Source organism: Salmo salar, chromosome 18 (assembly GCF_965601325.2).
Source record: "Salmo salar chromosome 18, fSalSal1, whole genome shotgun sequence".
Taxonomy (NCBI): domain Eukaryota; kingdom Metazoa; phylum Chordata; class Actinopteri; order Salmoniformes; family Salmonidae; genus Salmo; species Salmo salar.
In genome coordinates this window covers 82,793,609-82,898,660 of record NC_138308.1, presented here as the reverse complement: position 1 = coordinate 82,898,660, position 105,052 = coordinate 82,793,609, and the positions used below count along the sequence as shown (strand labels likewise).

The 105,052-nt window shown below is 43.5% G+C and overlaps 5 protein-coding genes across 6 annotated transcripts in view; 2 read left to right on the top strand and 3 right to left on the bottom strand.

Annotated features, from left to right (window-relative positions):
• The window catches only part of LOC106577858 (galactose-3-O-sulfotransferase 3-like), a 35,584-nt gene extending 27,988 nt beyond the window's left edge, over nt 1–7,596 (top strand). Inside the window, exon 3 of the mRNA XM_014156262.3 lies at nt 2,688–7,596. Within this exon, the coding sequence (XP_014011737.3) occupies nt 2,688–4,017 (1,330 nt within the window). The 3' untranslated portion in view covers nt 4,018–7,596. The remainder of the gene's footprint in view (nt 1–2,687) is intronic.
• A 16,374-nt stretch (nt 7,597–23,970) lies between these two features.
• On the top strand, nt 23,971–64,484 carry LOC106577859 (ras and Rab interactor 2). The gene is made up of 13 exons (XM_014156263.3): nt 23,971–24,161; nt 48,398–48,529; nt 48,814–48,928; nt 50,923–50,995; nt 51,192–51,283; nt 52,134–52,342; nt 52,681–52,998; nt 54,416–54,759; nt 55,021–55,250; nt 56,963–57,274; nt 57,487–57,618; nt 60,717–60,892; nt 62,749–64,484. Exons 2-13 carry the CDS (start codon nt 48,398–48,400, stop codon nt 63,070–63,072), a joined length of 2,457 nt encoding a protein of 818 aa, XP_014011738.1. The 5' UTR covers nt 23,971–24,161; the 3' UTR covers nt 63,073–64,484.
• Nucleotides 64,485–65,878: 1,394 nt separating this feature from the next.
• On the bottom strand, nt 65,879–73,160 carry LOC106577860 (actin-related protein 2). The gene is made up of 9 exons (XM_014156266.3): nt 72,925–73,160; nt 71,714–71,824; nt 71,248–71,406; nt 70,886–71,015; nt 70,564–70,700; nt 70,234–70,383; nt 69,693–69,838; nt 67,741–67,873; nt 65,879–67,306 (listed from the first exon to the last, which is right to left on the bottom strand). The coding sequence occupies exons 1-9, from the start codon at nt 72,970–72,972 to the stop codon at nt 67,136–67,138; spliced, it is 1,185 nt and encodes a 394-aa protein (XP_014011741.1). The 5' UTR covers nt 72,973–73,160; the 3' UTR covers nt 65,879–67,135.
• Nucleotides 73,161–74,520: 1,360 nt separating this feature from the next.
• six7 (SIX homeobox 7) lies at nt 74,521–82,472 on the bottom strand. 2 transcript variants are annotated; one of them, XM_014156267.3, is made up of 3 exons: nt 81,672–82,472; nt 77,335–77,498; nt 74,521–76,512 (listed from the first exon to the last, which is right to left on the bottom strand). In XM_014156267.3, exons 1-3 carry the CDS (start codon nt 82,092–82,094, stop codon nt 76,299–76,301), a joined length of 801 nt encoding a protein of 266 aa, XP_014011742.1. In that variant the 5' UTR covers nt 82,095–82,472; the 3' UTR covers nt 74,521–76,298. The 2 variants fall into 2 exon arrangements, with proteins under 2 accessions (XP_014011742.1, XP_014011743.1); XM_014156268.3 differs by having other exon boundaries at nt 81,687–82,472.
• Nucleotides 82,473–97,446: 14,974 nt separating this feature from the next.
• On the bottom strand, nt 97,447–102,899 carry LOC106577863 (beta-1,4-glucuronyltransferase 1). The gene is made up of 2 exons (XM_014156269.3): nt 100,806–102,899; nt 97,447–98,882 (listed from the first exon to the last, which is right to left on the bottom strand). Exons 1-2 carry the CDS (start codon nt 101,910–101,912, stop codon nt 98,691–98,693), a joined length of 1,299 nt encoding a protein of 432 aa, XP_014011744.1. The 5' UTR covers nt 101,913–102,899; the 3' UTR covers nt 97,447–98,690.
• Nucleotides 102,900–105,052: the final 2,153 nt, after the last annotated feature.

Sequence of the window (105,052 nt, the reverse complement as noted above, 5' to 3'; positions counted from 1 at the left end):
TTTGCAGATGAACTCAAGCTTACGGACAATGTCAAATGTTATATAGCGTAGCACCTGAGTGAGCTGGGTGCGTAAATCCGCAGGTACTTTCCCGAAACGGATTACACAAACAACTGGATTCGTTATCCCTTTCATGCCCTGCCTCCAGTCCACTTACCGATATCTGAACAAGAGAGCCTCATCGAAATTGCAACAAGCGGTTGTGTGAAATTGAATTTAATCAGAAGCCACTGCCAGATTTCTGGATTAGGCTGCGCCAGGAGTATCCTGCCTTGGCAAATCGCTCGCTGTTAAGACACTGATGCCCTTTGCAAACACGTACCTATGTGAGAGTGGATTCTCGGCCCTCACTAGCATGAAAACTAAATACAGGCACAGACTGTGTGTGGAAAATGATTTAAGACTGAGACTCTCCAATACAACCCAACATTGCAGAGTTATGATCATCCTTTCAAGCACACCCTTCTCATTAACCTGTGGTGAGTTATTCACAATTTCTGATGAACAAATAAGGTTTTATATGTAAGATGGTTAAATAAAGAGCAAAATGATTGATTATTATTATATATTTTATTTGTGCCCTTATCCTATAAGAGCTCTTTGTCACTTCCCACGAGTCGGGTTGTGACAAAAACGCACACTCAATTCTTATGTTTAATAAATGTATCGTATAGCGTTTGTGTAGCAGACTTACAATAATGGCAAAAAACAACATTTGAGAGTGCGCTGACCATGGTGCTAGAGGGGGTACGCAGCTGGAGGTTCAATGTTTGAAGGGGTACAGGACAATAAAAAGCTTGGGAACCACTGTTCTTGAGCATTGGGACCAATTAGATTGTGGAGAGGCTGAGATCTTTGACAACCTCATCTTTTACTCTTTCTTAGCCCTTTAAACCTGAGCCACCCTCTTTAACTATATGTCCCTCTCTCTCTCTCTCTCTCGCTCTCTAAACAATAAAATAAACAATAAAAATGAACAGTAAACATTACACTCACAGAAGTTCCAAAAGAATAAAGACATTTCAAATGTCATATTATGTATATTTAGGGCCAAATAGCATTCTAGTTTTCTCAGTTTTTTTGTGAATTCTTTCCAATGTGTCAAGTAATTATCTTTTTGTTTTCTCATGATTTGGTTGGGTCTAATTATGTTGCTGTCCTGGGGCTCTGTGGGGTCTGTTTGTGTTTGTGAACAGAGCCCCAGGACCAGCTTGCTTAGGGGGCTCTTCTCCAAATGAATCTCTCTGTAGGGGATTGCTTTGTTATGGAAGGTTTGGGAATCGCTTCCTTTTAGGTGGTTGTAGAATGTAACGTCTCTTTTCTGGATTTTGATAATTAGTGGGTATCGGCCTAATTCTTTTCTGCATGTATTATTTGGTGTTTTACATTGTACACAGTGGATTTTTTTGCAGAATTCTGCATGCAGAGTTTCAATTTTGGGAATTCTCGGTTGGTGAGCGGACCCCAGACCTCAAAACCATAAAGGACAATGGGTTCTGTAACTGATTCAAGTATTTTTAGCCAGATCCTAAATGGTATGTTGAATTTTCTGTTCCTTTTGATGGCATAGATGGCCCTTCTTGCCTTGTCTCTCAGATCGTTCACAGCTTTGTGGAAGTTACCTGTGACACTGATGTTTAGGCCAAGGTATATATTGTTTTTTTGTGTGCTCTAGGGCAACGGTGTCTAGATGGAATTTGTATTTGTGGTCCTGGCGACTGGACCTTTTTTGGAACACCATTATTTTGGTCTTACTGAGATTTACTGTCAGGGCCCAGGTTTGGCAGAATCTGTGCAGAAGATCTAGGTGCTGCTATAAGCCCTCCTTGGTTGGTGACAGAAGCACCAGATCATTAGCAAACAGTATACATTTGACTTCAGATTCTAGCTGGGTGAGGCCGGGTGCTGCAGATTGTTCTAGTGCCCTCACCAAATTCGTTGATATATATGTTGAAGGGGGTTGGGTTTAAGCTGCATCCCTGTCTCACCGCACGGACCTGTGTTTTTTGCCAATTTTAACCGTAGACTTGTTGTTTGTGTACATGGATTTTATAATGTCGTATGTTTTTCCCCCAACACCACTTTCCATCAATTTGTATAGACCCTCATTCCAAATTGAGTCGAAGGCTTTTTTAAATCAACAAAGCATGAGAAGACTGTATTTGTTTTGGTTTGTTTGTTCGTCAATTAGGGTGTGCAGGGTGAATATGTGGTCTGTCGTACGATAATTTGGTAAAAGCCAATCTCTCTCCATTTCACACTGTTCATCTTCCTTCGCTGTCCTATTACCCTCTCACCTTCCTTTCAGTTTCCCTTCTTACTGTTCTCGCACAGTCTCCCTACCTTTTCTCTCCATTTCACTTTTACTCTCCTTCCTTTCATGCTTCCTGTTACTCCCTCTCCATTACGCTAACTCCGTCCCTGCATGTAACAAATAAACAAAGTGCAAGCTTACTAGACCTAAACTTGAGTTATTGCTATTTGGTCAACAAGCTATCTGTACAGCTAACAACCAGTTCAGTTTTCACTCTTCCGTCAGTTCACTCTTGACTTTTGTCAGAAAGATCCCACCCTCTCTGCTAGCTACATTGACTTGCTAGCTCAGGAGTTAGCTAAACTAAAACTAAAGATTGAACTGCAAACCTCATGTCAAAACTCCTCCCTCTCGCTCTTTCTCTCTCCTCCAGGACGATGGAAGCCCTTCACCTGGGCTGCCCGTCGCTGCGCACCCACCCGTCCTTCTCTCTCAAGCCCAAACACACCAACGTGGCCTTTCTCAAGACGCACAAGACCGCCAGCACCACCATGCAGAATCTGCTCTTCCGCTTCGCCGAGCGCCACAACCTGACCGTGGCGCTCCCCGTGCAGGCCTGCGGACATCAGTTCTGCTACCCGCGCACTTTCAGCGCCCACCTCGTCCACCCACACACCCTGCCACCCAACGTGGTCACCAGCCACATGCGCTTCAACCTTGCCGAGATGCAGCGCCTCATGCCTAACGATACCATCTACGTGACCATACTTCGAGAACCAGGGTCCATGTTTGAATCGTTGTTCAGCTACTATAACCAGTACTGTCAGAGTTTTAAGAGAGTTCCCAATGGGTCTCTGGAGGCGTTTCTGGACGAGCCGTGGCGGTACTACCGTCCGGACGAGAATGACTCCATGTATGCCCGTAACACTCTGACTTTTGACCTGGGCGGGGACAAGGACCATCCGGAGGCGGACGTGGCTGCGTACGCCCGGGACTTCGTGGCCAAGACGGAGCGTGTCTTCTCCCTGGTGATGATCGCCGAGTACTTTGATGAGTCGCTGATCCTCCTCCGTCACCTCCTCTCCTGGGATCTGGAAGATATGCTCTACGTCAAGCTCAACATGCGGACATCCGGCTCCAAGCACAGCCTCTCGCCGGGCCTCCCTGCCAAGATCCGCGCCTGGAACCACCTGGATGCACGCCTCTACGACCACTTCAACACCTCGCTGTGGCGCCAGCTGGCAGCCCTGGGCCCAGCGTGCGTGGCCAGGGAGCTGCGGCTGCTCCGCAGGGCCCAGGAGAAGCTTGTGAGGGGCTGCTTCGGCGGAGGGCTCCCCCAGCTCCGCTCGGCCGCCCAGATCAAGAACAAGGAGCTGCGGCCATGGCAGCCCAGCGCAAAGGTGGACATCGTGGGCTATGATCTGCCGACCAACACCAATGCTACACGGCCCGGAAGCCTGGCCCACGAGCTGTGTCTTAAGCTCATCATGCCCGAGGTCCAGTACACCAGGGTCCTGCTACGATCGCAGTCGCTACGCTACCGACGCAGCTACCCCCTCCGCTCCCCTCAGCCCCAGCAGCCCATACGGTCGGTCTTATCACGCCGCCAACATGTGGGGATGCAGCAGATGCACCGGCAGGCCCCTCCTCTAGGACCTGGTCCTGCCTCGAGCCCCACAGCCACTCCTCGACCCCCAGGGACCCAGAGCAGGGCCACTTGGGTGGGACTAAGGTCCTCGGGCCCCCAGAGGAAGACACCATAACTTAAGACTGGGCCCCAGCCTTTAATATAGAATGAATACAGACAGACTGAATACAGAAAGACAGACAAACAGACAGACAGATTGAATACAGACAGACTAAATGCAGACAGACAGTCCTCCACACTTAAAAATGCTGGGTTGTTTGGTTAACCCAACTGCTGGGTTGCAGGCATTGGGTCACTTAGTTCAATTTTTTTCTTTCAAACTGCTGAGTTATTGACGCTGGGTGCTGGGAAATTGAGATATGACCCAGCGGGTCAGCTCAGAAAACTGGAGGCGTAGTTTATTATTAGGCCTGGCTTTCAGATAGTTATTTTTAGCATCCCATGACAGTAAATGTCATTCCTGTTCATCCTGTTTTATAGTTATCACATGTTAAGGTTAAACATTGACATTTTTGTAGATTCAATAAGGCTTACAGAAGTGTGTGAGTTCCCTAAAAACCTATGGAAATTCCATTGTTGGGATACAATAAGGTGGTACAGTATACATTATTATAATATGTAGTAAATAATCTTAATATTATAGAAGAATGTGTAAAATACAAAAAAACAATTAAGTAAAATTTGAATTTGCTGTATGTAACTTAACATGGGTGGCCGATAAGATCTAGCTGAAAGTCACACCCCTAATAAGACCCACTTCCTGAAAATGACCAAAGGATTATATTCAAAAGGCCCCAGCTGCTAGGTAAACCCAGCATGAGAGTAAAAAATACCCAACACATGGTTGAATTAACCCATGTCTGGGTAATCCCAACAACCCAACATGTTGGGTTATTCACACAAACCAACTGGCTGGGTCAAAAGAACCCAACGTGTTAAATCCACTATTTAAATAGCACTGGGTTAAATTGGGTTGTTTTTAGCAAATCAATTTTTAGGACGCAGACTTCAGCCATTGGTTTCAAGGGATTATATCAGGGGGCTCTGGAGGAGAGAGGAAGAGAAGGGGGAAGGACACCACCAGATTGAGACTAGAGGTTGGGCCACAGCAATATGGGCATGGGCGGAGCACTCCTATTCATCGTGAACTCTGTATGGAACAATAGAGAACTGTTACTCTCTCTTTCTCGCTATCTCTCTCTCTCTCTAATACCATCCTCCCCCTCTCAAGAGAGGATCACTGCTCTGGGTGTGTATCCTCCAACCCTCCAGCCAGGCCAGCTCTTGACCTCTCCCCAAATGACTCTCCCCCCACTGTGGGAGTTAGGCCCCAGGACAGAGGTCAAAGGTCAGCCTAAGGACCGCTGGCATATCTCCCTGCCGAGCCTATCCCCTAACCCGTCTATCCCCTAACACAGTCTATCCCCTAACCCGGTCTATCCCCTAACCCAGTCTATCCCTTAACCCGGTCTATCCCTTAACCCGGTCTATCCCCTAACCCGGTCTATCCCCTGACCTGGTCTATCCTCCTACCCCGGCATATTCCTTAACCCGGTCTATCCCCTAACCCGGTCTATCTCCTAACCCCCTCATACACACACACAGCCCTCTACCGGCTCTCTCCCTCCAGGCAGCCTGCTTTAGAACAACTCTCTCTCCTCTCCACCAGCAACTCAACCAGATATGGGATGTTTTTACATTTGGGAATCTGTGTGCGTGTGTGTGTGTGTGTGTGTGTGTGTGTGTGTGTGTGTGTGTGTGTGTGTGTGTGTGTGTGTGTGTGAAAGCTTTATTCCTACATGTTTCTTCTATCTGGGCGTTATTGCAATAAAGTTATCTTGGTCAAGTCTTGTAAAGGTATATGGTCTTATAACCATACGACACACACACACACACACACAAACACACACACTGAGGACTGGACTCAAGCCTGTGTGATGCAAACCTGCTGAAAGACATGACGAGTGAGAGCTACAGTGTTAATATTTAATGATGTCTCCTTGGAAGGATCCTCCACTTGGGTTACACAGCGAAACACACACACACACACACACACACACACACACACACACACACACACACACACACACACACAGCAGAGTATTTTCATTAGAGAAGTGTGGACCATGCCAAAGCAGCTTACCTATCAGAAGCAAAACAGAAGGAGGAACTACCTACCTATACGGTACTGGATCTCCTTTCGTTAGGACACGCTGTAACGGGTCCTGTTCGTTAGGACACGCTGTAACGGGTCCTGTTCGTTAGGACACGCTGTAATGGGTCCTGTTCGTTAGGACACGCTGCGGAAAACGGTTTATGCAGTTGGTTGTTCATGTTTAATGTGGTTAGTATGTTTTACTCTAATTACCTTTTAATGGTATGGTATGAACTGACCGGGGAGACCTCGTGTGTGTGTGTGTGTGTGTGTGCGCGCGCGTGTGTGTGTGTGTGTGTGTGTGTGTGTGTGTGTGTGTGTGTGTGTGTGTGTATGTGTGACTTGTATTTGTGTTTGTTTACCTTCAATTTATATTTACAATTTTGGAACAGAACATTGTATGTGGAACAATCACTTATGGCAATACATACTGTACTGTACACGTTCTGATGAATAAAATATTTTCTACATAGGCCAACCACAAAAGCCACTCATACTGCACCAAGTGTACTCACTTAAGCATTCATTTGATTGTGTTTTAAGTGCTTCATATGCTCTAGTATGTTTTCCCAAATGGCACCCTATTCCCTACATAGTGCACTACAAATAATGCACTATGTAGGGAATAGGTTGCCTTTTGGAACACAGTCCTAGTCTAGTGGAAAGAGGACCGTGTAGAAAGAGAACTGTCAGAAGGGGAACTTGTCCCTGTGAAATCCTGCATGTTCAACTGCTGTTCATTTTTAAAGTGCTCTTTGATAGTACTCTATTTCTTAGTCCAAAATGGCACCCTATTCCCTATATAGTGCACTATTTTTGACCAGAGCCTTATGGGCCCTGGTCAAAAGTAGTGGACTAAATAAGGAGTAGGGTGCCATTTGGGATGTAGCGTACCGTGGCCGGTGTCTATGTGAGAGAAAAACAGCACACAACTTATCCACAACTCAATGTTAACCAGCCTAGTTTTAGGAAGGCTAGACTAGCAGTTACATGTTTTACTACTCTCTTCAGTTTAGCTTTCAAATTCTCTTTTAGAACAACGTGGAACAAAAGTTTTCTTTGAGAATGAACCGTGTTCTGTTTTTAGAGTGTCTCTTTCAACAAATGCTGTGTCTTTTTTGGGGGCGTATTTTTGAGAGAGAAAGTGTCGATGTGATACAATGATGCGCTGGATCTTTTCCCTGTGACTATATTTTCAGTGACATTGTCTCCTTTCCATGGCATCCATTCATTCTCATACCATATTTATTGACTTTGTAGTTGAACTGAAAGGGGCCTTTCTGTTTTCAACTGGGGGACTGATCATATATGAGTAGGGTGAAGTTGCCCCTAGACGCTGATCTAGGGTCAGTTTCGCATTTCCCCCAGTAACGGTTAAGGTTATTTTTGGGGAAGGGGAAGCTGATCCTAGATCTGTACCTACGGGAAACTTTACCTAGATCATACAGCTAGAGACAATCAGAACTAGACTTCCCAAAGCTTTGTACTGAGGGATGATGGGGGAAAAGCAACCATTAAAAGTTGAATGATTAAAATCAATTATGTTTGTTGTGATTTTTTCATTTTACATGGAGTAACAATTTTGTATTACTTTTATTAATAAGCCATTATAAATGCTTGTAAATTGATAATTAATGCTTACTGGACTTTAACATGTTTATAAATGGTTCTAAATGCTAAAATACGCATTAATAATAGTATACACTAGTTATAAATAGTTTTATAAGACGTACTATATAATTGACAAGACATACAGTATGAGTACAATATAGAGTGATTTAAATCCCCAAGAGACTCAGTCTGCCACGGAGATGCCTAAAAATGGAAATTCACCCCCAAGTCACATCCAACTTCCTGTGTAAAAAATTAACAACGAATGTCTTTCTTCTTCTCAAAGGGAAAAACAAATGCAAAACAATGTGTTTGATATTTACTGCTGTTGTTGCCATGGTGTTATCGGTGGCTGAGGTGGAGAAGGTTTATGTGTCTGCCTGGCTGGCTGGCTGGCTGCACTGCTAAGATTTGTGTCACTTCAAACGGAAGACAAAGCCACTCTCTACCAGAGCTCTAATGAGACGCTAATTGAAAGGAGCCTGTGAGACCACAACCTCATTCCAAGTTGTACCCTATTCTCTATTTAGTGCACTTCTTTTGACCATTACCTATAGGGAATATGGTGCCATTTGGGATGCAAACAAAACCTCCCATGATCAAGATATACTAGATATAAAAAAAACAAGCACACACACACACACACACACACACACACACACACACACACACACACACACACACACACACACACACACACACACACAGACAAAATGGAAGACAAAAACGCACACACACACACACTCACACAGATATACACAAACAGAAAATGAGTAGACACACAGAAAACATTTAAACAGAAACACAGGATAATAGAGAAGGAGAAAGAGGGAGAGACAGAGAGAGGGAGATAGTGAACTTCTCCAAACAGTGAGGCCCTTGTCACACCGCGATGCTCTAACAAATATCAGTTGAAACACTGAAAAGAGTGGTTTCATCCCAAATTGCACCCTTTACCCTCAACATTCAACCTTTGTTACCCACCATGAGTGTTACAGTTAGCATCTATAAGAACGCTAAAGCTTTTGTCGGGGATTAAATAACATGAGTACCTGATAATGTTCTCTTTCGCTCTACTGAACGCTTCACTTTAACCAGAGGTGCAGTTTGGAGTGCTGGGTCTGGATCTGGATCTACCTACTGACAAAAGTCACCTTGTCCTAGAGAGATTTAAGCCTGAATGGTGGAAAAACGATTGGAACCATTTCCCTATACATTATTTTTTTGTTGGCTCCATAAGAACGCTAAAGCGTTGTCGGGGATTAAATGCATCGTCTCAAGACTTACATCACAAGAAAGAGAAGGGAACTTTATTTTTGTGGGTGTACATTTTTTGTGAAATTGAAAAAAGTTATAATTTAATACAGTTGAGATCAGTTGTCTGATCTCTCAAACAATGTAAAGTATGTTTAGATAGGTGTAATCTAGAGCCAAGCCTGTTGGTTTTTAATCTGAGGGTATCCTGCTATTGACACACTTGTTGAATTATGCAACAGAACGTGGCAACAACAGTAATTTATGTGGAAGTCTAGACAGAGCAGGTGAGTGGAAGTAGGCCTAGACAGAGCAATTTTTTGTGGTTTCAGCCCCATTCCACCCACCACTTTATGTTAATGTATTAATATATGCAAATTACACTATTGTATTTATGCAAATTACGCGCATCTAACTTTCTTTATTTAAACTTTTATTTTAATTTTTTATACCTGATACCATTAGAACATATATGCGTTCATAAAAAAGTTACATTTTACAATAAATACGTGAATTGCCACCAAAATCCATGAAGTCTATTATGTATTTGTCAGTGCCAGTAAAATGTTTTATGTGCTATAATTCAGTCAATATCTGATGGATTATACAAACTTTAAAAATGTGGAGTATTTTCAACCATTGTCCAACGGTTGCATTTATTCAAATTGTTATTAAAACCTTTTAACAATTTTCATTACCGTTGCTACCCTCACTCTCTCGTGCTGCCGGTGGCAGGTGGTCGTGATGGTGTATCAGTCAGACATGGGTCCAAACACTATTTGTTTCCTTTCAAATACTTAATCCGTGCATGACTGAGCTTGTATGGCCTCTTTTGAAAAATGATTTGAAAATATTTCCAGTACTGTCTGAACCCAGGTGGTGTGGTGCGTCAGTGTGTGTGGTAGACAGGCAGGGTCAGTGTGTGGGAGAGAGACTAGATGAGACTCAGTTAGAACTGAGTTAGAACAGTAGCTTCAGGGGATTCAAGTGGCTGCAAATGCTTTTGTTTCCGTCAGTGATTGAAGTGGGCTGAGGTCCGTGGCTCTGTGACCGAACACATTAGTTCACACATCAAGAGGACACCAGAAACGTGTGCGGGGGAAGATAGCTGGAGAAGCTAAGAGAACTCTGAATAAACAACTTCACACACTGACACTGACACGCGCACACACACACACACACACACACAGATTAGATTAGATTACATCAGAAGATTAGATTAGAAGAGACATGCACATACACGCACACACATTAACGTGAGCGATAGAAAGAGAAAAAAAAGGCAGCTGAAGAAGAGAGTGAGATACTTTTAAATAAGATGCAAATGAGCTGACACAAACAGATGAGAATAAAATGGTGAAATCTGGAGGGAGGACGGTCAAAGAGGAGAGGAGGGAAAGAGTGGGGAAGGAGGGGGCACGGAGCGAGGGAAAGAGAGAGGGAAGGGAGGAAACTGAGAAGATAAGAGTGAGAGAAGATTTAAAACGAGAGTCAGCAAGCCATAGGACACACAGCACACAGCCTTGGCGATAACAAATCTTTCAAACTGTCATTTCTCAGAGCTCTGTGTTTTCTGCTAACGCCCCCTCTTGCCAGCCTCACACAGACAATCGCGCACACACACACAATGCCCCCTATCCTCACACAGAGAGACCCGAGGCACGCATGCAAGGCAGGCAGCTTATTTCTTCGGAGGCTATCTATCCCCTCAACTTAGCTTATCGTCCAGTAACTAAGTTCAATCGACGACGGCAGTATGTATAGTCCTCGTGAGGGGCGTCGTGATAGACCGCCTCCCAAACGGCACCCTATTCCCTACATATGGCACTACTTTTGACCAGAGGCCTTTGTAATGTGGTGCACTATATAGGGAATAGGGTGCCATTTGGTACAGATCCTTAGACACAGTGGCAGCAGCAGGACTGCATAAAGAGAAGGAGCTGTTGAAGCTTTTGCCTGTGAGGAGGAGGAGAAGGAGGAGGAGGAAGAGGAAGAGGAAGAAGAGGCTTGAAAGCATCTGCCCTGCACTCTGATTCCATATAGTCACTGGGTATGTCCCAAATGGAAGTATTCCAGAAATAGTGCACTACTTTTGACCATGTTCCTAGTACACTATTTAGGGAATAGGGTGCCATTTGGGAAGCAAACTGTGTCAATCTAGGTGGGAGATGACTGGGAGCTGATTACTCATTATAGCAGAGGCCAGGGTATGAATCATACAGCCCACAGCCAAACGACCTTATTAAATAATAACTTCACAGGCCATACGTCTTCACAGCTATCTCCGGTATAGACATGACTCTTTAGCAGTTCAGCTCCCTATAGCCTGGTCCCAGATTTGTATGTGCTGTCTTGCCAATTAATTTAGGACCAGGGCCCATATTCCCAAAGTGTCTCCAAGTAGGAGTGCTGATCTAGGATCTGTTTTGCTATTTGGATCATGATGAATATGATTACATGGGCGGGGGTGGGACCTGATCGTAGATCAGCACTCCTACTATGAGACGCTTTGTGGATATGGGCCCTGATCCCAGATCATTAGGAGTTGGTAAAACCGCACAAAAAGATCTGGGAACCGGCTAGCGGGAGCTGGACTGCTAAAGAGTAATGTTTGTACCAGAGACAGCTGTTCAGGCTAGACTGGACTGCAGCTCAAATGGCACCCTATTCCCTACATATAGTGCACTGCTTTTGACCAGGGCCTATATGGTAGTAGTGCACTAAAAAAGGGAATAGGGTGCCATTTGGGACTCAAACATGGCCTGTTCTGTGAAGTTATTATTATTATTATTATGGTTTGTACTCTGTAGGCTACTGTCTGGGAGGAGTTTCATCATATAGATTCATGACCCTTCACTTTAACTAGCCCACAGCTGTTGGTGGGAAAGAAAGTCAAGCAGGTTTGCATTGGCTGAAGTTGCAAAGTTTACAAGTTTATAGAAATTTTTTAAATCATGACGTGTGTGTGTGTGTGTGTGTGTATCTCTACTAGGAAAAGCTCTCTCTACCCAACTACTTGATGTTACTGACTCCCTGAGCAGCAGCATCTTGTGTTACCAGCTCCTCACAAAGCTAATAACGGCCTCACTGTCATCCATTCTGTTGATAACTCAACCAGCCCACAGAGAGACCGAATGGCCCATCGGACGGGATCCCTACAGCTCTTATCAAAGTCTCTCTCTCACTCTCTCTCTATCTCTCTCTCTCTATCTCTCACTCTCTATCTCTCACTCTCTATCTCTCTCTCTCTATCTCTCTCTCTCTCACTCTCTCTCTCTCACCCTCTCTCCCTGTTTCTGATGTCTCTCTCTCTCTCTCACCCTCTCTCCCTGTTTCTGATGTCTCTCTCTCTCTCTCACCCTCTCTCCCTGTTTCTGATGTTTCTCTCTCTCTCTCTCTCTCTCTCTCTCTCTCTCTCTCTCTCTCTCTCTCTCTCTCTCTCTCTCTCTCTCTCTCTCTCTCTCTCTCTCTCTCTCTCTCTCTCTCTCTCTCTCTCTCCTCTCTCTCTCCTCCCCTCCTTCTCGCTCTCCTCCCCTCTCTTTCTATCTCTCCGTCCCTCTCCCTCTCTCTGTGTGTCTGTATAGGGTTCCAGTGAAAGGATGTCATTCTAGACCCTGATAAAAGCACTGTGTTATCAAATGGGGAGTACAGAGGATCAGGGGAGTCTTTGTAGCTGTCCGCCATGGACGAATTTAGGGTTGGTGGGATTTTGAAAACGAAGGGGATCTGTAGGATGGGGGCGCTGAGTTTGGGGTTTAGGGGGGTCAAGTTTTTTTTGTGCCGATGTGTAATTTGATTCCCTATTGACATTAAAGAACTCTCTCTCTCTCTCTCTCTCTAAGCCTCTCTCCATTCCCCCCTCCTTACGGCAGCTGAATGGGGTTTGTTCCCCCTCCGATGGGTTTTTGTTCTGACACCCCCTACCCCCCTCTCTGTGTGTGTGTGTGTGTGTGTGTGTGTGTGTGTGTGTGTGTGTGTGTGTGTGTGTGCGTGCATGTCTGCCACTCTTCCAGGCAGCCATGCCCTCATTAAAACGGTAAATATGTGCATGTTGTCGTCCATTGTCTTGGCCTGAACAGCCCTCTTAAAGGAAGTATGACAACACAGGCACTGTGTGTGTTGTGATCACAGTCAAGGAACCCTATTCTCTACTGCAGGGCCTGTATTCATCAAGCAGAGTATGAGTGCTGATTTAGTTTAGCCCTTTAGATCATAATGAATGGTGTTACATGGACAGGTGGAACCTGATCTGAGATCAGCACATGAGAAGAAGGCCTTGTTTTGCTCTGTAGACCGAATCTGAAAGTGGTCCTATTCTCTACAGCAGGGCCTGTATTCATCAAGTATTCACATGGCTCTGGTCTACAGTAGTGCACTATGTAGGGAATAGGGTGCTATTTGGGAACACATCCAAGGATTCAGTAAAGAAGCACATTGTGCCAGTAATGCTCTAAATCCCTACACAAGAAGATTCCTCACCGGAATTTTTTTTAATTTTAATTGAAAATCTCTCTCTCTCTCTCTCTCTGAGTAGGGTGAAATTAATGTGGGAGAGATTATACAGCTGTAATTGTTGTGCAAATATGCAATTGCTTTTTTAATAATTTTGCATTACTGTAGTTCAGGCTGTGTTTTATCTAGGCATACTCTGTCAGATTAATTTGGTGATGGCTGGCTGGCTGTAGTGGCACAGGGATTACCCCAACATGTCACAATCATGTTTTTTGGTTAGATTTCCCATCAGTCGCTTGCCTGACTGACTGAATGGCACACACACGCGCACACCCCCACACTCTTGCCTGACAGTGAAAAATTGTTCGCTTTATTTCTCTCTCTCTCTCTCTCTCTCTCTCTCTCTCTCTATCTATCTGGACCGTCTGTGTTCTCTTTCTGTCTGTGTTCTCTCTCTCCCTCCCTCCATCTCATCCGATCCCTCCATCTCTCTCTATCCATCAGACTAATTTTATTCAGATATCTTGATAGAGTTGGCATCGGCCTGCTTAGGCAATAATGGGAGAGTGCTGTTGGCGTGTGTGTGTGTGTGCTGTGTGTGTGTGTGAGGAGTCAGAGGGTCCTGATGGATATGATGCATGTGTCTCCAATCACTGGTGATGATTGAGACCTGACCTTCCAGGGTAGCAGCAACAAGCACAACATTTACAACATTCAGGACATCTGGATGGAAAATGAATAGAAACTGACTAATACACATTTTGTATACTATCGCTATCACACACGTGCACGTGCACGCGCACACGCACACACACAGAGCATCAGTAGAGGTCAACACTCTCCATCTGATACGGGGGGGGAGATAGAGAGAGAAGAATGTAAAAATAGTCTGAGGGTTAAATGACAGATCTATATCAAACATTATTCTGGAGAAACACACAAACACACCCTGACAGGGATGCTAGTCTATCCGGACAGCCAGTGGCTATCATGCTATGGAGCTGCAGCAGTGACTCAGTGGGAGGAGATGTAGACAGGACACACACTGTAGAAGTGACAAGGTGTCAGCTACACTGGACTACAAGTGTCACTGAGTCACTCCCCTGCCGCTGACACACACACTCACACAAACACACAGTGTGGACACGCATGTGTGTGTGTGTGTGTGCTTGAATGTGTGTGTATGCGCATATATGTGTGTGTGTCCTGTCTCCGCTTTCTGCCTGCCCTGAGGGCCCACACACATGTACCCAAATACAGAATTAAGTGGGAGGAGGGGGGGAGCGTCTTTAAGTATTCACTGGAATTCACAATACTTCTTTAAGTATTCACTGGAACACTGAGGGTCTGTTACCAAAATTGCACCCTATTTCAGACACAGCCAAGGACCTGAAGGGTAGAAGGTCATTGGCGGATCTCACTGCTGTACCACGAGGGACTGAAATGTGAAGAAGTGTGTATAGCACATGCGGCTGGTGGCACCTTAATGTGGGAGGACATGCGTCATACTAATGGCTGGAATGGAATGAATGCTATCAACACATCAAACAAGTGGTTTCCGTGTGTTTGATACCATGAAGTGTGTATATTATGAAGTGCGTATATTATATATATATATATATATATATATATATATATATATACTGCTCAAAAAAATAAAGGGAACACTTAAACAACATATCCTAGATCTGAATGAAAGAAATAATCTTATTAAATACTTTTTTCTTTACATAGTTGAATGTGCTGACAACAAAATCACACAAAAATAATCAATGGAAATCCAATTTATCAACCCATGGAGGTCTGGATTTGGAGTCACACTCAAAATTAAAGTGGAAAACCACACTACAGGCTGATCCAACTTTGATGTAATGTCCTTAAAACAAGTCAAAATGAGGCTCAGTAGTGTGTGTGGCCTCCACGTGCCTGTATGACCTCCCTACAACGCCTGGGCATGCTCCTGATGAGGTGGCGGATGGTCTCCTGAGGGATCTCCTCCCAGACCTGGACTAAAACATCCGCCAACTCCTGGACAGTCTGTGGTGCAACGTGGCGTTGGTGCATGGAGCGAGACATGATGTCCCAGATGTGCTCAATTGGATTCAGATCTGGGGAACGGGCGGGCCAGTCCATAGCATCAATGCCTTCCTCTTGCAGGAACTGCTGACACACTCCAGCCACATGAGGTCTAGCATTGTCTTGCATTAGGAGGAACCCAGGGCCAACCGCACCAGCATATGTTCTCACAAAGGGTCTGAGGATCTCATCTCGGTACCTAATGGCAGTCAGGCTACCTCTGGTGAGCACATGGAGGGCTGTGCAGCCCCCCAAAGAAATGCCACCCCACACCATGACTGACCCACCGCCAAACCGGTCATGCTGGAGGATGTTGCAGGCAGCAGAACGTTCTCCACGGCGTCTCCAGACTCTCACGTGCTCAGTGTGAACCTGCTTTCATCTGTGAAGAGCACAGGGCGCCAGTGGCGAATTTGCCAATCTTGGTGTTCTCTGGCAAATGCCAAACGTCCTGCACGGTGTTGGGCTGTAAGCACAACCCCCACCTGTGGACGTCGGGCCCTCTTACCACCCTCATGGAGTCTGTTTCTGACCGTTTGAGCAGACACATGCACATTTGTGGCCTGCTGGAGGTCATTTTGCAGGGCTCTGGCAGTGCTTCTCCTGCTCCTCCTTGCACAAAGGCGTAGGTAGCGGTCCAGCTGCTGGGTTGTTGCCCTCCTACGGCCTCCTCCACGTCTCTTGATGTACTGGCCTGTCTCCTGGTAGCGCCTCCATGCTCTGGACACTACGCTGATAGACACAGCAAACCTTCTTGCCACAGCTCGCATTGATGTGCCATCCTGGATGAGCTGCACTACCTGAGCCACTTGTGTGGGTTGTAGACTCCATCTCATCCTACCACTAGAGTGAAAGCACCGCCAGCATTCAAAAGTGACCAAAACATCAGCCAGGAAGCATAGGAACTGAGAAGTGGTCTGTGGTTACCACCTGCAGAACCACTCCTTTATTGGGGGTGTCTTGCTAATTGCTTATAATTTCCACCTGTTGTCTAGACAATTTGCACAACAGCATGTGACATTTATTGTCAATCAGTGTTGCTTCCTAAGTGGACAGTTTGATTTCACAGAAGTGTGATTGACTTGGAGTTACATTGTGTTGTTTAAGTGTTCCCTTTATTTTTTTGAGCAGTGTATATATATATAAATGTGCATGTGTCTGCTCAAACGGTCAGAAACAGACTCAGGAGATGTGGAGGAGGCCGTAGGAGGGTAACAACCCAGCAGCAGGACCGCTACCTACGCCTTTGTGCAAGGAGGAGCAGGAGAAGCACTGCCAGAGCCCTGCAAAATTACCTCCAGTAGGCCACAAATGTGCATGTGTCTGCTCAAATGGTCAGAAACAGACTCCATGAGGGTGGTATGAGGGCCCGACGTCCACAGGTGGGGGTTGTGCTTACAGCCCAACACCGTGCAGGACGTTTGGCATTTGCCAGAGAACACCAAGATTGGCAAATTCGCCACTGGCGCCCTGTGCTCTTCACAGATGAAAGCAGGTTCACACTGAGCACATGTGACAGTCTGGAGACGCCGTGGAGAACGTTCTGCTGCCTGCAACATCCTCCAGTATGACCGGTTTGGCGGTGGGTGAGTCATGGTGTGGGGTGGCATTTCTTTGGGGGGCCGCACAGCCCTCCATGTGCTCGCCAGAGGTAGCCTGACTGCCATTAGGTACCGAGATGAGATCCTCAGACCCCTTGTGAGACCATATGCTGGTGCGGTTGGCCCTGGGTTCCTCCAAATGCAAGACAATGCTAGACCTCATGTGGCTGGAGTGTGTCACCAGTTCCTGCAAGAAGAAGGCATTGATGCTATGGACTGGCCCGCCCGTTCCCCAGACCTGAAACCAATTGAGCACATCTGGGACATCATGTCTCGCTCCATCCACCAACGCCACGTTGCACCACAGACTGTCCAGGAGTTGGCGGATGCTTTAGTCCAGGTCTGGGAGGAGATCCCTCAGGAGACCATCCGCCACCTCATCAGGAGCATGCCCAGGCGTTGTAGGGAGGTCATACAGGCACGTGGAGGCCACACACACTACTGAGCCTCATTTTGACTTGTTTTAAGGACATTACATCAAAGTTGGATCAGCCTGTAGTGTGGTTTTCCACTTTAATTTTGAGTGTGACTCCAAATCCAGACCTCCATGGGTTGATAAATTGGATTTCCATTGATTATTTTTGTGTGATTTTGTTGTCAGCACATTCAACTATGTAAAGATAAAAGTATTTAATAAGATTATTTCATTCATTCAGATCTAGGATGTGTTATTTTAGTGTTCCCTTTATTTTTTTGAGCAGTATATATATATATTATATATATGTGTGTGTGTGTGTGTGTGTGTGTGTGTGTGTGTGTGTGTGTGTGTGTGTGTGTGTGTGTGTGTGTGTGTGTGTGTGTGTGTGTGTGTATATATATATATAAACACTGAGTATGCAAATCATTAGCAACATGACATAGACTGACCAGGTGAATCCAGGTGAAAGCTATGATCCCTTATTGCGGTCACCTGTTAAATCCACTTCAATCAGTGTAGATGAAGGTGAGGAGACAGGTTAAAGAAGGATTTATGTTATGGTAGTAGGTACCAGGCGCACCGGTTTGTGTCAAGAACAGCTTACGCCGCTGGGTTTTTCACGCTCAACAGTTTCCCATGTATTTGTTTAAAAGCTATCACTTGATGGTTTCATTTCAGAAAGACAAATAATCATGATTTGTTTTGCTAAATGCTATATGTCCATCTCACTCTCAGAGAAATAAGTAGGACTGCTAAGTTTTACACAGTCAAATTGTCACGCCCTGACCTGAGAGAGATGTTTTGTTTCTCTATTTTGGTTAGGTCAGGTTGCGATTTGGGTGGGCATTCGTGATTTGTAGTTCTTTGTTCTATTCTATGTTATATATTTCTATGTTGTCAGGTTCTAGTTTTGTATTTCTATGTTGGGGTTTTGTTTGGGATGATCTCCAATTAAAGTCAGCAGGTCCTCGTTGTCTCTAATTAGAGATCATACTTAAGTAGGGTTTTTTTCCCCACCTGGGTTTGTGGGAGATTGTTTCTGAGTTAGTGTATGTTTCTACTCTGTGTCACAGTTTGTTGTTTTTGTTCGTTCAGTTTATTGTGTATGTATTGCAAAGTTTCACAGTGAAAATAAAATGTGGAACAACACACGCTGCACTTTGGTCCGCTTCTCCTTTCGACAACCGTGACACAAATGTAACTAGTAACTACATTTTTACTGTAATAAAGAAATGTACAAATGATACATTTGTGAAATAAATATTTAAAAACGTACTAAATAATTAAATACAATAAATCAAATCAAATGTATTTATATAGCCCTTCTTACATCAGCTGATATCTCAAAGTGTTGTACAGAAACCCAGCCTAAAACCACCAAACAGCAAGCAATGCAGGTGTAGAAGCACGGTGGCTAGGAAAAACTCCCTAGAAAGGCCAAAACCTAGGAAGAAACCTAGAGAGGAACCAGGCTATGAGGGGTGGCCAGTCCTCTTCTGGCTGTGCCGGGTGGAGATTATAACAGAACATGGCCAAGATGTTCAAATGTTCATAAATGACCAGCATGATCAACTAATAATAATCACAGTAGTTGTCAAGGGTGCAACAAGTCAGCACCTCAAGAGTAAATGTCAGTTGGCTTTTCATAGCCGATCATTGAGAGTATCTCTACCGCTCCTGCTGTCTCTAGAGAGTTGAAAACAGCAGGTCTGGGACAGGTAGCACGTCCGGTGAACAGGTCAGTGTTCCATAGCCGCAGGCAGACCAACCCAGACAGGAAGACCACGTCAGTGACTCAACCCACTCAAGTGACGCACCCCTCCTAGGGACGGCATGGAAGAGCACCAGTAAGCCAGCGACTCAGCCCCTATAATAAGGTTAGAGGCAGAGAATCCCAGTGGAGAGAGGGGAACCGGCCAGGCAGAGACAGCAAGGGCGGTTCGTTGCTCCAGAGCCTTTCCGTTCACCTTCACACTCCTGGGCCAGACTATACTTAATCATAGGACCTACTGAAGAGATGAGTCTTCAATAAAGACTTAAAGGTTGAGACAGAGTCTGCGTCTCTCACATGGGTAGGCAGACCATTCCATAAAAATGGAGCTCTATAGGAGAAAGCCCTGCCTCCAGCTGTTTGCTTAGAAATTCTAGGGACAATTAGGAGGCCTGCGTCGTGACCGTAGCGTACGTGTAGGTATGTAATAATATGAGATCTGGATGTAAAACATCTGCATTTGCCATTTTTATAATTTAGCAGATGCTCTTATCCAGAGCGACTTACAGTTAGTGCATTCATTTTCCGATAGCTAGGTGAGACAACCACATATCACAGTCAAATAAATATACAGGATACGAACATTCCAATCCAGCTAAACAATGGATATATAGCATTTTGCAAAAAAAACACGTTCATTCACCTAAAAGCATAGGAATCTAAAATCTATGAATTTAAAATCTGAGAACAGTAATATTTTACAAACACATAAAGGTACCCATAAGCAATCATTTCTGACAAAGAAGCACAATGTGAAAAACTGGTGGATATAGCATTTTAGAGCTAAACTCTTCATACAGTGTCTAGAGCAAGTGTGTATTTTGAAGTGTGTATTGTGAATTGTGTATAATGTCAGTCCATTAATGTGGATGGAAACGTCTCAAGTTGCCTTCTGACACAAAAATTACTGAAACAATTACACACACCGACACAGAGTTATGTGCATACACACAGACATGCACGCGCACACACACACACACACACACACACACACACACACACACACACACACACACACACACACACACACACACACACACACACACACACACACACACACACACACACACACACGGCATCCATCCCCACACCCTTGCCTTCTATCACTCACAACCAGTGTAATACGTTGTTCCCAAGTAGATCTCAGAATCGGTGTCCTATGTAGGCTCATAGGGGTCTGGTCAAAAGTAGTACACTACATAGGGAATAGAGTGCCATTTTGGATTCACCCCCAGCGTAGCCTGAACCGCTGCAGTAGAACATCCTCATCTTGCCCTCAACCCTCTTATTGAATTTGACGTGAGCAATGTTCCTGTCCTTACAGAGAGACAGAGACTTTGTTCTTCCCCCACGTTGTGTGTATGTACTCATTATAATGATGCACTTGATGGGGCGGCATTGTAGCCTAGTGGTTACAGTGTTGAACTAGTAACCGAAAGGTTGCAAGATCAAATCCCCGACCTGACATGGTACAAAATCTGTTGTTCTGCCCCTGAACAAGGCAGTTTTAACCCACTGTTCCTAGGCCATCATTGAAAATAAGAATTTGTTCTTAACTGACTTTCCTAGTTAAATAAAGGTCAAATAAATTGAGTTTTAAGCCTTCCCCAAACAATAGTCCTAACCTTAACCACTCGGAATGAATGCCTAAACTGTTAACCTTTCAGTTGTTTCTGTTTTAACGCTGTAAACACATGGAATTAACCCTGTAAACACATGTAAATTAACCCTGTAAACACATGGAATTAACCCTGTAAACACATGGAATTAACCCTGTAAACACATGGAATTAACCTTGTAACCACATGGAATTAACCCTGTAACCACATGGAATTAACCCTGTAAACACATGGAATTAACCCTATAAAACACATGGAATTAACCCTGTAACCACATGGAATTAACCCTGTAAACACATGGAATTAATCAAATCAAATCAAATTTATTTTTATATAGCCCTTCGTACATCAGCTGATATCTCAAAGTGCTGTACAGAAACCCAGCCTAAAACCCCAAACAGCAAGCAAAGCATGTGAAAGAAGCACGGTGGCTAGGAAAAACTCCCTAGAAAAGGCCAAAAACCTAGGAAGAAACCTAGAGAGGAACCAGGCTATGAGGGGTGGCCAGTCCTCTTCTGGCTGTGCAGGGTGGATATTATAACAGAACATGGTCAAGATGTTAAAATGTTAAAATGTTCATAAATGACCAGCATGGTCAAATAATAATAATCATAGTAGTTGTCGAGGGTGCAACAAGCACGTCCGGTGAACCACATTAACCCTGTAACCACATGGAATTAACCCTGTAACCACATGGAATTAACCCTGTAACCACATGGAATTAACCCTGTAACCACATGGAATTAACCTTGTAAACACATGGAATTAACCCTGTAACCACATGGAATTAACCCTGTAACCACATGGAATTAACCCTGTAACCACATGGAATTAACCCTGTAAACACATGGAATTAACCTTGTAACCACATGGAATTAACCCTATAAAACACATGGATTTAATGCATCAAAAATAGACGTTAATCCATAGTACATCAAATTTCAAGGGAACTATGAGATCTTCTTGCTATCTGTCAACTCCAGCTCACTAATTAATAACAGGGTTGCTGCGTTTGGTTTCCCAGCCGTTGTGTGTGTGTGTGAGCGTTCGTGGGTGTGTCAAACATCAAACTGGTTATTTTTCCATTCAGTGGATATAAAGCCCAGAGTGATCTCATGGCAGTGAAGGGGAGGAGAGAGAGGGCGCGCGTCCCAATAATCTCTCCTTTCTCCTGAAGTGTGCACTTGTTCACTTCCCTACACTGACTTAAGACTTATATAAAAAATATGGTGGGAACTCCTAACAGCCCATGCCTCCACCAATCCAATGCTTTTAGATTTGTGGGAAGTAGTGAATGAGAGTACACTTCAGGAGGAAGGAGAGGTAGTATTGAGATGCACCCCAGGGCCTGGGTCTGTCCTATCATGACACAAACCCAGGGAGAGTCTACTGTTGGACACACAACATTATTACTAACATCTGGGTCTAACTGGAGGTTATTGGGTGGAAGAAAAAGATTTTTCAATTTTACTAAGATTAAAAAATAAACAATACAACTTCATATCTTATCCACATGTTGTTACATGTGTACATGGCACCCTTATTGGTTTATAGAAACGTATTCAATACTCATCCACTTACAGGTAAAGGTAAGAATATCATAAAGCTGTTGAATTCACATAATGCTTTATATACTGTAAAGCAGAGGTATTCAACTCCTACCCTACGAGGTCCGGAGCCTGCTGGTTTTCTATTCTAACTGATAATTAATTGCACACCTAGGTTTAAATTATTCCCTGATTAGAGGGTAAAAATTAGAAAAAAAATGCAATGGAACTGGCTTCGAGGTCCAGAGTTGAGTTTGAGGGCTGTGGAGTCTAGCCATTCCAATTACAATACCATGTGTCTTAAATGTGGCCTATGGTGACCTCCAGCGGATTAATGAGGAATGACAAGGTGTAATCTACCCATTACGCACGTCTCCAAAAGCGCAATGTGCGCAGTGCTCTAGTCTTGGTACAGTATCTGCTTCATACCTACTTCTGGTCTTTTCTCATTGGTAAAATACCGTCCTCCACCTTCTTTCCTCCGTTTGCTTTATCTGAGACCCGGAAACCGTTAAGTTGTCGAGGAGATGTCAATTCGTTAGTAGGCGAACGGAAGCGCGTCCTCCCCTCCTCGATAGCCACCTTTCATTGAGGATAGTTAGTTATGTGTATCCTACCTGAGTCCTTCCATGAAATACATTTTAATCTCCGACATCCCCTTTGAATCAGCTTTTGTTTTTGGGGGGGAGGAGAAAAGCATGCACACGTTTAAAAATAATATGCTAATTATCGTTTTATCTGTAAAATGTCTTGCACAACTAACCTATTTTTTTTTAAATCACTTTACACCTTTATTTTGGGATCCACCCCTGTAATCGCAATTTGCCTGACGATGCACGAGTCGAGGAGGAGTCTCATTTCATTAAAGGGCGTTTTCGTCGACTTTCCCTCTTCTCGTGGCCTATCCTCGATTACCTTTGACCTTTTTCAAAAGAAGGCGAGAGAAGACGGTTAAGAGAGGACGAAGGAGTTGAGCTTTCAATTGAGAAAAGGCCTCAGAGTTCGACGACGACTTTTCCTATCTCCCTGCAGTACTATGCATAATCAACTTCAGATGAGTGGACACATTTCTAAAGTAATGTATGCGTCCATAAATTAATCCAAACACATGCATTATTTAATTAAATGTGTATGTCCACAATTACTTGTGTTGTGTTACCTAATTTCTCAAAATCAACAACAGAACAACCTAAACATGTCCATATTGCTCCAATTTCTTCTAGGAGACAAACGAGGTGCTGAAAGACATGATACTGTAATAATTGTTTTCTCTCCATTCTCTGTAACAGCCCAGGGTAGTCTACATATATTTTGAATTCTAAGAGTAAAATAGTTATCATTTCTATCTTTACTAAAATAATCATTATATATACTACCTCGATAACCAACCACCTACAGTTAAAAGTACAGGCATAATCATAAGTATAGGACATGGCAGATATTTTACTAGTATGCTACTAAAGAGAGAGAATGAGGGGGAGACCAAATTGTTTGAGCGGACCTTTGGGGGAACAGTCCGTCCGTGGGGGGAATACTGATTAACTCCAGGATGCTTTTGCAGAAGTCTTTGCGCTATCATACCACGGCGCATTCCTGAAAAGGGAATTCACAGAATGTCACTGAAAGAGGGACGTTCTCCCGAAGGGTATGTCACAGTTGTCTGCATCCCTCAATCCCGTGGATTTTTAACAGAACAAGAAAGGACGCACATCAAGTCAGCATCTTAAAGAAGAGGAAAAGAGGAAATAGAAAAAGGTAAGTAGCCTAATTTAATGATGTGGGGGCGCCTTTGAACAGCTCGTTCGAAATCACCTGAAGTGTTAGATCTGTCATTTAGAAAGATAAATTGCGGGGAATTGGTCATTTGGCTACTAGGAACTAAATCAGTCAGAACTGCCACGCAAATCATCATCGGGGGTGTAATGATCTTGCTCTCTCTTTTTTCCTCTTCGTGGTAAAGATCCGTTCTTTTCCCTATCTTCATGCCCGGAGAGTTCAAGTTGTGTTGGCGGTAATTGTTTTGGTGACTTAGCCTACATTTCTGCTATCTAACTTTAGCTACAGGCCACCATGATCATCTGTGAGTCATATCAAATAATTGATGTTGGTTGTTTTTTTGCTATTGTCATCATTTGAGAACATTCCGGAAATACCTGTCTGACAGCACACAGGTATGTAGATCCAGACCTGTGTCCCCTGAATGCTTTTATAGATTAGGTATAAGAATATTTCAGAAGGTAGGAATTATATTAAACAACAACTAAGTAGCTGTAAATAAATTACCAAATTAAAGCAATCTGTTGCTGGGTTGGTTACCAAATAAAACAAGACAGATAGAAAACAAAAAGATTGGTGCAAATCACTCCCAGAGTTACAAACTGTATTACATTGAATACAAGCAATCAGTTTGGAAGCTCAGTGATAGTCAGTTAGTATAGCTATTGTCTGCCTTCTTATTGGCATCCTAAAGTGCACTACATTGCCGTCCCAAATGGCACCATATTCCCTCTATAGTGCACTACTATCGACCAGAGCCCTATGGGTGGGTCCTGGTCAAAAGTAGTGCACTATGTAGGGAATAGGGTGCCATTTCAGACTGCCTATTAGCTCTGTTCACAGGGTACATCAGAGTGTAATCTCACATGATTGGATTGTTACATAAGTTTAGCAGAGTGCCTGCCATCCTCGTCTCCTGCATCCTGCCTGTCTGCGTAGGAGGGCCTTCTTCCACTGCTCTATCGTTGCTATACAAATCCATGTACATTTGATGTGGTTGAAAAGGTTTTACTCTGCATCACGGTGTGAAACATCACTATGCTGGCCAAAAAGTCATTTTGAAATCCATAGTTAATGTACTATAGGTGAGCCGTATTGGGCATTTGTCACATGGTGTATATGTCATATGGAGAGTGAATGTGACGGTTGATGTTATGTTAATTTAGGGGGAGGCATGTCATCCCCAGAGTCCGTGTGTGTGTGTGTGTGTGTGTGTGTGTGTGTGTGTGTGTGTGTGTGTGTGTGTGTGTGTGTGTGTGTGTGTGCCGGCGGAGGATGGGGTTTCATCCCAGCCTGTTTTGTGGGAGCGGAGTGTGGTAGCTGAGTGAAAAGGCATGACGTTGATCACACACACACAGACAGTAATGTGGTAATGAGCAGTCTGCTGTTTTTCTACAAGTGGTGCCTCACACACAGTATGGCAACCCCACTGTCACCTACTGATGATGTCATCGTAGCCAGGGCTGGTGTCACAGCGACCACTGTAGATGGAGAGCCAATTGCTATTGTAAGATTGTTAGCAGCCTCTGCCGAGTCCCCAACAACCAGATGTTACGGGTTTTCAGGGGAAATGGAAAGAGAGCCTGTGATGCGACTTCCTCTTTTGGACGTTAACAAGGCGACACTGTCTTAACTCCTTCTCCACATTTACTGGATTGGTTGAACAGCGCAGAAGAGAACCTCCCCTGACAGTTTATTTTCTTCTCCTTAAGACCAGTATGTAGGGGATCTAGTTTCAGGCGGGGTTTTTTACGCCTGCTATGTTAAGTTAGATTGTTATTGGATAAAAAAAAAAATCAAACCTTATTTAACCAGAAAGTCCCATTACCAAGGGAGACTTGGCCAAAAAGGGCAGCTCAATAAAAAAACGCATTCCTCAATCATTCAACAAGGCGGAGGTTACTAAAAGTTTGTGCATTGACACTGTCTAGGGCTTTTCCATCTCTATTCCTCTGTACACTTATTTACCAAGTAACGGAATCATAACTGTTTCTGTGAGGCTTGATACTTTCTTCATAGTCCCTGGAAAACCACTTGAAAAGCAATATGTTATTCCCTCTCACTCTAGTCAAAATCATCTGATATTATTTAGTAGTCCCTAAAAAACACTTTTGTTCAACGAGTGCTTTAGAGCCCATCCCTGTCCCTCACAGTATTATTCATTGACTTAGTCATAAGATAGAGGTCTGAACATCCATTAACTGGGGGTTTGAGAATATTTCCACCCATCACACAGTGACACATCACTTTAACTCAAGAGGCCTGCTGGCTATTTTCTCCCTCTCTTACCACAAGCACCAGCCAGCCTGGCAGCCTGGTTGTTCTAACCGCTTAACAGTGAGAGGTGCTCAAATGTATTTGTAGAGCCATTTTTACAACAGCAGTTGTCGCAAAGTGCTTATACAGAAACCCACCCTAAAACCCCAAAGAGAAAGCAATGCAGATGTAGAGGGACGGTGGCTAGGAAGAAACCTAGAGAGGAACCAGGCTCTGAGGGGTGGCCAGTCCTCTGGATCTCAGTGTGTGTGTGTGTGTATGTGTGTGTGTAGTAAGGCTGTCTCTATCTGAATAAAATCTTGGTCAACCGAAAATCGTCTGTTCATTGTTAATAAAGCCGCATACAAACATGGCCTCTTTTTGTTTTCTTGAGTAAGGCAGCTCCAACATGCAGGTGTTTCAGCCTAGCTCAGTGCTTTCTGTGGTGGTGGGGCAGCCAGCAGAAAATACCGAGCGTAGGGGTTGGTAATGTTCTCTAGCTGCGCCGTGATTGTCACTCATAGGGACACTACGTCACCGCAAAATCTATGGGGAGAGCTCAAAAATTCAAGCCCCCTGGGTGCTGCCACAAATTTACATTAGAAGTGCCCATCCAAGAAGGCTCAAGGTCATTGGCCACAGATAAAATGCCATCAAATCAGGTTATATCTACCGTAGTTTTGATTGGACTGATCATGTCAACATCATACTTTAAAAATCTTACAGTTGAAGTCGGAAGTTTACATACACTTAGGTTGGATTCATTAAAACTCGTTTTTCAACCACTCCACAAATTTCTTGTTAACAAACTATAGTTTAGGCAAGTCGGTTAGGACATCTACTTTGTATATGACACAAGTAATTTTTCCAACAATTGTTTACAGACAGATTATTTCACTTATAATTCACTGTATCACAGTTCCAGTGGGTCAGAAGTTTACATACACTAAGTTGACTGTGCCTTTAAACAGCTTGGAAAATTCCAGAAAATGATATCATGGCTTTAGAAGCTTCTGATAGGCTAATTGACATAATTTGAGTCAATTGGAGGTGTACCTGTGGATGTATTTCAAGGCCTACCTTCAAACTCAGTGCCTCTTTGCTTGACATCATGGGAAAATCAAAAGAAATCAGTCAAGACCTCAGAAAATAAATTGTAGACCTCCACAAGTCTGGTTCATCCTTGGGAGCAATTTCCAAACGCCTGAAGGTACCATCATCATCTGTACAAACAATAGTACGCAAGTATAAACACCATGGGACAATGGTGTTTATACCGCTCAGGAAGGAGACGTGTTCTGTCTCCTAGAGATGAACGTACTTTGGTGCAAAAAGTGCAAATCAATCCCAGAACAACGGCAAAGAACCTTGTGAAGATGCTGGAGGAAACAGGTACAAAAGTATCTATATCCACATAACCTGAAAGACCGCTCAGCAAGGAAGAAGCCACAGCTCCAAAACCGCCATAAAAAAGACAGACTACGGTTTGCAACTGCACATGAGGACAAAGATCGTACTTTTTGGAGAAATGTCCTCTGGTCTGATGAAACACAAATAGAACTGTTTGGCCATAATGACCATTGTTATGTTTGGAGGAAAAAGGGGGAAGCTTGCAAGCTGAAGAACACCATCCCAACCGTGAATTACCGGGGTGGCCGCATCATGTTGTGTGGGTGCTTTGCTGCAGGAGGGACTGGTGCACTTCACAAAATAGATGATATCATGAGGATGGGAAATTATGTGGATATATTGAAGCAACATCTCAAGACCTCAGGCAGGAAGTTAAAGCTTGGTCGCAAATGGGTCTTCCAAATGGACAATGACCCCAAGCATACTTCCAATGTTGTGGCAAAATGGCTTAAGGACAACAAAGTCAAGGTATTGGAGTGGCCATCACAAAGCCCTGACCTCAATCCCATAGAAACATTTTGGGCAGAACTGAAAAAGCGTGTGCGAGCAAGGAGGCCTACAAACCTGACTCAGTTACACCAGCTCTGTCAGGAGGAATGGGCCAAAATTCACCCAACTTATTGTGGGAAGCTTGTGGAAGGCTACCCGAAACATTTGACCCAAGTTAAACAATTTAAAGGCAATGCTACCAAATACTAATCGAGTATATGTAAACTTCTGACCCACTGGGAATGTGATGAAAGAAATAAAAGCTTAAATAAATCATTCTCTACTATTATTCTGACATTTCCCATTCCTAAAAAAAAGTGGTGATCCTAACTGACCTAAAACAGGGAATTTTTACTAGGATTAAACTTCAGGGGGTGAGGTGTATGTAAACTTCCGACTTCAACAGTAGCTAGCAAGCTAAGAGTCATTATCATGAATCAAGTCGACAATCTATTGGCAAATCCTTTTCAGTCCTTGTCATATGAAGATAAATTATGAAGAGAAATTATAGATAAAATGTATCAGTGCTCATCGGCCATTGAACATAAACATTACACAACAAGTTGGAAATCGCAAATTCAACAATGAGTGGTTTGGAAGAAATCAGTGGCTAACTGCAAGTGTTGCAAAACAATCACTAGACTGCTATTCAGTGGAGTGGTGTGTAGTCCAAGTCTGGGTTTAAGGGTCTCTTTTCCAAGCTTAAAAGGAAAAAAATTCACATGCCATGGGCCAGAAAAGGTTGAATACATTGGTCATGCTGTCAGTCCAGCATGACTTTTGCCGCCTTCAAAACAACTGGAATCTCGGAACTGGGACATCTCAGACTTCAGAGAGTTCAAGACAACTGGGAACTTGGATAAAAAAGTTCCAACTGGGAAAATACTTTTTGAACAGTCATCCACCTCAGAATTCCAAGTTGGGAACTCTGGCCTCTTTCTAGAGCTCCGACCCGAAGATCACTGCGTCATGATTAAACCTTGTTTTTTTTCAGAGTTCTCATATGTCTTGAAAGCACCATAAATCCAGAGAATGCCAGACTTTGATGACAAAATTTGACTATGAAAGACCGCCGCGCTGTCACCGAATATGTCGTACTCTTCGGCGAATATGTCGTATGTGAGAGAGAAGGACCAAGGCGCAGCTGGATTGTGGATGCTTTACTCCTTTTTTGAATTAAAACATGAGCATCCACAATCCAGCTGCGCCTTGGCGGGCGGCTCTGGTGACGTACGACTGGCGGGCAGCTCTGGCGACTTACGACTGGCGGGCAGCTCTGGCGACTGTTGACTGGCGGGCAGCTCTGGCGACTGTTGACTGGCGGGCAGCTCTGGCGACTGTTGACTGGCGGGCAGCTCTGGCGACTGTTGACTGGCGGGCAGCTCTGGCGACTGTTGACTGGCGGGCAGCTCTGGCGACTGTTGACTGGCGGGCAGCTCTGGTGACTGACTGGCGGGCAGCTCTGGCGACTGTTGACTGGCACTCCAGTCTTGCCCCGTCAAACAGCCCTTGTGCCCTCCCCTAAAAAAATCTTTGGGGTGCCTCTCGGTCTCCCTTACCCGTCGTGTTCCCCAGTCCTCGCCAGACTTCTTCCGCTGCTTGGTCCTGGTTTGGTGGGGAATTCTGTCACCGAATATGTCGTACTCTTCGGCGAATATGTCATATGTGAGAGAGAAGGACCAAGGCGCAGCGGGATTGTGGATGCTCATGTTTTAATTCAAAAAAGGAGTAAAGCATCCACTGGAAAAACAATGCACACGACAGGAACAGTCTTACAGGCATACAAAAACGCAGTGCAAAAACAATTCCCCACCACCCCAAAGACAAACACACACACCTATATAGGACTTCCAATCAAAGGCAACTATACACACCTGCCTTCAATTGGAAGTCCCAATCACCAACACAACATTAAACAAACACAAACCACCTGCCACATCCTGACCAAGACTAAGCAATACGCCCTCTGCTGGTCAGGACGTGACAGTACCCCCCCCCCCCCCCCCCCCCAAGGTGCAGACTCCGGGATGCACCTAAAAAAGAAAAACACAAGAAAATCCCCAATAGCCCAACAAAACCAACAAACAATAACCCCTAAACAATAAAGGGAGGGAAGGGAGGGTGGCTGCCGTCACCGACGGCACTGTGCTACACCCCCCCCTCCCCAACCCACCTATATTCTGGAGGTGGCTCCGGTTCTGGCAGCTCCGGGCAGTCTGGCCACTCTGGCAGCTCCGGGCAGTCGGGCCACTCTGGCAGCTCCGGGCAGTCGGGCCACTCTGGCAGCTCCGGGCAGTCGGGCCACTCTGGCAGCTCCGGGCAGTCGGGCCACTCCGGCAGCTCTGGGCAGTCGGGCCACTCTGGCATCTCCTGGCAGTCGGGCCACTCTGGCATCTCCTGGCAGTCGGGCCACTCTGGCAGCTTCTGACTGGCGGGCGGCTCTGGCGACTCCTGACTGGCGGGCGGCTCTGGCGACTCCTGACTGGCGGGCGGCTCTGGCGACTCCTGACTGGCGGGCGGCTCTGGTGACTCCTGACTGGTGGGCGGCTCTGGTGACGTATGACTGGCGGGCAGCTCTGGCGACTTACGACTGGCGGGCAGCTCTGGTGACTGTTGACTGGCGGGCAGCTCTGGCGACTGTTGACTGGCGGGCAGCTCTGGCGACTGTTGACTGGCGGGCAGCTCTGGCGACTGTTGACTGGCGGGCAGCTCTGGCGACTGTTGACTGGCGGGCAGCTCTGGCGACTGTTGACTGGCGGGCAGCTCTGGTGACTGACTGGCGGGCAGCTCTGGCGACTGTTGACTGGCACTCCAGTCTTGCCCCGTCAAACAGCCCTTGTGCCCCCCCCTAAAAAAATCTTGGGGGTGCCTCTCGGTCTCCCTTACCCGTCGTGTTCCCCAGTCCTCGCCAGACTTCTTCCGCTGCTTGGTCCTGGTTTGGTGGGGAATTCTGTCACCGAATATGTCGTACTCTTCGGCGAATATGTCATATGTGAGAGAGAAGGACCAAGGCGCAGCGGGATTGTGGATGCTCATGTTTTAATTCAAAAAAGGAGTAAAGCATCCACTGGAAAAACAATGCACACGACAGGAACAGTCTTACAGGCATACAAAAACGCAGTGCAAAAACAATTCCCCACCACCCCAAAGACAAACACACACACCTATATAGGACTTCCAATCAAAGGCAACTATACACACCTGCCTTCAATTGGAAGTCCCAATCACCAACACAACATTAAACAAACACAAACCACCTGCCACATCCTGACCAAGACTAAGCAATACGCCCTCTGCTGGTCAGGACGTGACACGCGCCACCTTCCTGTTCAAGTGAGCACAGCACAAAAAGGTGAGTCCAAAAATGTATTGTGTACTGCTGCATAAATTATGTAATATGCCAGGGAGATATACATACTGTAGCTAAGAAAGTAATACTAAGTGTATGTCGTGTAGTAAGCTGCATGTGCCTCACCCTAATAATTTGATCCCTTTCCCCTTCATAACTTAGCCTACTGTTCTGACTTGGTGGTGCACTTGTAGCCTATAGCCTGTTTTAGAGAAATGTCATCATAAAATATTGTAAGAGCTTTCATTGTCTGCTTATATGCCCCCTTTATTTATCCTATGTTTTTAAGTTGGTGTACTGGGAGAATACTGTAAGAACTGACAATATTCTGTCACTGTGCATTTCAAAAGTGCTGAACAAATAGTTATATTGACTACGTCCGTCCTAGCTCGCTCATTGTCCTAATCGAAATTACTGATTTCCTCTCAACGTCCCCTTATGCCATAGTTTGTACATCTCAATTGTCCGTAGAAACCACATTTCTTTAAGCAAGTCACCCCTATCAGCTATGTTTTTTAAAAAAGGCATTAAATTAAGCTGAATTAACTGTTTTGCTGCCAGACAAGGCTCTACTGATAGCCCAGGTGTATCAGTGGTAAGGATTCACTCAATGGTGCTGAAAAGCAATCTATGTGGTTGGGACAGCTTTATGTAGACCCTAACAGTTTGTGGGCACCGGTTGTCACTGTTATAGTGCAATTCATGTATTGTTTAGTGTTGTGTTGTGTAGTGGCTTTGCTGGCATGCATCTAAAAATCGCAGCCTGCAGGTAGAAAATATCCAGATGAAAAAAATATGCTATAAATCACATTGGCTACACATGGCCTGTCTGCAACAAACTTGAAACATTCTATTAACTTGGGTCCAGCCAGAAGCTTGTGCTAGCGAACTTGCAACATTGTATAAAATATTCTTGGCCCTCAGAGTTTCCAGACAGTGAGCTCAGGACAAACACAGCTGTAGGCTATTTGCGCAAGGGATAAGAAGCAGTGCTTAACTTGGGCAGGTGCTCACCAGAGCTCTCAAATGATCTACTGCTTCAGCTCCTGTTCCTCATATAGAATATTAGCTCAAAGGCATTGTGGAGCTCCTGCACCTAAATATAAACCGTACCAGCACCAAAAATGAGTACCGGAACCTATTTATCAGTCAAGTCAAGCCCTGATAAGAAGTGATCAGAGCATGGCATTTTCTCTTTCACACTGAGTGGTTATTGAAAGGGAGAGAGCTGGAAAGATTTTTCAAATACATTGAGGAACTATTGTAATTCTCAGTGGAGGTTAAAACAGACTTTGTTTACTTGCTGTTTAAGGTGGAGAAAACATTACTTTGAGAAGCTCCACAGGTCATTAGTGGTGGTTTGCTAAGCCAATCAGAAATACTATCAGATCCCTAAATGGGCACATTGATATGCCTACATTTGCACGCAGGCCAGGTAGCCTATAGGCCTACATCTATGCATGCGAGTCCTTATTCAACATTGACAGGAGCGCTCCAAACAAAAAACAATGACTAAATTGACAAAACTCGTAAATGGAATGAAATTAACCAAAACTTGTTTCTCACAAGTGTAGCACAGGTTGTGCACTCTGCAAACAATGTGTCCACTCCGACAATGACAACGGGAAGACTGGAATAATAATATTGAATGCATTTAAACAAATTATCGTAACCAAAGTAACAAACATTGTAGATTAGAAATTATAGGAATGAATGGTAAATGTACTACAGGCGATATACAGTACCAGTCAAAAATGTGGACACACCTGCTCATTCAAGGGTTTTTCTTTATTTTTACTCTATTCTGCATTATAGATTAATAGTGAAGACTTCAAAACCACAAAACAACACATATGGAATCATGTAGTAACCAAAAAAGTGTTAAACAAATCTAAATAGATTTTAGATTTTAGATTCTTCAAAGTAGCCATCCTTTGCCTTGACAGCTTTGCACATTCTTGGCATTCTCTCAACCCTCTTAATGAGGAATGCTTTTCCAATAGTCTTGAAGGAGTTCCCACATATGCTGAGCACTTGTTTGCTGCTTTTCCTTCACTCTGCGGTCCAACTCATCCCAAACCTTCTCAATTGTGGTCAGGTGATTGTGAAGGCCAAGTCTTCTGATGCAGCACTCCATCACTCTCCTTGGTCAAATAGCCCTTACACAGCCTGGAGGTGTGTTGGGTCATTGTCCTGTTGAAAAACAAATGATAGTCCCACTAACACACTAACAATCAGACGCAAACAATTCACACAATTAAGATATGAAAAAATGAATGCACACAAATTTGTGGGAGATGCATGGTCAAGCTGACATCTGCATTTGCCATGTAGCATTTACAGTAATACGGCCTCAGCAGAAGTAAGGGCATTCATATCTCTTGCTCTTCGTGGAGCAGTGCAGAGCTGTTGTGAAGGAAGTTGTCAAGGAAGTGAGTTTGTGTTTATACGGGATGTACAGCCCCCACCTACCGTCAACCAATCATGTCAATGCGGAGCTATACAGAGCCCTCTGGATTTTTCAAAAAATTTGGCGCATGGCGATGCGGTACAGAGCTCGATTTGGCCTCTGCAGGCTCCGCAATTGCATCACACCCTCCATATGGAGACTCCGACCACATTTTTGGTTCACTGAGATATATACACTGCTCAAAAAAATAAAGGGAACACTTAAACAACACAATGTAACTCCAAGTCAATCACACTTCTGTGAAATCAAACTGTCCACTTAGGAAGCAACACTGATTGACAATACATTTCACATGCTGTTGTGCAAATGGAATAGACAACAGGTGGAAATTATAGGCAATTAGCAAGACACCCCCAATAAAGGAGTGGTTCTGCAGGTGGGGACCACAGACCACTTCTCAGTTCCTATGCTTCCTGGCTGATGTTTTGGTCACTTTTGAATGCTGGCTGTGCTTTCACTCTAGTGGTAGCATGAGACGGAGTCTACAACCCACACAAGTGGCTCAGGTAGTGCAGCTCATCCAGGATGGCACATCAATGCGAGCTGTAGCAAGAAGGTTTGCTGTGTCTGTCAGCATGGAGGCGCTACCAGGAGACAGGCCAGTACATCAGGAGACGTGGAGGAGGCCGTAGGAGGGCAACAACCCAGCAGCAGGACCGCTACCTCCGCCTTTATGCAAGGAGGAGCAGGAGAAGCACTGCCAGAGCCCTGCAAAATGACCTCCAGCAGGCCACAAATGTGCATGTGTCTGCTCAAACAGTCAGAAACAGACTCCATGAGGGTGGTATGAGGGCCCGACGTCCACATGTGGGGGTTGTGCTTACAGCCCAACACCGTGCAGGACGTTTGGCATTTGCCAGAGAACACCGAGATTGGCAAATTCGCCACTGGCGCCCTGTGCTCTTCACAGATGAAAGCAGGTTCACACTGAGCACGTGACAGACGTGACAGAGTCTGGAGACGCCGTGGAGAACATTCTGCTGCCTGCAACATCCTCCAGCATGACCGGTTTGGCGGTGGGTCAGTCATGCTGTGGGGTGGCATTTCTTTGGGGGGCCGCACAGCCCTCCATGTGCTCGCCAGAGGTAGCCTGACTGCCATTAGGTACCGAGATGAGATCCTCAGACCCCTTGTGAGACCATATGCTGGTGCGGTTGGCCCTGGGTTCCTCCTAATGCAAGACAATGCTAGACCTCATGTGGCTGGAGTGTGTCAGCAGTTCCTGCAAGAGGAAGGCATTGATGCTATGGACTGGCCCGTCCGTTCCCCAGACCTGAATCCAATTGAGCACATCTGGGACATCATGTCTCGCTCCATCCACCAACGCCACGTTGCACCACAGACTGTCCAGGAGTTGGCGGACGCTTTAGTCCAGGTCTGGGAGGAGATCCCTCAGGAGACCATCCGTCACCTCATCAGGAGCATGCCCAGGCGTTGTAGGGAGGTCATACAGGCACGTGGAGGCCACACACACTACTGAGCCTCATTTTGACTTGTTTTAAGGACATTACATCAAAGTTGGATCAGCCTGTAGTGTGGTTTTCCACTTTAATTTTGAGTGTGACTCCAAATCCAGACCTCCATGGGTTGATAAATTGGATTTCCATTGATTATTTTTGTGTGATTTTGTTGTCAGCACATTCAACTATGTAAAGAAAAAAGTATTTAATAAGATTATTTTGTTCATTCAGATCTAGGATGTGTTGTTTAAGTGTTCCCTTTATTTTTTTGAGCAGTATATATATATATATATATATATATATATATATATATATATATATATCTATAAAAAAATATATATTTTTTTTTTACATCAGTGCACATGAAAATGTATAGTCTATACAGCATAAACTGTTATGAGCTACTCTTGATAAAGAACATTGACACTCACTCACTGACATACATGATGGGTATAACAGACTTTAGCCAGCCACCGATGCAGGTTTAACTGTTGATCTGATGAGATAAGCTGAGATGGAGTTGGGCACTTATCGTCATAGTTCCTGGCTGATCTGACTCACTGTCTTGTCCATTGGCCATTTCAGGGCTAGAATTATGAATATTCACGGTTATGCTAACAGCTCTCCTCTCCTCGCTACTTCTCCCACAGCCTAAGTGATGGTCTGACTCATTCTGCTGCTGCCTGCCTCCTTAATGCTCTCTCTAAATTACAGCAAATTCCATGTTAGAAGAAATGGCAAACAAGACAAATACATTTAAATAGAGATACTTTAATAGGAGCGCACCTCTCTCTCTCTCCTCTCTCTCTCTCTCTCTCTCTCTCTCTCTCTCCCGTCACTCTACCCTCAAACCCCCCCCCCCCCCCACACACACACACACACACAAGGTAGATTCACACAGCAATTATCCACTTGCATTAGTCACATTGAATGGTTTCACTCCACAACCTTACTTTGCCGTTATTTCTATATATAGCTTTGACATAATTGGCTCTTATGTACAGGAAGTGATGACATCCATTGATGTCTGATGATCTACAGATATCGTGTAGTGCGTCTCTATTCTGACGAGCCGTTTGAATCTTTGCCCTCTCCGTACTACATAGATGACTTCACCAATATCATCCCCAGACATTAGAAAGCCTGCGTTGTTATTCAGAATCCGAATCTATTCTGAGTCATCATAAAGTAACAACGTGTTGTAAAATCTACTCTTTAAACAGTCCAAATGTCAGAGTTCCAGAACAACTAGCCACTTCTACCTAGTGCACTGGTGCACTCTATTCCAATATATTGTAAACACATTCAAGTCTCGACCTCCTCTACTATCTATTAACTGTATTCTCCATGCCTGACACACACTCATTTAAGGTTTTTGCTGCAATGTTTTCTTATTCTCTTCCTTCTCTGACTCCTCATTCTCTCGCTCTCTCTTTCCTTGTTCTCTCCTCCTTCGCTGTCACTGCTGGCTGCTGCCCACTTTCAAACTAAAGGTCTTGTTCTCTCTCTCTCTCTCTCTCTCTCTCTGTGATGCTGTAGACAGACACACATCTCTTCTCTGTCTCTCCATCCATCTCCTTTTCACTCTATCGCTCTACTTCTTGCTTCCCCAGGGGTCTGCCCTACCAGGCCTGCCACTCTCTTTCATCCACCTCAGACTCTCTCCTCCTCGCCCATTCTCCCTCATCTCCACTTCCTTGTTAGCAAGCAAGCTCTCTGCATACTGTACCAAGCTTCTCTAGTACTACTACAGTACATCATGCTGGCGTCTGTCCTCCTGTCGCCCCTGTTAAACCTCTTTAAGTGGATTCTATGGCCTTGTCACTGTTCTCTGTGGATTACAATTGATTTAGACCAACGCTGACAAGTAATAAACTGAAATGCTTTATGTTGGCCTTTACATGTAAAATGTTCCCTTGGAATTTGAACCGGGTCTTGTCCTGATAGATTAATTTGTGTTAATGCAACGTGACATGAGAAAGACTTCAGTGAACTAGACTACATTTTCTAGTCTTTTACTTACATTACAGCACAGTCTTGTAATGGCGGCATGTGTACTTGCAGTGCGCTTTTGGGTAAATTGTGACATCCTAACTTTTCTACTAGTTTTCAACGTGTGGTGTACTGCAACTGCTAAGTAGTACCATTATTGCTAGCAAGTGCCCCCCAGTTAGCTGTGTCATTTTAGTTCAATTATTTATTTCAGTTTGTGCATTTTTTTTCACAACTTAATTAAATGTATTCTTACCTTGGCTGCGTTCAGTCTGAAAAAAAACGGTGTGCAACATTCACTTAAACAGAAAAGGTGCCGTTCTGAACAACCAGTTGAAAAATGGGGAGGGGTTGGGGAACGCTGTCAGCATGGCCGCTGCCCTTTAAATACGTCACTGCTTCATGCCACACCCACCAAATGGAGCAAACACCCAAAGATTGTCTATTATGTTGACAAGATAGAAGTGGCGGTCAGTGTCTTATTTCTATTACAGCATATCGGATGACTCTCATTCATATTCCATTCACCCAGTTCAACGTAACAGTGACAGGTTTAGGCTACTACATGATACTCACATTTTCCCTATATCCACCATGAGGTTGCTACAACCTAGCATATGAATGAAAGTTTACAATGTAGGTGCACACGGGCCGAGAGACAAATTTGATGTGACAGACAGAGACACATGGACAGACGGTGACATTCAATACCGCCTTGCACACTCTTGCCTGCATCTAGCTAATAGTGGGTGTAATCATTAGTCCAACAGTTGCAAACAAGAGTTTCTATTGAACAAATGCAGGTATGTTTATCCCCATTTTGTTCTGTTTGCTTCTATGTAAGAAACGTTTTTCAACAGAATAGGCAGAATGAATACCCTCCTGATCACGCTTAAACACAGTTGCTGTGTAAGTCTATGGAAGCGGGTGAGAACCATGAGCCTCCTAGGTTTTGTATTGAAGTCAATGTACTCAGAGGAGGACGGAAGCTAGCTGTCCTCCGGCTACACCATGGTGCTACCCTACAGAGTGCTGTTGAGGCTACTGGACCTTCTTTGCAAAATAGTGTGTTTTAATGAATTATTTGGTGACGTGATTATATTTAGTATAGTTTTATCTAAAAAGGATAACTTTTTTAATGTTTTAACATTTACATTTTTATGAAATTCACTGAGGAGGTTGGTCCTCCCCTTCCTCCTCTGAGGAGTCTCCACTGCAAGATAGTCAAGTGACCGCTCTAACAATGGAAATATATGTCCTCAAAGATGGAAGGCAGGTGGGAGGAGGCGAGATCAGATAGGACCATTCTACCCAATTAGAGGGCAGATACACGTGTGAACAACATGCCTTAGAGAGAGATGGATGACTCATCTTTGTATCTGTGACATTATACCATCTATGACAGCATGGGCAGTGCCATTGAGGCTATCTCCATTTTAAAGTAGAGCAATTCCACGGTAACGGAATTACACCTTGACTCAGTTTTTTTTTCACTTTAAAATGTATGCCAAAGTTTAACAAACCATACATCTCTATGCACAAGGACTACGTTTAATGATTTCCAATAAAACATTCACAAAAACAAATTTGTGAAGAACTGTACAGATGCCAACTGAGGGAGAGAGAGAGAGATATTCTCCAGACTGTTTAAACTCTTTTGCTTTGACCACCAGACGACATTAACAGTTATCAGCTGACCGTAACGGTATGGCAGTGGAAGGGAGGACAGTAGTGATAATTTCGTCAACAAAAATAGTGACTGAAATGTTCGTCAAACCTATTTTTCAGTGGCAATTTTCGAGACTTTAACTGACTAAATAGACACAAAAAACTATAACTAAAGGAAATGATTTTTCATTTCAGTTGACTATCACGAGACGAAATTATCTTTGACTAAAGTGCGACTACTAAATGGACTTGACAAGAGTTTTTGCAGATTGAGAGTTTAGTGATAAGCACAATTAATATTAGCAGCACAGATGTGCAACGCAGTTCTGTTCAGCAGTGTGAAGGACATGCAACACCCGGCACACACAGCCTAAATCAGCTGGTGAGCTGCGGGGAGCAAGTAATCAGTATGGGCAGACAGGCTCCGGCTCCGATTATACACATCGTGCAGGCGACTCTTGCTTCCCCGTAGGTAGTCACCAACCAGCCTTCTAGCCTTCGCCTGGTAAAGTTGCTTTACAAAATTAAAAACAATAGCAGCATTGAGTTTAATAGTAAAACAACGATGTAGCTATGTTTTACTCTCCCTAAAACGTGGCTACTTGCGGACAGGACCGTTAAATATTTGTTTAGGCTACACCTTGTTCACCAGTCATGTTACCTCATTAGGCGGCAGGTAGCCTAGTGGTTAGAGCGTTGGACTAGTAACCGGAAGATCGAATCCCCGAGCTGACAAGGTAAAAATCTGTCGTTCTGCCCCTGAACAAGGCAGTTAACCCACTGTTCCTAGGCCGTCATTGAAAATAAGAATTTGTTCTTAACTGACTTGCCTAGTAAAATAAAAAATGAGCTAGCTATAGCTAACAATCTGGGCAGCGTTCAGATATAAATATGCTATGAAGAACCAACATGCCTCTGATATGTTGAATAACGTCGGCTCTATTCAATATATTTTTGTTCTGCAACAGAACACGGCCCTGGTAACATTACCAGTAGTCTATATGCAAACATTTGGTGCCACAGAAAGAAACGAAAGGGGATATCAAACCATTGGTTGACTACATTCCCCTTGTCACTACACTATATCTGACTGGTAGTACCACAATCTCTTTTTTATTTGTTAATGTGGACCCAGTGACTCAGACTTGAGCACTGGGACTTGGATTTCAGCCATAGGGACTCGTGACTCGACTTGTGACCCAACCATTGGGACTCGATTTGGACTCTAGGTTTAGTGACTCGACTACAGCACTCACTGTGCGAAACAGTCATTAGTTCCCGTTCTACTTTTGGACACCAATGTGGCTGCAGCGTCTGTGGAACGTTGTTCACAAAGGCAATGACGCGACCGAGTGACGGAGGTGCATCCCTATACTACTTTGCGACACCATCTGGTGATTGTGGTACTCTCTCTCTCTCTCTCTCTCTCTCTCTCTCTCTCTCTCTCTCTCTCTCTCTCGCGCGCGCGCGGGCCTGTTTGTTTTGTGTGTAAAGTGCAGTATCTATGTAGGCTGAATTAGGAATTTACATGGCCAGATAATTCTTATATATTCTATATTTGGCATATGTCAGCTGTTGGGAAGAGAATAGAACATTATGCAGAAAAATATGTTGGTAGGACAAGGCTATGTATGTTTGTGCACATGGAAGTCAGTGATTTATGTTTCCTATACAGTGCGTTCAGAAAGTATTCAGACCCCTTGACTTTTTCCACATTTTGTTACGTTACAGCCTTATTCTAAAATAGATTAAATACAATTAAAAAGCCTCATCAATCTACACACAAAACCCCATAATCACAAAGCGAAAACAGGTTTTTAGATATTTTTGCATATGTATAAAAAACTGAAATACCTTATTTACATAAGTCTTCATACCTTTTGCTATGAGACTCGAAGTTGAGCTCAGGTGCATCCTGTTTCCATTGATCATCCATGAGATGTTTCTACAACTTGATTGGAGTCCACCTGTTGTAAATTAAATTGATTTGACATGAATTTCTGCAGCATTGAAGGTCCCAAGAACACAGTGGCCTCCATCATTCTTAAATGGAAGAAGTTTGGAACCACCAAGACTCTTCCTAGAGCTGGCCACCCGGCCACACTGAGCAATCGGGGAAAAGGGCCTTGGTCAGAGAGGTGGCCAAGAATCCGATGGTTACTCTGACAGACCTCCAGAGTTCCTCTGTGGAGATGGGAGAACCTTCCAGAAGGACAACCATCTCTGCAGAACTCCACCAATCAGGCCTTTATGGTAGTGTGGCCAGACGGAAGCCACTCCTCAGTAAAAGGCACATGACAGCCCGCTTTGAGTTTGCCAAAAGGCACTTAAAGGACTCTCAGACCATGATAAACAAGATTCTTTGGCCTGAATGCCAAGTGTCATGTCAGGAGGAAACCTGGCACCATCCCTACGGTGAAGCATGGTGGTGGCAGCATCATGCTGTGGGGATATTTTTCAGTAGCAGGGACTAGGAGACTAGTCAGGATGGAGGGAAAGATGAAAGGAGCAAAGTGCAGAGAGATCCTTGATGAAAACCTGCTCCAGAATGCTCAGGACCTCAGACTGAGGCGAAGGTTCACCTTCCAACAGGACAACGACTCTAAGCACATAGCCAAGACAATGCAGGAGTGTCTTCGGGATAAGTCTCAATGTCCTCGAGTGGCCCAGCCAGAGCCCGGCCTTGAACCCAATGGAATATCTCTGGAGAGACCTGAAAATAGCTGTGCAGCGATGGTCCCCATCCAACCTGACAGAGCTTGAGAGGATCTGCAGAGAAGAATGGGAGAAACTCCCCAAATACAGTATCGTCATACCCTAGAAGACTCAACGCTTCCAAAGGTGCTTCAACAAAGTACTGAGTAAAGGGTTTTAATATTTATGTAAATGTGATATTTCCGTTTTTTTAATTTAAACATTTGCTAAGTCTGTAATGTAACAAAATGTGGGGAAAATCCAGGGGTCTGAATACTTCCGAGTGCACTGTAGGTTCATGAGGCAATGCAAATGTGATGTGACTAAAAAGAAAGAGCATTTAGTTGACCAAAATGGCCCACTGCTTTTATCATTTTGACAATAACTTGACTAAACCATTATTCAAATGACAAAAATGTGACTAAGACCTAATGATATTTTAGTCAAAATGACTAAGACTACACTAAATCTAAAAAAAGAGTGCCAAAATTAACACTGGAGGACAGTAGCAGTTGACTGTGGTTTGTTAAAAATTATGATTTCCCATTGTAACCAATTCAGTTGCAGCAATTCCGTTACTGAGGTTTTGGTAATGTCATTACCAATTTGGTTTTAATCACATAAACAATTGATATCAGTAAAATCACATATCTACAATTACTTGTTACTTCTGTGAATTTTCATTATCCTCGTGACGGAAAAAAAATTGAAAATATCTTAAATATATGTGGGAATTATAAGGCACAGGTAGGTTTGCAAAGCGATCTGTGATTTACCAAGTTTACTGTAATCTTCAGTCATTTGGGTAATTAACATAAAATCTATGGCAATTTATCATAACGTTGGTAATGTAATACTTGAATAACTTTTAAAAAATGTATTCATATAAGGTATTCATTTTTTATACAGTTGAAGTCAGAAGCGCAAACCAGTTGGGACGGCGTATCACTGAAGAATGCTGTGGTAGCCATGCTGGTTAAGTGTGCCTTGAATTCTAAATGAATCACTGACAGTGTCATCACACCTTCTCCATGCTTCACGGTGGGAACCACACTTGCGGAGATCGTCCGTTCACCTACTTTGCTTCTCACAAAGACACAGCGGTTGGAACCAAACATCTCAAATTTGGACTCATCAGACCAAAGGACAGATTTCCACCAGTCTAATGTCCATTGCTAGTCTTTCTTGGCCCAAGCAAGTCTTCTTCTTATTGGTGTCCCTTAGTAGTGGTTTCTTTGCACAATTCGACTATGAAGGCCTGATTTACGCAGTCTCCTCTGAACAGTTGATGTTGAGATGTGCCTGTTCATTTCTGAGGCTGGTAACTCTAATGAACTTATCCTCTGCAGCATAGGTAACTCTGGATCTTCCTTTCCTGTGGCGGTCCTCATGAGAGCCAGTTTCATCATAGCGCTTGATGGTTTTTGCAACTGCACTTGAAGAAACTTTCCAAGTTGTTGAAATGTTCTGGATTGACTGACCTTCATGTCTTAAAGTAATGATGTACTGTCATTTCTGTCATTTCTCTTTGCTTATTTGAGCTGTTCTTGCCATAATATGGATTTTGTCTTTTACCAAATCTTCTATATAGCACCCCTACCTTGTCACAACACAACTGATTGGTTCATACACATTTAAAAGGAAATAAATTCCACAAATTAACTTTTAACAAGGCACACCTGTTAATTGAAATGCATTCCAGGTGACTACCTCATGAAGCTGGTTGAGAGAATGCCAAGAGTGTGCAAAACTGTCATAAAGGCAAAGGGTGGCTACTTTAAAGAATCTGAAATATAAAATATATTTTGATTTGTTTAACACTTTTCTGGCTACTACATGATTCCATATGTGTTATTTCATAGTTTTGTTGTCTTCACTATTCTACAGTGTAGAAAATAGTAAAACATTAAGAAAAACCCTTGAACGAGTAGGTGTGTCAAAACATTTGACAGGTACTATATATGACAGGTACTGTATATATTTTTTATCATCTTGTTCAATTATTTGATATATTTTACATGTGATAAGGCCACACAGAGGGCCAGAGATAATTACAGACATCTGTGTTAATCTGAAGTACCCAAAATCCATGAAAGATGGCAACATTCTGGTAGTTTACTGGTAAACTTAGAAAGTTTCCTGTAATATACCCTCCCTTTGCCAACCCAAGGCACAAGGCAATATTTCTTAAACTTACAGAAGGTAAACAATTTCTCCCAAACTAAATATGTGTTGATATTAGTTGGCAGGGGTCTTTACATCAACATGATTGTGTTTTGATGTATATCTGGTACTTTTTCTGGTAGATGTTTTCTAAGACCACTTTTCCATCTGTTTATCCAGAAATCAAAGGCTTCACTTAATTCATATGGATTTTTCTATGTATCAATGCCTTAATTTCCCTAAAATATAGACTCTTAGCTTTCATTTGACACCCAATTTGTTATGTTCCTATGAACTTCACATGTTGGTGCTCATGGGTCCTTTTCGATGGAAATGCCTAAACATTATTGGTTGATTGCTCCCAACCCATAAGAATCCCCACCCAGTTGACTACTTTAAACTGGTGGAAGCCGTCCGTGGCAATGTCAATGCTTTAAAAAAAAAATGTAACCTTTATTTAACTAAGCAAATCAGTTAAGAACAAATTCTTATTTACAATGATGGCCTACTCCGGCCAAACCTGGACGACGCTGGGCCGATTGTGCGCCACCCTATGGGTTGCGATACAGCCTGGATTCGAACCAGTGTGTTTGTAGTGATGCCTCTAGCACTGAGATGCAGTGCCTTAGACCGCTGCGCCACACGGGCAACGAAGGATTATATCCATAATGAGTCCTCTATCTCTATGACAACAGGCACAACTCATATATAAAGTTGTCCACTTATATCAGTGGATTTGTAACAGCCTAACCAATACGCTACTTCTATTACATATATTAGATCCAATGAGCCTCACATAGCCAATTAGAAATTACATTTTTTTGTAAACCCAGTTCGACACTCATTGACCTTCATACAAAAATTCCTCACTTCGTGGGCTTATTTTCATGGACAGATATTGGGCGGCGTAAAACCTCTTGCTTTGCCTCTTTCTCTCTAACGTACCTCAACGTCTGTTCAAGAACATTTGGGGGAAACGTGTAGTTCAGTACAGACCGTCACGCAACTTAGCAAACATTTAATTGACCTGAACACACCCCTTGTGTTTGTCATGCGACTGTTGTGTTGCCACTTTTCAGAGCTCCGCTCATATATTCGCAGTTGCTTCAGAAGAGCTTACCCCGTTTCCCTGCAGGTTCTGTCATTTTGGTTATGTTTTACCAGGTAAATTGACTGAGAACACATTCTCATTTATAGCAACAACCTGGGGAATAGTTACAGGGGAGAAAAATGAGACAATTGTAAGCTGGGAATGATTAGGTGACTGTGATGGTATGAGGGCCAAATTGGGAATTTAGCCAGGACACTAGGGTCAACACCCCTACTCTTATGATAAGTGCCATGGGGTCTTTAGTGACCTCAGAGAGTCCAGACACCATTTAACATCCCATTTGAAAGACAGCACCCTACACAGGGCAATGTCCCCAATCACTGCCCTGGGGAATTAGGATATTTTTTTAGACCAGAGGAAAGTGGGCCTCCTACTGGCACTCCAACAACACTTCCAGCAGCATCTGGTCTCCCATCCAGGACCAACCCTGCTTAGCTTTAGAAGCAAGCCAGCAGTGGGATGCAGGGTGGTATGCTGCTTGTTGAGGCAATGGTTTTTCCAATGGAGTCTCAAAGTATTTGTACATGGGTTTGACATTTTTCTGTAAGCTTTGATGGGAAGAGTGTGGGCCAACTCTATGGGGTAGGCTGTATTTTGTCCTGACAATAGGGTACTAGGGGGTAACTAGCCCCCCCAGGAACAATGTCTAATTTCTGACACAAAAAAGCAACGTTTGGGAAAAAAGTGGGTATCTGTGGATGAAGTTCATGCTGAGGCGTATAAACTATAAAGGGAAATAAATGGCTACAGTTAACAGTTTTGTAGGTATTGTATGAAATCTTGTTTTTAGAAAAGGTTGTGTTTTTTTAAAGTACTGGGGTAAATAACTAAAAGGCTATAAAGTAACATTAACTCTAAAGCTATCAGTGACATTGTTATGTTATCTTTTTTAATGTATTTTACCTCAGATAAGCTGGTAGTAAGGTTGCTAGCTAGAACTCCTAGCCGCTTATAGTAACTAGCTAGCTGGCTAGCATTTATTGCTAGTGAAGTCGCTAGCTAGCAAGTTAGCATAAACTAGCACTAACTGACAGGTAGAAACACATTCATAACCATAAAGGGGTAACTATCCCCGGGGGTGAGGGAGTTGCCCCCAACACACTCATCCAACATATTACTACTTTACTCCAAATTTAAGGCTTTCCTACTTGCATATATATTTGTTTTAATTATAGATCTATCGTCATTGGAATGCATCTACAACTTTTTCAAAATGTAAAAAAATTTGATCAACTTACCACAAAATCGTTGTGTTGAAATATCTCCAAAAGTTGTGATGACACAGAGGACATTTTTGTTGTTGAGCAAGAGCAGTGGCAGCCAGGGAAAGTGTTGGGAAAATAATTTGATGACATCTTGAGGTTACCCCAAGTACCCTACCCGTCGCCTGTTTCTTATGCCATTAGGGTGAATCCGGATTGTTGGATTGAGTACATTTTAACATTTAAATTTATTTGTAGAAATTTGTTTTTGCTAATCTTTTGCTTGTTTTTGTAATTCTTTTTTGCCTATTTTTCTGAATTTCTTATCAACCGTAATCACAGCTACCATCACAACAATTACTTTGTGGATGAAACTACACATTTTGCACTTTATCCTTTGCCTCCTGCCTGTCCTTAAGACCATAACACATGTTTTCCTTTACAAGTCTATGTAAGAATAGCTGACAAACAAGACAAACATCTATTACATTCTCTTCCTAGAGATATACCAGACTTTTTCTCTCCGTCTCTATCTTGCTCTCCCAGTCTCTTTCTCCCTCTCTGGGAATTACATAAGTGTGTGTGTGTGTGTGTGTGTGTGTGTGTGTGTGTGTGTGTGTGTGTGTGTGTGTGTGTGTGTGTGTGTGTGTGTGTGTGTGTGGGGGCTGTGTTGTGTTTTATGTAAGGGAGACCTGGAAGTAGGTATGGGTGACCCCTACACTGCCCTGTACACTCACTGGAGGTGGGAGGTTGTTTATGTTAGTTATAGAGAGCACAGGATATGTGTGTCACGTGTGTTTTCTATTACCATGTTAAATCAGCTTATAAAGACCAGGGAATCGAGTAGGTTTATGAGTTTTTCCTAGTCTGGTATTGTGGTTGGGAGAAACTCCTGGCTCTAGAGATGGCTGACCTCAGGAAGGTGATTAGGTTGGTAGAAATGAATAAAGATAGGTTATGATGATAAAGTGAAATACATTTTACTTTTTCTCTCCAATTTCGTGGTATCCAATTGGTAGTTACAGTCTTGTCCCATCGCTGCAACTCCCTTATGGACTCGGGAGAGGCGAAGATCGAGAGCCATGCGTCCTCCGAAACACGACCCAGCCAAGCTTCACTGCTTCTTGACACAATGCCCGCTTAACCTAGAAGCCAGCCGCACCAATATGTCGGAGGAAACACCGTACACCTGGCGACCGTGTCAGCATGCATTGCTTCCGGCCCGCCACAGGAGTCACTAGTGCTCGATGGGACAGGAACATCCCTTCCGGCCAAACCCCCCCCCCAACCCAGATGACGCTAGGCCAATTATGCACCACCCCATGAGTCTCCCGGTCGTGGCCGGCTGCGACAGAATCTGGACTCAAACCAGGATCTTTAGTGATTTCCTCTACTTGGCTGACTACTATTCTGACTAATGTTATCATCATCAAGTCATCAAAGAAAACAATAACAAAAGACTCATTCCTGTTCAGAATTGCAGCTCACCTGACTGTCTGATACGACGGAGGAGGATGTTGTATTGTTGTTAACCAGTGGAGAGGAATTACCAATCAAACACTGGGTATAAATACACTTTGTTTGTTTATTATGCAAGAGAGAAAGTCATGATACTTTCTAGAAATAAAAAAGAAGACTTCACCTTGCCAGTAGTTTCCCTGCACTCCTGGTGTGTGTATGTGTGTGTGTGTGTGTGGTGTGTATCACCTCGTGTTGGGAGAGGGGGGTGTTCTTACTGAGTGGGAATGCCTGGTAGGATGTGTAGGCCTCTGTAACCAAGGCAACCATCTGCTGCTATGCTCGCAACGCTCTCCGGCAGCCCACACAATGTCACCACTGTGACATCCAGCCTGCAGTTCTGAGAGAGAGGAAGAGAGAGGGGGAAAAACAAGAGAGATTGTGTGTCTGTGTCTGTGTGTTATACATTGACCCCTTCCTGTGTTCTGTCTAGATGCAGGGGGATCTAGGGTCCCAGCGGAGTTTCAGTGTGTTGGACCGACTCCTCCACACACACCCCGTCTGGCTGCAGCTGTCCATCAATGCTGACTCCGCCCTCTATATCCTGCTCAGAGAACCTGTCGGGGTGAGGAGGGGAAAGCCAATCAGATCATTCCATCAATTCATCAATTAACTAAACCTGACTGCCAGGTGAACTGTACTGTTTAGTATAGCTTTCCAGTAGAGTAGTATACAAGACAGTCAGGAACTTACTGTACAGTTCCTCAACCCAAGTGTTCACAAAGAACCCTAATAAAACCCAACCTTAGCATACTCTTACTTACTTGTTATTGACAGTTCTTATTGAACAGTTCTATAAGTACTTGTTAACAATGTTTGTCAATGTTTATGGCTGGCCCCTGTGTGTAGACATTCCTGGTGCGTAAATGCAGCTCCAGCCAGAGGAAGTTGTTGTGTGTCAGAGTGACCGCAGACCGAGCAGCATCCTCCATTAAGGAGTGTCTCATATGTGAGGAAGACTCCAGTGAGTACACATACATGAAGGCTACACCAACATTCTAAACGAACAATGAATCACAGTCTCTCAACTCCTCAAGTATCCCCAATAGCACACATTGTTGTTGAACTAGGCAAGTCAGTTAAGAACAAATTCTTATTTACTATGACGCCCTACCGGGGAACAGTGGCTTTACTTCCTTGTTCAGGGGCAGAACGACAGATTTTTACCTTGTCAGCTCAGGGATTCAATTCAGCAACCTTTAGGTTACTGGCCCAACGCTCTAACCCCTAGGCTACCTGCCACCCCTGGACTAACCACTAGGCTACCTGCCACCCCTGGACTAACCACTAGGCTACCTGCCACCCCTGGACTAACCACTAGGCTACCTGCCACCCCTGGACTAACCACTAGGCTACCTGCCACCCCTGGACTAACCACTAGGCTACCTGCCACCCCTGGACTAACCACTAGGCTACCTGCCACCCCTGGACTAACCACTAGGCTACCTGCCACCCCTGGACTAACCACTAGGCTACCTGTAGCCCCTGGTCTAATAGCTAATTCAACTCATTGAGGTATTGATGAATAATTAACCAGTTGAATCAGGTGTGTTTGTCCAGGGCTAAAATTAAAATGTGTTCTGTTGGGGGTACTGGAGGACTGGAGTTGAGAAACACTGCTCTAAACCAGCAATAAAAAACTTGAACAGTTTCAGTCTCACACAGTACTTACTGCATGGGATCAACATCCACTGTGAATCAATGAAAGATCTGGCCCGGCTCCACGAGGGGACAAAATGGGACTTAGCCCCCTCAATTGAAGCTTGTGCCACCTCAGTTTTAGTTTTATGCCCATAAATAAAAATAGCAAAAAAGTTCAAATGATCAAGTGACAGATTGGCGCAAAATCTGTATCAGGGCTATGGAAAGCCACTGGGTTCTTAGGTATGTCTCCTTTGGGTTTTCATAAAAAGCGGGGGGAAAACGCTGCTCATCTCTGGTAGGCTATGTGGAAAATGAGATACGCCTCCATCTGTAATATTTTATTTGGATTTATAAGAACCCGGTCAAGTTCACTATTGAAGCTCCTTCACTCAACTCTGCCTCACCACTACAGAGTTAAGTTAGCTTCTTAGCTAGCTGTAAAAGGCATTTGTGTTGTTACCCTAGAGCTCTAACCAGTTCATCTGCCACTGCCACGATGGATATCGGCAATCAAACCACCAACGCCGCCACCAAACCCAGCAGGGATGATGCTGCCGAGCACCAGCTGTTTCACGTGAAGAGCCCACTACCCCTTCCCCGACTGTTCCTGACTATCTTGGGACAGAGGAGCCGGCTCAGGTTAGCCTAGAGTCCTACCCTAGCCGCAAAACGTTCATTTAATAGCAACTGGTTCATAGGAAGAGAGTGGCTGGAGTTCTCGGTTACTGCAGATGTGGCATTTTGGTTTCCATGTCGAAAGTTCTGTGTTGGGTCCAATGCTAACGCAGACAAGGCCTTCACCCAAGCTGGGTATTCTAACTCGAAGAATGCTATTGATGGTACCAAAGGATTCGCTAGGCATCCTCCAGCAAGGAGCATTTCAAATGCACTGCACTGTGGTAAGGAACTAGTATTCGGATGCATTCACATAGGCTGTTTGAAATAGGTTAATTATCCTATCTATCTTGTAGCCTATATTCATTGCCTAACAGGCCTTGCTTCAGTGTGTAGGTCACTGTCCATTGTGCTGATACAGCACAGCGGAGATGGGTTACAGATTTCACGCCAACCTGTCACTTCAAAAGCACTCACTGGTCTAGGAGTCTCAGCATTTTAGCTTTATGTTTATTATGGTATAGCGTGATATAAGCAGAATTCAATATAATTCCAATGCAGGAACCCCCAAAAATTGTGCCCCCTCACCGATTTCAACTGCCCCCGTATTCACTTTATCCTGGCGCCGGATCTGTGAAGGGTGCTGCCAAATGTTACAAAGCTGTGATTGGTGTCAAACACTCTCTGTCCTATCCCCAGCCTTCGCCTTGGAGAGCTCCGCCCTCAGCTTCCCAGACCTCTGCCGATTGGTGGCCTTCTACTGCATCAGCAGGTGATTACCACTACCTTTACCCCATCTACCTGTCAATAACACTGCCACTGCTTTGGTCTATTTTGTCCACAGACTGTAAATATGCTGAAATGGCACTCCCATTACAAAACAGAGCTCCCCCATGCTGTTCCAGCCCACTACGACACACTGTGTTATTTGATCATAAATAACCTCAATATGTGTGTGTTGTCTCCAGGGATGTGCTGCCTTTTCCACTGGAGCTCCCAGAAGCCATTGCTCAGGCCTCCACCCACAGGAAGCTGGAGGCCATCTCCCATATGGGATTAGGTAGGGATTCATTCAACGGATCTGTAGCATACAGATGTAGGATCTTAATTTGATCACTGTTTTGTTGCTGAGAATGTTCCTGCACAGCAGGAAATGCAAACTTGTTGTGTATTTAAGGTTTAATAAAGGCTTTAAAATGTCAGAATTGATTTTCCCTAAGGAAAATGTATCAACCCCTACAGAAAATGTCCATTAATTATAGTCCACATAATAATTCACATTTCCTGTTGCTTCAGGAATATTTTCCTGCTGTAGCAAACTGGCTCATATTAAGATCCAACATCAACATTACATTAGACTGTGGGATGTGGGTCTCACCCACAAGAAAGCGAAGGTAACCTGCCTAAATGACTACCACCCCGTAGCAATCACGTCGGGTAGCCATGAAGTTCTTTGAAAAGCTGGTCATGGCTCACATCAACGCCATCATCCCGGAAACCCTAGACCCACTCCAATTCGCATTGACTCGGTACTGGTACCCCCTGTGTATAGCCTCGTTTTTGTTATTTTATTTTTTACTTTAGTTTATTTCGTCAATATTTTCTTAACTCTATTTCTTGAACTGCATTGTTGTTTAAGGGCTTGTAAGTAAGCATTTCACGGTAAGGTTGTACGAGTACAATTTGATTTGATTTAAAAAGGAACATAATGTGTCTAGGGGTTGTTTCTGGACTGGGACTAAATGTTTAGCACAGTAGGAAATGGTCTTCAAAGCACTTCAATATCAGTCTCTTTATGGCGTGAATCAATTACTTATCCTCTAAACACTACAGTATGAAAATGAAACATACCAGAATCTGGACCGGGAAACATTGTCTTTCTTCTCCTTCTTTTCCCCACAACCCAACAGAGTTCTGGAGTTCACTCTCTGACACCCAGAATGGACCTGGGGACCTAAAGGCTCCACCCACCATCAAGGCTTCACCCATTACCGCCAAGGCTCCGCCCACCAGTGCCATGCAGGTCAAGGCGGGTCTGTCCCAGGACCTGTGTTACCTGCTGTCCCGCGGCAGACAGGAGTCTCTCTGCTTCATTAACCCTCTCTTTCTACAGATTGAGGTAGTCACCCTTAAGCACAGATCTAGGAACAGATTACCCCACCCCAATTCCTCACCATAACCATTGGGGGAATAAAAATAATGTCTTACCCTGATTCAGTTTACTTGGCAACCCTTCAGCTGGAGGTATAGACTTATAAACATCAACATGGCTGTAAGTGGGAAGTCATCCCAGTTTTTAAAGGTGTCACCTTGCAGAGTCTACCTTTAACCACATCTGGGATCAGTTTTCCCTACCAAAATTCCTAACCATAACCATTAGGGAGAGTGAAAACTATCTGACCCTGAATCAGTCAGTATAGGGACAACTACTTACCTCTACCTCCTTTCTCCCTCCAGCAGCAACAGCAGCCGCAACAGTCGATCCCGGGGGCGTCCCACAAACGCCACCGCTTCAAACGCAGCATGAGGGTCCGTGTCTCTACAGAGAGCTCCATGACTCTGTCTGGTTGTGGAGGTGGTGGAGGGGGAGCTGGGTCATTCCCCTTGCCCCCACCGGAGAACCCCAAGGACCAAGAGAGGCTCCAGCCCACACCCCTCCAGCCCAGTCCCAACCCGCACAGGAAGGTCCATCCTGGGGCTGGCGTCCTGAGGAAAACCCCTGCACTGTTCCCCATGTCGGCCGAGGATGAGGATCTCGTGCCTCTACTGCCAGCGGTAAGGGTCCCTTTATGACATACACTACCGTTCAAAAGTTTGGGGTCACTTAGAAATGTCCTTGTTTTTCCATTAAAATAACATCAAATTAGAAATACAGTGAAATACAGTGTAGACATTGTTAATGTTGCAAATGACTATTGTGGCTGGAAACTGCAGATTTTTTTATGGAATATCTACATAGGCGTACAGAGGCCCATTATCAGCAACCATCACTCCTGTGTTCCAATGGCACGTTGTGTTAGCTAATCGAACTTTATAATTTTAAAAGGCTAATTGATCATTAGAAAACCCTTTTGCAATTTTGTTAGCACAGCTAAAAACTGTTACCCTGATTTCAAGAAGCAATAAAACTGGCCTTCTTAAGACTAGTTGAGTATCTGGAGCATCAGCATTTGTGGGTTCGATTACAGGCTCAAAATAGCCAGAAACAAAGTCCTTTCTTCTGAAACTCGTCAGTCTATTCTTGTTCTGAGAAATGAAGGCTATTCCATGCGAGAAATTGCCAAGAAACTGAAGATCTCGTACAACACTGTGTACAACTCCCTTCACAGAACAGCGCAAAGTGTCTCTAGCCAGAATAGAAAGAGGAGTGGAAGGTCCCGGTGCACAACCGAGCAAGAGGACAAGTACATTAGAGTGGCTAGTTTAAGAAACAGATGCCTCACAAGTCCTCAACTGGCAGCTTCATTAAATAGTACCCGCAAAACACCAGTCTCAACGTCAACATTGAAGAGGCGACTCCGGAATGCTGGTCTTCTAGGCAGAGTTGCAAAGTTAAAGCCATATCTTAGACTGGCCAATACAAATAAAAGATTGATGGGCAAAAGAACACAGACATTGGACAGGAGAACTCTGCCTAGAAGGCCAGCATCCCGGAGTCGCCTCTTCACTGTTGACGTTGAGACTGGGGTTTTGCGCATACTATTTAATGAAGCTGCCAGTTGAGGACTTGTGAGGCGTCTGTTTCTAAAACTAGACACTCTAATGTACTTGTCCTCTTGCTCAGTTGTGCACCGGGGCCTCCCACTCCTCTTTCTATTCTGGTTAGAGCCAGTTTGCTCTGTTCTGTGAAGGGAGTGGTACACAGCGTTGTACGAGATCTTCAGTTTCTTGGCAATTTCTCGCATGGAATAGCCTACAATAGTAATTTACAAAACTAACAATGTCTACACTGTATTTCTGATCAATTTGATGTTATTTTAATGGACCATTTTTAAAAGTTTCTTTCAAAAACAAGGACATTTCTAAGTGACCCCAAACTTTTGAACGGTAGTGTATGTCTCTATCCTCTGTCTTATTTTATCTCTCTTTTCCTAACTCCCTTTCTTTCTCTCCTGAAAGCACACATCCAGTCAACACACTGACCAGCTGATGCATGGTATAAAGATATGACCTTGACTCCGTCTCTCCCCAGGCCCCAACAGATCCTCCAGTGGGGGAGGTAGAGGAGGACCCATCTGCTCCAGAGGAGCCCAGCATCGAGGAGGCGTGCTTGGCCTTGGAGGGCCACCCGGCCCCCTCTCTGGCCCAACTGGACAGCAGCAGCTCTTTCAGCAGTCTGGAGGAAGAGGACCCAGAAGCAGAAGCAGAGGACCAGTTCTTCAAACAACCAAACCCCAACCCTCAGCGCCGCCCGCCCCTGGTGCGCTCGCGGGGGGGTCACGGAGGCCTGCAGAAGATGAGCGCGGCGTTTGTGTGTTTCTTTGCTCCAGAGAAGAGGCTCGCCAGGCTAGTGGAGGAGCTGTCCAGGGAACGGAGGTCAGCAAAACCACTTATAAATATAGAGAGAGACTTTGGGAAAACTTGATGCCATGTTTGTGCATTTGAACATTCAATTTGTCTGTTCATGACCATTTTGGGAGAATCCTACACATTCATTTAAAATTCCTAAATTAAATGCTATTGGTTGATATTGCCCATGGGGAGCTAACATGGCTTTCGTGGAATTGTGTAGTGTCATGTAAATTCATCATGTTTTTGGTGGGAAAACCTCAATGTCCAAACTCTCTGTCTCTGGAGGTCTGCGTTTGGTTCCTTGGTCCAGGAGTTCCTCCAGAAGCAGAAAGAGGAGCTGAGAGGGGTCTTGACTCAGGCTGCCTCTTCATCATCATCATCGTCTTCCTCGCCGAAGTCCTCCTTGGCGGTGCTCCAGGGGCTGCGGTGCTTCCTGTCCCAGGCCAAGAGCTTCCTGCTGGACAGCGGAGAACTGTCGCCCCCCCTAGAGACCCTGGTGCCTGACAACGAGAAAGGTACCACCATTCTCACCTGTAAGGATGCAAGAAGGGAGGGAGGGAGGAAGAAAGAGGGAGAGGAATATATCATAAGAATGGGAGAGATACTGAGCAGAGGCAGGAATTAGAAGGGGCAGGATCTTCAGTAACTTCAGGTGTTCAGCATCAGTCACACAAAACAGATTGTTACTATACACAGGACATTACAAATACATTTAAATGCAAAACAAGCCCATATAATATTCACTAAAGACTATAACACAAATATTATTAGATATTATCAGCATGTCAATTAGGGAAAGCATTACCACCACTGTCTATTGGTTTGACAGGATGTATAATAACACACAGTAACATGGAGAGAGACATGGATCTATGGAAACAACAGACTAGCTTTAGATGAGACTCAGACAGACTGTCCAGAGGCTTTTAGTGAAAAGGTATTATCACTGCGTAGGGGGTAGCTTTTCATCCATGAGTTCATATTGTCTCTAGGATTTATAAAGCTTTGCTAGCCAAGCCAGAGAACTACATCTATCACATTTAGCCTGCCAAATATCTCTGTACGTTGCTGGATGGGAGATATAGGACATTCATTCATTGATATTTCTTATTTCGGGGGGGGGGGGGACTACGGGGGATGGTTGGTGTGTGTGTGCTGAGGCTTTTGGAGAGAGTAGAGTGGACTCCGCTGGTTTCAGTTGCTGTTGCTTTGATTGGCGCGCGTGCACACACACACACACATACACACTCACATTTGCGTCGGTGGAGGCATTTTCATTTTTTTCTCCCTCGTCGTTTATCATTCAAAGATATCACAGTCCCACGCGCACTTGAAGAGCAGCACGATTCTCAGGCTGGAGGGAGGGAGGGAGGGAGGGAGGGAGGGAGGGAGGGAGGGAGGGAGGGAGGGAGGGAGGGGGAGAGAGAGATGGTGGGGGAGAGAGGAAGGGAGCGAGGGATGGATGGAAGGGGAGAGAGATATGGAGAGAGAGGGATGGAAGGGGAGAGAGGGAGAGAGAGAGAGTGGGAGGAAGGGAAGGATGGGAGGAGAGCGAGAGGAATAGAGGAAGAAAGCGAGGCAGGACGAGAACTGGGTATTGATGTAGATCTGACATTAGCTTTATGTGTGTTGGACAATGTCAGCCTAGTCAGGGAATCCTGTGACCCTCCACTTCCCCCTGTCCCTCAGTAATGATTAATCATTTCCTCACTGAACAAGTGGGTGGTATGTGTAGTGTGTGTATGAGTGGGTGTTGTGTGTGTGTGTGTGTGTGTATAGGTCTGTGTTGTGTTGTATGTGTGTGTGTGTATAGGTCTGTGTTGTGTTGTATGTGTGTGTGTGTATAGGTCTGTGTTGTGTGTGTATGTGTGTGTGTGTATAGGTCTGTGGTGTGTTATGGGTGTGTGTGTGTGTGTGTGTGTGTGTGTGTGTGTGTGTGTGTGTGTGTGTGTGTGTGTGTGTGTGTGTGTGTGTGTGTGTGTGTGTGTGTGTGTGTGTGTGTGTGTGTGTGTGTGTGTGTGTGTGTTATGGGTGTATAGAACTGGTACGTTGTTATTTCAGATAAATGTTTGTAATCTGAAATAAAGTAAATCTTCCATACAATATGTTTCCTTATAATCTTCAACTACTACTGTGTGTTTGTGTGTTTATGCATGTTTGTTCATGTGTGTGTGCATGCTCATGCATGTGTGTGTGTGCGTACCTACGTGTGTGTTCCCCCATGCAGACATAGCCCTGGAGAAGGCCATGTTCGGCTGTGTGCTGAAACCTCTGAGGGTGCTGCTAGACCAGGCCCTCCTCTCCCTCCACAGACAGGACGGCTCCACCCAGCACCTGGCCTCTAGTCTCCTGGCCTGCCAAGAGGGGGCGATGGAGCGCCTCGGAGTGCTGGTGGGCGTGCCCGACACCCGCGGAGTGGAGAGGGTGAGGCAGAAGCTGGGCCTCATGCAGCGCACCCACTCACCCATAGACAAGGTGCTGCTGCTGCTGCAGGTCTGCAAGTCGGTCCAGAAGGCCATGGGGGCCCTCCACGACGGTGGTGAGTCGGCCTTCAATTTGCCTAATCTGAAACGTCAAATAAAGTAACCACAGCCATTGATTATCTATTATAAATAGAAACATTTTAAGAACACCATTTATTTGCCTGTTATAATCTAGAAGCAGTTATCAACTGTCATAATCAATCAATCAACTGTTATTAATCAATCAATCTGTTAAAGCTGTCTTGTACCATCCTCTTCCTGCTCCCAGGACAGGAAGTGAGCTCTGAGGACTTCCTGCCAGCGCTGTCCTATGTGATAGTGATGTGTAACACGCCTCAGATCCTACTGGAGGTGGAGTACATGATGGAACTACTAGAGCCCTCCTGGCTCACTGGGGAGGGTACGCACTACACCCAAACTACACCCTAACTACACCCCTTATAGCCTACATCCCTTCCACCTTAAAGCTTACCGCATGCTTCCCAGTCTAAACAGTATTATGGCGAAATTTGGTGCCATTTTTGTTTCCTGGGAGGTTTTATTAACACTGAACATAAATTATAGATTATTTTGAGTTTTTTTAATAACTTCCTCAACACTTTCACTGAATGTTTTAATAAGACTTTTAATAACACTGCTATCTTATTTGGGGTTAACTGTTTTGAACTCCTAGCACAGATAGGACACATGGAAATGCATTTCCTTAGGCATTAATCATGAAAACACGGCGTCCGTGAGATTCAAATCTATAATATTCTGTTCTTGATCCATGGAATTAGTCCACTACACTACTAGGATGAAGCTAGCATGCCATGTTTTTTTATGCACACAAAGCTAATTTACTTAACAAAAGGCAGGACATAGCACAAGGGGGGGGGGGGCTTTCCCCTTGTGTTGACTTTTTCTCCGCTATTGTTCCTCAAGCAAGGGGCCGATGACATCAGGCCAATCCCTTGACTGCCTTACTCCTTGAAGTTAGTAGTTGTGTCTAAAAAAAACTATTTAGCTCAAAACATATTTTTTAGAGTGTGTACTTTACTGTATTTATACTTGGGATATTGCCTTTCAACAGTAAAAGTAAAAAAATCACTGGAGAACATCTTTAGGATCAGGTGCGGCCAATTAGTGGGCGCAGCCAACACACCTGAACACACTTAAGATAGAGGATAGAGAGTTTTGTTGATGCTGAGAACGGAATGTATGTTTTTAAATGACATTCTTAAAATGTTCCTCTGAACGTTACTAAAGTTTTCTTCTAGTTTTTATGTAATCATTTTTTTACATTTTCGGAACAATTTGAGAACATGACATTAAATAGAACCATGAGGAAACCTGTAGGAAACGTTATGCTGATGCACTGAAATTCCCACAGAAGAACTCCCAACGTCAAACCAGTTGGAGAATGTTCCTAGAATATTACCAAAATGGAAATTAAATGTAACCATGTTTTATCTTTTAGGAAAAGTTCTGTTAACCCTAATTACTCCTCTAAATTGCTCAGGATTAGAACGTCTGCCAAATGACAAAAATGTCAAAAGTAGCCTCCCGATTGGCGCAGCGGTCTAAGGTACTGCATCGCAGTGCTTGAGGCGACACTACAGACCTGGGTTCGTTCCCAGGCTGTATCACAACCGGCCGTGAATGGGAGTCCCATAGGGCGGCGCACAATTGGCCCAACCTTTGCTCGGGTTAGGGGAGGATTTGGCCGGGGGGGCTTTACTTGGCTCATTGCGCTTTAGTGACTCCTTGTGGCGGGCCGGGCGCCTGCAGGCTGACCTCGGTCGTCAATTGAACTGTGTTTCCTCTGACACATTGGTGCGGCTAGCTTCCGGGTTAAGCGGGCGGGTGTTAAGAAGCAGCATGGTTTGACGGGTTTCGGAGGACGCATGACTCGAACTTCGCCTCTCCCGAACCCTTTACACTCGTGGGAATTGGCCTATATGGATAGGGCTAAATTGAAATCTTTCTTACAGAAGAAATATGAAAGCATATGCATAACCATGGTCGCAATTGAAAGGGAACAGTTTGGAGAAAATGGGAAAATAATTAGACCAAAGGTGAGTACACAGTTCACCTGACACAAGACATTACACTGTTTATTTTATGTGTATTTTACATTTACTGTACTTTTTGCTGCATTTGTTAACAACGAAATCGGAAAATCCTGTGGATACATTTAGTAAAATGAGAAGACTATTCCTGGAAAATGTGGGGTAAGCGCAACATAAGACAAAAACATGACATGGGTTTGAGTGAGAGGCGTAACTGGCGTCTCAAAGTGGCCACACACCTCTCCCAAAGTGTGCACAGTTCCTAAGCAATTTCAATGCACTTTTATGACTCAAAGAAGAGTCTTCAACTACAAGATGCTATTTTGAGCTCTCCAAGCTGTGCCGTTGAGGAACTAGAGCAATCACACTTTTAGTTGTTTTCTTTGGAACACAGCCCTACATCCCTGCCATCGCACAATTACTGTTGTTGTTTGCTCAATACAAAAACGGTCTGGGTCAGCTGGGCATGATTTCAAAGCTTGTTCTATTGCCAACATGACTACCTAAGCTATAAAATATGATTTTAAAGTGTTAGGCTGGGGTCACACAACGTTGTGTAATGGCAGCCTAAGGCTTTCACAAGGCCATTCAGAGAAACGGATCGTAATTTTGGTGCGCATAGAAAAGAGTCATGCGGCAAAATGGAGTCATAATAAACAGTCGTAGACTCATTCTGTTCAGAACAACCCAGGGTCTGACGCCACGTCATCTTGTAACTACATCAAACATATTCATCATAAACATTGACACTGTATATGACATGACTTTTATGATTTGGAAACTAGAAGTGCACATTTGGACTCACAGGTGTTTGGCTTGCTTGTATGACATCAGTGGTATTTATTATAGTCCTCAACGTCTCATCTTTCAAAATACATAGTCCTCTCAATTTGCAGCATTTCCCTCACTCAGACAACAGAGAATGTGTAAAAGTTGCCCAATAAGCGGAAGGGATGGGGATAACTTGTCGCGCGGAGCTTAATTTCAAAACGTCTGTCAGTCAAAACCCATGTATAGCATGTTATTGTACACCCACAACGTTCCAATTTAGGCGCTTATCAGTCCTCAAATCTGCCGTTTTCAACCCGTATTCGGGTACGAGTGTAAAGGGCTACATGTGCTGCGGATGTTCCAAAGCCAAGCAACTAACCTGCAACATTCCCAGAACGTTGTGGGAAGGTTGTATGCAAAATAACCCTAGGACAACCACACTCTCACCAAGCTGTAAGAAACATGGTTCTCAGTACGTTATGTGGTAGCTGGTTTACCCTCTCCACCCCAAAGGAGAGGGCACCACTACGAACTACACCCTTTTCCTTTATACACTCTACCTCTAAAATAACATTGCGGATAATGAAGACAACATAACTGTGGTCTTGATGGATATTTAGATGCCATTCACAGTCACTGTATTGACATTTAGCTGTGCCCCCACCCACTCTCCCAGGTGGCTATTACCTGACCAGTGTCTATGCCAGCCTCTGTCTGATCCAGAGCCCTGAAGCGAAGGGGGACCAGGTCCCCCCAGGAGGTCTGACCCGCGAGGCCCTGGACGGGCTGAGGGAGTGGGGCCGCAGACGCAGCCTGGAAGCCAAGAGCAACCGTGAGAGACAACAGAACCAGGTGAAACACTAGCTCCTGGGTAACGTTTTCCCCTGGGTAACCATAACCATTAGTGGGGAAACTGCCAAACTGACCCAAGATCAGTGTCTAGGGGCAGCTTCACCCTATTCCGAGACGCCATTCGACACCAGACCTGGATTTAAATAGCATTTGTTTTCTTTCAAATACTTCAGCTGCACTGGATTGAGATGCCAAAGGAATAGTCCCAAAAGAGCAAACCCCGCCCATCTAGTACTCCAGACAGACGCACCCTCCTTGTGCTTGTTATACGCCAGAATCATGACCGCCATTCACCAGCTAACATAGTATGGTGGATAGCTGGTTAGTGACGTGAGGAATACTGACTCTCTTCAAATAGCAGCTTGCTAAACCACCCTCCTTTGTCCTAGTATTTGATCCATCCCCAAATGATGACCATTCACTAGATGAAAAGGTACAAACACTGTAGTTAGCTAGTCAGTCACGTGGGCTACTCACTCTCTTGAAATAGCAGCTAGCTAAAACACGTACACACCACACACCCGCCAACAGATTTGCTGTACCGCCACTGAGGGAGATCAGTGAGCTAGCTAAGTGTTATGAAGAAGTGGGCGGTCAGATAGCATGAAATTTACTGAGCAGCAGCAACCCACTGAAGAGAGGAGAGCAAACACAATATGCACACGGACGGTGAGGAGCTCAGTGACTCTGTAAGTTGCAGCTGTTTAATGTTGTTGAATGATGTGGTTCATGGGGAACTTGCTGATTTGGCTGTGTCCGGTATGTCAGAGTGTTTATAAAGGGTGTTTGGGAATGGCCAGGTTGTGTTATATGGAGGCAGGTTGTGCTGTAGGTGGTTCTCCTATTATGTAATATAGTATAGACCCAACGTTTCCACTGGTTATGGCACACTGTATTTACATGTAGTATAGATGTATATTATTGTACTTTGATGCAGGCTATTTCTGTGTAAGTGTATGGATTCATTTTGTTAGGGTGGGTGAAGGGACAGTGTGGTTTAATGGAGCTGTGTACGTGTGTTTTAAAGTGTGTGTTTAAAGTAGAAAAGTAAAAGTGTTGGATTTGTTTGAATATTAAGGCAATGCATGAAGACTGTTGGATACATAGTGAAGACTGTATTCATTGTAGGATATTTTGAGACTGATTGGTATTGATTTATATTGAGGAATGTGTATCGCCTACAGTATGTAACGCTGTGTAACAAACAGTAGCCAATTGAGGCTCTGTATACTATAAGCACTCAGTCTCAAGTCAGAATTAGACTTGTTTCTCAAATGTCAAATTTCAAAGTTGTTCCAAACCTCACATTTCAAAGTGTTTAAGGTTAAGTTTCGGCATTAACTCTGAACTTTCTATCGCTGGATTCGAACATGCAACCTTTGGGATCAGAGGCAGATGCTTACGCCCATCCGCCACCCCTGTCCACAAGCGAAACCTGGCGGTAACAGTGCTCACCGTTGCCCCTAGTGGCTGGTTTCCACCTCATCTCCCAACATCCTCAGACATCGAATACTGACTTGTATCCCGGGTGACGTCCTGGTGTATTATGTACTGTTTACAGTATTGAGTTAGTTTGGTTTAAATGAATGGAAGACAGTATATTATTTTGAAGCTCTCTAATCTTTGTGAGTCTTCTGACGGTTATGTTATAAAGGCTGTTTATGTGAGTTAACAAGATGATACATTTTGTAACTCATTTTGAGTGTGTGTGTGTGTGTGTGTGTGTGTGTGTGTGTGTGTGTGTGTGTGTGTGTGTGTGTGTGTGTGTGTGTGTGTGTGTGTGTGTGTGTGTGTGTGTGTGTATGTCTTTCTGCCTGCGTGCGTATCTTTGCTTGTATGTGTTTCTCTCTGTGCAGAGGTGTGTTCGGGTACTGTTCCAGGACGGCGAGCGCAGCGCTGTGCGGACGCTGCAGTGGAGAGCCGGGGAGAGCAGCGAGGCCCTAGCCCAGCTCTGTGCCTCCACCTTCGGCGTCTCCGAACCCCAGGACTACACCCTCTACTGGAGGTCCGGGGGGGAGATGAGGACCCTTCCCCCCCAGACACAGCCTCAGGACCTGGCCAGCCACAGTGAGGGAGGCCCCTCTCTCTCCTACCTTCGCACGGACCACGACTTCAGCAAGATGCGGCGCCTGACCAGAGGGGGAGCTGTGGACCTGGGGGAGTCCGTGTGTGAGGAGTGAAGCAGGGAGGGCAATGGAGGGAGGAAGAGGAGGTGGAAGAATTCTTCTCGGATCTCAGCGTTTTTCGATTGGTTGATTGATTAAAAAAGCTGTGTCGTGTCTTGGACGTGTTGTCATAACTACAGCTCTCACTAAAGACTAAGGGGCAAGTCTCAATTGGCACCCTATTCCATAGTGGAGGTTTAAAAGTAGTGCACTGCACTATATAGGCTCTGGTAAATAGGGTGTCACTTGAGACTCACCTTAGAGGAAGGGCAGGTTGGTTGTCTATTATTCACTTCTGTCAATCTGCTGCTCCTTGGTTGGAACCATAGAATTAGAATGAATTCTATAAATTATATTTCTATGTTCAGAACCCTGTTGTTAAGGGTTGGGGGGGGTGGCCTAAAACACTAGCTACCGGTATGTCCTTGCTACTGTAATGTTTTTTGTAAGACCGAACCTCAATACCAAAGTTAAGAAAGTAAAGTCATACACATAGGAATGTGTGCAGCTCCGAGGACAATCTTTGCTTTAACGTAAGATGGACCTGGTTCTTTTGACTTATTTACAGTGTTACAGATAAAGAAGGAGTGAATAAGAGCCAATACAGGCAAACTCCAGGAAGCCATTTTGGATTGTGTGTCTGAGGTACTGTTGATGTTGGCTCTACCATCTGTAGTCATTTACTGTTGACAGGATTGGGGGGAAACCATTTTTAACTTTACAAATAGAAAACCGGTTTGAGGAATTTTGTTGAAAGGCACAATATTTCCTTGTTTTAAGATTTTTGCCAACTAAATGTCTCTTTATGATAAAAAGGGACACATTTGTCAAAATAATAGTTTTTTTCAGTTTTACTTTCTATTACTGTTTCCATTGAACTGCTTTAATATTCCATGATAAAAGTAGCTTCTGAGAGAAAAGACAATCTACGTGACAATGGCCAATAAAACTGGGACCATGTTATGCCTCATGGTGATTAGTTGAATGTAAAGTCACCTAAGTGGCCATGGCGACGAATCCTGCTGCAGATCATCTTTGCCAACTGACTGTTCAACTTAATGTTAACACTTATAATAATGTATTATTACAATAATGAATTGTTTAAAAAAAAAACGTGGAAGAGTTATATTGAATATGAATCACAGATTTCTAAAAAGGAAAGTGAAATATTTATCTTTATGAAAGCTTTTACTGGAGGAGGGTTCATTGAAAGACGAACAAGGACACCTTGAGGACTATTGCATGCTCTTTTAATTGAATATAAAGATTTTGGTGGTTTCGTATGTGATGCATGTGTTGACTGTGTTGAAAAAGGCAACATAATGGCATTCACTATTTCATTGGCTGTATAACACATTTCTGTATTTTGTCCAGTAATACAAAATCGCAATAAAATTGCATTATCTGCTCATAGTGCTACTACATGATGTTCTTTGTTTATCAGTGTTTGCTGCCTACAATACGTATTAATATCATGATGAACTTCCAGCATATTGCTAAGGCAATATTACAAGTCACCACTGGGAGGCAGCAAATTACTTATACACTGAGTATACAAAACACAAGGAACACCTTTCTAATATTGAGTTGCACCCACCCTTCCTCCCAGTACCTACTACCATACCCCGTTCAAAGGTACTTCAATAGTTTGTCTTGCCCATTCACCCTCTGAATGTCACACATACACAATCCATGTCTCAACTGTCTCCAGGCTTAAAAATCCTTCTTTAGCCTGTCTCCTCCCCTTCATCTACACTGATTTGAAGGGGATTTAACAAGTGACATCGATAAGGGATTATAGCTTAATTTGACCTCTTAGTCATTTAGCAGATGCTCTTATCCAGAGTGACTTACGGTCCATGGAATTCAAAACCCACAAGCCTGGCTTTACTAGCGCCACGCTCTACCAACTGAGCCACACGGGACCGCAGCTTTCACCTGGATTCACCTGGTCAGTCTATGGAAAGAGCCGGTGTTCTTAATGTTTTCTTCATGTTTTGTATGCTCAGTGTACGTTGTTTTGCTATTCTTGAATTGGAATTTCAAGGAATCTTCTGAATTGAAAGAAATGAAATGGAATTGACCCCAACCCTTCCCAGCACATCAAAGCACAACTGTCACAAAACCTTTTGAATAATCATATTCTCTCTACTGTCAGAATGAACAAATATGTATTTTTTTTCCAAATGTGTTTACATAAATGATTTATGACAGAAAATACGTGATACAAAACATTCTTTGAAGACACAAAGATATTGTCCAATACAAATGGCGATTCACCAGACGGTGGAAAAAGTACCCAATTTTCATACTTGAGTAAAAGTAAAGACACGTTATTAATAGAACATGGCTCAAGTAAAAATGAGTCATCCAGTAAAATACTACTTGAGTAAAAGTATCTGGTTTTAAATATACTTAAGTATCAAAAGGAAATGTAATTGCCAAATTATACTTAAGTATCAAAAGTAAAAGTATAAATCACTTCACATTCCTTATATTAAGCAAACCAGACGGCACGATATTCTTGTTTTTTCAGACATAATTTACAAACATAATTTACAAACTAAGCATTTGGGTTTAGAAAATCTGTCAGATCAGAGGTAGAAGGGATGACCAGGGATATTCTCTTGTGTGTGAATTTGACAATTTTCTTGTCTTGCTAAGTATTCAAAATGTAACGAGTACTTCTGTGTTTCAGGGAAAATGTATGGGGTAAAAAGTACATTATTCTCTTTAGGAATGTAGTGGAGAGAAAGAAAAAGTAGTCAAACATATAAATAGTAAAGTAAAGTACAGATATCCCCAAAAAATACTGAAGTAGTACTTTAAAGTAGTTTTACTTAAGTACTTTACACCACTGCTATTCAGTCATCAAAAACAATGACATTCACTTTATTCAATTTGGCATTTAGGCTAACGTCAGTTATATTTATTTGCATATGCATTTGAAACAATGGCTACTTCAAAATGATTCCATTAGACACAGTGAGAATTCAAATGGTAAAAATATGAAACCTTACAAGTGTATTGTACTGTATAATTGTTGTATTGTATGCAATACAATATGTTAACTTTACATTAAGAAACAACTTGGAAAGTTGACAGTGACAAATATGAAAATGCTATTCTATTTTCTTACAACAGACTTATAACAGATACTGTATGTTTCATCTGACAGGCAATGGCTGGTTCTTAAGCATCCAGGAAGGCATTATACTAAGATGTTTCTATTACAGTAGCATCCCATCATATTCTCTTAGTTTTCTAGTCAGTCTAGCTGACCACCTCTAACCTCAAAGTGAAAAATCTGTCTGTGCCTTTGAACAAGGCACTTAACCCTAATTTGCTTATGGGGCGCCGTATTACTATGGCTGACCCTATAAGACAAATTAAGTATGACTCAATTTGATTGGAAATTTCAACATGTAATGAATTTTGGAATAACCAAATAAATTGGCTTACAGAAGTGTATGAGTTGCCTAAAAGCTAATGTAGATCCAATTGTCAGGATATAATAAAGTGGTATACTTTATTATAATATGTAATTAATCATCTTAATATTATAGATGAATGTGTAAAAAAAAATATGCATTTGCAGTATGTAAACTTAACATATTGTAATGAACAGTAATGACATTTACTCTCATGGGTGACCAATAAGAACTAGCTGAAAGACACACCCCTAATAGGCCACACTTCCTGAACAGAACCTAAGGGTTGTATTAAAAAGACCCAGCTGCTAGGTCAACCCAGCGTGAGAGTAAAAATACACAACTGATGGTTAAATTAACCCATGTTTGGGTAATCCCAACAACCCAACGTGTTGGTTTATTCACGCAACCCAATTGACACGGTCAAAATAACCCAACGTGTTCTGTCCACTATTTAACCAGCGCTGAGTTACCAAATAACCCAAATTGGGTTGTTTTTAGCACATCGTTTTTTGGAGCCTAGTGAATACAACCCAGGACTCCCAGACTTCTGTCTACTGCTGCGCTCCAGATTGTTCAGCACCCCCAGACCTTATCTATGTGTGTGTGTGTGTGTGTGACCCTAGCTAACCACCTCTATTTCACGTCTACTTCACGCCACACCCCAGTTTGTCCAGAACCCTCAGGCCTTTCTCCAGGTAGTCAGCCCGGCTCAGCCAGAAGGACTCCTTGTCCTTCATGATGTTGGCCAGCACCGCTCCACCCATAAACACCATATGTTTACGGCTTGGGGGGTCCTCAATGCGGATCTTAAACTTCTGCAGAGATGAAGGGAAGGAAGACGGGTAGGGGAGTGGGTAGACAAATATACGGTAAACTAAGATAAAGGAACACATAATACCATTTCTGTCATTAAACAGGTTTACTTATTGTAGTGTGTGTGTATAGTAGTGTGTGTGTGTGTATTGTAGTGTGTGTGTGTGTTGTAGTGTGTGTGTGTGTGTGTGTGTGTGTGTGTGTGTGTGTGTGTGTGTGTGTGCGCGCGCGTGTGTGTGTGTGTGTTTGTGTGTGTGTGTGTGTGTGTGTGTGTGTGTGTGTGTGTGTGTGTGTGTTTGTGTGTTTGTGTGTGTGTGTGTGTGTGTGTGTGTGTGTGTGTGTGTGTGTGTGTGTGTGTGTGTGTGTGTGCGTGTCCATACATGTGTGTGTGCATGTGCATGCATGTGTGCGTTTCCTTGCATGTGTGTGTGCTTACAGAGAGTTTCTCAGTGTCCCCCTGCAGCACCTTCTCCAGGTATAGCTGTTTGATCTCTCTCTCCAGTCTGGAGGGAAGGCCGGGGTACATAGTGGTGCCTCCTGACAGAACAATGTGCTTGTACAAGTCAGACCTTCAGGAGAGAGAAACAATATGGTATAAGACAAAAAGTATGTATGTACAGTTGAAGTCGGAAGTTTACATACAACTAAGCCAAATACATTTAAACTCAGTTTTTCACAATTCCTGACATTTAATCCTAGTAAAAATTCCCTGTATTAGGTCAGTTAGGATCACCACTTTATTTTAAGAATGTGAAATGTCAAAATAATGGAAGAGAGAATGATTTATTTCACATTTTATTTCTTTCATCACATTCACAGTGGGTCAGAAGATTACATACACTCAATTAGTATTTGGTAGCATTGCCTTTAAATTGTTTAACTTGGGTCAAACATTTCATGTAGCCTTCCACAAGCTTCCCACAATACGTTGGGTGAATTTTGGCCCATTCCTCCTGACAAAGCTGGTGTAACTGAGTCAGGTTTGTAGGCCTCCTTGCTCGCACACACTTTTTCAGTTCTGCTCACAAATTTTCTATAGGATTGAGGTCAGGGCTTTGTGATGGCCACTCCAATACCTTGACTTTGTTGTCCTTAAGCCATTTTGCCACAACTTTGGAAGTATGCTTGTCCATTTGGAAGACCCATTTGCGACCAAGCTTTAACTTCATGACTGATGTCTTGAGATGTTGCTTCTATATATCCACATACTTTTCTCTCCTCATGATGCCATCTATTTTGTGAAGTGCACCAGTCCCTCCTGCAGCAAAGCACCCCCACAACATGATGCTGCCACCCCCGTAATTCACGGTTGGGATGGTGTTTTTCGGCTTGCAAGCCTCCCCCTTTTTCCTCCAAACATAACGATGGTCATTATGGCCAAACAGTTCTATTTGTGTTTCATCAGACCAGAGGATATTTCTCCAAAAAGTACGATCTTTGTCCCCATGTGCAGTTGCAAACCGTAGTCTGGCTTTTTTATGGCGGTTTCGGAGCAGTGGCTTTTTTCTTGCTGAGCGGCCTTTCAGGTTATGTCGATATAGGACTCGTTTTACTGTGGATATAGATACTTTTGTACGTTTCCTCCAGCATCTTCACAAGGTCCTTTGCTGTTGTTCTGGGATTGATTTGCACTTTTCGCACCAAAGTACGTTCATCTCTAGGAGACAGAACGTGTCTCCTTCCTGAGCGGTAGGACAGCTGCGTGGTCCCATGGTGTTTATACTTGCATACTATTGTTTGTACAGATGAACGTGCTACCTTCAGGCATTTGGAAATTGCTCCCAAGGATGAACCAGACTTCTGGAGGTCTACAATTTCGTTTCTGAGGTCTTGGCGGATTTCTTTTGATTTTCCCATGATGTCAAGCAAAGAGACACTGAGTTTGAAGGTAGGCGTTGAAATACATCCACAGGTACATCTCCAATTGACTCAAATTATGTCAATTAGCCTATCAGACTAATTAAAACGAGTTTTAATGACTCCAACTGAAGTGTATGTAAACTTCCGACTTCAACTATATGTATGCATACAGTTTTAATTGTAGTTTAATAAATCAACTATAGTTTTATAATACCATAGCTTCATTTATTTAGTACAGCTACCAAACAAAATAGCTTGGGCTCCTTCACACCTATGTAATGTGTCTAATTATGTGTCATATCCACATATATAGAACAACTATATAACTCTTGCACAGATCTCTAACTCTAGCATGGGCTCACAATGTAATGTACTGTAGGACCTGACGCTACAGGCTAGCCTCCTCCACTTGTATGGCATTAAAAACAAACAACAGAAAAGTTGGCTACAGCAGCACACAGTACAGGATGAGGCTACAGTAGCAGTTAACCCATGTGGAGACCAACAGCACGAGGGTGTATCTCTGACCTGAGATCTATGTCAGCAGCCTGGATGGTGTTGAACAGCAGCTCAGCCACGCCTGCACCCTCTACGTTGATGAGGTGGGGCTGGAAGAGGGCCTCTGGGGCTCCGAACCGCTCCCCTCCCACCATCACCTGTCGACCGTCAGGCAGCTATAGCAGAGAGAGAGTTAATAAATACTGTGGTTCTCGGTAGCTCAGTTGGTTGAGCATGGTGCCTGCAACGTCAGGATATTGGGTTCAATTCCCGGGACCACTAATACATTGAAAATGTGCATGACTGTACGTCGCTTTGGATAAAGTGTCTGCTAAATGGTCTATTATTATATTACTTACAAATTCCCACCTTTATTCTCTGATGGATTTCATTTTATGTCATGATTGATATACAGTGCAGAAGCTATAGGCTACAGATTCATATAGGTTAGCCTGGGAGTTTTGCAACATTGCTACATTGCTGTAAACACAGAAACAGATTGCCACCATTCATAAATAATAATGAACATTCTCTCTGATTGACATGAGAGGAGAGGCGTTTTCTACAGTACCATGTATGACTCCACCAGCACGGTGGTCTCTGTAGCCAGTCTCTGCTCCTGCTCGATGTTGTATCCCACGTAGCACAGCTTCTCCTTCAGCATGCGGACCGTCTCAAAGTCCGCCGAGTGGTTAAAGGCATAGCCACGCAGCAACAGCAACTGAGAGGGATCATAGGTGATGTAGATGAACATAAATACAGAAACAGTTTCTCTAGGGCAATAAATAACTAAAAACTGTCCATTTTTAAGACGTTTGCATTGATTATGATTGACACAAGGGATATAAAGGCATAGTTTTGTTCATAAGGTGACAGGGTGGTAATATATGCAGAAACACACCTTGATGAGGTAGCGCGTGATGTCACGTCCTGCGATGTCCAGCCTGCGTGTGAGGTGGGGTAGAGAGTAGCCCTCGTACACAGGACATATATGGGTCACCCCGTCCCCCGAATCCACAACCACGCCTGTCAACAAACCTAGAGACAGGACAAGGCAAGACACACAGGGTCACATAACAGACAGTATGAAAGTGACTGTGGGTTTGAATCAGTGCCCTACAAGACTGTGTTAGCCCGCTGAGCTAAAGTCTAGGCATTTATACCACAGTATATCATTATATATTACAGGGAGAGCCATGTCTGTGAGTCTCGTCTCCCCTTACCCTGGGCATAGAGTGTGAGCACGGCCTGAATGGCCACGTAGATGCCGTGGAACTGGTAGGTCTCAAACATGACCTCAGCGATCTTCTCGCGGTTCTTAGTGGGGTTCATGGGCGGTTCTGTCAGAAGCACCTTGAATCAAATGAAACTTCATTGATCCCTAACATTACAACATATACAGAAGGCAGGTGGAATGTCAAAAGTGTTTTCTAAACGAACCATTTTCATAATAGTCTACTAAAACTTTGGAAGTTTAACAGACTAAATGGATTTCATACCCATGTCGCTCCTTCAAAAATGTGATTTTATCTCAATCTTAATCAAAGGTTATTAAAGGAAAAAGGACAAATAAAAGAATCGTGACCTTGCAGTCTGGGGGGCTGATGTCCAGGCGCTCGGGGCCGAAGGTGTAGTCCCACAGATGAAGCATGTCTTCCCAGGAGCGCACCATGCCGTTGTCCATGGGGTAGGACACCTCCAGCATGGAGCGACACTCACTGGCCTCGTCACCCACCATCAGGTCCTATAGGTTAGGGGTTAGAGGTTGGAGGTCAAGCCCAGGGTTGGGGGTCAAAAAGGGAGTTGTTTTGGATACATTTGATCATACAGAAATATGCATACAGAGTACAGACATGGCAATTTGAAGATATTAGGCTAGCTCTCAAACATGATTGTCAGAGAGGGGATTGACAGTCTTTGGAGACGGCTAATATTCAACTGATGCTTTCACAATCATACACAGCACAGCAAAGAGCAGAGGACACTTCAGTGGCTCTGTCAGTGTTTGTGTTTAGGCTAGAGATCAACCGTCATTGCTCCATTGATCTCACCTTAATCTCGATGTTTCCGACTTTGGTGTTTGACCGGATGATGGGCCGACCCACCAAGGCAGGGAAGATATGCTCTGGGAAGTTGGAGCCAGCGAAGCCACACTTGACAAACTGCACGGGAACCAATACGAAAGAAACATGATGGTATTGCATACTTTCAACAGTCTTTCCATAGTATTTCAATACACTTTCTGTAGTCCTTAAATACACGTTCAATACACTTTCAATACGAGGGGTGAGGGACAGTTCAGGCTCCTGAAAAAGTTATTGTTTTTGTGCATTGAGTGGAAACCAAAATTTAACCACAGAGAATGTCACTTCTCTTGTGCTGAACTTATACAAAATATTTTCAGTTCAATATTAACAGTGGATGTGTCAAACTGTATCAAGTCAGCAACAACACTGTAAAATGCATCTTGAAATAGTAAAGTATACATTTTTATTGGGACATTTCTGTCTATTTACCTGTGTGCTTACAACACCATTTATTGAAATGTCCTAACTTGTCTATGCAGCCAAGACACATTCCATAGCCTGAAGGTGTACAATACATTCCAAGCACCAGCCACAAGTGGAGGTAGAGTAAGCTAGTCTACAGTCATCAGTTAACATGTAGCTCATGAGTCTAGTGTGTTTTTGCGGGACAGAAAGTTTAAAGGGGCTTCCAATGGCCATTGATATGGTGCGAGTGAACTCAAGAAGCATGGGGAATGGAGAATTCTTTCAATTATTTGCTTGTGTTCCTTCTTCCCGTCCAATAACAGCTCACTCCACGACGTCAACACCATGTATGGCAGTGTGTGTGGATAAGAGGAGTCTGCGACAAGTCCAGACAGACGTGCACTCATATTAGACCCACACCCTTACCTAGCGCGCAAAGAGAGCAGCCTGCTTCATAGGCTTCTACGACACCATACCGTTTAACGTGACAGACACTGTTATCACCTTTACGAATAAAATGTTGCAGCTTTGTAGCAGGATGCTTAGAAAACAACTTCATTTGTGCTGTTGTTATCAACACAAATATACGTGATTAAGATATAGTCTATTACTTATTGCAAATTGTTAAATCCCGATGCATATTACTACTCTCATAATTCATTCCAAATCCTAAATAAACATTCAGTATTATAATTTTTTAACTCCATGGGGTAGTGATATATACAATTAAAAAAAGTAATTAAAATAACGTTAAATCGACACTCACTCACCCCTGTGCCATTGTCACAGACGACAACCTTTCTGCCCTCGCTGTCCATGGTTCACTGATGCTGCTGGAGAGGAGAGGATCTCAATCTGTTCCCTCCAGTCGGGGCTCTCAGGTGGGCTAATCCAATTAAGCAACACGTTTGGATTGCTTTCAAAACATGCGGGAAATATTCATGCAAAATGCATATAGGAGCTACAGCAGCTGTATTCTTCTTCCTTCAGTAATTTGACATGTGGGCGGGGTCAAAATAACAGGGGGGGGGGAGGGGGGGGGGGGGGGGCGATGCCGACTGGGCGTACAGGAAGGCTATGTGTCGATATGTCTACACTGTACAGTCATTCTGCTGGTGTCAAAACAGCTCTTATTAGTTCAATCGGTGGTGTCAAAATAACTCTTATTAGTTAAATTATACACTGTCTGATTCACACTTCTCTTTCTTCAATAAAAAAAAGTCAGATAATGACGTAGTTTGTCGTAAGCCTTTAGAAACCAGCCCATATTTAGTATTTAGTATTTTATTAGGATCCCAATTAGCAGCAGCAGCTACACTTCCTGGAGTCCACCCAGGGTTATAACAATACATCATAATAAAACAATACATCATACAAGACAGTGTGCATTATACAAACGTGTATTGCTCCAGTATTACACATTTACAATTTAAATATCATTTACAATATCACAATGTGTGTCTGATTGTAGAGTATCTGTGTGTGTGTGTGTGTGTGTGTGTGTGTGTGTGTGTGTGTGTGTGTGTGTGTGTGTGTGTGTGTGTGTGTGTGTGTGTGTGTGTGTGTGTGTGTGTGTGTGTGTGTGTGTGTGTGTGTGTGTGTGTGTGTGTGTCTTCACAGTCCATGCTGTTCCATGAGGTGTATTTTTTTTTATATCTGTTTCTAAGTAAAATTCTACTGGTTGCTTTAGTTACTTGATGTGGAAGAGAGTTCCATGTAGTCATGGCTCTATATAGTACTGTGCGTCTCCTCGTACGAGCTGTGTGCTAGTCGTTTGGACAGACAGCTCAGTGCTTACAACACGTCAATACCTCTCACAAAGGCATGTAGTGATGCAGTCAACCTCTCCTCTACAGTACTTTGAGTCAGGGGAGATTGACATGCATGTTGTTGATATTAGCCCTCTGTGTACATTGAAGGGCCAGCTGGGCTGCTCTGTTCTGGGCCAACTGTAATTTGTCTATGTCCTTCTTTGCAGCACTTGATCAAATAACTGGGCTGTAGTCCAGGTGTGATAAAACTAGTACTTGATTGGTTGATTGTGATGTCAAGAAAGCAGAGTTGTGCTTGGTCAGGGACAGACCTCTCCCCGTCTTTGCAACCGTTGCATCAATATGTTTTACCATGTCAGTCTACAATCTAGGGTTACACCAAGCAGTTTAGTCTCCTCAATTACCACATTATTCATTATAAGATTCAGATGAGGTTTAGAGTTGATCAAATGATTTATCAGAAAATACAATGCATATGAGCCCCCCTCCCAAACAAACAAACAACAAAGGTCCCATCCTCTTTCACCCTATCCACTGTTCACGCCGTTTCACATGGAAACGCTGGTGGACTCGTTGCTCACAGACTTCAACAGGTTTGGATAAAAATACTTTCATTTATTCCAAATGCATACATCAGACACATTTTTTAAAAATACTTATTTTTCTATGAATGAATCCCATGACAATGTATTGTATGGTGATATTTATATGGGTAGGCCTATATGGGGTGGCAGGTAGCCTAGTGGTTAGACCAGGGGTGGGAACTCCAGTCCTCCAGGGCCTGATTGGTGTCACACTTTTTCTCCATCCCTAGAGAACACAGCTGATGAATCAAATGTCATTCTAAAATGAAGATCATGATTAGGTGATTATTGGAGTCAGGTGTGTTAGCTGGGGCAAAACTGTGACACCAATCAGGCCCTCGAGGACTGGAATTTCCCACCCCTGGGTTAGAGCGTTGGGCCAGTAACCGAATGTTGCAGGATCGAATCCCCGAGCTGACAAAGTAAAAATCTGTTGTTCTGCCCCTGAACAAGGCAGTTAACCCACTGTTCCCCGGTAGGCCGTCATTGTAAATAAGAATTTGTTCTTAACCGATTTCCCTGGTTAAATTTAAAATATATATAGATGAAACTGTCATGTTAAACAAGTCATTCAGTCCTCCAACGTTTATAGGCACATCAATGAGTTAAGACCAAGTTGTGCTTCACTTTATCAATCTTGCTTTCATTTCATTTTTATCCCACTTACTTTGTTTTGCTCTGACAGGCAATTCATGCAATGACATCTCTAGTGAGAGCTGCACAGAGGATTCCACACTGAATGATGACTCATACAACAGTCTAAAAGGATATAACAGGTTTGAACTGGATAATGTTAGAATGAGGATGTTTTGGATACACATCAGCATTGTCATACAGTAGTTACATTATCATAAAACAGGGAAACATTTAAACCATCTATATGAAATGTACAGTGATGTGTAATGTCTTTTCCATGCATTACAAGATTGTCTAGAGACCATTTTTTAGGCTGTGTTAGCTTCAGGGACAGTTATGGTCTGCAACGGTGCCTAATGTTAGCCAAACTAGAAGACTGGGGCTGTGATGCCAATATACTTTAAGGCAGTGACGTGTATGAAGAGAAATGCAGACCTGTCCAATCCAATCAAGCAGTTCTGTGTCCACCAACGACTAATCATGTAGGAAACCAACAGCCTACAGAAGGCAGTGGTCAATGTAAGGGGCTAATTAAGAAATGGGATTAAAGCTAGCGCTCAACGATAGACTACTCAAAGATAGACCCCCGATGAGTTCAACCACTCAGTATCAAAACATATAATATTATAATTCAAGCTCAGTAATTACTCTAAGACTTTTTATGTTTACATTATTTCTATAAATAACGTGCCTGAGAATAGTTATTGCTGTCCTAGAATATGTTATCGCTGCTGACTGACTGACTTTTTTCTACCCACGTTCCAGTCCAAATCTATAGGACAGAGAATTGTAGTGGGTCTTTATAGCAGTAGGTAGTAGCACAGTCATACGGTACTTAGTAACAGTGTACCTTACAGTCATGTGCGATGGTGCATTTTAAGTGCATGTGTTTGTAGATGGTCTAATCCCCAACCTCCCACCCCTCCCCATTCGTCCACTAGCAACCACATCAAGTGTCCATATCAAGTCTCTCATAGAGAACTTCCTGTCCAAGTGTCCAATCTCAAGCTACAGACATAGTAGTTCTACAGTGTCTATTGTCTCTATATATCTGTGGGGTCGGGCCTTCCTGGCTGAGAACTGATCACAGCCTCTCTCTTCAGGATTTAACCAATGAGAGCCTCTCTCTTGCTGTGGTCAGTGACCCGACCCTCAGGATTCGAACTCGCTGTCGCTGCTAACGGAGTTGTCTGGGGTGGAGGTGCCAGTGCCCCGCGGGTCGGTGCTCGTGCTGCAGTCGCTGGCCTCTGGGCTGCCCGGGTGACGCGGGGAGGCGGCCAGCAGGCGGGGGTGGTGGGCGTGATGCTCCTGGGCAGAACCCTCAGGGGAGCTTCCGGAAGGCAGGTGGGTGGGGTCCTGCTGCAGTCTGAGAGAAGAGAGAAAAAAGAAAGAGGAGTATGTTTTAGTTTTTAGAGATATATGGTCGGTTTAAGTGGTACCTAACAGGTACTCTCTCTCAATGAAAGCATTCAGCCTGGTCTCATAGGCTAGATGTAACATAGTAATTATAAATTCGGGACACTAAAATTAACATGTTATGATACATTTGGTATGGTTACATAAGATAGAAAGTTATTTAAGGCAACATAAAAAAGTATGGTGGTTGGTCGAGCGTATAACGCAAACGTCTAGCAACCCAAAACCTGCGTGTTTGAATATCATAACGGATAACTTTTGCATTTCAGCTAATTAGCAACTATTCAACTACTTACTACTTTTTAGCTACTCACCATGTAACTAACCCTTCCCCTAACCTTAACCCTTTAACCTAACTCCTAACCCTTAACCACCTGGCTAACAGTAGCCACAACAAATTGGAATTCGTAACATATCACACGTTTGGCAAATTCGTAACATATCCTAAGAATTGTAATTCGTAACATATCATACAGAATGGATGATGGACATCCACAAATTAATACATAGCATACGAAACATAAGATATCATACTAATTGGAGTGTCCTGGATATCTGTTTACTATGCTACGTGTACCCCTGAGTCCAGTGTGCAGCATTGGTTATGTATTTGATGTAAAACCAAAAGGAAGATGTCCACAGTCCTATATTATTTTATTTTTTTAAATGACTTCTAATTTTTTTTATTTCTTCATTTAATTTAATTTCTAAAATGTTCAATAAGAAGTCAAAAGGTTTCAGCTGAGTAGAGTTCCTGTCTGTCTTAACGTACATGTTCTTTGCCGATGCAGCCCTGTCTCTCTGGCGTCGGTTCTTGAACCAGTTGCCGACCTGTGTGGGTGTGAGTCCCGTGGCCTGGGCCAGGTGCCGTTTCCTGGACGGGTTTGGGTACGGGTCCTGGAGGTACCACTCTCTGAGCAGGCTGCGAGTTCTCTCCTGTGATACATAAAGGACACAATAATGGTCAGTTCCCTGCTTCATGTAACGAACAGTGTTCGTAATAACTATATCTATCACAATGAGATATGACATACACTACCAGTCAAAAGTTTTAGAACACCTACTCATTCTCATTCAAGGGTTTTTCTTTATTTTCACAATTTTCTACATTGTAGAATAATAGTGAAGACATCAAAACTATGAAATAACACATATGGAATTATGTAGTAACCAAAAGTGTTTTATATTTGAGATTCTTCAAAGTAGCCACCCTTTGCCTTGATGACAGCTTTGCACACTCTCACAGAAGATAGCCCTATTTGGTAAAACACCAAGTCCATATTATGGCAAGAACAGCTCAAATAAGCAAAGAAAAATGACAGTCCATCATTACTTTAAGACATGAAGGTCAGTCAATACGGAAAATTTCAAGAACTTTTAAGGTTTCTTCAAGAGCAGTCGCAAAAACCATCAAGCGCTATGATGAAACTGACTCTCATGAGGACTGCCACAGGATGGAAGACCCAGAGTTACCTCCGCTGCAGAGGATAAGTTCATTAGAGTTACCAGCCTAAGAAATTGCAACCCAAATAAATGCTTCACAGAGTTCAAGTAACGGACACATCTCAACATCAACTGTTCAGAGGAGACTGTGTGAATCAGGCCTTCATGGTCAAATTGCTGCAAGGAAACCACTACTAAAGGACACCAATAATAAGAAGAGACTTGCTTGGGCCAAGAAACATGAGCAATGGACATTAGACCGGTGGACATTTGTCCTTTGGTCTGGAGACCAAATTGGAGATTTTTGCTTCCAACCGCCGTGTCTTTGTGAGACGCGATGTGGGTGAACGGATGATCTCCACATGTGTATTTCCCACCGTAAAGCATGGAGGAGGAGGTGTTATGGTGTAGGGGTGCTTTGCTGGTGACACTGTCTGTGATTTATTTCGAATTCAAGGCACACTTAACCAGCATGGCTACCACAGCATTCTGCAGTGATGCGCCACCCCATCTGGTTTGGGCTTAGTGGGACTATAATTTGTTTTTCAACAGGACAATGACCCAACACACCTCCAGGCTGTGCAAGGGCTATTTTACCAAGAAGGAGAGTGATGGAGTGCTGAAATCAGATGACCTGGCCTCCACAATCCCCCGACCTTAACCAAATTGAGGTGGTTATGTGGGAACTCCTTCAAGACTGTTGGAAAAGCATTCCAGGTGAAGCTGGTTGAGAGAATGCCAAGACTGTGCAAAGCTGTCATCAAGGAAAAGGGTCCCTATTTGAAGAATCTCAAATATAATATGTATTTTGATTTGTTTAACACTTTTATGGTTACTACATGATTCCATATGTATTATTTCATAGTTTTGATGTCTTCGCTATTATTCTACAATGTAGAAAAGAGTCAAAATAAAGAAAAATCCTTGAATGAGTAGGTGTTCTAAAACTTTTGACCGGTAGTGTATACAGTATGTGAGTGTAGTATCTTTACTAGGCTACTCCATTGATATCGGTTAGGGAAGATCTCCTAGACCTAAGACATTACAACCAAATAATCGTATAATTGGATGAAATAATTGGATTTAAGGGATAATAATTATAATCCACATTATCAACATAAATATGCTGCACTGTATATTGGCTCAGGATGAAAAGCTTAGTACTGATGTAACCTTGGGAGTGGGGATATCCCCTAAGCTCCCCTGACCTATATACTGTCTATAGCAACAGTGAGTGCTCAGCCTCTGCCCTTTCATCTAATGCTCAGGAACAGACTTTATCCCTTCAATCTTGTAGACAACAACCTGGGCCAGAGACTGACACACAGGGCTTATATTGTTTAACGTCCATGGACCGTCTGTGGAAATGTGACCTGCTCAAAGCGTGTATCTGTCCAGGGTTATGTCTAGGGCTACTCAGTCAGTCCTGGATATTTACGCTGTATGTTCTGGAATGCCTATTCCCTGCCCCGAGGCAAGTGCTTTCATATGCATTTAATTGGGTTTAGTTGATTGAAGTGCTGTCTGCTCCTCTATCATTACCCGGGATGTTCCCTATGGCCGCTGACCAAAAGTAGTGCACTATAGAAGGAATAGGGTGCAATTTTGGAACACAGCCTAGGTGATTGCTCACTGCTGTGAGGGATGGAAACCCCAGAGTAAAATACTGCCGCAGGTGGTCTCTGACACACACGGCTTAAGCAGACTGACTCTCTCCATGGCTGCATCCCAAATGGAACCCTTTTGACCAGGGTCCATAGAGTTTGGGTAAAAAGCAGTGCACTCTATAGGAAATAGGGTGCCATCTGGGACACAGGCCATGAACTACAGCCCTAGCATACGGCAGCACAGTCCTTGTTTAACAGGCTCGCCGGGTGCTCTTTAACTCCAGGATTACTACCTGCAGGTTGAAGTAGCCTGACATCCAGACCTGTTTTGTGCTAAAATTCCACTCCCTTTACTCTGTGTCATATGAGGAGTGGATTGTTGGCACAAACAGACTGGTACCCAGGCTGAGGTTGAAGAGCAGAGGCATGACTTCCCGCCAATGTCCTACACATGTTGAGATTTAGATGAAAATAAAGTTTGAGAATACTTTGAAATGAAATATATATTCTTTGTGTAGCCTATTCAGTCTTTTGAGCTTTAGCCCGTAAGTCATACGGTTCACTTTCATCTCATTCGTTTTGTGATTCCACACATAGATGCTGATGTATGTTGATCAGTGGCAAAGCCAGAGATGGTTGAGCAATGAGATTGTTTAGACAGTCATTTATTGCTTCCCTACACTGTAAAAAGTAATTAGTTCTGCTAACTCCATTTTTCTGTGGAAACCCGTTGCCTAGAACCATTGAAGTAACCCAACTCAAAGTATTGCAGTGTTCAATACTTAATTAATAAAGTGACATCACCACCCATATGGTTATTTTTTAAAGTTGTAAATACTTTTGTTTTATGAACTTTTTGACTCTAAATTGCATGATGTATTCTGAACTATAACGATTGTAGTTACTTGAATGGAATATTTGTTGTACTGAACCTAAAACTGTGGGGTCCCTTCTCCTTAAATTATTAACCTTCCTTACAAATTGTTTTCAAGTGCAATTAGTAAGTAGTTCTGATTAGTAATTTCCAGTGGTTCTGTCTTAATGTTTAATATTGTTTAATGTATTTGATGACTTAACCTGCAGGGATTGTCGATCACAGTGCTCATTCTTCTAGCAGTAAACGGGAAGAGCTGTAAGCATTACAGGATGCTGCATTAGCCTCTGTCATTAAGACTGGTGCACATTACCTTGTTGATGGTGGAAATGGCATCTGTCATTATTGAACGTCAATTTGTCTGACTGTTTTGATATCCGTTCATCATGATAAATTACACCTCAGAACAACAAACTGCTTAATACTATTTTAGAAAAAAAAAAAAAATTCCTTTAAACATGCATACAACATTGTGTAAAAGTCCACAATATTTGAATTACCCACAATCCTCTAAAAACAGAGCCATGTTCACTATTAAGTGTTCATAACTTGCAAAAACACATGAATTCTATATCAGCACAACACAGATAAATTAAGTGTTTATTATTCAAAGATCTATGTCTGACTACTCCGTTGTTATTTTAAGTAAAGACGTAAAACATAATTAAACAAATTCGTTTATATTTATAAATAGCCTACGTGATGTATAATCTTTCGTGAACAGACTACCTAAAGATAACAGTTGACCAAATTATGCTCCATTTTAGTTCTGGGTTAACCGAGATTAAGTGATTTACTATTTCTAACCTTGCAGGGTGGCATTGACCCTATAGTCTGCGTTAAGAGCGATCAGGGCTGGAGAAAAATAGATAACCCTGGTCCATGTCATTTAGACTGAATATGCCAACGTGCCATAATGGGACCTTCTGAATTCATTTCAAATGTTTCAGTGTAAGAATGTAAAAAAAAATGTTTTACAAATTAGCATGCAGTGAGTCAGCCCAGTGTACCCAAGTATTGAAATTCATGGTAACAGATATGAGTTCAATATAAGTAGCTACATATATAAATTATTCTCTAATATATAGCCAGGTGGTGCGTAAAATGGATCATGGAAAGGTGCGTCACTATAGCTATGGAAGGTAAAGTGCCTAACTACTATTGGTGCGAAAGAATATTACTTACAGCTTGGTGTCTCACCTTAAAGCAGTGCGTCTTCTGCTCGCCGTCCCAAATGGTGCGAGGCAGGGGGAACTTCTTGCGGATGCGGTACTTCTCCACGGGTCCCAGGGCACGGCCCCGGAGCCGCTCCGCCTCGCGGTAGTGCGCATCCAGCCACAGATCTTGGAGCTTGGCGTGAGACTCGCGCGTAAAGCGGTGGCTCTGGAGGATCTGGTAAAGCGCCTCGAAGTTTCCTCCGTGGAAGGCAACCAGCGCCCTGGCGCGCATCACTGACTCGTGGCGGTTGAGAGCCTCCCCCGCGGAGCCAGGGACAGCGGCAGGCAGGGACCATAAGAACCGACCAAGGCGCTCGATGTCGCCGGTCTCCTCGAGGTTCTCGCACACCCGAGCCACTTGCTCAGGGGTGAACATAGGCAGAGGGAACATATTTCGGGGTTCTCAGACTTTGTCAACAAACAAAATAGTCTAAATTTGCTAAATGGACATGGCCAATGGTCATATCATTCCAGCTGCCTGGTGCGTGTTCAAATAAAGAGACCGTAGCCTGCGATGAAGTGTCCTTTTACGCACCACGGTCACCGTGCGCCTATAGAGTGATGTGAAAGTTCAGTAGAGTCAAATATAGGCCTAGTTTTGCAGTGGAAAAAGACACCAAACAAAATCTGATTGGTAGCGAGTTGCTTATGTAAGTTGTTTCTCCTCGTTTCTCGGTATTGGCGAGCTATGCTATATGTGAGAAGATTCGTGGCGGGGTCATGCGCTTCCAGGAGTTCAGGCCGTTCTAGTAGGCTAAAGAATGAACGTCAAGTGTCAACCGGTATTTATAGCTAGATGCAATTAGCATCGTTGTAGTTGTTTTGAGACGGATTATGCGCCTCGGAGGTCATTAGCCACTTAGGGGGTGGTGTGTGTGTGGGGGGGTGGGGGGTGGGGGGTGGGGCAGCCTGATCAGATTGTTTGGCTTAGTCGAGGGATACATTGACTGTCAGGCTGATTGGTAAGCTAACAACAAGGATATTTAATTGGTCTGATCTGCATAACCTGCAGGCCGGGCGAAAATCCATTTCAGGCCAGGGGACAGGGAGGGAGGAAGAGGGGCGGCAGAGAAGAGAGCAGGAAAATTTGGGTAAACAACATTTACCCATTAGGCCGGGTTTTCCTGGAAAGAGTTTAATCACCCAAATATAATGAAGTGATGAAAAATCAATAACTTTTCGGTGACCAATAGCATACTTTATATTGGAATAGTAAATGTGTCATATAACTTTTGTGCTTAAAATCGTTTGAAAAAAATCAGGATAGGACGAATGTATAGTGTAAATGTTGGGTGAATTCAGAAAGAGTGGGACATTATATAAACTGGGACATCTTAATCCTGACGCGTTTAATTATTGGTCTGAAAAGAGAAAATAAAAACAATTCTTCCTAACCCTTGCAGAGAACACACATGATCAAAATCAAATCACTTCATTGGTGTGACATCATAGAGGGGCAGAGCACGCGTTAAACAGGAAGCTCACCCATTGAAGGACATAGTACACTTTTTGTTTTATTTTGATGTTAAGGTTATAAAACTGTAATAAATAATGCACTGTGCAAAATTGTGATGTAAATGTGCATACTATGAACTGGTGCATCAAAATATAGTTGCTAACATCATTTCAATTTTGTAATTCAGTCATTTGTGTTATTGTACTATATCCTGTTCGTTTTTTCTTTCTGTTATTAGACTGTTATTTGAGTGAATTCAGAAAAATGTCCGTCTTCTATATCCTGTTCAGACATCTATCCAACATATTAACCCAGAATGTCATACACTTATTAAATCCTCAGATGCTTCCTAATCACACACAAAAAAAATGGAATTGTCATTGGGGTACCATTGGGACCATAATAAGGGTGTCCCAGTTTATCTAATCTGATGTCCCAGTCTACCACATGATTTTGGCTCAGAGTACACAAACGGGTATGTCATGCCTCCTATGAACATGAGTTTTTTGGGGTGTGATTAGGAAACATCTTGAGGATTTCAGAAATGTATCAGGTGTTGGGCTAATATGTTGGATAGATGATGAAAGAGTTTACAGAAGACAGAAATGCAAAACGTGTCCCGCTTATTCCAAATTCACCCTACAGAAAGTTTGGCGACTGATTGTTTTAGGTCTTGGGTAAATTGGGCATATTTCAGACATGCCCAACAGTGATACTAGCAAGAGCAGTGTGCTGGTTTCTCTTTTCTTTTAGATGGGCCTAAACCAAACGGAATTTATGCTGCAGTTGTTTTCAGATGTTTTTTATTATTACGTTTTGAATCGGCTTTAAAAAATTAAGGCAACAATAATATACTTAATATTATTAGTAGATGTAACTTTCTATGTTTTTGAGTAACAATTGTTTGAATAAATTGTTTGGATTCACACAAATAAAGTAAGTCCAGAGAATTAATAATTGCCATAAAAATGTGCTCGATTTTTTAAAAATTGAACCTTTATTTAACTAGGCAAGTCAGTTAAGAACACATTCTTATTTATAATGAAAGCCTACAGGGGAACAGTGGGTTAACTGCCTTGTTCATGGGCAGAACGACAGATTTTTACCTTGTCAGCTCGGGGATTTCTTTCAGTTACTGGTCCAACGCTCTAACCACTAGGCTACCTGCCTATATGATTAAATATGAGTTGATGTCACACCAATATTTAGTAAATCCAACATGAGTGTTCACGTGCTAGTCGGAAGTCAGATTTTTCTGATTTGCTAACTGGATGAACCTTTGACTAGCATGTGAACAAGTTATTTATCCACCAGCAGTAGCCTACCTGGAGGTAGAACTGCAAGCATTGCATGATGCTAAATTTGCCTCTGTCATTAAAAATGGGCATGGTGGGAACATCAATTTGTCAACGGTTTTGATATCCGTTCATCATAATCCATCATGGCACAACAAGTTGCTCAATACTAATATAGAAATATAACCTACTTTTCTTTCTTCAGAAATGCATACAACATTGTGTAAAAAAAAACATTTGGACCCACAATCTTTGAAAAAACGGGCAAATTGTTGCAATAATAATTAAGTTGAGAGAAATATTATTATTATTATTAATATTTACAAAATGTATTAACATTTAGTAAATTAAATCACATACGTTTCTATCTTTTTGGTTATCCTCATAAAATATATATTTTTTTGGTCAAATGAAATGAACAAATCATTGAAATGACCTGATCTCATTTTTATTATGTAGGCCTATATGTTGGTTGTTGTTTTCGTAGTTATTTTTTTCTCAATTTACCCAGTAATTATCTTTTACAGTGTTGGTGGATGGATGCACTCTGGCTCAGAAAATGTATGGGCTATAGATGACAGACAGCTATAATATACCCTCCGTTTTTAATAAGGTTTGGATCTGAGCGCCAGAGATACGGCGCGTTAGGCTTGCATGAAAACCTGTATCACATGCGTGGCGACAGCGTCCATTTACCGCGTCGACTTTTCCGATGCGACTGCATCCTCTCAACGCGCCTGACAAACTAATCGCATGTTAATTCAAGTGGACACTGTTATACCGTAATCTCCCCATCCCGGTTGGTCCCAGGGTCAGGATTGGAGAAAAAACACCAGTCTCTCGAGGCAGGATGATGGGGATCCACGACAGTTACACGAGGGCACGGTATTACATGATCCTGCCCCATGGGTTCAATACCTCTCTGACCTTATAGTATTAATCAGTCTTTAGGGGACAATAAATCCGGTTTAAAATAAGTATCTGTCTATGAATGTGGTACAGCAAACACACATGAAAGGCTATGATATGAGTATAGGCTATAGAGAATGAATATGCCCAATTAGCCCATCAGGTTATAGCCTATAGCTTTTCTATTTCATTCAACAGATGTTGGTCTTTATGCACATTGCAGTTTAATTTATTACTGTTTTGTTTAGGGAGTAATGTCGATAGGTTTGTGTACAATGATGGCTAGCATAGCCACAGGATGTAAAATATCTGACAAAACATATCCCCCCACACTACTATAATAGCTAGCAGATATGTTGGTGGAGGTGGGCTGGGATCAGTTTAGGAAGATCCACATTAAAAATATATCTTGCTATTCTTGAATTGGAATTCCAATAATTCTCCTTAATTGATTGAATTGAAATGGAATTGACCCCAACCTTGCCCAGTACATCCCTAGTCTAGAGTGCCACGTGCTTGCCAATCCACCAACACCAAACCAAGTTTATGGGCTTTGTATGCATATATGTTTTAAAATAGAGGTTGTAGTCAAATTAAGAGGTCATTGTTTAGAATAAGGTAAATGGACTTAGTCTTGTCTAATAATCTGTCTACACAACACAAATATGGGTTTACTTATCAGACAATGCTGGCTTAGCTGGGGACATTCAGGGTGATGATTGATTATAGAATTAAGTCAACAGACAAGATATTCAGACTTTATTAAGTCAACAGACAAGTAATTCAGACTTTATGCAAAATGTAAGTGTAATAGCTGAGTTTGTAAGTAAATATGTTATTGTATTAGAAGGTTTTTGGTTTTCTTATTTAGTTTTATTGCTTACTCTTTTGTACACCTCTGAAAATAACTAGTCCAATTGAATCAATCAATCATGATTTATAAAGCCCTTTTAACATCAGCAAATGTCACAAAGTGCTTATACAGGAACCCAGCCTAAAACCCCAGACAGCAAGCAATGCAGATGTAGAAGCACGGTGGCTAGGAAAAACTCCCTAGAAAGGCAGGAACCTAGGAAGAAACCTAGAGAGGAATCAGGCTCTGAGGGTTGGCCAGTGCTCTTCCAGAGGCGATTATAAGAGTACAAGGCCATTAAGGCAAGATTGGGTATTTGACCAGCAGCGTCAAATAATAATCACAGTGATTGTAGAGGAGTAAATGTCAGTTGGTTTTTCATAGCCGAGCATTCAGAGGTTGAGACAGCAGGTGCGGTAGAGAGAGAGAGGGAGAGAGAGGAAGAGTCAAAAACAGCAGGTCTGGGACAAGGTAAAAAATATGGAATAAATCATTACATAAAAGCAGTGATATTTTAAAGAAAAAAAAGTAACTTCAAATTCATTATCTCCAGCACCACCCCAACATCAACATGTGAAAACTGTGCTATGTTTTGTTGTAAAAAAAGATAGCAGAAGATACACTACATTATCAAAAGTATGTGGACACCTGCTTGACAAACATCTCATTCCAAAATCATGGGCATTAATATGGAGTTGGTCCCACCTTTGCTGCTATAACAGCCTCCACTCTTCTGGGAAGGATTTCCACTAGATGTTGGAACATTGCTGCGGGGACTTGTTTCCATTCAGCCCAAGAGCATTAGTGAGGTCGGTCACTGATGTTGGGAGATTAGGCCTGGCTCGCAGTCGACGTTCCAATTCATCCCAAAGGTGTTCGATGTGGTTGAGGTCAGGGCTCTGTGCAGGCCAGCCAAGTTCTTCCACATCAATCTCGAGTCAACAAACCATTTCAGTATGGAACTTGCTTTGTGCACAGGGACATTGTCATGCTGAAACTGGAAAGTGGTTTATCAGATTTCAGCTCCCTCAGTCTGCTCTCAGGGCATGTAAGTCAGCATTTCACGTTAAGGTCTACACTGTATGTAGAGGAACATTGTTATTTTAAATGTTTATACAGTATGTCCATATAAAAATATACAGTTTAACTTTAATATCAACCAAAATACTTAGGTTTAAAAAAGTACAACATTATAACTGCAATGTATAAAAAAAATAGTATTTTTCAAATGAAGTCAGCAGAAACAGCAAGTAGCCTAACTCAAGAGAAGAGTACAGATTCCCAGAGGGCAGCGGATGATAGCCTGGCTATATGTTATATCCTAAAACTAGATTAGATTATCAGGGCAGTGGGGTGCAGTGTGTGTGTGTGTGTGTCAGGGGGATTGTACTGTGTGTGTTCAAGTGGCACACAGCTGGTATTTAGAGGAACAGAGAGAGGGAGAAAGATGAACCAGGGGAAGATCACACCATTAATCTGACCCTGTTAGGTCTCAGACACTTCCCTCCACCCCTCTATCCCCCTCCCTGAACCCCAACCAACCCCCATTCTACTAACACTGAGAGCAGACTGAGGGAGCTGAAATCTGATAAACCACTCCCAAGCCGTTAGAATGGGGTGAATCATAAAATTAAGATGGGATGAGGGTGTGTGTGTGTGTGTGTGTGGTGTGTGTGTGTGTGTGTGTGTGTGTGTCAGTATCAGGGTGTTTAAACTGTATTGATTTATTGAATACTATACATTCTTAGAGGCATTGTTTTGATATGATATGATGATCGAGCCCGCCAATGTTAACCTAATAAAATTGTTCATATTCTTAAGCTTAATTATCAGTATAGCACTCTTTGACCTATAAAGTGTATTTATTGATATGTAGGCTACGTGTGCCTTTACAATTTTTTTATGTAGTTCTGTCCTTGAGCTGTTCTTGTCTATTAATGTTCTGTGTTATGTCATGTTTCATGTTTTCTGTGGACCCCAGGAAGAGTAGCTGGTGCTTTTGCGACAGCTAATCCTAATAAAATACCAAAATGCCAAATACCAAGCAAAGTTTCCAAGCTGAATCAAACATATTGGGGGTGAAGAGTGGTCATCAACCTTGAAGCAACATTTCTATCTATTTATCCATTTGTTAGCAGAATTATTTGAAGTGTCAGGAAACCGGTGGTAAACACTTAGGGCTGGATTCAATCTGTATCGCCGAAGTTCAGCAGTATGGCGCGCTTGAGCCGACATATGCAACGTTTACTGTGCATGCAGTCTCCGCGAATGCGGGAACATTGCCTTTACATTTCAATCACGCTGTAACTCTGATATTCAGCGCTAGGGATTGAATCGAGCCTTTGGTCTTAGTAAGAGCATGTACTGCGGCTTCACCAACTCTCCAATGTGTTTTGCTCAGATTGTAAACTTGCAATATTGACTATTTATTTTACCTTTATTTAACTAGGCAAGTCAGTTAAGAACAAATTCTTATTTTCAATGACGGCCTAGGAACAGTGGGTTAACTGTTCAGGGCCAGAATGACAGATTTGTACCTTGTCAGCTCGGGGATTCGAACTTGCAACCTTTCGGTTACTAGTCCAACGCTCTAACCACTAGGCTATGCTGCCGCCCCTATAAAGGCAAGAAAATGAACAACGGGATGGTTTAGCTACAAAAAAAATGGTCTCATAAGTTATGTGACTAAACAACTCTGATCTCAAAGCAGAATGTGCTACAGCACCACAACTTCTACAGTCTGTATCATAGAGCTACATCATAATACTTTTGTGTTCTAATTCATTCTATGACCATATGCACATTTCTGGACCCCCTTCCCGTACCCCCCTCCCCCTTTCTGGACAAGACAAGGCCTGCGTTCCAAATGGTACCCTATTCCCTATAAATAATGCACTACTTTTGACCAGAGCCTTATGGTCCCTGGGAAAATGTAGTGCACCACATAGGGAAGAGAGAGCCATTTGTGATGCAGTCCAAGGCATTATGATGGTGGAACCCCACTTGGCATAATTAATTAGGCTTAAGCAAGAAGCCCTGCTTAAAAACTAGCTGTTGGTTTTGCCATCAGGAAAGGCAGGGGGTGTTAGGCCCTGTGGGCGGGGTATTATCCATCCAACCATGCTGTATAAATCCACAACACAACACAATTAACAAGCAACTGGGAGGAGAACTAATTACCATTATTTACTCATCACTGGCCCCAACCCCCATTCCTTCCCCAAAGAAAAGGGGGTCAACACACACAGCGAAACACACACAGTAAGCACACACACACACACACACACACACACACACACCACACACACACACACACACACACACACGCATAAGCGTAACACACCAACACAAACACACTAATTCCCTCCCTGCAAGTGAAGTAGGGGCTAATTACAAATGCATTTGCAACTCAATACCAGTATACTCTCAGACAGGTGTAGCGTCCCCCCTGCTCCCCTGTTCCTTCCCCACCTAGCAGGGCCTCCCTCGCAGCACCAAACAAACAATATATTCACTTCCCCTTACGCTGTTGAGAGGTGCTATAGAGGTGAAAGAGCAAAAGACAAGGGGGAATCCTCATCTCATCTTAACAGTCAGAGGGACAACGCAGAGCTCTTATTGTAACCAGCATCTGCCACATGGTAACAACAAACCTGTTTCTGTTGTTTGTGTTGTAATAAATATCAGGTGACTTTTTTGTTGTCGTTGAGAGGTACAGTGTATGGCGGGTTAATCATTTTTTAAATAAATGCACAATTTTATCCCTGTGATATGATGATATTCACAGGAATATGTTTTCAAACACAACTAAAAAGCATAAAGGCTATCTGTCTATGTAACTTTTCATGCTAATGAAAATGAAGGGAAAAAGGTCTACCACATTGCACAATATTTACCACAATGACAAGTTACCTAACTAACACACATCTCATTTCCAGGAGAGATTCTACAGAAAATCCCTTGTAACTTGAATCAATGGTCAAATTAGTCTACATGTCACCGGGGGGGTCATAAAGCCAAACAGAGATTATATAGCATAATGAGATGTTCTTTTCCGCCTCAGTTAACGGCCCATCCTCCTAATACAGTCCCAGAAAGTACTCCACCACCCATAGAAGTTGAAGCACGAGTTCTGGCCACCCATCACTTGGATGGCGATGCCCGCTCTCTAGTAAGGCTATTTCTATGGATCCACCCTAACGAAGGTATCACCATTGCTGTGTGTGTGAAGATTAGTTTACACAAGGGGATCTCCTCTCGGTGGCTAACCGACCAACTGACGACACATTCTAATTTAGGCTCTCTGCAGGAGAAAATAGATCCAGGGAGAGATGGGTGGGTGGACAGATCAGTCTCAGGGTTTGTTTGTTTATTTTCTGGGCTGGCCATTGGCCATAGGCCCTTGTGCTCTGAAACTGTCCTTAGTGACTAGCACCAAAGGCTACAACGACTACAGATTTACATTTTTGTAATTTAGCAAGACGCTGTTATCCAGAGCAACTTTCAGTAGAGTGCATACATTTTCATACTTTGTTTTGTACTATAGGAGATGATCCTGGTGGCTATTAGTGGTCATGGTGATGTCTGTCTTGACATTTTTAGAAAATTAAAGGTCATTTACTGCATTTCTATACAATTTAAAAACTCGAAAATGCTATTTGGAGAACAGCAAAAACAAGCAAAAATGACCCCAGCCATTATCACATTGGTTGCTGTAGCTTCAATCTCCTCAGTTGATCTACAGACACACAGCTTATGAGCTATACTATTAGCCGCTACACATTAACTCACATTTATACAGCACCGGGATTAATAACTATAATGTAATACGCACAGAGGGATCTGTTAGCAGAAAAATGATTTCATTGAGAAAAAGTAAACAAACACATTTGCTTTACATAACTTTTTTGTTGCTACATTTTTACATTTCCTGTAATTCTACACATTTTGGCATGATTATGCCATATGATATCCAAGTGAGAGTGACTAACAAAATCAATGGGTGGCCCCCTGGAGGTCCGGGCCCCTGGGCATGTGTCCTGCGAGCATATGCCCAGTAGGTAATATGGCCATGATTACTACAGGTTTAGATAGCTGGCTAAAGTAACTAGACTGATTTACCAATTTAAAAATGTTATACTGACATGGGCTAATTGAGTGACATATAACAACAGGAAAACTGCTGAGGCACAACCAAGCCGACTGAGTCGATGTGTATATATATTTTATTCAAACAAATGACCCAGGTCCGGACCTCAGTGTCCTTATATGCAACTACAGCCGCCATGACATCCTAACCCAGAGACTGGAAGAGAATATCAACGAAAATGAAAGAGTCTTACAATTCTTTGAAATCTTAGAAGCCCTCTTTGTCAAAACAATTATTCACTGTTCGCTTCTTGTATTCCGCCTGCAACTCAATAGGCAGTTCTGTGGATTTGGATTGGAGTCTCAATTCTATTGGTATTGAGTTATATTTGATGGTTATCGCTCCTTTACCGACTGTAGTCAAATTGAATATCATGCTCATAAACATTGTGCTTAGAATGTGTACTTGTCTTTCAAGTCTCCATACCTGTGAACTCACTGATCACTTTTCACTCACCAGTTTGGCCATCATGTCTTTATTGTCTTAGGTGACTGACTCACTAGGGGAAATGATTACATTCTCATGCTATGCAGCCTCGCTGCGATTCCATGAAATAACAGGTGTTATTGGAGTTGTTTAGAAACGCTAAATGGCTTCGAGGTAGGACTTATTCTCACCTAATACTTTAATACTCATTAATTCCTGCTTCGGTGACTTACCTCTTCTGATCCTCCCTCCCGCCACACCCACAGCCACGCCCACAGCCACGCCCATCAGAGGAGAGGTGGTCAGCCAACGGGCCCCGCGGGAGGGACAGGTGGACAGAGTGAGGAGTGGGGGAGGGATGAAGAGGATGGAGGAAAGAGGATGGTGATTTAAGAGTGCTTAAAGGCTCATGCATAACATTTGTTTGTGTCATCTAGATGCAGTGATAGGAGAGTACTACATACACACTGACCTGAGCTCCTAATTACTCCAAAGAGCACCGAAGAGACTTAAGTACTTGATTGATGGATAGACACTCAGAGATACACATTCTGAGACACATTGTTAGCATGGTTATTATTAATTCATAACAAATACAAATGTTTTATTTTCCAGCGAGTGAATGTGTTGTTTTACAGGGTCAGCCATAGTAGTACAACGCCCCTGAAGCAAATTAGTGTTAAGTGCCTTGCTCAAGGGCACAGACAGATTTTTCACCTTGTCGGCTCGGGTATTCGAACCAGCGACCTTTCGGTTACTGACCTAGCACTCTATAATTGTCTTTATTCTTGAGTGATGTTTAACAAATGAAAACTATTTCTACTGCTTTTTGTTATGGAAAAACATGTGTACCACGCTGTGTACCATGGTGTGTACCAGAGAGGTTTACTACAAAGCAGGATCAAGGAGTTAGCCAGCCAGCTAACTTACCTAAATAATCTAAGTGTAGCTTTTTCAATGAACCAGAAAATCCTTGTTATTTCTGGTTGTTTATCAAAAGTTAGCTGGCTAACTCATTGATCCTGCTTTATTGTATCCCCTCTTGAACTATGGGTGCACTCGCCTCCACTTAGTCTTAATGCAGTACAACACTATCATGTCAAATCCTAACTGAGGGCCCAATGAATGTGCAGCTGGTGTACAAACACAGCACAATATCATGTCATTCGTCATCTGTTACTAAATGATTGCGATAGAGGATCTTAGCATTAGCGCATCGATCGAGGAGACAGGTTTAATTTAGCTCTGTGTGACCACTGTCAGTGTCTGGTCAGTACATTCCCGCTCCAACTTGTTGGTTCCTTGTTGTGTGTGTGTGTGTGTGTGTGGAGAGAGGTGTGTGTATCTGTATGTATGCGACTGTGTTTGCACCTCTGTGCACGTGACAGTGTGCAACTGCGTGTCAGAGGGGGACGCCCTGCCCGCCACCGTCCGCCTGTTCTCTCCTGATGAATCCATGCGACAGCAGGGAGGAGGGGAGAACTTGGAGGCTTCGAGGAAGCCGCTGGGCAGCGGGGAGGACTTGGGAGGCTAAAAGCAAGGCGCTGGTGAGGCTCGGTGAGAGAGATTACCTAGATCCTTTAGGCCTGATTTTCTTTGTCCCCGGTCAGTGTCACGTCCTATAAGAACTGCCCCTGCGAGCTGGATACCAAGGGGGCGGAGGGTGGAAAAAAGACGTGTTAGCGGGATACGTTTAAGGTGCTAGTAGCCAGGGTGTCCAAGAACACTCGACTTAACTGGCCAGAGTGATCTGGGTGCGTGCATCGGTGGGAGCTTGTTCCGTAAGCAGACATAACCTACTTCTGGAGCTGCCATTTGATAACTGACAAGCTCACACTCGTCTAAGTGAAACGGATCCTCCCTCCCGGGGTTCAGTGTTACCAGGTGACAAACGCCAACCTGTTCCTCTCACCCCTCAGACAGATGTCTCACCTTTTTGGTGAAATGTATATAAAGTCCCGTTGTGATTAACCTGTCCCTCTCACCCTGAGACACAAGCACTTCTCACATTTTACTGAAATGTAGTCCTATTTGGTTTATAGTTAGGATATTACTTAAGTGATTTTAAAAAACATTTCCATGTAGTCATAAGCTACTTTTGAAAATGTTTTAAATAATAGGTCGTAGTTAAGTTTTAACATGTTGTTGATTGGTCATGACCTAACAGCTTGAGTGACCTCAGTGAAATTCAGGCAGACCCATCAGACATGTAACACTCAACAACTTCTGCTTGGAGAGTGTAGGGCAGATTTGATTTCCATTTTCTAGTTGGTGACATTTTATTTAACTTACCTCAATGTTGTTTCAATGACACACAATGACTCAAAATGCACCTTGAGATAACCAGACAGTATTTATCTTGTACTGCATCATACAGAGTTATGTTATTCAACTCAGCATACAGAGACAGAGTCGTGTTTCAATTCAATTCCATGCAACTTTACTTATCCCCTAAGGGGCAATCAATTAAGAAGGGCATTGATTGATTGATTTCCAGTCAAGTGCTCTCTAACGGTCAATCAACAGAGGTATCCGTCATTAGCAGCACGCCATAAGGTCCTAATGGTGAACCTTTTCAATGACTGACTGTTTAACATGCTGTGGGCATAGACAACAGGTCATTCAGCAATACTTTAATTTCTATGTGTACATCCCAAATGGCACCCTATTCCCTTTATAGTGCACTACTTTCGACCGGGACTCATAGGGCTCTGTTAAAAGTAGTGCACTATAAAGGGAATAGGGTGCAATTTGGGATGTAACTTGTCTCACCAGTCCTAGTTTTGGGGTCACTGCCTCCTCACTCCGCAAAGAAGGCCCCCCCCCAAAATAAAAACACCACTAGGCCGGGGTCTCCAGCTGGTCTGGCCTCCCCCCGTAGTACAGAAGCTGTCCACACACACACTGTGTGAAACACACCTCCTCTCTACTCCTCCTCTCCTTGCTAATCCAGTGGTAGGCCTCCTGCTAGCTCCACACAGAGGCCAGCCCTAATTGCTCTTGTCGTAAAGCTCCCTGACCCAAATAAGCTGCAGCTCCCCAAAGCTGTGGAGATAAACCCCACTTTACCTCACCAAACCTGCTTAATACCACTCCCCCCCCCCCAAACACCATGGATGGGACAAGGTGGGGGTTACTAAGGAGGGGGCTGAGGGACACTGAGGAGAAGAAGGGAAGGGAAACAGAGAGGAAGAGACAATATGCTAATAGTTCTTGGTCCGGTGAGATAAAGGAGAGGAACACAAAATAAACAACAAAAGAAAAGAATGTTGTGTATTTTTTTTTAAAAGGATATGGTTGTGAAGTGGAGTTGTTGGAGTGAGAGAGATGTGTATCGGTTTAGATAAGAAGACTTCCAGGAAATGTTGAGCTGGTGTTGAGATTATGAGCTGAAAGGGTTGGTATGATGAACCAAGTGCCCAGCAGCAGTGATAGCGTGTTATTCTCTTCTTTATCTCTCCACCTGGTTCGGGAACACAAGGCGGCTTAGCCACAAAAATGCCACTTTGTCACGAACGTCATCACGTGGCAACCGCCACACCACTAGTCAGCTAACCTCATTAACTTGTGTTGTTGCTATTAAGTTTCTCTAGAAAACGGAGATGAGAGATTGTCATATAAATGTATACTTTTTTATACAGTAATCACTTGCGACAGACTGTTTCACAAGTCTTTAGTCCCTACTCGGTATGAAAAAATATATCATTTCCAGTTTGGTTTTCAGATATGCCTATACGGCTGTGTTTACACAGGTAGACCAATTTAGATTTTTGTTGCCCAATTATGTGCAAAAGAGCTGATCTGATTGGCCAAATACCAATATTAGTGGAAAAAGATCAGAATTAGACTGCCTGTGTAACAGCAGCCTATGAAGGCCTATGATTTCCCCCTAGAAATACATTAGGTTATAAAAAACCAAAACATCACTTGCAGCTGGGCCATTCTAGAGTGTTGCTCAGTCGTTCCCTCTTATTGGAAGACTTCTAGGCGACGTCCCAATAATATCGCCTTAACTCCTTGTTCACTTCCCTACACTGATTTGAAAGGAAATTACTGCTATAATAAGATATGGTGGGAACTTCCAATAACCCTTGCCTCCACCTCGTCCACCCTCCCAATGCTTTCAGATTTGTGGGAAAGTAGTGAACGATTGCACATTTCAAAATAATTAGATATTATTGGGACGCAACCCTACTAGATGTGTTTCTGCCTTACAGATCTAATTCAACATACCCCTATCAGGCGTTAGGCAAGATCACAGGGCTCGGTAGAGTTTACTTCAATACAGGTCATGCTGATTACTAAAAAGGGGCCTTTAATTGGATGTTAGGCCGAATCACCTTTGGCGTCAGCTCCCATCGGTTTAGGGATATCTTTTAAACTCAGACATGTTGTGGCCTCACAAGCTGTGAACAACACCACACTACAGATACGGTTTGCTCGGATGGAAAGATACAAGTTCACTTGCAAATTCATGAATGGATAACTGTCCGTTGTTTTATACATGTTGACTTTTTCACTTCCTGAATTGACAACGGAATTCATAAAGAAACGGGAGAGAAATTGAAATATACCTAATGTGTAGTTTTGGTATCCAATCCTCTGTCAGTACCCATTTTAATTTTAGCCCTGGACAAGCACACCTGATTCAACTTGTCAACTAATCACCAATCCCTCGATGAGAAGAATCAGGTGTGTTTGTCCAGCTTCAACAAAAATGTGTGCTGTTGGGGGGTACTGGAGGACTGGAGTTGAACACTTATCTGAGATGTAAACACCACACTAGAGATAGAGTTTGCAGAAAGATACAAGGTATCAGGAATATTTGATACACTATCAGATATGGTTTTAACCCTACTTCAACTCATTAAACTTCTTAAAGGCCCGATGAAGCCGTTTTTATATCAATATCAAATCATTTCTGGGCAACAATTAACTACCTTACTGTAATAGATTTCCATTAAAAGGGACAAATTTAGCTTTTTTTTTTACTAAAAACGATTTCTCAAGCAATAATTTTACTTGGACTGTCTGGGGGTAGTCAGTGGGGAGGGGGGAAACTGAAAACAAGCTGTTATTGGTCTATTAACCAATTTACCGCATAGCGATGTCACCATGGAAAGCCAAACCTCCCACCCATGTAAACCTGCTGATTAGAAGGTCCTGTCTAGATTGTGTTTTCATCCAGCAACAATCAGGAAATAACAAATCACATATTATAGAAAAACACCAGAAAAACAGAATTGATTGCACTGGGCCTTTAAATTGACAGCTGAATTCACCCTGAACCTGATACCCAACCACTTTCACAGAAATATAAGGGAAATGTAGAGATAAATATGTAGATCTCCTTCCCAATCATCTAAGAAGTAAATGGTTAGCATGAAAATCTACTGGATTGATGTACTCAGGAACTTGATTTAGAATCAACTGAACAAGAACTGCAGTCCTTCATGATAAATCATGAGAACCTTTACTCCACTGCCTTCTGCTGGTTTGTGTTGTTACTACACGCTATAAAAACATTCTACACAGCAAATTGAAATGGTCAAAAAATATTTGGATTATTTTAAATAATGTAGTAACATAGTTCAGTCTGCCAATTAACTTCCACCCCAAATAGGACATTTAATGAAAAGCAATTTAAGAATGCAGTTAAAGTTTTCGTTGCATTTTAATAGGAATCCAAACAAACCATTGACATTTACTTTCGGACAACTTGAGCCATTCTCAGGTCAGGGAGAAAACATTACACTTGAAAAATCTCACTAATATGTAAACTTTCAAAATATAATTAAAAATGTACTCCCAAATAACTAAAAACAACATTTATTAGTGGTTGGAGTACGGAGCTTCTCTGTGCTACAGTACGTTCTTCACAGGTCTAACAAGTCAGTCCCCATCTAGCAGAAAATAGTAATACTGTACCATATTTTCACAACGCAAAATATCCAGGATGCAGACTATGGGTAAGTCCCGATTGGCACCCTATTGTTCTATTAGTAGTCTATAGGGAACAGGGTGCCATTTGGGACGGACACTAGGGCCTACATACTGTACGTGACCTGAACAGCTGATCACCTTTAAGAAAACAACATCAGTGTTCACGAAACTCGTTACACTTCAAATATTCACAAACCATAAAAATCTAATCCTTTATAAATAAGTGAGCATCTCAATTAAATAGAGTATCTATGTCAGTAGTAGTGAATAAAATGTATATTATCCATTGCTTTTACAGTCTCTCTAAACATTCATCTTTAAACCTGCAGGTATTAAAGAACTAACTTTTTCCAGTTAACACACTGGTATCATAACAGTGGTAGACCCAGACCAATCATCACTCTTTCCCGCTACATAGACTGCATCTCTCCATGGTAGTGTCCCTAACAAGGTCATATTTACAAAATATTCTGTGTCACAACTGTTCTGTAAGTAAAAAGTTTCAATGTTTTGTTCTCCTTGGGCTGAATGAAGGTCAGAGGGCACTGGAAAACACTGGAAATGATAGGATCACCCTCACTGTAAATACATAGGTAACGATGATGAAGAAACCCCAGTAGTCAGGTGTCTCTCCAGGGGTTGAAAGACAGGAAAATGTGCAGAAATTGAGGGACCAGACTGGTTCATGTTGTAGTGTAGTGAGTAATTTGTTGATTTCTTGCTGGACAGAAGTCTTGTGAACTTACAGGACCGCTGAACTCCAAATCAACCCCTAGCGGCATACTCAGGGGAGAAGTGATCCAATGCTGAATCACACTATAGGGCCAGACCATACTAATGCTGGCTTGGATATGCTCCCTAGCACGATTCCAGCAACTCGGTGGCTGCGTAACCAGGCCAACCCATAGATTTACCGTATAGTGTCAATCAGGCACCAGTGTTCTCACCTGGTCTCCTCAGCAGCGTCGAGGGGAGGAGGGGTACTTGGTCTTCAGGCCCTCCTTGAAGCTGCGGAAGAGCAGGCGGTTCCTTCGGTTCTCCTCGTCCTTCCTGCTGTGGAACTCGCCCTGAACTTTGAACCCTTTGTGCACCACGAAGGCAGAGTTCAGCACGGAGAATCTGTAGCCTGCCACATGGAGCTCACAGGCCTGGGGAGGGGAGGGGAGAAGGGGGAGAAGAGGCGGAAGAGAGGGGGAGAAGAGGTAAGGAGGACAACATGAAATGGTGATAACTTTTAGCTGAATAAAGTATTTATATTATTTTAGTATAATGTAAGGTGCCTTCAAAGTATTCAGACCCCTTGACTTTTTTCACATTTTGTTATTCTAAAATGTTTTAGTTTCTTTCCCCTCATCAATCTACACACAATACACCATAATTGACTAAACAAAAACCTTTTTTCAATAAAAACTGAAATATCACATTTACATAAGTATTCAGACCCTTTACTCAGGATTTTGTTGAAGCACCTTTGGCAGTGATTACAGCCTCGAGTCTTCTTGAGTATGATGCTACAAGCTTGGCACACCTGTATTTGGGGAGTTTCTCCCATTCTTCTCTGCAGATCCTCTCAAGCTCTGTCAGGTTGGATGGGAAGCATTGCTGCACAGCTATTTTCAGGTCTCTCCAGAGATGTTCGATCGGGTTCAAGTCCAGGCTCTGGCTGAGTCACTCAAGGACATTCAGAGACTTGTCCCGAAGCCACTCCTGCGTTGTCTTGGCTGTGTGCTTAGAGTCATTGTCCTGTGGGAAGGTGAACCTTCGCCCCAGTCTGAGGTCCTGAGCGCTTTGGAGCAGGTTTTCATTAAGGATCTCTGTACTTTGCTCCATTCATCTTTCCCTCGATCCTGACTAGTCTCACAGTCCCTGCCGATGAAAAACATCCCCACAGCTTGATGCTGCCACCAGCATGCTTCACCATAGGGATGGTGCCAGGTTTCCTCCAGACATTACGCTTGGCATTCAGGCCAAAGAGTTCCATCTTGGTTTCATCAGACCAGAGAATCTCGTTTCTCATGGTCAGAGAGTCTTTAGGTGCCTTTTGACAAACTCAAAATGGGATGTGGGGGGTCTTTTATTGAGGAGTGGCTTCCGTCTGACCACTCTACCATAATGGCCTGATTGGTGGAGTGCTGCAGAGATGGTTGTCCTTCTGGAAGGTTCTCCCATCTCCACAGAGGGACTCTGGAGCTATGTGTCAGAGTGATCATCGGGTTCTTGGTCACCTCCCTGACCAAGGCCCTTCTCCCCCCATTTTCTCAGTTTGGCCAGGCAGCTAACTCTAGGAAGAGTCTTGGTGGTTCCAAACTTCGTCCATTTAAAAATGGAGGCCACTGTGTTTTAGGGGACCTTCAACGCTGCCAAAATGTTTTGGTACCCTTCCCCAGATCTGTGCCTCAACACAATCCTGTCTGAGCTCTACAGAAAATTCCTTCGACCTCATGGCTTGGATTTTGTTCTAACATGCACTGTCAACTGTGGGACCTTATATAGACAGGTTGTGTCTTTCCAAATCATGTCCAATCAATTGAATTGACCACAGGTAGACTCCAATCAAGTTGTAGGAACATCTCAAGGATGACCAATGGAAACAGGATGCACCTGACCTCAAATTCGAGTCTCCTAGCAAAGGGTCTGAATACTTATGTAAATAAGGTATTTCTGTTTTTATTTTTAATAAATTTACAAAAATGTCTAAAAACCTGTTTTCGCTTCATCATTATGGGGTATTGTGTGTAGATTGCTGAGGATTTTTAAAATATATTTTAGAATAAGGCTGTAACATAACAAAACGTGAAAAAAGTAAAGTGGTCTGAATACTTTCCTAAGACACTATATATTTTACTGCAGTGTATGGTGTCAGTTGATGTAATGAAGCCCTAACTGTGTGCAACCACACACACACACACACACCACACACACCCACACACACACCACACACACACACACACACCACACACACACACACACACACCCCCCCCCCCCCCCCCCCCCCCCCCCCCCCCCCCCCCCCGCCGCATCTCCACTGCTATCTAAGAGTACCCGCTTACCCGTACACATACAATACATACCTGGCTGATGCGGTTGAAGCCGTACTGCCTGAAGTTCTCGTCGTACAAGGGCACGGTGCGGTGCCCAATGTAGAAGGGCTCCCAGGGGTCCACCCAGGATAATGTATAGGCCACGTCCAGGGGCCCCAAACCCTGGCTGTGTCTGTTCACCCACTGAGAGTAGTTTGTGGGGGCCTGGCACCGCGGGCATAGCTCCTCGTAGAAGGGCCTCACCTCGCCCACCTGGTACAGCTGCACCAGCTCCGACTTGGTGGCGGGCATCTTGCGTACGTGTCGGATCTCGAAGGCGGGCAGCACGAAGACCTCGTCCGTGGCGGGTTCACGTCTCATGACCAGCGCCAGGAACTGCTGGTGGAGGTCAGCACTGGGCGCCATGTCGATGTCAATGACCAGGATGTAGTTGGCTTCCGTGCCGCCGCGGGCAACGTTCCGAAGGAGATTATTCGGATAGGAGACGTTTCCGTTTCCACCGATGGCGTAGTTCTGGTATTTGTCTCGGTGCGTCTCGAGCCTGGCGAACACAGCAGCACAGTCCTCAAGCCCGGTGAAATGCTCCCGGTCCTGCTCTGGGAAACTGGCCATCTGCCCAGAGTGGCACACCAAGTGAAAGTCCACCAAGGCCTGGATCTGAGGGCAGAAGATGGTGAGGGCGTAGACCAGGGCTGTGGCAAACTTGACATCTTGGCCATGAGCGAATATGGCCACAGAGAGAGGGTTTTGCCACCTTTCCACCAAAGAATTCAGGTGGTGCAAGTTGTTGATGGATGTGTGCGTTGCTAAGGCCAAGAAGTGAGAGCTGGCATCCGCTCCTGGTTTCTGATTGGTAGAGAAATCGCTTTTGATCAAGTTCTTGTACACGCGGTATTGTCCACTGGGATCAAAGATACCCCCTGTGGACAGAGAGTACCTGAGACGCTCTTTCCGTGAGTTTTTCTCCGGGTTGACATTTTTCTTGCCAGAGCTCCCGAAGAGCTCTGAGTATCGGTAGCGCTGCTGCTTACCGTGCAGTTTCGATAGGAAGGAGAGGTAGATCATTTGTAAGAGTGCCACAAGCACCAGAGCGCCGAGCACCACTTTGAACGCCGAACATTTCTTAGATAAATGCATTCCCGACCATTACATGTACACCACATGCAGCAAGTCAAAAATACTTGAGCAATATGCCCCAGGAAGGTATCAAATCTACCAATGCTAGTTGGTTAGCTAGCTACACGGCGCTAGCTAGCTAATTTGGCGATTTGGGTACGTGGGGGAGCTCGACTATCTCGTGTCGTTGACACCACGCAGTGCTGCCACAGGGTTCGATTTTAGATCGTGAAATCACTGTACGTGCCTCCTTCATATCTGATGCTTTGCGGTTCTGTCAATCTCATAGCGTTTCAGCAACATCAACAAGACGTTAGGACGTGTTATTCTTCTTCGGTGGGGTTTATCAGCGGTTGGCACCCAACTTTGTGGTACATTACCGACACCTACTGTACTGGAGTGTGGGACAGGGAGAAACGAAATCCTACATGCCAGCCCCGTTGCTCTTAGAAATATAAAATATGTGTGACTATATCTAATGACGTTCTACTCAATATACTCTAAACTAATTTCCTGTATCCCCTTCTCCATCATACTAGATCTCAGCCTCTCTCCTTCCCTCTGATACTGCCCACACTGTAGCAATACATGCTCCAAGGTATCCGTTTCCTGGCAATAATCACATTTTCCTGTTGGATGCTTCCTATCACATTTAAGTTCTTATTAAACTAGCTGTGTCCCACCCTTAATCTTGTAAAAATAGCCTCCTCTCTTCTGTCCCTTCCTGCCGTCCTCCCCGACTTTCCTCTGTACTTGAAATAAATGCCTTCCCTTAGTATCTGTAGTCTCTCCAACACTTCTAGATCAACTACTGGAGGTGGGAGTAGCCATGGTGGATTTACAGGAATAGCTACCGTTGGACTAAACTCCCTTGCATACAGTCCCATCTCCTTCACCTGGGTATTACACACCCACCCAAAGCTTGTGTTCCGTCATCGCCAATTCCAATTCCTCCTTTGGCCGCTTTTCCTTCCAGTTCTCTGCTGCCAATGACTGGAACGAATTGCAAAAATCACTGAAGCTGGAGACTCATATCTCCCTCACTAACTTTAAACACCAGCTGTCAGAGCAGCCCACAGATTACTGCACCTGTACATAGCCCATCTGTAAATAGCCCATCTATCTGGGTTTTTTTTCTTTCTCCTTTGCACCCCAGTATCTCTACTTGCAGATTCATCTTCTGCACATCTATCACTCCAGTGTTTAATTGCTAAATTGTAATTATTTTGCCACTATGGCCTATTTATTGCCTTACCTCCCTTCTCTTACCTCATTTGCACACACTGTATATATACTTTTTCTCTATTGTGTTATTGACTGTATGTTTGTTTATTCCATGTGTAACTCTGTGTTGTTGTTTGTGTCGCACTGCTTTGCTTTATCTTAGCCAGGTCGCAGTTGTAAATGAGAACTTGTTCTCAACTGGCCTACCTGGTTAATGGTGAAAAACAAAAAGGCAGCTGCTGTCTCCTAATCTGCAATGGCATATCCCCCATCTCCACCTGTAGTGCAGCCACTGGAGATGTCCGAAACGCCCCACTACATATTCTGAGTCCTTGCCCCTGTATGACATCTAGCCTTTCCAATGAGGTCCGGGCTGCCCAACCATACGCAATACTGCCATAGTCTATTACAGATTGGATCAATGCAACATACATGGTCCTCAATGAGGAATGCCCAGCCCCTCACTCCTTCCCTGTCAGACAGCGCATCACATTTTAGCACCTTCTTACACTTTCCCAACACTCAATGTGTTCTGCCCAGGTCAGTCTAGTGTCAAAGTACACCCCAAGGAAGCTGAAGAACCCCACCCTCTCCAAGTTTTTCCCATATAACCTCAAGCATACCTCATCTCCCACCTTCCTTCTGGTAAAGAACACTGTCTGAGTTTTCTACAGGGAACCGGAATTCCCACATTAATGCCCACTGCTCTACCTCATCAATTGCTTCCTGTACCTTCCTGACTATGTATGGCACATCTCCTCCTCTCTTCCATAAGGCCCCATCATCTGCAAATAACGACCTCCCAATATCTGGCTGTACCTGAGAGTAAACATCATTGATCAGTATTGAGAACAGAGGACTAATCACACTCCCCTGTGGTGTACCGTTATCCACCAGGTAGCCTGATAGAGACTTCCCCACCCTCACCTGGATAGACCTTCCAAACAGGAAATCCTTTATCCAGTTGTACGTTCTTCCTCCTACCCCAATAATATCAAGCTTGATTAACAACCCCTTCTTCCACAATAAAAGCTTTCTCCACATCAAAAACAACAGCTACAACAGTCTCCTTGTTCACCTGAGCCTTCCTGACCTCTGCTTCTAAGCAGAACACTGGGTCCATAGCTCCCCTACCATTCCTGAACCCACTCTGATGTGGCGATACTAGCCCCCTGCTCTCCAGGAAGTAAGTTAGCCTCTCCATAATCATACGTTCCATAATCTTGCATACATGTGATGTTAAAGCTGTTGGCCGATAGCTTGTTGGCCTTGTTGGGTCCTTCCCTGGCTTCCGGATTGGTACCACTACTGCCTCCTTCCAGCTGCCTGGTAGTTTCCCCTCCTCCCACACTCTGTTGTACAACACCAATACCTTATCCAGTGTCTCATCACTAAGATGGGCCAACATAACATAGCACACCTCATCTTTCCCAGGTGAAGTTAACCCAGCCTTACCCATTGCCCTTTTCACCTCTGCCATGGTAAATGGTGCATTCAATGCATCATTAACTTCCTCCCTCCTAGCCAGCGCTCCAGGATGCTCCTCTCTCGTTCTCCCTCTGCCCCTCCTCTGACAAATTTGCCAAGCTATGCACTTGGACAAATCATTTGGCTATAATCTCTGCCTTCTCATCTGTTACTGCCACATTCTTCCCACTCGTCAACACTGGGTAATCCCACTCATCATCTTAATCATCTCCCAGAGGTGTCACCCTTCCAATGGTGTCACAGAACCAACGCCAACAGGACCTCTTTGCCTGACGGATAGTTCTCACCAGGGCCTGATAATACTGAATCACATGTTGGAAGTTATGCATCCTTTTCAGTACTCTGAAAGCCGTTCCTACTCCTCACCATATCCACACTCTTCTGTCCACCATGGGACAGCTTTCCTCCTCCTCCTCCCTGAACTCTTAGGTATAGCCTCAGTAGCTTCC

Bases quoted from the DNA above. Each gene is read 5' to 3' on its own strand.
- LOC106577860 (XM_014156266.3), bottom strand. From the start codon at position 72,972: ATGGACAGCGAGGGCAGAAAGGTTGTCGTCTGTGACAATGGCACAGGG. The intron at 70,701-70,885 runs GTAAGGGGAGAC...TCCTGTCTCTAG, and splicing joins GCTCACACTCTATGCCCAGG to GTTTGTTGACAGGCGTGGTT. The intron at 67,307-67,740 runs GTAAGCACACAC...TCATCTCTGCAG, and splicing joins GGGACACTGAGAAACTCTCT to AAGTTTAAGATCCGCATTGA.
- six7 (XM_014156267.3), bottom strand. From the start codon at position 82,094: ATGTTCCCTCTGCCTATGTTCACCCCTGAGCAAGTGGCTCGGGTGTGC. The intron at 77,499-81,671 runs GTAAGTAATATT...TATGTATCACAG, and splicing joins TTAAGGTGAGACACCAAGCT to GAGAGAACTCGCAGCCTGCT. The intron at 76,513-77,334 runs GTACGTTAAGAC...CTCTTCTCTCAG, and splicing joins GCTGCATCGGCAAAGAACAT to ACTGCAGCAGGACCCCACCC.
- LOC106577859 (XM_014156263.3), top strand. From the start codon at position 48,398: ATGCAGGGGGATCTAGGGTCCCAGCGGAGTTTCAGTGTGTTGGACCGA. The intron at 52,999-54,415 runs GTAAGGGTCCCT...GTCTCTCCCCAG, and splicing joins TCGTGCCTCTACTGCCAGCG to GCCCCAACAGATCCTCCAGT. The intron at 54,760-55,020 runs GTCAGCAAAACC...CTGTCTCTGGAG, and splicing joins GAGCTGTCCAGGGAACGGAG to GTCTGCGTTTGGTTCCTTGG.
- LOC106577863 (XM_014156269.3), bottom strand. From the start codon at position 101,912: ATGCATTTATCTAAGAAATGTTCGGCGTTCAAAGTGGTGCTCGGCGCT. The intron at 98,883-100,805 runs GTATGTATTGTA...TCCCCTCCCCAG, and splicing joins GCTTCAACCGCATCAGCCAG to GCCTGTGAGCTCCATGTGGC.